The following is a 117772-nucleotide window of genomic DNA, read 5'->3' as shown; positions in this document are numbered from 1 at the left end:
AAAGGGCAGATATTTTGGTTGGCCACTGCGGGCTGAAGCACGAATATTTTGGTTTGCCACCACAAGTCGAAGCATAGAATCACGGGTGCAAGTTGCAGGCCGAAGTATGACCATGGATAGTCCAAATTATAAAGATATTTATTAATCAAAAATCTGGATAAAATGAAAGATAAAATATATAAACCCATTGTATGTTAATATCTGGAATGAGTGATATGTTTGATAACGTACATTTATGGATACATATTTATATGAATTTATTTAAACTAAGTATGGGTTTTTATATTTTTTTTTTGTATTTTGATATGACTATTCTTTATTTTAAATTTACTATATATATATATTGGTATGAGCAAGGTTTGCCGTCTCGGTACCGGACTCCGTACCAGTACTACACTAGTACAGTGTTAGTACGATACAGTACAAGATTTTTTTGGCGTACTGAGTGTTGATACGCCACTTGTACCAGATACTAGTACCGAATCGATATGGTACAACGCGTTCTGTACCGCCCGGTTCAAGACAGTATGGCATACCATAGGTGTAAGTGCGTGTGATTCTTATTAGGTTGTAAAGCTCACACTATCTCTTTTTTTTTCTTATTAGGTTGTGACCAATCTCTAACGTTTAATCTCTATTGACTGGTTGTTTAACAATCGGTCCAACTATATTTCAATATTCTATTATAAGATGAAAATGCAACCCCCCCCCCCCCCCCCCCACTTCTCCCATTCCCACCAAAGAACAGGAAGAAAAAGAGGTCAGGCCAGCCACAGCCGCCGCCAACCACGCCCCGCCCCCTCCCGCGGTTGCACCGCCGGGAATGCCCCCGCCCCCGCCCCTATGGTGGGGAGGTGCCGAAGAGGAGGAAGAAGGGCGCCCTTCCGCGTCCTGCGGCTATCGCCGGCCACGACCCGCCCTCCCCCCTCGTCCGCCGTGGCCCGACCCCTTTTCGGCACTGCCGGCCTCATAGGAGGAGAGGAGTTCTTCGTTGGCCAGCCGCAGCCGCCGCGACAGGCTGCCGGCGGTGGCCTGGCCCCCTCTTGCTACCACCATGGCCCGGCCCCCTTCCGGCGCCACCGACTCGCGAGAGGGGAAGAAAGAAGAAAGAAGAAGAAGGGAAGAAGAGAAGAGAAAAACAGAAAAAGAAAAAAAAAAAGAAAAGAAAAGAAAAAGAAAAAAAGAAAAAAAATACCATACATACATATACGAATAAATAAATAAATAAATAAGATAATAAATAAATATATTGTAATGAAATAAAATAGTAAATAAAATAAATAAATAAAGGGGAAATTAATTCCCCATGGCAAAGTTCCAGTTACATCCATACATAGTACTCTGGGTTGGCCTCGGGCCAGGTTAGCAGATTATCAGCCTTTGTTGATACCCTAAAAACTGATGCTCTATGGAACTTTGCCATGGGGAAGCTAATGGTCTTGCAGATGCTCTATCAACTAATGGAGCCTGGTATGCTGGTGCCAGAGATTGGACCGAGACCTGATTTGATTAAGGATCTTGTTGGGGCTGATCCGCTTTGTTGTGATATTTCTTTTCAACTGTGTAAACTGTGGTGCTTACCAAAAGAACAGAGAGCTGTGTCAGTGTTCACGGTCCATCTTCCACACTTTGACATTGGGAATGACATAATTTATTACAATCTATAACTCAAGACAATTTATTCACCCCAAATTAGTCTGATTTCAACAAATTTTACTCATGTTAGTAAAAAAATATTTTAAACTAGGGCAAAGTGACGGAGTGGGTTGAATACCAAGGCAACATGTAGCACAATCACCATGCTAACGATGACATCAAGCCTTCCTTTTTTACATGGTTTAGCATGATCCTAGAATGAATGGCATATTTCATTACAGCATGGCCATCATTTACATACAGTTGCTGATCACAACACAATCCACAACTGATGACATAGTTGTATTCCTTGTCAGCCATGTAATGGTACCTTTAAATTCGTGAGAAGCGAATTCTTAGATTGTAATCATTCCAGAAAACAGGATTGATGTCTATCAAATAAAATTAGGGGTGAGTTTGGCTGCACTACTTTTCAGTTTTATTTTTTAAAGTGTAAATTATGAAATTTTGGCACTAGGTGTTAGGTCATACAATGAAATTTCAAATTAGGTCCTCAAATCATGATTTAGGGAATTCCTACTTGGGGAATAATTTGTCGAATCAGTTTGTTATGATTTTTTAAAGAATTTTTAACTTATAAAGAGAATGCGAACAACATTTTGCAATTAAAATATCCAAGAACAACCTGCATCTCTTGTAGAAAGTAAGCTTCTAATGACAAAAGTTGTAAATCTCATTTTTGTGGGTTCAATATTGAATTTCACCATAGATATACACCTGTAGCTGTCACAAGATAAAATGTGTACCGGAATGCCAACAGTTTGGGTCTGAAAATAAGACTGACTTCTATTTACAAATTGGAAAAAGAGATTAAATTGACATCTGCATATGCTTACATCATCTGATGTTCCAAAATACAATATACACCAAACTAATGCCAACTAAACATAAAGGATTATCATCTTAACTCGCAAGGATCCAGTAGATAGCCTAAGTAGAAACATACAACAATCGGTATGTCATAGCCCGGTGTTAGGATTGTTTCCAGCAAGAATTAGAGAGATCTCCAAACCTCTGCTAAAAGCCTGGTTGAATAGAAGCCGAGTTTGGAAAGTGGATACGAAGGGAAACCATGAAAAGATAGCAATAGGAACAAAGATGAACATTCCCATCCCAGCATCATATAGACGAGCCAGTGAGCGCACTGATTTCCATAAACGTAGCTTCCTTATGAGATGCCTCCATGCCACAGCAATCTGAATATATGCACCAATTTGGATCAGCATTGATTAAAACATCTTTCAATAATTCATAAAATCATTCAAGTTCCTCATAAAAAAGTGCTTGTACAGCAGATAATATCCATTAAAGTTGGAAGCCATTTCATCAAAAAATTGAAGTTAGAAGCCTAGTTGATGCTTGGATCAGAAAAAGGGAAGGGTGACAGTGAAAGAATTGCAATCAATGTTTTGAACACCATACACAGCATTCTATTTGGGTCAGCACCATAAATCCCCTAACAGTCGAATTCAGATGCAGAGCACGTGAAGGCTCATTGATTATATCAAAATACCCATACTTCTACATTACACTATTTTCACATGCATATATGACTTGCATCTCATTTGTGCCTAATTTCACACTAGTTAGTCATGTGACTTCAGTCTCATTCATGTCTCCATCCGAGTCGAGACAATTTTACTTCAGTCGGTTCGATTGTCTGTCATTCTAGGCTGCAAGTTATTCATTAATGATAAGTCTCGTATAATGCAATTGTATTTGGTCGATTCCTGAAGAACTCAAGCTGCATGGTTTGAAAAACTAACCAAGCATATAATGTCAGAGTCGGGAAACTTTTTACATTATTAAGCAATAAACAACTGGTTAATGCTGTAAGCATATATAAAAATGGCCTTTATGTTGTAGATTATCCCGATAATCCAAATTTATTTTGAAGCTCTAACAAAATTGATGGCAAACAAATATTTTCATCTGTCATATGAAAAGATTGAGAGGAGAAAACATATATCAAGATAAAATAACATCTTTCTCACTAGACTAAAATGATTATTTAGTACGCTTTGTGCAATGGCACATTTATAGTGGACCACATAAGCATTTTATGACAAATTAACAGTAATCCAAAACTTCTTTTTTTAAGACAATAGATCTATGTCACATAGAAAAGATAGAAGGATGAAGATATGAGAAGATCTTTAGGCATCATTTGATTCCCAAATAGTTAACTAGGGGAGGTACCTATGACCATTCCCCCTGATCAGATAACCATGGGTTAAAATTATTTCCCATTTAGTTCATTCATGAGGGTTAGTGGGATAAGTTGTACAAAATGGTGAATAAGTAAAGAGAGAGAAGAGGGAGCTCCAATGTTTAACTTTATTTTACCCTCTCCCATGAAATAAAGTTAAGCCAGGTTAGGCACCTTTCTGGGACACTGACCAATTAAAGATAACACACCATTCTGCCACCTGTTTCGCTTGTCAAACTGATAATCACATCTTAACCGGTACATAACCAGCATCCAAACTGGGAAGAGAACATTTTTGTAATCTTAGCCCACCAATACAACTGAATGGTTTACATTCGCCCACCAATGTTGTATTGACTATTGTAGTCTTTGATAAGAGAATCGAACACAAAATGAAAGACTCCAGAGATAAGAATGTAAAGGCACGTAAAGTAAGATGTGGACAAACAGAGAGCTCAACAAATAAAATAGATAAAGCCTCAAAATGCAGAAAGATTGAATAAACTAATGAACTGATGGTCATGTGCAACTGTGCGACCAAAAGGGCTGTAACGAAGTTATACGGTTACCATTTAAGTGAAGGAGAACAGAAGAATTAAGCAGACAGAAGTAGAGAGAAAAGGAAAAGGCAAAAAATTAGAAGGCTCACTATTAGGAACAAATGGCATGAAGGATTCAGAAAGCCAATTACAAGTGGATGGCAAAAGATAAATAGAAAAAGCAGTCAAACTCACAAGATGATACTAATCTAACATAACAGTTAGAGAAGAAGCCAAGATACTCACAGAAAGGATTCCCCACCCAGTTGGCACAAATGCAAGGATGCAAGCAAAGATGTCTACCACGGAAAGGTCTGTAAGCACAACTGCAACAACTAGACCAGCTAATACAAGCAAGAATGAGATGCTTTGGATGAGGCGCAGCACCAACTGGAAATTTACAGATGCCTTCTGGCTGAAGGTAAACACCTGATAATCAAAAACACAAGGAGAAAGTGTAAAGTGCTGATTCATCATGTCATATTAGCATATTTGAAATTAAGAAGTACAACTAACAGACCTGGAAAAGGAAAAATAACACAGCTAACACGCTCCATGACAACCAATATACCTACAACCAGAAAATAATTTGTTAATCTTTGCTTTGAAAGAACACAAAGTTTCGATTACAATTAATATCAATCTAACCGCATCAGCAAGTACACAGAGATACCAACAATATAATTCCAATTATTTGTTTGCTGTATTTATGAAGCATAAAAGTAACACTATGGAAATGATATACCAAAGTCAGTTTTCAAAGGCACGGTCTAGAACAAAATTTATATTGCAGATTTGTTGTATCCATGAGATCAAAAGTCAGAAAGCATAATATTAGATGGTCCGAATATGTTGCTCTAGATCATTTTTTCCCACAAAAGAAATCCATAGATTGGCACTTCCTTCAATAAAAATAATGTCATTTTCATGGCAAAGGCCAAATAAGCTTTACTGAATCTCTAGTCATTTACCTTATTAAAACCCTAATGGTTCTTCGAATTTTTACAACTTCCCCTTTGTAAGCAACTCTTCGTGAAGTCCCTCAATTGAATGTCCAAGCAAGGAAATCACATTTTCACAAACATGTTCTCTTGCTCTTTTCCTTCCATTTCTACTTTTTGCAAAATTTGGGAGCCAGAAATGCCCAACTATTCCTTTTCCATTTGGCATCCTCAAAGAACCTTTACTCATATGACGTTAAAGAACACTGACTTAGCTATTGAATTATTTATCAACATAAAAACCAGGTGACTTAGGGAATGAGGTGCATTTATGAAACTCAAAATGGACACCAGCAAAACTAAACATTTTGTGCTGTGCAGCTAAATAAAAGACGTTCAAGATTAAGAACTTCTACTCATCATGGGGTTGTTCAACGGCCGTACATCTGGAAAAGTCAACAGGAGCTGAAGCAGGGGGAGAAGGGTGACTTTCAATTTACAAAATGTCAAGTTATGAAGTAACTATCTGTACGACATGAAACTTGCACATGGGTACGTACAAACTGAACAATATATTTAGATTAGACAAGATGGTTGACAGAAAAGCAGACTAAATCTTGTGTATACAAGAGGAAAATTGCCACTAAGTTAAAATATGTATTGTTGTAAATACAACACAAGTTAACTGGATCCTTCTTTTTTTTTTTAAAGACAAACGAGTTGATATAACACTTATTTTGTCCTTACATAAGTCGATTTGCTTAAAAGATTCTTAAAATCAGCCATTGAATAAAAAAGACCATACTGTGGTCCTCTCAAGGTGAATTTGCATATGCACCATACAAATTGGCTACATAAGTAGCATATTCAAAGGCCTCAAGAACACAATCTTTAACCACTCTTCAAAAAAAATGCAAAATCATGTTTCCTAAGTGAGTGTAATATGGGTGTTGAAGCATTTCGTAATTAGTTATTAAGCTCAAGAAATTGCCAGCTATACTTGTATTCAAACAAGTGTTCGCCGAACCAACCCAAACTGGACAGTTCGACCTATACCAAACTGAACCATCACCAAATCGAGATGGTCACCGTTCATAACTCTCTCCCCTGCGTATGGCTGAATCTTCAAAAGAATGCTTGCTTTCTCGTCTTGCTCGCTTGGTTGCTCATCTTGCTCACTCTGTCACTCGCCTCGCTCGCTCGTCTGGCTTGCTCACTCATCTCTCTCTCACCCCCACCTCCTCAACACCGACCGATGCCGATTAACACCCAGGAAAGCGCCCCGACTCTCCCTCTCTCCTTCCCTCTGCTTCTCGCTCTTCACCCTCCAGGAGTCCCCTCCCTCCCTCTCTCTTTCTCCCCACTCATTCTCCCCGCTTTAGTATACCCTAGCTCGGTATGGTACGTACAATTATCGTACACATACCGTACCAAGCTAGTTACCAACTGGTACATGCTTCAGTACCAGTCCGACAAACCTTGATACAAACTCTTTTATTTCAATATGCTTAATTGCTTACCCACAAGCCATACGGCTCAAAATATTATCCATAAAATAATTACATTGTATGTCTTATTTCCTATGTAAATTTTTACCTCATGGTCTTTGGGGAATACTACTCCAGATTCTCTTTTTAATGTGGTGACAATTTGAATTCAATATTTATTGGCTGCATTTTTCTCAGCTATTCATGTGCTTAAAAAGGAATTATTGGAGGTTCTATCATCTTAAAAAACGAGTTACTAAAGTCAATAATATCTATTTATTGACTCCATTCCTTCTCATTCCTAAGAAACACAACTAGAGTACTTGGAGCAAGGACTAGGCTCTTCTAGCAAAAAAGTGAATAATATCTTAATACTAAACAAGGCTGTTTCATACAGGCTAATACTAAACTAGGCTGTTCATTCTTTCATATTAAAGCTAGCATTACTACTTGCTATGTTCAATGACATACATTCACAATATTGTTGATGACGGATGAATGATATATGACATTATCAAAAGGTAGATCGAAATTTTTATTTAACACTATGGACTATTAAATTAGAGTACTTTCTTGCAGTTAAGGTTAAATAGTTAAGAGAAGATTTTCATATGTAATAACTAAGGCTTAGTAAATAACCAAGGAGAGTTGCTGGAAGATCAATGTAGGCATCACTTGCCAGTTAGCAAACAAATATGTTTCTTTTTGCCAAAATCAGCCCATGCCATGAAGGTGGTCTACTTGGCTACCTACATCTTACGAACAAAAGTTGTTAGTCAATCAATAGATGCACCTAGGGCCTTATGCTGTTAATCCATTTTATGGAAACTCAAAGATTCTAAAAATGAAAAATTAGCATGTGTAAATATTTCCATGTTACAGTTATGTATCACCTACACCAAGTGACTGAATGAGGCGGACAAAACTATACCAAGGTAGTAGGTGCATATAATCAATCATGCTCTAAATGATATAAGTGTAGAGTGCATATCTATTAGAAATCCGATTACTGACCGACCAGCAGACAGAGGTCCTTGTTTATTGATGGTTTTGGATGTGCATACTAGGAAGTGAGAGAAAGACTAAAGAAAATAGGAAATTGAGGACTAGGTGGTGAAATTTGCGAGAAGAAATAAATGGCTTTCAAAGATTGAATATTGAAAGAAAGAAAATAGGGTCTAGATAGGAAAATCGATATCATCTGGAAAAAGAGGGCTAACAATATTAAGAAAGTGGATACAGAGGTATTAGGAGAAACAAAGCGAAGAAACCCATCCAATAAGGTATGGTGGAATTAGAAAATTTAGTTAGCGGTTAAGGCAAAAAGAGTGCTACAGAAATCTACCTAAAACTACAAGGTGATTAAGAATGAAGCTAACGTGGTATAAGAGGCCAGATTCAAAGTGCATGAAGAGTTATATTGCAAGTTAGAAGCTAAGAATAAAGAGAAAAATATCTATAAGATCGTAATACTTAGAGAAACAAAAACTAGAGACTTTACCTAGGTTAAATGCATCAAAGATGAAAAATCAAAATGTTTTGGTTAAGGGGAATGATATCAAAGAAAGATGAAGAAGATATTTTGATCAACAATTTAATGAAAGCCATATAAAAAATTAAGGATGACTTATTAGTTCCATTACGGATAGAAATGTTAAACATACATGTAGGTAAGATCCGCCGTGCCAATTATACCGACGTACCGGTGGGCACCGTATCAGTATGATACCGGCACCGTATCGTACCGGCTCGTACCGACTCGGTTCGGGGTAGCGCGCGGCCTAGCGCGGGTGAAACGCGTTTCCGCGCGTTTTTCTTGTTTTTCCACTTAAAACCGCGCACAAAACCCAGCGTCGTTTTTGTTTTGGGACTCGTTTTCCGCGCAGGATGTTCTTCTTTCCGAGCCTTCTCATTTCTTCTCCTCTCCCCTCTGTTCTTCTCCCGCGAGCAAGCCCCGACGAGGCTCGGTATCGGTAAGTCTCCTCTTTCTCTTCTTTCTTCCTCTTCTTTCTTCTTCCCTGCGCCGATACTAGGTCGGAACCATTTTCCACGGCCGAACCATACCGGTTGGCCTCGGTACCGGTACGATACGTGCTGAACTGCCCGGTACAGGCCAGCTCAACATACCTTGCATGTAGGATTACAGTATCTGAGATAAAGGGGGTTATTAAAATGATGAAAATAGGAAAAGTGGTTGGACCTGATGGAATCCCTATGGAGATTTGGAAGTGTTTAGATGACATGGGAATAATTTGGTTGACTAATTGATTTAATAAAATTTTAAAGACCAAAAAGATGTTTAATGAACAGAGAAAGAGCACTATAGTACCAATTTGTAAGAATAAAGATATTCAAAATTGCTCTAGCTACTATGTATTAAACTCATAAGCCATAGTATGAAACTTTGGCAGAGGATGATTGAGTAAGATTTAGGTGTGACACATATATTAGAGAATCAATTTGGTTTTACACCAGGAAGGTTGACTATGTACGCTATTTTTTTTCCTTCGCAGGTTAATGGAGAAATAAACAGAAAAGAGATAGGATCTTCATATAGCTTTTTTAGTAATTTTGAGAAAGCATTTGATAGAGTCCCTATAGAGTTTTATAGTAAGTATTAGAAAGGAAAGAAGCTTCCACTAGAAATATTAATATAATTAAGGACATGCACAACAAAGTAGTTAGTGTGAGAACTGCTGATGGTAATGCTATTGAGTTTCCAATCATGATAAGTTTACAACAAGGATTTGCTCTAAGTCCTTACCCTTTTGCATTAGCTATGGATGAGCATACTAGGTATATTCAGAATAATATTTCTCCACACTTGCTACATGCGGATGATATAATCTTAATAGATGAAACAAAGGTCAGAGTTAATCGTAAGTTGGAATTATAAAGGAGTGCATTAGAATCTAATAGTTTGATATTAAGGATGAATACATGTATTAGAGATAAATATTAGAAATAGAGATGAAGGTGCAGTGAAAATTGAGGATAACAAAGTTCCTAAAAGTGATCATTTTCATATTTATGATCGATTACAAATTGATGAAAGAATAAATTAGATGGTTTGGACATGTACAATATAGATGGAGGGATATACCACTATGGAGTCATTTCATACATGTAGAAGAAAAAAGGGGTAAAGCTAGACTGAAAATTATATAGGATGGAGTAGTAAGGAAGGATTGGATATCTCTGCAACTTTCAGAAAGTCCTAAAAAGAGCGAGACGGAGGAAAAGGATTCAGGTAGCCAACCCCAAGCAGTTTGGGATTAAGGCTTTGTCTAGTATACTACACAAGTTATACATAAGTGAACAATGCAATATTCTTCTATAGCTGATTGAACTTATGTTAATCATTAATCAAGGTTTGTAAAACCCTGCACGTCTCAAATTAATTTTATAGTTTAATTATAATATTGCATAAATTATTGTCCAAATGTGAGTTATGTTTAGTACTTAGAGTTCTCTAGGAATTAGTGGAATTAATTCGATGCATGTAATAATAATGACACACTGACCTTTAACAGACAATATTCATAAACCACTTCGAGTTTTTGAGTGAAACCAATTTATACAAAACAAGACTTCAAGAGCTTCAAAACGAGCACAACTTCAACCTACTTCGTCCTAAAATGAGTATGATATGACTGTTTGAACTTGGGTTTGTCATGCAGTCCTAATATGATGGGCTTGGTGAGTTCCAGTCTAATTTATGGATTGATGGATGAAAATATGGTAAGAGAGGAGCCCTAAATGACTAATAACTCACTAAGACATTTTTGATGGAAAATAAAAGAGTGCCATTGTTCGAAAGAGACGAAGAAGAAAATGTTTCAAGAGTTGTAAAGGAAAACAACCACTGAACTTTAGTTCGAATGGTACCACCTCCTGGGACATGGGCAAGAGGTGGACTCATCCTCTAAGGATGCGGTGGCAATAAGGGTAGAAAGGTGGGTGTTAGACCCTACAAATGTCTCAAAAAAATGTTTTAATGGAAAACAAGTATTGAAACAATTTTCATTGGAGAATCAAAAGTTTTGAACAAGAAAATGTTTTCAAGGGTGAAGGTAACTATTGATTTACAAACTTATTGACAAAAATATTAGGGATTTAGGAGGAAATAAGTTGTAGGATTTTTCATTAGGTTCGAGAAAATGTGACTTTTCTTGATTTATTATTATGTTTGTGGTAGGTGCTAAATTTTATATAGTTGAAGATTTTGAGAAATTTCTGAGCTTGAAGAAATAGAATTGACTGAGAGTTGCAAGCTCCAAACTCGAGATATTTGAGGTCAGATTTAATTCAACAAGCCTTACTTCTTTTTAGGGTTCTTGTTGTAGTTGTTAAATTCTTTTAGTCATGAAATTCGAAAAAAAATTACTAATTATAAAGGATTTCTCAAATCTTGTTAGGTCTTGGGCCTAGTGCGTAAGTCTCCTACCATTGCAAGGTTTGTGGAGGATTAGAAGCATGCAACCTTACCCTTGCATGGGAAGAGGCTATTTCTGTATTTGTAAACCATGACACCTAAGTCATAATGGGCAACTTTATTGTTGCACAAAGGCCAACCCTCTAGGTCTCCGGCATTATATTTTAGCAAAAATATGATTATAATACCCCAAAGAAAAAAGCATTAAGGATATTGTACTGTATAATTTGTATCAACTGAATAAGAAGTGGCTTTGGATTTGAAATTTTGTTAACTATGATGTTCACTTGTAGATTTTTGGAGAAAATCAAGAATTAATTCTACTCATAGAGGTGTTACACATGGAGGAGAATTGAAGCTGTATTATGGGGATTACAATGCTGAATGCTCTTTCATGGACCCTCGATTTGGTTGACCAAGAATTTGAATTTTGGCATGAAAGTTTATGCACCCTAAGATTATATGCAGATATTTTAATCTGGAGACAACCAAGAATTGAACCCTTCCCTAAGAGATTATGTTGAATTTATTTTGGAGTGCTAGATCAACGGAATAGTATCTAGCTATAATGTTGATTTGAGTTTTTTTCTTGAAAAAAAAAATAATAAACTTGAAATTTTGAGGCCAAATCTTTGCGAGATCTAGTTGTACCAAAAAAAACTCCAATGCTAAGTCAAATATTTGATATAATTTTTCCTCGTTGCTAGAATTTGTGAAGTCAGAGTACTAACGAAGTGCTATAGTTTATATGTTCATTGAATTTTCAGAGACCTATGGACAGTTGGAGAATGACTTTGAGTTGTCTTTGAATGGTAGGAAGTCATCCTTAAGAGCTAGAATAGAAATAACCGGTAAAAGGTTAGACACAATGTACTTCAGATTTTGAAAAATAGATCTAAAACTTCTTGTTTATTTGTTTATCTATATCCTTGAAGTAATCACTTTGTCTTTGAAATCACATTATTGTGCTTTTGAATGTTTCTTTATAATGATGATGCAACTCATTGCTTTCACTTATGATTTAATGAAGTTATTTCCTTTTATATTGAAAACTTCAAAGTTTATAAATTACATGGAAATTGTAATTTGTTGACTGCTACCGTATTTTGAAAGTTCCAATCAGTACATTGTTATTAAAAGATTGACGAGCAGGGGATTAGTTGTTGTCATTCATGGTCTTAGTTGAGACAATCAACTGTCGTCCCAGTCAGATGGGGGCCATGTTGCTAACTTTTGGTACCAGCAAACTGTTAAATCCCTAGGAATTAAATAAGTTTGAGGCATGTGATGATGTCCGAGTCCTGGCCAGCAGGGACTAACTTGTTGGCCTTTAGTTCCTAGTTAATGAAACTGACGAATTGTACTGTCACTATGCATCACTAAGCTAGTATACACAATATACCGACCAAGAAGATGGATCAATGATTTGCAAACTTATTTATCTTTACTGCATATTGTGCTATTATAATATTTTGAAACATGACCTGCAACCTACATTGATTACTGCATATAGCATCCTATGCTCCAATGTCGGTGCTACCGTTTCAAACTGACCAATTCAGGTGTAGCAAATTGTACCGGAGGCCGATTGGGATAGTTCTATCTTTTGAATTGAGAAACTGGCGAAGGAGGGGGAGAGGGAGAAAGAAAGAGAGGAAGAGAGAGAGGGAGGGAGGAAGAGATACAGAGGGAGGCTGGCAGAGCATGAGAGAGGCAAAGGGACGGGGGAGAGAAGAGTTCTGAAGCCCTCTCTCCTCCACATTGCCAAAACAAGGGCGGAGCCCCTATTTCGACCCCTTGTTTTATTTCTTTTATAAATTTTTGAAGTGAAGTCGGCAGCCAATACCAACTTCACTTTAAAAAACTGAATAAAAGAAAATAATAAATGAAGTTGGCAGTGGTTGACGATTCCACCCTTGTTCCAGCAACGTGGAGGAGAGAGGGCTTCAAAAGCCCTTTCACCCGCTCCTCCCTCTACCTCTCGCACTCCGCCGGCCTCTCCCTCCTTCCCACTCCCTCTCCATCCCTCCCTCTCCCTCTTTCCTCTCTTCCCTCTCTCCCCCTCCCTCCGCCTCTTTCCGCTGCCCTTTCGCTCTCTACCTCCCTTCCTCTTGTCCTCTCCCTCCCCCCCCTCCCTTGTCGACTTCCCTGTCAGTTCAGGCTGGAACGGCATGGCACAATACCATACCGTATCGCCAGCCTACCAGCACCTACCAGTATAGATGTCACTGCCAGTACTGCAGACTTGCTATGCTCTGTATCAAGGTTCCCTGTCGGACCTAGTATAAATATCATCCTATTACAATATCGATACGCAGTACAGTACGAGACGGCGAGGCGTACCGAGTATCGACACGGTACAAGACGGCAAGGCGTACTAGTTCAGTACAGTATGCCCGATACGGTACAGTATGCCTAGTACAGTACGGTACCGACTGGTACGACGAACTTTGCTTTGTATACTATTTACATTTTAATAGACTACTACTCGTTTACAATTGTAATTGTAAAGACTTGAAGTAATTATCATAGTTGCTTTTCTGATATTATTTTTCTATCAAAATATTTTCATACCATTAAGTGTTTTATTCCTTATATATTGTGTATTATAGCTTACTGTTGTCCAGCTCAGTACTTTCACCATTATAAATAGATTAGCTATGAAGAGCTTCTTTTGTTAAAAAATAATAATAATAAGTCCAACATTCTTGCTAATTGACGAGCTTTAGTTACAGCTATAATAGCTTCGCTGTACCGGTCGGTACCAGTCGGTACCGAGCGTACCGTACCCGTACCGATGGGTACCGGTATCGGTACACCAATGTCGGTACGGTCGGTACCGAGCGTACGGTACCGTACCGACACTCGGTACGCCTATACTAGTGCGGCACCGGTACGGGGTTCGGTACCGGTACGGCGAACCTTGCGTATTTCTTTTGGATAAGTTATATAGATTGTTCCATGAAATTGATGGATTTTGCTAAAAATGTTTCTTTAGTTAAAACTTGGATGAATGATGTTATTTATCTTTGTTTAAAATGTGTTAAGGAATTAATTTAGTTTTTTTTTGGCTGAGAGATTTTATAAATTACTGATTTATGGAGTATAATAATCAGATGGATTGTTTAGCTGACAGGTTATGATCTTGCGAGGAATTTTCTGCAACAATGCCTAAATCCTCCTAGTAGGTTTCGGCCGTGACCTAAATCCTCTTGTCTTTCTATTGCCCCAAAGATCTAATGATTTAGATAAACATTCAAGAAAAAATTATTTGCATATTTGGATGCAAAGATACTTGATGAAATTAACAACCACTGATAAACAATTTTATATAAAAAAACATATACAGCAATCATCGAGGTTTTAATGAAGCCATAAATTTCCAATAGCTTGCAGCTCATCTATGTTGAGATGAAATTGATGATTTTTCAGTCGATCATACCATAACAACAATGTTAAAATACAAAAAAGATACTAAAGGAATGAATTCTTACCGTGAAAGAAGTATCTGGGCCAGTTAACTGCAGCTTGTACACGATGCCATATTGGAAGACAAAAAACCTTAAGCTCAGGATAGTCTCTAAAATCCTCCCACGTAGTGTATGTATGTGTGCCTATATATATTTAAGTAACAAAACAACGTCACAACTGACATGGAAAATAAATACATAAAGCTGAAAAAAGTTCTCAATTCAATAATGGAAGATTAAATATTAGATACAGGAAATGTTATTTCTTAATCTTCCCATAAAGCTCCGCATGAGACTAAAGTATAACCCAAAGAAGGCCCCAACATAGCATATAAGACTAAAAGGGGCAAAAAGGGAGGTAGTTGAAACAAAGATCAGGCATAAAAAATTTAGAATAGATAATGAACTATTCATGGATGAATTTCTTTTCAAGATTAAATGTTCTCAATAACGGAGCAGTTCTTTTTCCAAAAACTATACACATGGAACTTGGGTGTGCTCCAATAATTTTGTTCAAACAGGAACTAGCACATTCATTGGATACAAGCTTTCAGACCTCGGTATTTCTATTTTGACAATTTTAACAGTCTTATTAATTTTTTAGCTTTACTTTTCACAATTTTACTCAAAAAATAAAAAATAAGGAAAAAGAGGGAGAAAAGAAAATAATAGAATGCAAATTAAATCATCTCAGTGAATTATACAGCCAAGGACCTTTTGGCATTCTGATCTTTTGAAGTGATATCATTTTACTTTCGGTGGAAATCTAACATATGGCCATCTAATGCCTATAAGGTTGAAGCTCTAGTAGTACCCAATGTGGAAAAAAAGATGTCTTCTCATACTGATTCGATTTCTATCAAGCATCAAATGGGATGTCATATTCTGGCAAAAGCTTGAATGCAGTATATAATTTAGATGGTTCTCAAATTTAGCATGAATCATTCGAAGAACCAAGGAGCCAACCAAAGAATAGATCTATGCAAGCATTTAAAAGAGACCAAAAGAAAATTTCTTGCAAATGAACTTGATCAAGATAGGAAGCAAACAAAAAGCAGGTTGCATTAATTCGATAGCAAATGAAAACTCTTCTATTTGAAATCAGTAGCTTGGAAGCAAGCATAACTTTTTTGTTTATAAAAAATAAGGAAGTTAGTGATGCAAAAACAGAGATAGTTGTGTTCATATTAAGAATTTTGAGGGTTTTCCGATTAAAAGGAAAAATCAATTCTACAATAGTATAAGGAGACTTCAGATCTCAACTTGACCTATTTTCTACAATGTTAACCACCAACAAGGATTTCAGTTCAGTGATTTCTTCTTACGGTACATATAAAACAATGAGCTAGCTTTACCAATATTGAACGTGTATGGTAAATGAAGTACTACTATGTTGTTAGATCCACCAAGTATACAGTGGAAACACTCTTGTTCAAGTGAGTAGTTTTTCATATGAACAAACCAAAATTATGATTTTCTTATATTATCTAATTACCTATATCGAGCACTTCAGAAGCAAAGAGGATTTTTCGCTAAAGATGAAGGGATATAAAACCAGCAAACGTTTTAGTGGTCTGTTATCAAAATCGAAACAGCACTATGAGATAAAGTTCAAAAAACAAAGTACAAAACAATAATACTGCATCCGACTTCCAACTATATCACAGGACCACCAGAAAAACAAAGTTGCAAAATGATGCTCATAAGGTTCTTATACTGATTTTAGCATTTAGGCAGTTACCAGAGAGACACAAAGTAGTAGTCATGAACATACATCTGTCCTCAGGAAAATTAACTTTGAATAAAGTTTTCTATTTGTGATCATGACAGAAAACACATACCAATTCCTCGTCCCACCAAGCCTCCCAGCTTTCCTCTCCCTTCACACCAATCCCACCTCTATAAAGAAGCCAATTTGTCCAGTCTCGGAAGTCCTCCACTGTCCTGAAGAAAATACAATAGCGATATCTTATTCAAGGTTTTGGTTGTCGTGAAGGTGCATAAGTCTATTGTGGTGGGAAACACAATTTTTTTCTCTTTTGAGCATGGGGGAGTGGGGTAGGGATTGGATGATTACTTCTGCCACTCAAACCCTGATGGATTGAATAAATAAGGAGCAAAAAGCCATGAAAGTGCCATGAACCAACTACTAATTGAAAGCAAGATGTATGACAGAGCTCCGCCTTTGTTATAACCATATGCGAGGAATACTACCAACAAAAGCACAACTTCTAGCCTGCACATTGGAAACATATGTATTAATATGGGCTTATAGAAGTTCTACTGAATGCATGTTCATAAATTAGATTAACAAACCCTTTTACAAAATGGCTACGAGAGTAAATCCTATAATTCTCTGAAAATTTGATGTGGCGGACAACAAAACCCCTTCCAGTCGCCCGATACTGAATACAGAATCAAGAACAATTTCAAATCAATAGAATTGAATATTTTGAAATAATAAAAGTCTAAAGCAGTGAGACAGCATAAATTCTTACCCTTGCACCTCCATGGAGTATTGTCCGACCAAAATAATGTGTCCTTGTTCCAAGAGAGAAAGTGAAAAAGACAGAGCAAAGCTGCAGCTGCATTGTGATAAAGCTGACAACAGCCTACACAAACAATAACCACCAATTAAACATGTAAGTAAATCAAAATGTTTACATGATGTTCCATATTATATCAGTCAATAAACCAAAAGGAAAACTTCACAGCATATGCAACAAGACAGCAGTGACACAAGTGTACAACTTTACTTTCGTTCTTAAAATTATGCAGCAAAGGAACGCGTGCAACCATAGTTTGCCGTACCGGCCCAAACCGAATGGTACGGGATGTACCAGAACGGTCCGATACCGGTACATAGTATGGAAGACGTATCGACACTCGGTGCGCCGAAAACACCCTATACCGTACCGCACCGACACAGTACTAGTATGGCACCGGTACAGGGTTTAGTACCGAGACAACGAACCTTACGTGCAACTTTGTTCAAAAAGATGGCTCCACAATCATTGAACCCAAGAAAGCACAATGCCAGACTGAACATAAAGGATCAAAGTCAGAAAATTTGACCATGCTCTCTGAGGCTAAGCTTGCATGTTTTTCCTGGTACCCCAAGAGGCCATTCAATTAACAAAGTATTTCCACATGTAAACAACATCCATCAAGCCTGTTGCTTTAATTGAGCCCAAGGGTTAAAAAGCAATATAGACTTGAACAAATAAGTTCTAATAGTTACTGTGCCTCTCTCAAAAATCCTTGAAAGGATATAAAGCAAGGTCCACTGTACCGGTACCGATCGGCGTACCGGTGGCGGCCCGAACATGTCCGAACCGGTCCCGTACCGGTCCGAACCGGTCCCGTACCGGTCCGAACCGGGCACGAACCGGTCCCGTACCGGTTCTCCAACAATAAACTACCGGTACCGGATTCCACGCTGATCCGGTACCGATCCCAGGCCGGACCGGCCCGTACCGGCCGGTACGGACCGGTACAGTAGACCATGATATTATAAAGAGTAATTTAGCCTTTAATGGTTAACATGTGCTGGCAGGGTGCCATGTTTTGATTCCAATGAGTTGGTAGACTTTGAACTAAATCCCGTAAATAAATCAATAAGAACTTTGTAAAGTCAAGAAAGCCTAATGATAACCTAACCGTAAGGGCGATAAGTGAAATCATTTGATTGAGGCTCTAACATAATCAAGGTTCGTCGAACCAGTATCTAGGGTCATACAGGCTATAGCTAACAGTTCGGTAAGGTACTGGTATGTACATACCGGAACCGAGAGAGGGAGAGGAGAGTGAGGGAGAGAGGGGGGAAGAGAGAGAGAGGGAGGGAGAAGGGAGGGACAGGCGCAATTACAATCTTCGCGCCCTAATTCCTATCACTGTCATCTTCGAAGGCAGTCGTGCGATGGCGAGAAAGAGAGAAGTGGGGATAGAGATGGAACCCTAACCCCAATTCTAACGATATTGCCGGTTTTGGGACTAAATTGAGTGACGAGAATTGATCGTAGCCGTCATCATCATTGTCCATAGCAATGACGAAACCCTAACCATAGCAATGGGAATCACAAGAAAGGAGAGGAGTCACGACTCCCAAGAGGTGAAAGATCAAGAGAGAGAGAAAGAGAGAAGGGAGAGGAGTTTTATAATGCCTGAACCTGTTCAGCTTTGGAACAGCTTGAACCACTTGAAACTGGGCAAAACCAAAACGGTTAGCCTGGTTAAAGCCTATTTTGACATAGAACTGAATTGGGTGACTCATCCATCTCAGTTACTGGATGCTCCAGTATGGTATGTCCCAAACCACCTGCTTAGTTATAGTTCAGCAGTCCTTGAACACAATGTTCATGGACAAAAATAACCCTTGAAAAAGCCTACGATGACTTAGCAATGTTTTAGAAGGTAGTAATTGTTGCAGCAAGCATCTAGAGGAGTGCAAACCATCCAACAATTGTCCATAAAAACGATACAAAATAAATTAAGCTTTTTGAATATGTAGAAATAGCAAGTTAGAAAAATCATGTCAAGTAGTAAAATTACAATTTTTGCCTACATATAATACAATAGTATCATCAATTCTCCAAAAAATGATTAATGGCCCAACTAAGAAAATGCAAAGGGAACATTAATCATATACACATATATACACACCCTTTTCAGAAGAAGATGGAAAGGCTGGATTAAGGGAAAAAAGCAAGGGAAGAAGAATGAATGAATGAATGACAGGATTGGGAAAACAGACGAAGAAGAAGAGGAGGAAGAGAGGAAAAGGAGGAGGAAGGGATGGTTGGACAGGAAACAGAGAAAGAAGAGGCTGCTGTTCTTTCCCTTTTTTACTTTCCTCGCATGTCAAATTGCTGCAGCTCCCGTTGGAATATGGGCTACGAACTATAAATCTTCTGCAAGTTGGAGAATAAATTGAGTTGATCCAAAAATCAGTAAGAAATCGGCTATATCAGAAATTAGATACAGACTAGAGGACAAGTAAATAAAAAGAAGAGGAAAAAAGAAGAGAATAAGAGAGGAAGCAAGAAGATAGGAAGACGAGAGAAGAAACAAACGAGGCCTGTGGACAAATTTCTGAATATAATCTCCATCAACCACCCAAAAAGAGTTGGCAAAAGGTCCTCTTTAATAAATTCACTAGCCTCCTTTACCTACTGTAACTAGACTATTTTAAAGTAGATTATATAATCCTAAACAACTAAATCTAGACTCCTTAAGCAACAAGCAGACTGATAACGTCCAATTGAATCCCAATAAGATGTGGAATAATCAAACCAAAATTTGATTGACAAAAGGACTCCAAAAATGCCAAGAACAATGACCCAGAAATATATAACAGAAAATCACAGCAATAGAAAAATAAATCTCTAAAAACTGGAAAAATAGTCTATCATTTGAGTCCTTAAACTCGAAAGTACATCAAAAGTTTTCTTTCCCGAGGTAAGTATGTTGTAACTAACAAGTATCCCACCTTAGCAGGAATTAAGCCATCACTGCTTAGGCACTTTGGGGATGTTATGCGCCTAGTCTGGTGCCCAGGGCCCCTCATTTGCCAGGGTGCTTAGTTGGGTACTTTTCAAAACACTGGCTTAGAAGCATAAATACATTTTTCTACATGTTTATGCATTCAGGAATATTTGGACTATCCAATATAATATTTTGCAAACTCTGTGAATTACTATGTAGGCCAGGCCTGCAATCAATTTCATGCGGAGAATTCATGTTCAACAGGTAGTGGCATAGAATGAATGATTGTGCAATGAACAGAACACCATATTTATAATGCCATTCCCTTCTCAAATATGCAGTGAGGTGGATAGAAAAAGAGTTGAGTTGATCCATATCATAAGTACTGGGAAACAAGAATCAAGCTATCGTTTCTGGGAAACATATTTAGGAATTAGATTCAATATATTTCTCCAAATAGGGATACCAGGTTGAAATGTCTATGAGACCATAAGAAAACTGTAGGGAACATATTCAAAATACCAGAAACAAATACAACCTATTCTGTTAGCAGTTCAGCTATGGTAATTAGCAACCACGCTCCACCAAACTAGACCAGCAGACAGGCAATCAGGATATAATACCCTGTTATGGTTGTATCAAACTAAACCAAGGGGAAGTGCTTGGTACTGACAAGCAAGTGCAAATGCTACTCTGGTAAAGCACCAGTACTGAGTCAAGAAGGGTGGAACACCCTCTCCTTTTGTTATAGTCCAGCACAGATCTATACTACCACCATACCAGAAGCACAACCAACCATTACAGCTCCCAAGTACTGAAATTGTAAACCTTAGTTACCAGAAAACATTATCGTTACCATGCATTTCTATCAAGTTTCTTGTGTTATTAGATGATTGTATCTCATTTCTGCCTTAGACCATTTCCCATCCATAGTTATTGCCTTCCACCTTGTCTCCGCAATTGTTTCCATAGTGGCAATCACAATACAGAGTGATGCAATAAAATTACTACTTCATCAAACTTCAATTACATCTGATCTTTACACTTCAGCCATTATTTTAAGAATTGATGTATACCTATCTATAACATCACTAGCATGTCCGGGAAGCACATTATTGGTTTTAGGTTTAATGCTTAAAATATTGCAGTTGTTTCTACAAACTAGATATGTAACTAGTTGCATCAAAGGTCACCTAATTTTAACTGGAAACAAAATTGAGGAATATGAACACCCAAGAGTGCTAAACCATCATTTTAAAAAAAATATATCTCCGAAATTTTTTTGAAACCACCAGACAATAAGGAGTCCATACCGTAAGGAAGCCATACTCCAAGATGAAACCCAAAATCATAGGAATAGCAGTAAAGACACCAATTTGGAAAAGAAACTGTGTGTTAAGAGCGGCATCTAAGGCAGTGTTTTGTAATATGTCAGCTCGATCTTCAATGGCTTCACCAACTCCAGATAATGCCTGAAATAAAAAATAAATAGATTTACTCCCACATATCTTGCAACAATGGTGTCAAACTTGTATGTTGCATGTTGTATATCAACATGTGCATCTTGTATGGTCATGTATAGAATTAATTGTTAGACAACACAAGTTACCAGGTATTAAATGTACACTTTGTTGATTTGTATGAATGATAATATGGTTTGGGCCTTCGTTCAATTGAAAAGGCCTCACTGTTCAACTTCACTGTGGCACTCTCTCTCTCTCACATGCGCATATAAAGAAACAGAACACTTTTTTCCTTACTCAACCTCTTACCATAGTTTCTCTCTGTTCTCTTCTTCATTTTATGATGTACTTCGAGGAACAGATTTGAAATGCCTAACATGCACCAAAAGCACCTGTCGCATGATGATGTGGATGATTTCTAAAGGCCTCGTGTATCCAAACAACAATATCAGCTGTCACGTGAAAACAATGAGTATGAAAGCATTGCCACTCCAAAACAGAGTTTCTGGAGTAAGATAGCATGTGAGATTGACGCATTGATACCTTCGTTGACACTTCAATCTAAGGAATGCCGACGCGACCTGAACTGGGCAGTTCAGCCCACACCGAACTGAATCGACACCAGCTACGACAGTTTCGTCAATTTCTATGGCTTGAGTTATAAAATGATCCCTCGCCTCCCCCCCCCCCAGGGTGAGTGAGAGCTTTGAGAGCCTTCGAGGGCTCTCTCGCCTGCTCTCCCTATACTTTCTGCCCTGCAATGCTCCAAGTAAGCTCTCTCTCCCTCTCTATCTCTCTTTCTCTCGGTTCCCGTCCCCATCGCGAAGCCTCAGCCCCTTTCTCTTGTCGTATCTAGACGGCTCGAAGCTGCTTCAAGTCCTCGTGAAGCCCTCCCCATCATCAGACACCTTGGCCTCAGTCTCTCTCTCTCTCTCTCTCTCTCTCTCTCTAACAAGTCCAGAGCCCTCGACCTCTCCCTCCCTCTCCTACTCCCTTTCCCTCTCCCTCTCTCTTCCTCCTCCTCCTCCTTATCCACCTCCCTCACCTTGTTTCAATACAATCAAGCATAGCACGATATGGGCATGCACCATACCGAATTGATTGCTGACCAATACTAGCCCCAATATTGGTTTGGCAGACCTTGCTTCAAACTATTTACCATATCACAAAACACAAATACTATGTCTCCAAGCCATCGAATCTTGTTGATAGAGATGCATCATCCAGGCCCCCCAAAAAAAAGCAAGTTTTCTTTAAAGTTCAAATTGTAAGATAACAATTCAATACAATGCAAAAATACTAGAATACGAACTAGACATCCATATTTTGCACCAATGCTAATATCCATTATCTTTTTTTCCATATAGGACATTACAGTAAAATATCATATAGTTCCAACAGCTTCCCAATGATTACTACTTTAACAAATATTTCAAGCGAACTATTTTTTGTTAAAAATTCACCTCAAACTAAGCTGGCAACAATATTGCTTCTATCATTTGGCACCAAATCGTATATTATGATGAAATATTGAATAGTGGTCTCAATTTTCAACAAATATTTCTAGCTTTGAAGTCTTTATAGGATTTGAGGAAGTCAGTAAAAAGCTCTAATAGTCGAAGTGCTATTTGGATTAGTTAATTCGATCCTCCCATGAACAATTTCAGGATATGTGGCCTTTCATATACTTTAACCAGCAAAAAATTGGGCGTGCTTTGATGGAATTAAGCTTGCCTATAATGGATTAAGCGTAATTGGTTCCTAAGTAGTTTTTTCAACCAAATAGCATATTTACACATTTAAGGGCCCGCTACATGGGTGAAAGGCTATTTTGTCAAATGTTTACCAATATATTGTAATTGGGATGTCAACTGGACATATACAGGGCCTAGTCAGGGTATTATTTTTTTTTGGGTTGCTTAGTCAAGTTTTTCAACCTTGGTTGGCGGAACTGTGCCGAACCGCCCGATTCAGAGTGTACCAAGCAACACCGGTGGCAGCAGCCCGGGATGGTTCCGACAACCAAAACAAGAATTCGGCGACAGAGGGGGAGAAGGAGAAGAAAAGGGAGGAAAAGGGAGAACGGGAGAGGGGGCCAAGGAAGACGAAGGAAGAGAGGAAGGGTGGCGGCCAGCCCGAGGAGGGCCGAGAAGCGCTCTTCCTCTTCCTCCTCTCTCCCTGCCTCCCTCTCTCTTCCTCTCTCCCTCTCCTCCGTCCTCTCTGCCATATCGGGATGTGCTCCGCCGACCTCTGTCGATCTTCTCCTCTCTCCCTCCCTCCTCCCCCTTGTCTCTCTCTCTTCGTCTCTCCCGTTCTCCCTCTCCCCCGACCCCTCTATCAATATAGGCCCAGCATGAAATGGCACGGGGACGTACCGAACAGTGCCCCCAAGCAACCGGTTTGAGCCCCGATTCCAGCACAGCAATTCTTGTCACCGTAATGATTGTGGATGCCTACCGAAACCCAGTTCCCCTAGTAGTTGCGCAATATCTACAAAGAGATCTACAGGCAAAACCCCTCTTTCTTCACTCTCTTCTTCCTCCTTGTTCTCTATAGCTCTTTAGTACCCTACTTTATTGTTGACAACCTATATATTGTAACCCTTCATTATTCTCTTGAAACTTCATCATCACACTTAAGATATTCAGAAATATTTCTTTAGGAAGTAGAGATTTCTTTTACTATCATTAGCAGATATGCACTTGTGGCTGTCCATATATTAGCATTGAGCTGTTAAAATCATAGTCTTCTAAACACCATATGATATTAAGATTAACTTACAAAATAAGCGACAAGTTTACATATTACAGATTCCTATACTAATCTTACCAGACCTGCCTAGTGAGCACACTCTCAAAATTTAAGAATAACTTCCAAACTAAGGATTTAAATTGGGATTATTAATGGCCATAATGAATTAATTTTTATGAATTAAACATACATTAATGTTCTATTAGTAAAGCCATATAAGTAGCTCTGGTAATGCATCACCCAAACATTTCATTTTTCTTTCCAATTTCTCAACAACTCCTGTTTGTGAGTTTGCAGAAGCCTTAAGGTTGGGTAACCAACTATTAGTAGTTGAAAGTGCTGCATGAGAAACAACCATACAACAGCTACCCATTCAAGGGATGAATCATATTTAATCCCTCAAGACAAAAAAACATTGACAAAACCAAAAATGTATAAGGCAACCTATTGGGAAACACTGTAGGAGCATTGATATTAAAGGCCCACTGATTTCCCATGGTTGTTCATATGCTTTCCACATGTTCTTTAACATCTCCGGTTATCTGCAGCACTAGATACCCTACGCCGGTCATCCGATACAAATTCATAATAACTTACCAATAATTTTCCAAAATGACAACTCTTGTTCCAATTAAATATGCTTTGTCTATTTGCAGCTATTATGTATTAAAACGAAGTACTACAACACAAGTCAAGGTAGTAACTTCCACACTTTATGCAGTAAACTGTGGTGACTAGGTAATACTTCTGATTATCCGAGCTTCAATTGTTTTCCCCATTTTTAAGCAAGAATTGAAGTTAATATATATTTCTTTTTGATAGGCAAAGCTAGAAGAAGTCCAAAAACATAAAGACGATAACACCAAATGCATAAAAATAAGATTGGGTTCAATTTACTAAAACATGAATTTTTAAGCATACCAACTCAAGTTATGAATCTAAATCCTGCAGAAAGTGATTGTGAATAGATGGTACAATAGCTATTGGTGGAAGCCCCATATAAAGCATAGGAAAAAATAATAAGGTCACGTATTCTGAGATTTTGAAACTAATAATTGGTTAGCATGAGAGAACAACAGAAAATATACGAAACTAACTTGTCATGATATAAGTGAAAGGTAAACCAACTCACCAGATATGTTTTCCCGTAGAGGAATATATAAACAGTCAGCACAGTTAGCTGCAAAGATGAAAGAGGTCTATTAGAAAAAGAGTGGTGGCAAACACCATAGTTGCATTCATCAGATTAGCAATTGTGATATGTCAAGACAAGCAGTTAGTGCTGCAACTGGTAGGCGTAGACCCAGATCATCAGATAAAGCTTATGAATGTAAATATTCTTGATGGATCAGTAGTGTCATGGTCTCAAACATAGATTCAGCATACAAGCATCAGGATCTGTTTTAGCAAAATTAGACCAAGGCTGACCCAAACAGAAAGATCTAAACAGTCTTTTTGGGCCTAAAATGATGTTCCCAAACTGATACCAACATAAAACCACCAGTAATGTTATTGAACCATCCAATTCAAAAATTCATAATGGTATAAATTTCAATGGAAAAATAATCACCCATTACAAATAAAATGATATTAATATGCATCATTAACAAATAAAATTCACATCAGGGATTAGACAATTGCAGGCTTAATGAATGCCCTGCCCATTATTTGAGGTTTCTTTTGCATCTACTGCAAGACAAAAAGGACTCCTACATAATTTAGAATGCTTCATCTGATTATAGTATTTATGCACTTAACATAGAAATATTACAGGCAAATAAAATGTCACCAGCTAAAATTTATTTAAAAAGAGAAGATATAAAATAATGTAAATAATCTTATATACCTTAGTAGTATACCAATTTGATCCGGTCATCATGATGTTTGATAGTACTTTAATGTTAAAATCTATTATAAAAGCTTACTCCAAAAAAAAAAAAAGGTTAGTCCAGATCATGCTGGATCTAGGTCTCAACAATCCATCTGCAATCTTTGCAACAGTCATATCCTCAATAAAGAAGCAGACTAGAGGTAAATAATGACCCTTGTGTAGCAATCATAATGAATCATGGGAAGTAATCAAGTTTACAAGTTAGTTCCAGGTGCAAAATAAATGCAATTAATGATTTTTAACGCGATTAATCATGAAACTCCTGCATTGAATATTCAAAATTGTAAATGTTCATTTTTCTTTCCATAGTGTTAAGTCTGTAAGTAGTTAATTCTTGATTATATGTTAATGAGTAGATGATAGATCTATATCTGCAGCACGTAAATGGATACCTTTTACTATAGACTAGTGACACTTGAATGTAATCCCATATGCATAACTAGATTATGAAAACTATGGAACTGAGATTATAAATGTGTACTCTACTAATTTTCAGCAAATTTTTCAAGGTACCAATTTATAGGCTAATCAAATCTTGACTACAAAAGAGAGAGAGAGAGAAACCAAAATCATTAAGAACCATTATCCTCCATTCTATTGAAATGACATTTTATTTTATACATAATTAGCTGAGTGTCTACCTTTGTCAATAAGCAAACAAAAATAGCTGTGTATAAGATTTATTGGGTGAAGTGAAATGATTTTGCTAGTGAAACCAAAATTATTAGACTCTGTAATTCAATTAAGATCTATAATTTATACATGAAAGGTCAGCAATGCAACATGGAGGAAGAACTGCTTTTTTGCTAGTTTCTTGAGACAAAAATGAAACCTTCAATCTTCAACATCACATGACCATTACTAAGTTGCAAAATTCTAGATTCATGATGCATTAGGATGAACATACCATTGTGCACAAATAAAATCCAACAGTTGTAACATAGAAGGACATCATGCGGAAAAAATCAAAGAGCTGCCCAAGTCTGTAAACATCCCTACTGAGAACTTGTTCACCATTGCCACCAGCTACTTTCCCTTCAAACATTGCAATCTGATTTAAGCCAACATCTCTCCCTTTTCCGACCTGTAAAAGAAGAAGTAATTTAGACCCAATCAAAACAAAATTAATTTGAACAACACATTGATACCTGAATGTACTCATGATGAGTAATATTGCCCTGGCGCAATGTTGAATTGAATCCTGCAGGTCACAAAATCACGATAGAGAAAAAATCACAAATATTCAACACCTATTTAAAAAACATATTACCACAAAATGTGATGATTTCCAAAGATAACTGTTTGATAATTGCTTCTAGCACTTCAAGAAATAAAAAAGAAAATTAACTAGAACAACTTAAATGCTTTGTCCCCCAACAAAATTTAATAGCCTTACTGAAACTAGCTTCTCAATCTGATTAAAAAGCTACACAAGGAAAAGATGAAAGGAACAAAATGTGCATAGCTGATAACTCTCATACCTGCAATATCAAGGTAGAAGAAATGCCAAACAAGATACAGAAAAGAAAATCGAATTACAACTGAGGCACCGACACATACTACAGCATCTTTACATATAAGAAACACCAACATAGATGAGATATATCCTTCCACTTTCAGCACCATTTCAATTGTTTGAGCTATATTCCACCATGTATTGTTATCCAGTTATTATTCAGTTCTTACTAATCAAAGGTGAAGCAATAAATTGTTTATTCTTATTTGACATATCACCTTGAAGGGAGCTCATCAGTTGAACATGGACAAATAATAAAGCATTACTAATGGTACATAATAGGAAGAAATGAAATCATAAACATAATCAGCAACACTAGCACCAGCTACTTGCAGTTTGCCTTGGAGTCCTTACCAGCCTACCATTCCAATTTAGAGGTAACCACTCACAAATATCAAATTTGGAACCTATCGTTTGATATGATTTCTAAGACTGTAAAGCAAGCATCAGCCTTCTACATTTCATTGCTGTGATCTAATGACCACCTGGAAATTGATATATTAATGGCACAAATATCAACCCAAAGACAAAATCAGCAAACCAAAGTACTCAAATAGAACAATAAGTCATGGTGGAGTACTATTACTTAGAATGTCAAAGGAGGTTTCACTATGAGGAAAGCAGGAAGTGGGAGGGTTTTCACCTCAATAATCCAGTATAAATTAAAATTTACAATACATAACCTTCAATAACATTGACCTCAAAAATTATGTCATAGAAACCTAGGAGGGAAAAACAAAATAAGTGCAGATATAATCATTTAAATGTAATAGAAAATTGATAAAGATTAGATAAACACCATCTAGGCCATGTAAATTGAAGCACATCAATTCAGATCAACGTACGCCGTACAAGCCCGAACTGGATGGTACGAGGCGTACCGTAATGTACCGGTTCAGTACCGGTATCCGGTATAGGTGGCGTATCGAGAATCGAAATGCCAAAAAAATTTCATATGGTACCATACTGATATTGTGCTAATGTGGCACCAATACGGAGTATGTACTAAATGGTGAATCTTGGCTTATATCAAGGTTCACCCGAATGGAAACTGTGACCCATACTGGTCGGCTATCGACATAGTATAGTACAAGTCTGTACCATGTCGTGCCAGAGTGTATTGAAATAGAGAGAGGGAGGATGAGAGAGCCAGGAGGGAGAGAGGGAGGGAAGGTTGGGGGGGGGGGGGGGAAGAGAGAGAGAGAGAGAGAGAGAACCCTCACCCTAACCCTAAGGGGTTAGAGAAAAGGGGAGAAAGAGGGATGGGGATAAGAGGAAGAGGATGAGAGAGAGTCGTAACTAGTAATCTCCACCGAAAAAGCACAGTTGCTGCAGCTAGAGATGAAGGTGGCAGCAAAGGAGGCCAACAACCACCGGGCCGCAGGAAATAAAATGAAAAAGGGGAGTCTTTTGACTGGAGATGAGGGTTTCAATAGGAACAAAGAAAGGGAAGCATAGGAGATGGAGCGAGCCAACACAACAAAGGAGGCATCCAAGAAAGGGTGGGGGCAGAGAGAGAGGGAACTCAGAGGGGGGCCAATTCGGACAGCTCGAACCTTTCCATTTCTTGACCGATTCAGTTCAGTACAGCCCAAACCGCCCAGTTCAGTTCAGTACAGCCCAAACCGCCCAGTTCAGTTCAGTACGGCCCAAACCGCCCGGTTCGGATGGTTCGGCTAACGTTGGTTCAGATAGTGCATAAAAGACTTAAATAGCCTCAATCATTACAATTTGCAATATTATATACATATAGGCATAATATATATAGATATATACATACATATATACATATATACATATATACATATATATATATATATACATACATATATACATACATATATACATACATATATACATATATACATACATATATACATACATATATATATACACACACACACATATATACATATATATACATATATATACACACACACACATATATACATATATATACATATATACATATATATATATATGTAACGAATCTATAGATTATGTGCAAACAAAGAGCTGAGCTAGCATCCTCTCAGTTGATATGCACATCAACCCACAAGTACAAGATTAAAAACTCACCTTTTAGATGGAAAATCTATACCATTGATCATGACCTACCATAATTCAGACACATTTTTTCTTTTGGAAAAAAAAATATTTCGAAGAGGCCTTAGTTACTGAAGGAGGTTCGCTATACGTATGGAGAAGCATCTCTTAAAATAATAATAAGAAGAAGAAGAAGAGGAAGATACTTAGGAAGCAAGTCTGGTGACAAGTTTTCTAGGAGATTTTGGGCTCATAAATGAAAGTATCCTGCTACTAGACTCAAAACTATGGCCAAAACAAGGACAAGACTAGTAATGTTATCGTGTCAAAGAGATTGTATAGTAAAAATTTTCATTCCACAGGAGTGATCATGCTATAGACATCCTAAAGCATTATGAACCAAAATTCAGCAGGTTTGGATAATTCCAGATCAGAAATTACAACAGTATCACAAAACTCTTTACATTGAGAGTGGCTAATGCATAAGAAATCACCAAAAAATATTTGATATATGGTTTCTAAGCATTTAGATTTCTTGAGCATTTCTAATGCATTTTAGCAGTTCCATTATTGATCTTGCACCTGTAGAAATAGAGCCTAAATCCAATCAAATGGATAGTGCACACTGGATAGGCGCATGCGCACACTCACGTCTACATCTATTTATATATTTATGCAATCAAATAAAAGGAAAGGCATAGATCTTTGATAGTTTGTGGGATGTTTTCTATGGTTTCAAATTATAAAGCAGGGTAAGGTAATGTACAAGGGTTGAAGTACTTGTATGTACCTTATGGTACACCTACTCTAGTGGTAGCTAACCAGTAGGATACTATACCAACACAGGGTTACCTATTGGCGCCCGCATAGTGAAAGTAAGGTGCATACCATGTGTCACTACAATACCATAAAAAGGGGAATACCAGTACTCATACCTCACCAGCATGGCCAATGTAAACCAATACATAAATCCTTGATAAGACGTTATTGTGCATTAATTGAACAATTACATAATAACTTCCAAATAGAACTTAGGTCCCATACCTTGCATGATTTGGATTTCTTAGGTTTTAAAACTTTCTTGAAAATCCGTGAAGCTTATGCCGAAGAACTTTCGGCTGATGATTTACCTCATTGAAAATCTTAACACGCGCTATGAGGCCAAATCTGGATAGATGAAAACAAATCCCATCCACCTTGCTTTAGCCTGACTCTATATACAAACAATATGTACATACCAATGTACACGTGCATATGCATGACCACATTATAATGTTAAAAAGAAAAGTTCCATATCACCAAGCCATAATTGTTTAATTCTTGAATTAGTTAGATCTGAACAAGGATTTTAAATGAACCCTGACCAAGAACTCCTACTTAAGAATCATAAGCAGAATTTCAAAAAAAGGAAAATTGAAAAAAGGAGAGAAAAAAGAAACAAGAATAATATTGTTGTTCTTTCATACCTTAACTATCATTTTTTTAGGCCTCCTAATATTTGTTTAGGATTTGAAACATAGAAAGTTTAAACAGTTGTCAGTAGTACTCTTACTACTTGTTTAGGACAGAGAATCACAACTATAAAATTCACAAGATAAGAGATGCATCAAACACATCAAACAATATATGGTAACAATAAATCAGTTGTCCTACCAGCATATATATCCTCGCTAATGTTTATAATGCGAGAAGCCTTGCTGATACCACCTCTTGTTATATGAAAAATTCTGTCAAAAACATCTGGATGGCCATAATGCATTCGAACTCTACATAAAGTAAGAACACCGAATTTCAGATTATAGAAAACTAAAAACTATCAATAGAAACAAATAAAACAAATAACAGATCATAAAAATGTTGACTTACTTTAATGGGTTAGAAAGAACACGCTGACCAAGAGTCACAAAGCTTGTTTCTTGATGGGACATGAATGCAGCTAAAGATGAGACACTGTGAAGAATATGAAGAGGAAAACTTAGTACGGCTAGCATCTAGCATTACGAAATATGAGGCATTAAAATGATAATGATGGGTAGAAACTCAAATACACCTTCCTGTAAAGACATGTTCCCTAACGCCAAGAATTGTCGGTTTATGAAGACCATGGTCGCAATGGAACTCCTCGAGAAGATTTCTCATCTTCAATGCTTCTTCAAAATAATTATCCTTCAAAGCATAACAGGAACAGAATGGAAATAATATTACAAATGTGAAAATTGTTGCAAGTTGATAAATAAAGTTAAACTTTAAAAAGATATACCAGCAATTTGAGTCAAAAACATTTTCAGAAACACAAACATATATATATATATATATCACTTACAAGGTATTTGCATATGTACCTTTGCAAATATTACATGTTTACCCTCTGAAAACAATTATTTGCATATATACCCCTCATCTCATCATGTTTTTGCAAGCATAACCCTCCCATTAGACTTCTGGCTAATGGTGCTAATAAATAACAACTTTAAGTGCAAACTAATTTATTACCCCTTTGCATTAACACTCTTCAAAAATTTATATAAAAGTATGGCACTTTTCAATGCAAACTTAATGTAAAATTTTCTAGTGGTATTAATGCAAAAGAATAAGTGTCAAATGGTACTCAAAACGGTTATTATTAACACTGTTAGCCAAAAATATAATGGAGGTAAATCCACGAAAAAAGGATGGTTTGAGAGGTATATATGCAAATAGTGATTTCTAGAGGGTAAATATTCAATAAGCCATATTTGCAAGAGTATACATGCAAAAAAAGCCTTGTTTACACATACTTGTTGCATATAGTACAAACATATGGTTGCACACACATGATTTGCATTAGTAAACAGCGAACAAAAAGTATAATGTGTGCTTTACCAGCACATTCACACCAACCAGGGACAGGAGACCAAATATCATGATGGGTGGCACTAACTTACAAAACAAATCTAGGGCAGGGTACGCATCCAACAGTCCTTAGAAAACTCTTACATCATAAGATACTCAGTTAAATCATGCAAAACATCCCCCGAAGTTTTAATTTATTGGGCAAAAAATAGTTAAGAAGTTCATGATATAACCATAAGATAGGATAAAATTTCCTGTTTCAAGATAAATGACTGATGTCTATTGGGTAGTATCACATTTGCATGGGATTACAGATGCAAAATTATCTTGCTAGATATCAGTATAGCATTTAGCTTCGAGTGTCGTGAACACCCTAAGAAAGCAAATTAAAACAAACTGGATTTTTTAAACAAAGAAAGACGGAAAAAAACATTTACCAAGGAAAACCTCCATATTTTGATCTTGTCGTGTATTTTGGTTTTTACACCTTCTTCTATTTGGACAAACCCAAAGCCAATAACAACTCATTCCATTCTTTTCTTGCTATCATCAGTTATATTAATTTATTAATACTACTATCAACAGGGTCACTCTTACAGTTTGTACAGTTTTCTAATTTATAAACCATGGATTTTCACCCTAGAGGATCTTGCATTAGTTGGCATATATGACCTCAGTGTTTTCTCTCACCACTAGAAGTCTAGAAGGTACCCAAATAAGGATTAAGTATGATTCACTTCTATGCCACCCATTCTAGACAGCCTCCATGAGACACACAATCTAAAGGTGCTACTGCACAAGAAGAGTGGCATCAGCTCAGAACTCTTTGATAAGAAGATGGCACAGCATTGCAACAAAGTAAATATCTACAAACTTTAGGATGTCATGGAATAGATATAAAAATTACTGCTTCAAGTGTTCTGCATAATCTCACATAATTAGCATGGCAAGCACAAATTTTATTCTATAACACTGAGCATGTCACCATCTAATCATATTTTAATCTAGGACAAGATCAAGGCCAGCTCAAATGCTCAAGCTTGAGCACAACCCTTTACTCTTCAAACAGCACAGAAATGCTCAAGCTTGAGCGCAACCTTTTTCCCATACATCCATATATAAGTCACTAAAAGCAAGGATAATCTGGCCACCTAAGTAAAACAAGAATTAAAGAGCCTAAAGAGGGCTCCAACAATAAGTTCAACCCATATTGAGCCAAAAACAAGCGGGCCTCTTGCCAGGTAATCAATGTACAGAAATCAAGACATTAATAGTGGAAGTAGTCTGTAGCATAGCACATGCAGCCTATTGATATCCATGGTTGAATTTATACAGCGATCTATTTTATATACCAGTCTATCAAAGTACCTGGAGTACATAAAGAAGGTATAGAGTTGCATCGAAGTAGCAGATGCCAAAAAATAAAAAAAGTAATGGATCTTGAAGCACTATTTCTGCATCTTCATGACCAAAACATTCTATATTGAGAGTGTATGTTAATCACAGATCAAGCTTGATGGATTCCACAGCACATAACCATATAAACTTAGTTGTGTGACGTTAGATTATATGGCCAAGTATTTTGACATATGCAAGACACATTACAGAGCAATTATCAAAAATAACTTTTCATGATTTTGATAACAGATTTCTATAATTTAGCTAAAAGTTACATCTATTTCTTAAAAACGCAATTAAAACAGAGAATTTGGTGGTAAACCATATAAAATTATAAAACATGGTACGTACATATCTGAAAAGAAAATTTGCACCAAAAAAAAGAAGAAAAAGCAGAGAAAAAAAAACCTAAATATAGCTACTTACAATGAGAAACCTAAATCATCTGAGTTCTTAATAGCAATTTATAGCACAATATAGCAAAAGCATAAAGTACACTACGAACATAAATTGTCAAACATTAGTATTTTAGTAGTAAAGTGCTCAGAGATGACTTGTTAACAACCCAACTCATTTAGCTCAATCTTGCTGATGCAAACGATACAGGAAAACACATGGACATTAACTTACCTGATTCATATCTATGGTCTGAACTGCATTTCCACGCGTGAATATTATGGCATGGTTTTGATTTTCAGGTTTCCCTTCACCAAGCTTCGGATCCCCAGGCAATTTAATAGAATAGATTTCCTGAAGCCGTAAAATATCAACACAAAAATGAACAACATAAAGAAAAAGATAACAAAAAATAAGGTACTTGCCTGGAATGACGAACATGGTTCTTATAAAATGAGAAAATTTGACATCATAAATACAGAGAAGCACACACATTAGCTCATCATGCCACTAGTGCAACAATAATGCATAGCATAGTTCCAAAAATACCTTTTAAAATTTTGAATTTTCATAACACATTCTGAAGCATTCATGCAACTTGATTTCTAAATGACCATAAAGACTAAGAACTTGTGGCTAATGAAATGGGAAATTCAAATTCTTCAGTTTTGCAATATGGGTTAATTTTAGTCAAGGATTGTAAAATTATACAAAACTTATGTTATATAAAACAAAAATTAGATTGTATTATGGTCACCCCATGAAACACATTTGGACTTGATACAGCTACCAAAATCACATCCACCTCCCAATGTAGATTAACAGCAGCCTAGGGTCTGGGAGGGTTAAATGTATACAGCCTTATCCCTGCATGTGGGAAGGTTGTTTCCATGTTTAGGACACCTCAAATGTAGATAATGATATATAATAAAATTTCGTTTACTTTTGGATGGCATCTTTTGAGCAATGATACAGTAGTAATTGATGTGTCCAATTCCTGCATCTCACTGATAATATCATGGGGCCAACACTTGAGTGTCTTCAACCACAAATGCAGTAGGTTTAATTCCAAAGATTAGTGCAACTTCTTGTACAAGCATTAAGACAATCTAGAATGTTGAAGGACTAGACAATGCACCCGTCACCCTAATAAATCCATCACACCCCCACTGTCATAGCGATCCCATTCTTTTTGAATCTTAAATCGCAAGTTCTATCTCAAATTACTTGATCCGGGTCTGGAAATTCATTAATTTGTAGGCTCAAAATGCAGATTTCGGGCTTTTAAGAAATTTCTAATGAAGCAAAATTCTGAAATAGGATATGACTTTCCATTCAAACTGGATGAAAATTTTATGAGATCTAAATCTGAATATAGATATCAAGTATCGGAAAAATACATTATCTAATAATAGAAAATTGTGCATGTCATTTGATGCTTTGATCTACAAATAATTTAATGAGGGAAGCATATGTAAGCTATCAATTTGAAACAGTTTGAGACTTGGCAAGAAGCGGTCTGAAAAACTTCATACCAAACGAAATTAGTCAGTTCCCCTCGATTTGAATCAGTTTTGACAGGGGCAGTTCCACCCCAGCCAAATCAGTTTGAACCGGTTCCCATCTGTTCTGAAATTAAAATTGAAGTGGGAGAGGAGAAAGGGCCTTCCCAACCAAGGATCGTCGAAACATCCCAAACCGGGCAGTTTGAGACGTGCCAAGCCGGACCAATTAATTAACTGAATGATTCAACCAGTCGATCCGGTTCCCGAACCGATTTTCTTATGAAAACCCCTCCTAACTCCAAATCTTCTCCCTCTTGATTCTTCTCCCCCTTTCTCCTCTCTCTCGATCTCTTGATTATACTCTCCCTTTCTTGATTCTCCTCTCCTGATCTTTCTCTCCCCTCTTCTTTCTCTCGATGCTCTATGATGATGACAATGTTGCCACAATGGCTCCGCAACAAGACAAGGCTAGAGTTAGGATGCTAGTGTGCCTCTCCCCCTCTCTCTTTCCCTCACTCTCCTTCCTCTTCCCCCTTCCCATACTCTCCTCTTGGCTCTCGTATACCTCGACTCTATACAGTACATACCAATACCAAATCAAATCGATCATCGGCCACTACAACCCCTGGTACTGATTCGGTGAACCATATTTTCCACCACTTTCTTCTCTCCATTTGAACTTCAGAAAGCTTAGGAGTGCAGGGATGTATGGAAAAGGGAGGGATTTTGCAAGGTGGCAGCTCAAATCATAGCAGAAAAAAGGCAAAATCTTCTTCCTTTTCCTCAACTTTTTTATTTTAAAACTAAAATAGACCAAATTGCTAAAACAAGGGGATCATGCCAAAATTTATTTTGGCATGATTTCATGATATGTCGTAGATTTAAGGGTGATCAATGCATTGAAAAAGACATTATGATTTTGAGATAATCATATAATTTTTTTGATTAAAACTATATTTTTAGTTTAAAAATAGTAAGAAATAACATTTAAGATTTAAAATAAATAGACAACATGTTTAGGGGTGTACATGTTGCTTCTATTGGAATTAATATGTTTAAATTTGGCAATGGTTATAGTTATCCAAATCTAAGATAAAATGTAAATAAATTTCAAAAATAAGTGATGTTAAGGCATAACCCCAGACTGAGAAGGCAAGCCTACGATTGATGTTCATTATTGTAGAGTGGCAAGAAAGCAAATATACCCATAGTGGCACAGAAGTAGCATATGGAGGGGTGATTGACAAGCTAGCAATTCTGCAAGGGAACTGAGAGTAGATAGAGAACTCATACCTCTATATAAGTGCGCTTAGGGCTATGGATAGGGAGAGGTACCCCTCTAGATGGGCTTCTTGTATCATATGAATGCTAACAAATGTATTAACATCATTAAGGAGAGGTAGGATAGCCGGATTGGCAAGGAGTTGCATCTAACCGGTAATCCAAGTGAAATCCTCAATGCTTGTTTATAATTATAAAATACTATCAAACAAACAATTGTTCACCGATAAATTAATTGCATGTCTTCGCAGCCCACTACCCCTATCCAAGGTTCCAATATACTATCCTGAGAACAGACTTGGAAGAGCGCCACGCATAGTTTCACCTACAAGACGAAGCCTGATACCACCATTGTTGCTAGATGACTAGATGAAGTAGTTAAATTTAATGAGAACAATATAATGCCATGCGCAAGAAGAGATATGATGCCATACGGTGTCTGTTTGTCAAATTAAAGCTTTTAGGGAGGGCTCCCACAGCTTTCGTGAGAAGGCAACTACGGCAAACAAAATAAAATGAATCTAAGTATTTATGGACACTAACTCTAGCTCAAGGTCTACTGAATCGGGACCAGGACCCATAACAGTCGGCAGTCGGTATGGGTCGGTATCGATCTGGTACCATACCGTGTGTCGGTACGGGTAGGGCGTGCCAGTTCCATACCGACACGTCCAACCATTTTTGGAGTTTTCAAAAAATTTTAATTGCTAATCACTCTTTTTGAACTCCTTCAATGATTTTAAGTCTAATTTGATGTTTTTTATATTTTCTTGATATTTTTCAATGTTTTTTTATATTTCTATGATCCCGATTTAACCTAAATGATGCATCTTATTATTTTAAAATGATAAATCATAAATGATTAGTGAGATGTTGCATGCCATAAGGAACAACATAAAATATCCTCAAATCTAGTGATGTAAAAATTATAAAATAATACAATCAATTATATATATTTAAAGTACAATATATACACCGATATCTAAAATTAGGTCGAGTGGCGATACCTCTCGGAGATATCCGGATCATCAGCATAGTCAAAAAGCACATCAGCCCACCCCTCTAACCAAGCGGCGTTGTAGCCTTATACATTCATTCCATAAGGAACGTGTGCCGAGTTATAAGCACTCTCGGATCTCTTGCTAAAGCAATAGCTCTGAAAGGTGCCTTCTGGCTGATAATACGGCTGTGGAGGGGCCCATCTGAATATGCCGGCAACAAAATCCAACTCGTAAGATACTCCAGTCTGCATAGCATAGTAGCCACTAGAAGATGCCTCAGACACACCATATCTATATCCATATATGTATGGGTCATGGGCCATCTGTGGCTACGAGTAATAGGATCCAGTATACGACTCGAAACCTGATACATTTATGGATCCTACTCTACGTACAAGGCTATATGCCGCTGCCTCGAATCCTCCATATCTGTATTCTACTCTATGGGTTTGTATTAATTTCAACTCAGATCCATGTAGAACCCAACAATAGATACTACATATATTTTTGTAGGCCTTTGGGCATGCCTCAAAAGCTATTTATTTCTCATTTTTTTCTAAATTTAGGCCTAGACCACCGTGCGCATGATCGCATCGAAACTTGAATGAATGGACACCAAAAATTAGAATTTTTTATGTCATCGTGTGGATCGTCCATAGATCTACAATATATAATAAACTCAAGCCCAAACCAAAAATTTTGGTATGATCTTTCTTTATTTTGCAATTTTCGAGCTATTTTTCAAGCCCAAAAAAATGAGAAAAATGAGATAGGAGACAAGAAGCACACCTTATTTAGGCTTGGATCTTCCTTCTAAACTACTGAATCAGTGTGATTTTTGAGTTGTTGGAAAGGAAGAGCGGTGGAGACCTCTCCGCCACTTTCAATTGTTGTTGGGAAGGCCTTCTCGGGCCTTCCCAACAACAAATAATGCCTTAGACAAGTCAAAAGAGGGGGACCGATTCAGAACCAAGTCGACTCGATGGAAACCGGCTGGTTCACACCAAGTTTGAACAGAACCGACCGATTTTGGCCGGTTTCAGACCGTTTCGCACTAGTTTTGGCTGGTTCGGACCAAGGTCCGCCGTACCGGTACCGGTCGGCGTACCGGTGGCCGGCCGGACCGGTACGGTACCGGTCCGGTCCGGTCCGTACCGGCCGGTACCGGTACCGTACCGGCCGATATGCGGTGGTTTCAAAAACCACAGCGCGCGGCGCTGTGGTTCTAAAAAAAAAAAAAACGTACCGGTGCGAACCGGCCGGTTCGCACCGGTACGCGGCCGGTACGGGCTCCGAACCGGCCGGTTCGGATAAAAAATCGGGATATACCGGTTTTTTATCCGTTCCGGTACCGGTCTAGGACCGGACCGGTACGTACCGGCCCGTACCGGCCGGTACGGGCCGGTACGGCATTCCATGGTTCGGACCCTTTTCGGTACCAGTTCCGGCCGGTTCGAGGCAGCCAAAACGAAAAAAATAGCGAACCGGCCCGGTTTTGCACCGGGTCGGCTCGGCACTGCCCAAATCGGGCGGTTCGGCCCAATTCGGCAGACTATGCTCTAGCTAATATAATATTTTATGATAAATGGAGTCTAAATATGTGGTTTGGTTGATTGCATTTGCAGTTAAATGATGGTTCCATTTGGGCTATCATCCAAAAATCTGAGTTTAGCAATCCAAATCCTCTCATACACGGTCTCCTTCAATGGAAGCAAGTGCAATTGATCAACCTACTTCCTAATACACATCAAACAGAGGAACCACCTGAGACAGAGACTGAATGACTTAGCAAACGTGCAGTATAATCCACAGCTCATATTCAAGTGCATCCATGAGGAGGTAGAACTGAAATATGGTGACTTACTTCATAATGAGTTCATATACGATGACGAGCATCAAATGATAAGTTGCAAACAACAGCCTGAGCTTGATAAGCTAGGATCACCTCCTTGACTACTAGCGTCATAGCAAAAGAGGTTGGGTTAATATATAGCAAATAGCAGAGTGGCACATGTCATGCTTACAACTAGCCGATGTGCAGCCATAGGAGTGAGCAACCTGTCGCGATCGCAAGGCTCTAGCTCAGACCTCCATCCAAAGATATATAAAGAGATACTAAGTAGGTCATCACGGCAACCAATCCAAATAAGGTAATAAGGCCAGTTAGGGTGGTGGGCCTAGTCGAGGCACCCAACAAAGCCAATCAAGCAAGGGAGGTAGGGAAAGAAGCAGTTCGTCAAAGAAGTGGAAAGGAAAGAAAGCTGCAGATTGATTGAAGATGGTTGATGAGTAGCCCATTTACTCAAATTCCAAGACCACCAAACCATTTAACGATCGTTTGCATAGATCATGGTCTGCCGTACCGATCTGTACCGGCCGGTACGGACCGGTACGTACCGGTCCGGCCTGGGACCGGTACCGGATCAGCGTAAAATCCGGTACCGGTAATTTATTGTTGAAGGACCGGTACGGACCGGTACGCCACCGGTACGAACCGGTACGCCACCGGTACGGACCGGTACGGGACCGGTTTCGTACCGGTCCGGGCCGCCACCGGTACGCCGATCGGTACCGGTACGGCGGACCTTGGCATAGATCATCTCATGATACGAGCAATGATGCACATGGTGGCTAATGAGATAGCAATGGACATGGGGAGGGGGGTGGTGTGGGGGGGAGGAGGGGGTGGTGCATAAAACTTGCAACCACAAGCACCGACTCCATTCACCAAGGAGTCTTGTTTCACTCATGCCACGCAGGAACGGACCACAGCACATGATGTAAAGCCCACAACAATACGATAGCATACAAAAGACGGGCCCCTTTTGGTGGTTTAGACCCAACATTGCTGCAACTGATGATATAGCACTTGCAGTAAGGTCTTTGGACCCAATAGTATGTCAGTTCCTATTCCACATAGCTAGCGTACGACCCATATACATGTCCATAATCATCGTACTCAAGTAGCTAACGCCCTCCACAATCTCAACCAAATTACAAGTCAAATTTCTTTGTCTTGATTTTCCCTTAGGTGGGATGGTCAGCCTAGTATCACACAGAGAATCAGTAACATGATGGCTATCAAGGCGGCCTAGAGTATCATATGCAAGGTTGGGCACAATATCTAGGTTGGAGTCAAATCCAAGGCCACATGAATGATATCCCAACATCTATGGACGGCATAGACAATCCACAAGGAACTAGACATTGGTATATATTTTGTAATTCGATTTGTTTGAGAAACGTATTTTCAAGCTAAAAGCTATGCATTATCCCTTTTTATTTATTATAGTTGCATCCACCAAACAATCATATGGTCTGGGAACCAATATGAAATAAAATAACAATAAAACCTTAGAATCACATTTCAAAGATTCCTAATCCTTAAAATAATCATAACTAAAAAAATGGAAAAAAAATAAAAGTGTTCTAGGACATTGTCAATACGCTTTTTATAGTGAGTATCGATACTGTATGACTTAGTACTGCACTCGTACCAAAAAAATCTAGTATCCAGTACCAAGATTTCAAGTCTTGTTTGGAACACATAATACAATATTATTCCTTTCATCTAATATTGATGAGTTACAAATTTGCAAATAAGAATAAAATTATAGCTGTATCATCATATAGAAAGCACTACACCAATATTATGTGCCCTGTTTCGTCAAGCATTACGTATAATCTTATATAGCAAATATAAAGCAGTTCTACAAGCGTAACAAAGTATGCTAACCAATAATCCAATATTTAAATCGAAGTAATATCACATATAAGCCAGAAGGAACTACAGAAGAACTCTACAATTCATAAGGACCAAACTCAAGACAATAAGGCTATTGATAGTCAAGGAAAAAACAATGAATACTTGAAGATGAAATCATTCTAAAGTAAATTAGGGAAAAAAAACAAAAAGTAAAAGAATCACTATGTATGGAGAATTAGTGAAAACTCAGACATTGCTAAAAAAAATATTGACCTTATCCTTCCCATGGATATCAGCTTTGACAAGTTTTGAGTAATACTCAGTTTGTAGTTTACCGTCCTTCACATTCTCGACAAAATCGATATAAGCAACTCTAAGAGCTTCATTCCTAGCACCAAATAAAAAATTAACAAGATCAGCTCAATGATTTAATTCTAATATATGCAGTTTTCCTCTTGTAAACAGAAAGCCAAGATTCCATTGCATGAATAAAGGATGCAGCTATGCAAGACGATTAAATACGGCATACAAACCGCTGCATTAGTAATGCAATATCTGCAGCTTCTGGCTTTTGTTCTTCCTTCTGTTTGCCATAAATTTGACAAGTTACTACATATGTGAACTTCAAATCTGCCTGTGCACGAGCTTCAGGAGACAAGTCAAACCCTTGAGTTTCAGTTATATTACTCCCAGAAAGTGCAGCTTCTGGATCTGTTAGAACAAAGATATGGTGATTGAACATGCTAAAATAAATTCAATAGACAAAACATAGAGATGCACCAACCTTCCGAAGTAATCCTCTCCAAATAACTTTGGAGCATAAGAGCTTTTCTATAATACATCATCCCACGTACTGCATACAATGAAAGGAGAAAAGAGATTGATTTCAGATCAGCAAAATTCTCTTGCACTTACATATAAAATATAAGGATCAATGCTCTACGAAAACTGGAGACAAGGTGGGTTGCTCATTAACTTTAAATATGATAACTCTGAAATCTAAATAGGCTTTCCCAAAATAGGCTTACAAATATATTATTTTCTTTATAAGAACAATGAAGATGCATGTGGTGGGTGATTGAACAGTTAAAGTGGTGCGATATATGCATGCAGCTTGTATTATTGACATGAATATATCTGTTTTATCATGTGAACTAGGATATAGGCATCAGAGCACTTTGGAAAAACAAGAAGCTATTGTTGAAATGCATAAAATCATGCTATCATTGCACTTCACGTAAATTAATAAAACCTAGCAATTTTTCACTCTGATCATCAGCAATCAATACCAGGCAGGCTTCAGCAAATTTAGCATGTTCAACTGTTTAGTCATGAGTCAAGAAAAAAAAAAGCAAACAATTATTTAAATGTTGTAAAAACTACACAGCACTTGCAAGCATGGGCGGAGGCGAGGTTAACACTTCAGTGGAGATCCACTTTGCCGCACCTCGGCTAGCCTGCTCAGCTCGCCTCCAGTTGATCTCAGGGTCGTTTGAGCTACACTAAGAACTCGGCCCCGGATTTAGCAGCAACAACTACAATCTTTCAAGTATTAAGAGGTTTTACCTTTCCTCCAGATACTTGTATTTAAGATTTTAAGATGTTGGCCGGAGGGGGGGGGGTGTGCAGGCCCACCTACACTTTAATTTCCGAGGCCAAATACTTGGGGTTGCATTAAAACACAAATCTAGAAACTCTGGTTGCTAAACAGAGGGGTGTGACCATTGGGATATGCCCCAATTAACTGATCTAGGAAATGTCATGGACTTAAATGACTTACATCAGGATTGGCTAGAGTTAATGCATCAACATCCATGTCTATGGATGTTGAGGACATTTGACTTATAACATTTTCTTCATTCACTTAGAAGAGCATCTCTTTGATAAAATTTATGATGTGACTTCTCTTGGAGAGAAGATAGTTCCTCGGAACCTAATATGTATATGTGCTTAAAATTCCTTTCATCTGTTATATATTTTGTAAATGAAGAAGAAGATGAAGAAAAAGACGAAGAGGAAGACAAGAGAGCGAAGAAGAGAAGAAGACAAAGGGAGGAGGTCGAGCAGCCAAAGAACGGGTACCCACCGGAAACCAGAGAATGCGGAGGACGCCGAAGACGGAGGGACTTCACCAGAGCACCGCTCGGGAGCCTAGACACTTGAGCACTTAGGCATATGAGAAAATCAAGCAAGAAGCACATACTGAAGAGAGGGGCCACCCTTATATAGAGGCACAGACGGCCCTGATCAAGGCGCCAATTCGGCGACCCAGGCAGAACAAGCCACAAATCAACTCGGAATACGGCGCAGCGATTCACCAAGATTGTTGCAGTAATGATGCCTCGAAGAAAACACTACAATGATGATGCCTCGAGACACTCCAGATATAGTGACGCTTCGAGAAGCTTGATCGACGCATTTAATGCCCCTGACCAAGGTCTCGCCCTCGATCGAGCTAACGGCTCGACTTCCGCCGTCCGAACTGGAATGCAGTTCAGCCTCGAAAGTGGGGGGCAAGTGATGGAAAAAATATTGGACACCTCGACCACGGTCCAGACCAACCTCTTTGACCTCGGACATAAACCAGGGAGAATGACTTCAGTCCCGTCCGAAGAACCGATCGGTTGACGAGCCACGAGTCGAGGAGCCAAGTAGCCAAGAAAAACAATCAGCAGATGTCGACAAAGACTGATAATCCTAACAACCGACAGCTTTGGCAACTCGTAGTCGTGGCAGCACCACAACCTACGCCCGACAAGCGCTGCATGCCACCCACGCATGCTAACTCCTACGCCGTGACTGTACTGTCAGCCATTACCTAGCCATCAGTGCACACCACATCAGCCTAGGTAACGACAAAACTGGCTCCCCCATAAGAAGGGGCAGCCCCGGGGACCTCAGAAAGGCAGGTAATATACTATTCACAGAGAACGACACTCTGCTAAAATTTCTTCCTTCCACACAGTTACCATTCTATTCTGACTTAGGCATCGAAGGGTCCCCCGCCGAAAACTCTCCAGCAAGCGGACTTTTTGCAAACCACCTTTGGAGAAAATCCGCTTCTTCGCATCTCAGCCAGCCTGCTCAACTAGCCTCCAGCCGACCTCAACTTTGTTCGAGCTGCACTCCGACCTCGATTCCGGAATCAGCAGCAACAATAGTCACAGAAACTATTTATAAACTAGGAGATTTAGAATATGGTTTGTAGTTAAGATTAACCATCTTTAAGACAGTACAATGCCCCCACTGCAAATGTACTAATGTAATTATGTCTTCATAACAGTGCAAGCCCTGTCAATAGTTGTGCAGGAACCTAGGAGACCAACAACAGAAATCATATCTAAATCTTTGATGATTGATGTAGCTTGCAAACCATAAGTCCAATTTATAAAATAATTTTAAAATGTAAGTCTCAAAACCTTGAACAATGCTAAACATAAACTAGTCCATGCACTGGTAATCAATGAAACATGGACATGGATACGAAATACGGATACGAAAAGATGCGGATATCCTGATATGGAAAATCTTGAAAAAGTAAGATATGATACGGCTATAATACCTCAAATAATACACACACGTGCACGCGTGTAAGGACATATATATGTAGATATACCTATATATATAAACGTATATACATATAAACATATATATATATATATGTTTGTGTGTGTGTGTGTATTTTATACGTACTTACATGCATATATAAGAAAAGCATTCATAAAGCATAGTAGGCTATCAAAATAACATAGTTCATAAAAGGTACGCGGTACCGACTGTACCGACGTTCCAGTGGGCATCGGTACCGGTATGGTACCGAACCAAACCGAGCCGAACCGGTACTGTACCGATGGGGCTAAAAGCCAAAAAAAATTGGAGCCGGTACCGAAATATATAGCTGTACCGTACCGGTAGGGTCCAGTACCGGTATGTACTGGCCGGTACCAGCCCGTACCGACCGGTACGGCAGACCATGGTTCATACTTTATAAGGCAACATTTACTTTTAGAAGTTCATTATTAGTCACTATCCCATAAACCATCCATACTTCATATTTTAAAATTAATATCAATAGACTACAAAATTAACCATCCAACTCACTTTTTGGAGGTACTGGGGAAGTATCTGAAGTGTATCCAAAAAGTATCGGCATGTTTGTCTTAATTTTGAAAAATAGAATAATTAACACAAGTACGAACTGGTCTTCGAGAAGTAACCGGCATTTTGGCATCCGATATGGATACAACATAGACATGACATGTGACTTGAAGTACCCGTGTATCCTAGCTAGGAGGCCTAAGCCCCAAATTCCATTTCAACAAGATAGGATCACCAAATGCAAGGTAAAGGAATGCAATACTCACTCCAAGTACTAATTTTGATAATTGGATTATACTCACCATGCTATGTTGTACCTGCCCGAACCGAAAGGTATAGGGCATTCCGTACCATACTGGATCGGTATCGGTACCCAGTACGAGTGGCGTACCGACACTCGGTATGCCAAAAAAATCATATACTGTATCGTACCAACACTGTGCTAATGTGGCACTAGTATGGGGTCCGTTACTGAGACGGCGAACCTTGATTCTCACCAAATCTTGGTTGGTCGAGTGCTCTAGGTTGTTTATAGTGGAGTATACTCATGCACTCCACATGGTGGATTAGGGCGGCAGGATTGATTTGAGGTTGGTCGATCAGATCCAATCAAAAGGATAAATACATGCAATATATAAAGATTAAAGACCAATTTTCTGCATAAACCCATAAAAGAGATAAGAATAATTTAAGGTCCAAATTCAGCCCATAGGACCATCAAACTCAAAACATACATGTGCCATATTAAACATTATTCCCTTTCCTCTTCCTTTTGTTTCCCTTCCACGCTCTCCAGCCAATTCTCTTCTTAATCCGTAGATCGAGGGAGTTAGCGAAATGGACTCATGTCATCCATGGGACCAGTGTTTGTCCATTGCCTCAGCCAACCACAGTGAGAGAACGCCGGTGAAGGAAAATGGGTTGTGTCACAGAAACCAGAATTCATCAGGCAAATTGGGCCTAGAGTCCAAGCTCAGACAACATGTCACCCACATAATCAACAATCCAAAAGCCTCATAAGCCCATGTAGTACATTAAAAGAATTGAATTGTTAAAACTTCCTCCAAATTTCCATACGAGGGTGACTTGAACCCATGAGCACTTGAAGACCAAGACAGTTACCAAATAAAGACACTTAATCCTGAGACATATTTTGAATAGAGCAGTTTCAAAACAAGTACTTCTTAAACAAATTCAAATTATAAGATATGAAAATAGTAATTTTATATTCAACGCATAAATAAAGCCTAATATAGTAATAAAATATAATTCGGATATTTTAGCTTAACCAGTCAAATGGTAGAAAATTTCAAACTTCCTTTATTATTCAACTTAATAAAAGTGGTAGCTCTAGTCTTAAGATTATCTGAAGCGGAAGCAATTGCAAGAGCAGACTCACTCATGGATACAAGGGTGCATGAATGTTTCCAGAGTAGGTTCAATGCCTTAGATGTTTCCTGCTACAACTCTCTACTCTTAAAGTTCTGATGGAAAAATATTTCACGGTTATTCATCTACCATTTTCATTTAAGTTACATTTTTTCAATTTTAAAGCAATATAACTTTCCTTTGGGTTCAAATCTCATGTATCTCACTTCTCATTAGCATCATAAATCATGCAAGTTACACAGCTTAATGTGGTTTTAAAAAATACATATTTCAATGAAATCTATGGTGATCTATTTTGAATAATTTATGCATTTTAATGAGTATTCAGAGTACTCCGATCTTCTTGATTTTTATATACATATTTTCATATATTTAATAGTTTAGGTATTTCTTTACATTTTCTTTTTCTAGCTTTGGCCCACTCTAGAATTTTCCTAAACTGATATCAAATCAATTTTATTATCCAGAAATCAATATCTCCATATGTTTAATCTGAAAGGTTTCATTAAGATGTGCACACTCAACAGCAAATAAGCAAGGAGGCCAAACATAGTTTTTCCTACAAAACTTTTAAAGATATTGTACAAACAAGGTTCCAAGTTATCCCTAGGGGGGTTTCTTCCCTCCCATATCAATTAAAAAAGGGTTCCAAGATAGCCTTGTTACACAAGCTCTTCCACATAACTTTATGCTCTCGTACGTAAATTTCATTTCACCATTGTGCAATTTTGCATACTGCCAATTTATGAACATGTAAAATCGTTGAAATTATAAAAGCATGAAAAGGAGACCAAGTTTCATTATATGTAACAAGAATATGAAAGAATATGTACATAGAGGCCCACTCATCAAATTTTGTTGGAGTAAAATGCATCCATACGACTACAGTTATATGTACATAAAGACAATTACAAGTAGGAAAAAGGTCAGACATACCAGTCCTTGCTAAGGTTTGCCCACGATATGAAGCCCAAACCCGAAGCTCTAAAATATCAGTTGCACTATTCAAAAGTTCAGTCTCTTGTGCATTTTCATCTCTGCCTATCCGAGATAGAAAGTTCTTCCACTCATCTAAGCAAAAAAAAAGAAGAGCAACTCATATTATAATAGATAAAAATAAAAGGCACTTCTATATTGGTAGTAAAAAATATGGAATCTGAACAGCTATAAAACTTTCGCAAACAAATCCCTATATTATGAAAAAAAGATACTCCAATTTCTTGCAAGTATATAATAACCATGGTTTAAAAAACTGCGGAAACGGGACAATATGGGTCTCGGGATATCGAAACAACTGTACTAGTACCATACCGGGTGTACCAGTTTGTATGGATGCATATCATCCGTACCAATGGCTTTCAATTTCTTGAAGTAGACAATTTTGGTACGTGGTGTTAGTACTAGTATGGTGCCAATGGAAAAACAGTACGAGGCTTGGCACAGGTATTTAAAACCTAAATATTAACTCAAACATAGGCATGCCAACAACACAAAAGCAAGGAAATATAAGTTAAAATCCTTTCTCTAGCAATGTAGTTTACCAAAATACGCTATCAATTCCTAAAGGCTACAAAATATAACCTCGCTACGTGATTTATGTAGCTAGGCAGACAAAAGGTATTCCTACATGTCCTCAATGTGCCTCCAGGCAGTAATAAACAGCGAGCACCATTCACATCCTTCATGTGACATAGTTTGTTAAGGACAAACCTATGCTCCATTTGAACAAGAACAAAGCCAAAGGGTCGTAATGAGGAGTTCACAATGATATAATATCATTTACTTGATATTTATTACGTGTGTTGCATTGTCTTGTGGAAAGAGATCAAGAATCTCCATCAAGAGAAACCCAAATCCAACAATATCAGTATAATAATTAACATCTAGATAGAGTCGAAAAAGATATTTTGCATGGACAAATATCTATGACCTAAAGGGGAGGACCCATGTAAGAATTAAGGATTTGTTTTAGCATGAAATGGATATCTCTGTATCTTTTCTTTCTGTATTTTTCTAACTCATATTTATGAGACGATAAAATATGACAAAAGTTATACAACCACGAGGATTTAATCAAGCAAAGCCTCAAGCTAAACTCAAAGGTTCTCTGAGTAAGAACCGTTTGATGATCACTTATTCAATGAATGGATGTAATGACTCAACAAAATCTAGAGAAACATTTGTCCATTGTTCAAACTGAAAGAAATCGTTCTTTCAACAAATCCGAAGATGGATGTCAGTGGGAACTGATGAAATAGATTAGAACAAATACTGAGACAAACTTCAATGAAGGGTTAAGAGTTCAAACCTAGATGAAATAGTTTGTTTTAAAGAAAAGATGAAGGATTTAGATAAGTCATGAAAAAAATTTAATTATTATGAGAAGACCAATTGAATTTCTCTTTTGATCAACAACATTACAAAGATGAAGCCCCTTTAACAAAAACTAAAAAGACCAAATAAATGACGCAATAAACAATAAGCGTGATCCATGCTCACAATTACGAAGAAACACCATAAGAACAATATGCATTTAACATATATCCAGTTCTGCTAGCTTACCTAAATATTTCTCAATACAATCATTTGTTTGAAAGTATTATAATCATAAGAAAGAAATCATCATTAAGATAACATAAATTTTCAAACTAGGAGGTTGGCAACTTTTCACAAGTTGCTCAACAATCAAGAGGATAAGATCCGTTCCTTTTTCTTTGAATGCGAAAACAGCTATTTGACAACATATAGCAAATGGAGTACCATCCATTCAGTGTTTCCTCATCATTAACACCTGATTCTAAGAAAATTCACATTGCTTCATTATGTTCCAATCTGCTCGGCATACCATAGCTACTATGTCCGCACATTTCCAAGAAAATCCCACAACTATATAAATTAGCATTACACACGACACAGTTGAAATAGACCTTTCATTAAACTCATTACTATACATATCAATAAAACCTAAACCATAGAGGGGTTCATGGTTCCAAGGAGAAGGTGAGGGAAAAAGACACTTAAAGCAGCATTACAATGATTGCACTTGCAAGAAAAAATGTGGAAAATCTTATGCAGGCATCAAGTGTAACCCTTAGTGGAAACCATCCAATACAAAGGACTTAAGGTAACCGCCTTACAGTCAGATTCTTACAACCAGAGCCAATTGCCTCATGTCTCGCATGTGTGATAACTAGTCATGAGTGACACCCAAAGACTTACAAAGAAGACCCAGTACATAACTAGAACCCCATACAAGTACCATCCTATTACAATATCAGTATGTTCGGTATAGAGGTTGTTCGGCATATCGACACTCGGTACGCCCTCCATACCACATATTGTTTCAGCACCGGAATGGTATGGTACACCCAATATGCACCAATACCAACCAGTAGGCATACCATGACTAGCAAAGTAATAGCTATTTAAAATGGTGATATACAGGTTCTTTTTTTTTTTTGCTGTCATCAGTCAACGATATCAAAGAAATAAGAACTTAGGGGGAAAAACAACAATAGTGAATGAAAAACTAAATGGACACTGGCAGGATTGGAAGTTATTTAATGCAAAAATAGAATTGGCAAACCAGATCATTAAAAAAGCTGAAAACATCTTTTCTTCCTGTGAAAATTCGTACATTATGAGAACCAAAAATTATGCTTAATTACGTATTCACATGTTCATAACGACAAAAGAAAAGGGAAAAGACCTGGAAAAATCTTTTGGAGGTAAAACAGAATGGATATCCCATCCTCATTCTTCTTCTGGAGTTCAGCCAAGCTATAAAGCACAATCTCAGAGTAATATGGAGTAAAGACACTGCAATGGAAGAAAAGAGAAGAAAAGAAAGGAATAAGAATGAAGACTTCATTAACAATAACAAACTAAAATAGGCATACAATAATAAGATATCAGTAGGATTTGTATTTCACCTGAATGATACCATTTCAGAAACTGGCCTGGCTGGAGGCATTCGCATAAATAGAGAGTTTGTGAAGAACTCTAGCCTACGCCTAGCCTCCAAGTTTTTCGGGATACTCGCAGCAGATTCCTTGATGGTCAACAGTGAATGCAATCTGTCGACCAATGCTTTCTGCATTCATATTATTTAAATGTTAAAAAGCTGAAATAATATTCTAATGTTAATCTAGATGAAAGATGATAACAGCATTATTGGCTATAGACATGTCAAAGCCTAAGGTGAATTCAACAATTTAGAAAATACCAATTCAGGGTCATTGGGCCACTTTATATTGTTGAAGAGGCGACCTTCACCTCTTGCTTTATTTATCTGACTCCAGGCATCAATGTTACCACTTGAAAAAAGAAGAATTAAGCAGTTAGACCCAAAAAAAAAGAAACAAAAAAATATTTGGTTAAGCACAAGTATAAAAAAGTTTGAACCAGACCTCATATCAAGAGTTAGAAAATCATGACGAATCACATCCTCAAGGTCTTGCATAGCCTTGACAGCACCTTTCGTCAATTCAAGTGACTCATCCTTTTTCTAATAAGCAAAACATAAGCAATTAAACTTGCAATAACTGTGTTATGAAGCATTGCAGCAATTATACCAATCAAAGTATCAAACACATTTGTTACACAACATCTTTATAAAATCATCTACAGGAAACAATCCAAAGAGAAACAAACAAGGAAAAGAATATTTCTATTGCACAAACATAGAAGAATCTGCTAAGAAAAAAAGAGTGGATGACTTCATATAACCATGCCTCGCAACAAAGATAAGAATCTACTATTTTTTAGTTTGAACAAGAGCCTTTCTCAAAGAATTTATATAAAACCAATGCACCAGAGAAGAAACCCTAGTTTTGTACAATATGATGATGATAGCCTAGTACAAATTAAAGAGCAGAAATGTAAACAAGGATTTGCCAACAATATATGTCGTTCAGCTACAACAATTTAACTCAGTCATTAAAAACAGAAACTAGTAATAGAAGGACCATCAAGAAACAGCTTAAGAAGTTTTTAGATAATAGTGAGCACCACCTCTGTGACAAATAATTGAATCTGTTCTTCTGTATTTTGAATTTCATTACACAGCACAATTACCTGACTCCACCTCGCAAAATGTAGTAAAATATCAAGCTTCCACATCAAGGAAACAAAGCTTTTTATTCAGACACTAAACTGCTTAGGTATCACATCAGCATCCAAGACCTTTTCCACAAAAAGAGGCACAGATTTGGAGCACAGAACCACCAATTAGAAGATTGAAAATATTGAGCAGACTTTTTACAAGAGGCTGTCAGCCTGACTGACCCACCAATTAGAAGATTGAAAACATTGAGCGGACTTTTTACAAGAGGCTGTCAGCCAGACACTACTACTTCACCAAAGACTAGTGCCAGAGTTCTGGCCATGGGCAACTGAGAGACTTGCAATCAAACTGAGAATACTAATTGGTAGGTGTAGAATAATTCTGACTGATTTTTCGAATTTACCATATGCCTAAACAAAATCTGTAAGCATAAGCAACTGAACTGTTGGCTCTATCCATGATATCCATGTCCTTTTCAATAGTAACATCAGGTTGCGTAGGCCATGGATAGACAACATCCAATGATAATTGTCGTACTCACACCATAACAGAGCATTCTGTAATTGCAAGAAATGAAAAGATTCCATAATCAAGTACTAATAAGCAGAGTGGCCATCCTCACCAGCACGCCGGTCAATGCAGTGATTCTTGAAAATACAAGTGGCAGTTTGCTCAGCTGAAGGTTGGTCAGAAAAATCTTTTTCCTTATACTTTCCTTGATAGCATCATCTACCCTCTCCACCCTATTTTCAATTCCAACTAAGATAGCAACTTACAAAATATGGAAATAGAAGAAAGAAAGAAAGAAAACACACTTACCACATCCATCCTTCCTTCTCCAGTATAGATATTAATATAACCTTAATGCTGTGATAGCACTCCTCAACCGCATATTTCATGTATTCATCCCTAGAAATTCTGAACCAGAGCTCATCCTGTGAATCCTTACACTCAAGTGCAATATCTCTGGCAAGAAATATCTGATCAAATCAAGCACATCATCAACAAAAGTTAGATGAAAGAGAAAAAGAACAATTTACTCCTAATCTTTAATTCAAATTAGAAACACATATCAACAAAACTGGAAACATTCAATCTGACCTACCTTGCTAACAAGCAAAAATAGGGGCCACTGGACCATCGGAAGAATCCCAGAATTTTTGGGCATAACAAGTAAATCCATCTCTCTGCGCACACATAGAAACAGAATTTTTCAGGTAACATCAGATGGAAAATAACAACAACAGGAAAGTATAAGCACTGGTTTAAAATTAGCTGATACTTACAAATTAGTAATATAATCCTCTTCTCGTAATTTTTTTATAATCTCATTCCAGAAGGGAGCAAATCTAGCAGCATCAAACTTATTCAACTCTGCTTCCTTCGATTAGTAATTTTCAAAAGGTTAATGACAGGAACTACTCCTTTCAGACATTGAAAACTAGAATACAACCAAATAGCAGAAAATTGAAAAAGCCACCTCTCCTATTTCCGAAGAAAATACAGAAAAAAGATCTTTCAAAATAGTGACAAGCTATCTAAAGACAGCACAGTGTGTGCGCAACATGTGGAATTTAAGCCCATCAAAAGTACTTAACAAGTTACATAATACAAGAATCAAGTCAAGCCAATAGTCAAACCAGATATTAGAGAATAGCTGCACAGATTGAATTATAAATCACTAGAAAACAATGAAGGGCCACTTATGGCAGCTACATTGATAAAAACCAGAACATCTTGATAACTTTGCAGTAAGATCCGAAACTAAAAACATGGAAATGATCAGCAGGACATTATAAGAGGAAAGCCAGATGGAATAGTGAGGAAGGAAAAAAGACAAGAAAACCGGACGAAGCTGGGGAATGGAATTACCAAGATGAAGATTTCAAGTCTTGTAATTGTTTGACGTTGTTACCTTCAAGAGGAAGAGCAAAGGCAGGAAACGAGTCCCAATATTCACCACACAAAGAGGGACCTCATAAGAATAGATGAAGAAGACACAAAAGTAAAACCTAAAAGAACACCATGGTGAGAAAGCATAACAAAATATAGGAGAAGGGGTCCGGCACCTCCCTTCCATCATCTCAATAGTCTCCCACAAGGTCCGCCAAACCAGGCCGAACCGCCTGGTTCGGCCCGTACCGAGCCAACCCAGTGGAGGACTAGGCCGGTTCACCTGTTTTTTTCGAAACCGACTCCGAACTGGCCGGAACCAGTCCCGAACAAATAGGAGCTGGTCGGAACTGGGCTTGAACCGTCCAGACTCAGTCCGACCGACCGGTTCCGTGCGAAACCAATGCGAGAGTCCGACCGGTTCCGAACCAGCCCCCTCCCCCTCTTTCTTTTGTTGTAAAGACTAGTTGGAAAGGCTAGAGAAACTCGGCTCCATACGCAACCGGTGCGAAAGTCAGACCAGTTCCGAACTCGCCCCCCCTGTTTCTTTTGTTTTAAAGACTGGTTGGAAAGGCCCGAAAAACTTCTCGGGCCTTCCCAACCTATCCGAATACCCCCCTCCCCATGGAAATATGCTGATTTAGCACAATTAAAAGAGGATCCAACCCTAAATTAGGTATGCCACCTCTCCCTTGTCTCATTTTCTCTCCTTTTTTTGGACGCCAAAAATTACCTTGAAATTTGCAAAATAAGGAGAAATTATGCCAAAATTTTTTATTTTGGCTTGATTTTATGATATGTCGTAGATCTATAGATGATCTAGAAGATGACATAAAAATTTTAATTTTTAAATTATATATAATTTTTAAAAATTAAAAATATATTTTTGGATCAAAAAAGGAAAAATAAAATAAAATAAAATTCAAAAAAAATTAAAATCAAAAGCATATTTGGGGCATGCAAGCTACTCTCTAGCTAAATTTGGCATTTATTTATTCGACTATTGATGCGGTCATGCACATAGTGGCCTAGGCCTAAATTTGAAAAAAATTGAGAAATAAGTAGCCTCTGATACATGCCCACGAGCCTAAAAAAATATATGTAGCATCTTTTGTAGGATTCTACAAAGATCTGAACTAAAATTAATTTTTTCAAATTTTTATATTTAAAAATTATTTGTTAATTTCAAAAATAATTAAAAATATATAATTAATACCAAAAATTATGAAAAATTAGTAGCACATAATACATATTTCAGAAGTATTTTCTAAACTAAAAACATACTTTTCCAAATTTATGGCATTTAAATATATTTTTAAATTTAAAAATTATTAAAATATATGAATGACAGTTTTGATGATCATGGATCTAGTGGCTAGAAAGAAAGTGGAGAACATAAGACAACCATTTATGAGATAGCCGCAACCGCAAGGTAGTCTTTGATTCACCGGAGTCCTAGTTTACACATGATAGAGACCACGGTGCACGGTCTGGTAGAGCCAACAAGAATACGATTGCATATAGAAAACGGGCTCCTCGAGATCATTCAGAAGGACATGATGCAGCTGCTGATGACTTCACACATGGAGTAGAATCCATAGACATCAGCTTTTGAGTCATATACTAGATCCTATTACCCGCAACCACAAGCATCCTATAATTCATACGGATATGGATATAGATATGGTGCGTCTGAGGCGTTGTCTTCTGATAGCTACTACCCTACACAGCCTGGAGCATCTTACGGATCAGATTTTGCTGCCGCATCTTCGATTGGACCCTCCAAAGTCGTATATCAGTCAGAGAATACCTCTTAAAGCCAGAGCTTTAGTAAGAGATCTAAGAGTGCTTATAACTTAAAGCGCGTTACTTATGGAATGAACATACAAGACTACAACGCCACTTGATTAGAGCAGTGGGCTAATGTGCCTCTTGACTATGCTAATGATCTAGATATCTACGAGAGGCATCGCCACTCGACAAGATTTTAGATATTGGTATGTATGTTGTACTTTAAATATATATGTAATTGATTGTATTAATTTATATTTTCCACCTCACTAGTTGATTTTAAGATATTTCAAGTTGCTTCTTGTAGCATGCAACATCTCACTAACCATTTTATATTTTGTATCACTTCAAAACAACAAGATGCATCATTTAAGTTAGATTGAAATCTTAGAAACATCAAAAAAAATCCAATTATACTTAAAATTATTGAAAAAGTTGAAAAAAATTAATTACCGATTAATCAAAAATTGAAAAACTTAAAAAAAATGGGCATGTCGGTTCTGACCATATGTCGGTACGGTACCAAACCGATACCGTACCGACCCGCCCGCCGACCGGTATGGATCCAAATACCGGTTCAGCGGACCTTGGTCTCCAAATTTGTTCAGTTAGAATAGATTCTTAAGTCATTTTCCTATACTTTTGTTCTTTTTTAATTTATTGAAGAGCTGAGAGGTCTGAGACATGAAGTTTCCGCTGTTTAGGGCTCAAGATCATCAACGAGGCCAATACAACTTATTGATCCTAGGCACGGAACTGCGCGGGGCAACGAATCTCTCGCGCCTCTCCGGGCGCTTTGCTCCGCACGCAAGCGCTCTGCCTAAGAAGTGCGTGGCCGAAAGGGCCACGGGCGCTTTCCCACCGCAAAAAAAAATGTACAGGTGCGAACCGGCGGGTACACGATCGGTACCAGCCGCTGGAACCAGCCGGTACCAGTTGAGATCGGCCCGAAAACCGCTAGAACCGGTTTCCACGCTGTCCGGCTACCGGTTTCAGGATGGACCAGTCTGTACCGAGCCGAACAGGCCGGTACAGTCCGATTCGGCAGGCCATGGTTCAAGCAATACAGTAAGAACCAAGGTCGGCAGAGCCGTCCCGAACCGGGCAGTTCAGACCGTTCCGAGCCGTTGCCGTAGCCGAAGGAGAAGGAAAGAGAGCAGCGAGGGAGGGAGGAAGAGGAAGAGGTTGGGATGCCAGCGAAAGGTCGGCGGAGGGCGCGGCCGGTTGCCTTATTTCGAATCCGCCGGCCTCCACCGGCCCTTCTCTCTCTTCCTCTCTCCCACGGTACCATGCCCTCGTCCGTACAGGCTCGGCACAGCCCGTACCGGCTCGGCACGGCCCGTATCGATTCGTGCCACCAGAGAACCGATACGGTGCCCGGTACCGGTTCCTCCGATCTTGATAAGAACTTTACATGCTTTTTCATGTTATCATATGGTCATTGTCACGAATTTTAAGTTTATTGGTGTCACTAGCTGGCAAATAGTGTTGCACAATGCATGGCTTAAAGTGTTGACTTTTTCCAGGTAGCACGTACTATGCCAAGCCTGTACCAAGATTTCGCACTAGGTCAACAATAAGCAACAAGCAAGCCACTTGGTATCGCGAGTGGCAGTTCAGCATACATCAATTGGTATTGCTTAATACTATGTGGAAAGGGTTTTGTAGTACTTTTTCTGTTTCTTTTGATTTTTCAGCATACAATGGCACAAATGTGGGACAGGGCACATGCCTTGCAGCATTCATAAATCCTTGCCAACATACAATGGCATACAATGGCATAATGCCTTGCAGCCCCATGACTAGTGCACCCATGCCAGCATTCATAAATCCTTGGCATAATGCCAAATTTTATATAGGTACCTAACACCAAGGTTTTAAATTCCGTAGGACGGGACTGTCCTAGTTTGGGCATGGAGCGAGGCACCCCGCCATCCTGTTCCATTCAGACACTTGGGATAGGAGATGTCCAAAGATGTGACCCTTGGGATAGGGGATGTCCAAAAACGTGCCGATGGAGCGCCGAGACGATGGCGAGACGGTCCTATCTCGACACTCGGGATAGCACCCATCCCAGGATCCCACAGGACATCCCATCCAAATTTGAGACCATGCCTAAAACTATACATTGCACATATTCTGCAGCTACCTACAAAAATATCTAAGAAAGCTTGGATCCTAAAACCATGTCAAAATTTTTGTTTATGTTTTTAGATTATGTTTCTACATAAGCACAAACAGATCTATCTAGCAATTAAACTTAGTACTCAAAGAATATATAATTATACATATCTTGGCATCCCAATTGCAAATCTTTCCATGGAATGACATAACTTTCCGCAAAAATGTGCCGAGTGCCAGCATAATCCGCAGATTTATCTCCTAAATCCAGTCTTCTTAACCTTAAATTCTATTATGCCACAATGTATTATGCCAATTGATTTCCATGCATAGATTAAAAACATTTCCTTGTCCAAACAAAGTGGTCAGCCATGTAGCTAATGTGGCGGGATGAAAACTAGAGTGGATGGCATTGTGCACCAGAGTATTTCAAAAGCATGTTGAGACAAGTATTTAGACAAAAGTAATTAGAGACATAATTAGCATGAGAGCGCTTGTGCATAAACTAGTTACTCAAGGAGATGACTCTTTTGATCCAGTAATTAAAAAGTAATACTTTTCAATGAACCAAGAATCAAACAGCCAAAAAATCAAGGATCTTGCAAAATGGGATCTACTATCTAAAGATTCAACATTTGCCAGAACATACATACAAAAAATATAGTTGGAGACCAAGGTTCGCCATATTGGTACCATACCCCGTACCGATACCACACTAGCATAGTGTCGATACGGTACGAAATTTTTTTTGACGTACCGAGGGTCGGTACAGCACCAGTATTGATGCCGATACCGAACCGATACGGTACGTCTGGTACCGTCCGATTTGGTACAGTACGGCATACCATGTTGAAGACACAAGGTTCAATCCTACAATATATGCAACAAAATCCCCAACAATATGAAGATCAAAATTCATGAAACGATCAGCCATTAAAGTTATTTATAGTGGGACCTACCCATGGTTTGCTGAACCGGCCCGCACCGTCCAGTTCAGCATGTACCGTACAGATACCGGCGCCTACCAGTACGGTCCAGCCATGGAAAACAGTTCCAGAACCAATCGGTTCCCGCCGCGTACCAGTGCTAACCGGACAGATTCGCACCGGCCCGCATGCGCAAGCGCGGTTCCCCGAGCTGGGCAGTGCGCCCGCGTAGGTGCTGAGCAGAGCGCCCGCGTGGGCGCGAGCAGGGAACCAAGCGCGGTTCCCCGCACGGGGCATTTAATGCCACTCTGTGGCATTTAACGCGGTGGGCGCGCATCCGCATGTGCTACGCGCTTCGCAGAATTTTTTTCGCGAGCGCACTACCAATTCGGTACCGGGTCAAACCGGTCCGATAGGCGACCAATACGCCTACCGATATCGGTACGGTGTACCTTGAACCTACCACAAAAAGTCAGGAACTGATTAAAGGACCAGATGATCAAGAGCTAGGATATCTAGTGCAACAATATGTTGCATGACCTAGGTATCAAACCAACTACAAAGTGCGGCCCGGTGGATGAGGCACCCACCATTGCAGTGTTTGAGGTGGGTCAGATGTGCACGACCTTACCCCCGCGCGTCAATAAGTTGTTTCCATGTTTTGAACCCTGCGACCTCCAGGTCCCAATGCAGCAACCTTACAGTTGCGTCAAGGCTCACCCTCTAGGTATTAAACCAACTATAAGAATAAAAATCCAATATAATGACTTAATCATATGTCACATGACTTATTGCGGATTCGGATCAGCCAACAGTGAGATCTGATGGTCTGATAAGCGATGCAATTTTCTCTCCATCATCAAATCGTGGCAACCTAATATAGTAAAACATAAAGATCTACAATACATGGGTGTTAGAATTATGTGCATTTCTAGGAGAAAAAAGCATCTAAACCCTAAATACTTGGATACACAGACTCGGCCAAAAAGGGTCCAGACTCCAGAAATTAGGAGAGACTATATGGGCGCTTGGTGCATGAAACAGTGCTGTCAAACAGAGTCACAAAGACAACATCACAATCAAGATAAACAAGTTACATCTAGATAGCGATGAAAGCTAATTGAATTAGAATTAAAAGGCGACGTGATGAGACTTTTTTCTTTGTATAAATAAACCACAGAAGGCCATTTTTGAATACCCATTGTTTTCTAAAGCATTCATTCAGGGCATATCACATATGCAGTATTTAAAGGCACAAAAGGCATGGTCGATGGAGAGCCTAACGTTTCAGGAAACACATAATTCTAGGACATATATGGCATTTAGAAATTCTCAGGGCAAGCTGACAAGAAAAAGTTATTAAGAAGTATGGAGTATAGTTGGTATGGAGCAATTATGGCATGGAATCAAGTACCAAGAAAGAATATTCCCTTCTCACTTTTTTTATAGGCAATAGGAAATAAAGTGAAAAGTCAATTAACTGTTGGAGTGCAGCCCATATTTGTTTATAAAGGGCAAGCTCCCTTTTGTAACCTGGCAAGTGGCAATTGCAGTATATAGGTAATGATGTACAGATATTGATACTTGTCCAAGACCCATACTAATGCTATGTAAAGAGTACAAAGCAACATATCAAACATTCAACACTTTGCTACTCAATCATTTGTCCATGAGAGTTAATGAAAAACATGATAAGTAAAAATACAAATAATATGTTTGATACACCAAGGAAGTAAGGAACATAAAGACATGTATAACTTTTGAATTCTCGTGTCAACAATGATGCACCAAATAATGAAGGAATGGTGCTGAGTAAACAAATGGCAAACTGGATGAGAATAACCCACAAAAAGATCGTATGTACCAGAGAGAGATCCTTTTTTAATAAGATGAACAGGAAAGCAGCTCATAATCAGACAGAAGATCATAACTTTAACCAAAAAACTTGATCATATCTATAGCTGATAATTGGCATACAAAATATAAGTTTTTATTAAAGGCTTACAATGAAAAACACAACAACAACCAAAATTAGATGATTGAAAAAACACGGACTTCCAAATTTTTTCTTTACCTGACCAGAGGAACGTAGCAGCCTCCTGTGAAAAGAATCAGACTAACATTCAGAGAAAATTAGAAGAAATAAAAGAATGATAAAGTGAAACCTCAAACATTTAATACCTTTTGGGAAGACCAACATGAAGTTTGTCCATAAATGCTTCAGGAAACTTCTCAAAAAGTTGGTGGACAGCTTTCACAGATCTAATCTGAAGAATAGACCAGGTTGGGAAAAACAATGCAATTGAGCGGAGATCAGTCCAGTTTAAGAGGAAGGACAAAAACTTTAAAAAAAATCACATCAAGAAATAATGCCCGCTAAATTGATCTGCTAACCAGATCATCAGTGTATTGGAATTATTTTCAAAAAAAAGTAAGGTATCAGGACCATGAGATTAACCTTAATGAAAATGGATGTGCATGCATGTTGGATGTTCTCTTAAGCATAATTTCACACTTCAAGACCAAATCAAATGAATAATTACAATGAATCACAACAAATTTGTGCTTGGATATGCGCATGAAAAGGAGATCAAAACACAAGGACAGGAAGTAAGGTACTTGGTATCGCTAAACTCAGAACCACTACATGTACCTCTCCTCAAGTCTAGAGGAACTCATGGGCTCAAATCAGGTTGAAGTGCTACAGAACTTCTGTATCATTACATGCGAAACTGTTAGAGGCAATTCTCACATGGCATGGATAGAGTTGGGGCTCATGAACCATTTGCTTTCTAACTTGAGAGGTCATCAGGTTTTAAAGAATAAAATGCTTGACAGAAATTTCCAGTTAAAATAATCATATGTATAATTTCATATTTAAATAGATATACCTCCCCCAAGCGATCTCGAGCCCCAAGTAAGAACCCATAGACAGCCGAAAATATGGTGTAGAACACATAAATATCCAAAAGGTAAATCTGCAAAATAGATTTACATTATAATCTGCAATGTAAGGAATAGAAAGTTGGGGGGAGATGTTGAGGAAGACTCACTGAAACAACTGGTGCCCATAAACTAAGAACTGTCAGTGCATTATGGTTATCTGCAGCCAACAGAACCAATTAAAGAATACATCATAATAGATCAATTAAATCAATAAAAACACAAATTGTAACAATACCATTCCGCATATTCAAAAGTAATTAAGGAATCAGATCACAACGTAGGTAGCAAAATAACTTTAAAATCAGATAAATGTCTCAAAACATAAAGATGAAAGCACCATCTTGTAACAACACTATCATGTTATACAAGAATAACCTCCCACACAAGTTTCATAAATGATAAACAACTAAAAAGTAATGCTTCAACGATGTAGTGAACACTGAGAACATAAAGGATCGCATTTACAAGATATATATGAGATAGAGATTTTGTAACTAAAGGAAAAAAGAGGCAACAGCAAAAAATTTATAGATGCTTCAATCTAAATTGAAAAAACCATTGCAGCACGCAATGCAGATAACCTAGTCAAGGAAAAGCTGAATTCAAGAATTGCATTAAGTTCATCATATCCATGCCAACCTTCACATGGTACCCAAATAACTCATCAGACATGAGCAGCAAATATTTGATAATCAAAGTTTTACGTGCCAACCACGGTCAGAGAAACTGGTACCGGGCACCGTACCGGTTCCCCAATGGAACGAGTCGGTACAGGCCATGTCAGGCCCATACTAATAGAAAACCGCCAGAACCGGAGAAGAGAAAGAGAGAGCGAGCTGGGGAGGGAGGGAGGGAGGGAGGGAGAAGAAGCAGTGGCAGACACCGACGGAGGGCCATGGCGGGCAGCGAAAGAAATAGGGGATGCGGCCGCGGCCTCCCCCCCCCCCCGGGGCTCTCTGCCGCCGCTCGTTCTCCCTCCCCAGCTCGCTCTCTTCCTCTTTTCCTTCTTCGGCTCCGGCAGCGAGCTGTTTTCAATGGTGGAACCATACCGGTGAAACACTAGTACGGCTCGGAATGGGCGGAACCGACCAGTTCAGCTCGGTTCCGCATTCCATGGTGCCAACCCACATTAGTTCTCTTTTTTTTGCCTGTTGAATTTGGAGTTCATGAACTCAAAAGGGAGTGCTTCCTTATTTCATGTAATATCTTAAGTAAACAAAATTAAAAGGAAAGAAAAGGCCATTTACTTCATTGCATCTAAACAAGTTTGCTCATCACCTGTTTGTCTACAAAATTCTAAATGTAGAGACCCAGACTTAACATATGTAACCCAACAACCATCTAAATCTTCACTTCAACTGATCTTACCAACCAGCCTACTTAGCTGGTGGAGGAACCAACCTAGTGAAGTAGGCTTGACATAAACCTGAATTGTCTCACCTTGCCAACAAACAAAGGATAGGAGGGTAACACAAGGGAGAAAGGGAATAGGAAATCTTACCTAGAAAAATAGGATGATGATGACGACGACGATGACAACGACGACGACAACGACAATCAAGGGAAATTCGGACAAGATTCTTCCTGGTTTCTTTTGCAAGAACTATAAGTAGCTTCTATGTGTTTCCTGAATTTACGCTTTTAAGTTTTCTAATCAATCTCAAGCTTGTATTTCATTTCTCAATAATTAGGCCCTCTTTCATATTGAGATTGGAGGGCCAAAAATTGATTTGATGACTTTGAGGTGCTTGGTAGACATTTTGAAACAACTTTCTACCCCCTCCAAAAGCTAAAAAAAAGTCTACTAGAGCAACGTAATGAAATATAAGATGAAAATTCTGAAAAGAGAAAAATGCCCATATTAATTCTACATTACATAACAAAACATAATGTAATGCAATGTAATATAACGGTAATGTAATATAATAATATATTATTATAATATTGTATCATATAATATTATTATAATGAAATATTATAATACAATAAAACAATATTATTATGTCGTATAATATAATTATATAATATAAAATCATATAATAATATGATATTACATAATATAATATAACATCAAAAAATTTATATAATATAATTATTTTGTATGGCATTGCATAGTATTATATTATAACAAAAATAACAATATCATTATAATGAGATAAACTTGGCTACAATAAAGTGGATCTTTACAAGGATTCAGTCAAGTCTAGATCTGATGATGGGGTCCCACATCAATCATTCAACCCATTAGATGTATCTACTACCTTTAAACTATTTACACAGCAAAATCATGTGATTTGAAAATCCCCAGCCTATGCATCAAATAATCAAAATATTAGACAATTTGAATAACACGAAACAATAAATCTATTTTTTACCACTCAATACAAAGGCTAGAAGTCTCCAAATCAAATAATTTTTTATATGTAAGCAGTTTAGAAGTAGTATGTGAGGCCTGGCCCATTGGCCAGTCTATTACTAAGATGGCCTAGCTCCCCTAAGGCATGCATTATCCAAGTCAAAAGAGGAGACCGACTCCGGTTCCTCCTTGACTCCGCCGGAGGCTAAGAAACCCTAGCCCCCATCACTAATGAATCCCCGCTTCCACCCCTTTAGTGCACCACCAGTCCTCTCTCTCTCTCTCTCTTTCCTCTCTCTTCTCTACTCTCAGAAAACACTTAGCTTGTGCTGCCTTACTCGAGAACTCGTCGAACCGAGGTGCCACTATTAGCCACACTAAGACCCTCTCTCCTTCCCATGCATTTAACATCCATCAGCCTGATTTCATCGTGAAATAGCCAAATATCACATAGATTGCCATCTCTAATTTAACGATAGCCACCTCCCCTATTTTCATGACCATAAAACCCCTTCAATCACTGGATGAGCCCCACCTTCACTACCCTTCATGACCAGGCATTGGGACCCAGTCAACGACGAGCAAGACGAGACTCAATCGACGCCAAGCCCCCTTTGATCCTAAATTTTCAGTCGAGCTGCTTTCCTTTCTTCTCTTTCTCGTTCCCCCGCTACCACCACTATCACTAGCCTTGGGCCTTCTAACTGTGACCCACCACCACCAAACTCCGCCACCCTTTTTCTCTCCCTCTTTCCCACCCTCGATTAAACCTCATGAAGACCCCTTCCCCTCTTTGTTTTCTTCTCTCTCAATTTCTCTTTTTCTCTCTCTTTCTCTCCCTAGGCCTCTACGTGGACCTCAGTAGAGGCCCCTTTCTCTATCCTCTTTTCTGTGTTGCTCGATCGATCATAGTAGAGGGATTTGAATCAATCTTGCAACCGCCCATCGTGTCAACCTCCACCCCGGCCTTTGCCAAGCATCTTTGGACCCAACAATTAAGCATCTTTGGCCTTTGCCTCTATAGATCACCTCAAGTTGTCCGTCTTGATTCTATGTAGGGGTGCAATCATCCAGATAAGAGAAGACCAACAAGGGTTTTACACTCTAATCCTTAAATCGAGGTAAAATCCTAACCATTTTATTTAGTTAATTTTGATAATTGTATGGGTCAGGGTAACATAAGAAAATCTAGGGTTAGAGGTAGTAGGGGCATCAAGATGTAGAATTAGAAAATCAGTAAATAATTAATTAAATTAATATTGCATATGGTTGGTCAACTTCCATACAAGCTAAGGATCATGTTGTTGTCAGTAATTATCATGTTCGTCTAGATCCTAGGTGTATCGAAGACTTTGAGTTTTATTTTAAAATTTATGATGGCCAAATCTTGATATTAGTTTCTAAAGGAAATTTTCAAAATTAGGTGGGTTTGTCTACTAAGTAAGCTCGCAAGGCAAGTAAAGTTCACCTTTCCTATATTTTTCATTTATTTACTTCAAATAAATTATAAATCAATTAACATGCAATTCATGAATTTTATGAGTTTGTTGAACCTGTGTTTAAAAGGAAAATAGAATTGTAAATCGAGAATATTATTTTATTGCCAAATATTATGCTTATAAGAGCATACTTATAGATTCTAGCCCATTTCATAAGATACAAGTGCAATATTCGGGCCCTCGTTGCAGGGTATTGGCATGGTATTCTAGCCCACTGCACAAGGTATAAGAGTAGTTCTCTAGCCCAGACACAGGGTAAAAGTGTAGTCGTAATCTGATAGGTCGTTAGAGTTGAAATATGATATTTTAAATCATTCTTTCGAATACGAAAATGAATACTTGAGAAATTCCATACATTCTTCTTGCATCTTATTAAAGTATAACAATTTTGCATATATGCTTGGTAAAACTTATTTAACTTACTACTTGAATTATCTAACTAAGATATTCATTACTTACTAGGCTGTTGAGCTCATTGTTTGGTAACTTCTTTACAGATCCAACAAACTATTGTGGGAGTTCTCGCCATAGCCAAGAATTAGTATTTGTTTTCTTTGATTTAACATATCAGTGAACATTTAATGTTAGATTATTGTGAACAAAAATTCTTAAAGTTTCTTGTTAGTTTTGGACTTTTTAAATCATTATTTTTAGAATTTTAATTGCTCTGATTATATTCCACTGCCTTATTTATTCTATTATGATATCATGATGGATGTATTGTGATGCAAGGGACAGAAAGTAGGAGGATGATGGTGGAGAAGACGATGACTACTTCTCTCTCTTTTTTCCACTCTTTGGGGCAGATATGCTTGGGTAGGGATGAGCGGAGAGCGTTGTTCATTTGGGTGAGGATGTGGCTAGATTGGGTGTGGCCAAGTGTAGATTGGGGGTGGCATAGATAGGTTGAATGAGTTGCAATTAGACTCGATGTGGCTTGACTAAACTAGATGAGGCGTGGTTATAAGAAGAAGAGTCCTAATGGCACTCAAACTCTCTAATATGTGGCGTGAGAATGGAAATAGTAAGGATGGCGTGAGAATGGAAATAGTAAGGATGGCGTGGAAATGGAAGGAGTCCTACCTACACTAGGACTCTCAAATAAGATGGCGTGAGAATGGGTGGAGTCCCACCTTCACTCAAACTCTTAAATAACTTGGCGTGAGAGCAGGTGAAGGAGTACCACCTTCACTCAACCTCTCTATTTAACTTGGCGCCTCACCAAGGGAAGAAAACGTCGCACTTCAAAAAAATGATCCAATTCTAAACTTTTCTCTCTAAAAATCTCTATTCTGCCGATTTATTCATCATCCCTCCTTTTATAGTATAGGAGGTTGGAAACAAACACAAACAACCAGCTCTTATCCGCTAGAGATTAAGAGTTTGAGATAAATCAAACTCCTTTATACAAGGACTCGCTAACACTCGATCTTTGAATGAGTCAAACAAACAAAGTAAAACAGAAGGACTCTCATGACTTTGGTGGGCTTCACGCATGCTTTAAATGAGCTTCATGCACACCTGAATTTTTAAATAAAAGGACAAGCAAACAACTAAACAAAACAATCAAGGACTCTTCTAGCTACACGGCAGAAAAAAAAAACTAGACTCAATGTGGCTTCACCCATGCCCCTGGTTGGGCTCGCGCGCCCAATTGCCATCAATTTTCCCCGGATGAGAAAAAACTCGACTCCGTCGAGTTGCATGACTGGTAGAGCTCATACAAATCAGGGTTCAGGCATTGAACCTCTTTTGTCTTCAACCACGAACAATCAGATAAAGGGCGATTCTTCCACTTCACTAAAAATTTCTAGTATCCTCCACGACGTGTTGAAACTAGCTGATCATCCAAAATATCTTCAATCTCGTCTTTGGGGCAGATCGTCGAGGGAGTGCAGGCACTGGCGGTGTGTCTTCATTTTCAGAATGATGCCCTTCATATGGCTGCAAGTCTTCTACATTGACAATAGGGCTGACTTGAAGGTCCTCGAGTAATTCTAGCACATATGCCTTTGATCCCAAACACTTCAGAATTTTGAATGGTCATGTCCTTCGCGGATGAAGCTTCTGATAGCTTTTGCGAGAGAACCGTTCAGCCCTTAGCCTCATTAGAACAAGATCACCTTCCTTGAATTCAATCAAACGCCTCCTTTCACCAGCCTGCTGCTTGTAAAAATTAGTACTTGTAGCCAATAAACTTCAGCATGTAACTCCTGAATATGCTTCGAGAAGTCTTCCCCACTCTCACTAACTCGCAAATTGATGGGTAAAGGAACCAGGTCAATTGGCTGTCGTGGCTTCATTCCCAACACAACTTCAAAGGGTGATAGCCCAATCGTTCAGTTAATGGACTGTTATAGGCAAATTCAGCATTAGGCAAAATAATATCTGATGAAGTAATGTGATCACGAACCAAACAACGAAGTAAGTTGCCTAGGCTTCGATTCACGACCTCCATTTGCCCATCAGTTTGAGGATGATAGGCACTTGAATAAGACAACCGAGTACCAAATTTCGGCCATAATGTTTTCTAAAAATAACTGACAAACTTGACATCTCAAACTGAAATTATCATCTTTGATGGTCCATGTAGACGAACCACTTCTTTCATAAATAAGGAGACCACCCGAGCAGCATCATAAGTTTTGCAGCAAGGTACAAAGTGTGCCATCTTTGAGAACCAATCCACAATAACAAAGATTGAGTCATGACCATGTAACGACTTCGATAGCCCTAGTATGAAGTCCATACTAAGATCTTCCCAAGGAGAGTTCGAAAATGGCAAGGGTGTGTAGAGTTCGGCGTTGGTCTTTGTCCCCTTGGCTAGCTGACATGTGCGGCATAGCTTGATGATTCGAGTCCCATCCTTCCGCATCATTGGCCAGAAGAACCGGTCTTCAACCATAGCAAGAGTCTTGTCACGACTGAAATGTCCAGCCAAGCCTCCACCGTGGATCTCCGTGATGACGTGATCACGTAGAGAGGTCTCTAGGATACAAAGCCTTGTGCCACGAAATAAGAAGCCATCATGCAAAGAATACGCCAAGTGTTGCTTCCTATCTCCTGCAGATAAATACGAATATATCGGTTTGAAATAAGGATCTGAGGAATATAAAAGTTTCAGCTCCTCAAAACCAGCAACCTCTGCATTCAGAACAGATAATAGATGAGACTTCCGGCTTAATGCATCTGTTACTCAGTTCTCCATGCCAGATCGATGCTTCAAGACAAAGTTAAATTGCTGCAATACATCCACCCATTTGGCATGCCGTGCGTTGAGCTTCTTTTGAAAGTTTATGTACTTCAAAGAATTATGATCTATATATAGCACAAATTTCCGATGAAGTAGATAATGCTTCCAATTTTTAAGAGTTTGGACAACAGCATAAAACTCAACATCATAGATTGAATAATTCTTCTTTGCCCCATTAAGCTTTTCGCTGAAGAAAGCCACAAGATGTCCTTCCTAACTTAGAACTCCTCCAATGCCAACGTGAGAAGCATTACAAGAGACTTCAAAGACTTGTTCAAAGTTGGAAAGCCAAAGAAACATCTTGGTAGCCGCGACTATCCACTGAAACAACCCTGCCTTCATATAGCTCATGAATGGCGCCATAATTGAACTGAAATTGCGGATGAATCTGCGATAAAAAGTGGCTAACCCGTGGAAACTCCTTGCTTCATGCATGTTGCTAGCAATTGGCCAATCTCGTATGGCTCGAATCTTCTTCGAATCCGCTTCAACACCTTGATTAGAAATAATAAAACCCAAGAAGGAACCCGTGAATTAGCAAATGAACACTTCTTCAAATTAATGTAGAACTTCTACGAACATAGAACTCGTAGGACTTGTCGAAGATGCTCCTTGTGTTCCTCTCGGCATCTACTAAAAATCAGAATATCATCAAAATAAACCACCATGAACTCCCCTACGAATGGCTTCAATATTTGAGTCATGACTCTCATGAATGTGCTTGGCGCATTGGTCAGCCCGAATGGCATGACCAACCACTCGTAGATCCATCTTTTGTCATGAATGTTGTCTTCCATTCGTCCCCAGGTCTGATCCAAATCTGATGGTATCTACTTCGCAAATCTAACTTCGAAAAAATTGAACAATCATGCAGCAAATCGAACATATCATCTACACTAGGAATAGGGAAGCGACACTTAACAGTAATTTTGTTAATAGCCCTACTGTCGATGCACATATGCCTAGTACCATCCATTTTGGGGGTAAGCAATGCTAGGACTGCGCAGGGGCTGAGGCTCTGCTTGATGAAACCCTTGTCCAATAACTCTTGTACTTGCCGGCATAGCTCCTCATGCTCCTTGGGATTCAACCGATATGCAGTAGATTGGGTAGACTAGATCCTGCGACGAGATCAATTGCATGCTGGATGTCACGCACTAGCAAAAGTTTCTATGGCAATTTTTCATGATTGACATCAGAAAAATCCTCCAGAATAGCCCTAAAATCTGATGGTATCTCCTCTGTATTTTCAGAATCAACTTCCCTAGCAACCAATGCGAACATAACCCCAACTTCATGGCTTACCTCCTCAAACCGCCTCATGGATAGCGCCCTTTGGAGTGTTGGATTTTCTGGTTTGAAATCAGCAATCTGCAGCGGCTTCAAAACTATTTTTTTGCCATGCATAAGAGTAGCAATTGGAATACCCATCATACTTTACCCGTCGATCAAACAGCCATGGTCTTCCTATCAGGATGTGGCATACCTTCATGGGTAGAATATCGCACCACATGGTCTCCCGGAAGTCCTTGCCCAACGAAAAATGGACTAGGCACCTTTGCTTCACATGAATAGAGGTATCATCAATCCAATTCACCCGGTATGGCTTGGGATGGGGCTCCGGTTTCAGCTTCATCTTATCCACCAACTCGAGGAAAACTATGTTCATCCAACTCCCAATATCAATGATGAGATTCCACGCTTTGTTTTGGTATTAAACCCGGGTATGGAAGATGTTTGTGCGCAGCCAGTCCTCTTCCATGTCTTCGCCTTGCTTATGGCCGAACAGGACCCTACGAGCAACACATACTGGCAAGTTGGATACTTCAAGTTTTACCTCCTAATTTTTTTGAATTGTCAGGACTACCAGGTTCATCTTCCATGTTTTCCGGCTCTGGGAAAACATGCTCCCAAACAGCATCCATCCTGCCGGAAAACATGCTCCCAAACAGCATCCATCCTCTGACTCAAGTCAGCAACTCATCTCGTTGATGTGGTGATGGACAACCATTGTTGTAATTACGGCCACTCCTCGTACTCATAATGACAGCAGCTCCCACGACACCACCGCTCTAATACCAAAATTGATGCAGGGGTCGGGAATTAGGAGGATAATGGTGGAGAAGACGATGACAACTCTCTTTTTTTTCACTCTTTGGGGCAGATTGCTTGGGTAGGGACGAGCGGAGAGCGCTGTTAATTTGGGTGAGGATGTGGCTAGATTGGGTGTGGCCGAGTGTAGATTGGGTGTGGCCGAGTGTAGATGGGTTGAATGAGTTGCAATTAGACTTGATGTGGTTTGACTAAACTAGATGAGGCGTGGTTAGAAGAAGAAGAGACCTAATGGCACTCAAACTCTCTAATATGTGGCGTGAGAATGAAAATAGTTAGGATGGCGTGGAGATGGAAGGAGTCCTATCTTCACTAAGACTCTCAAATAAGATGGCGTAAGAATGGGTGAAGGAGTCCCACCATCACTCAAACTCTCAAATAACTTGGCATGAGAGTGGGTGAAGAAGTCCCACCTTCACTCAACCTCTCTATTTAACTTAGCATCTCACCAAGAAAAAGAAGCGCCGCACTTCAGAAAAATGATTCAATTCTAAACTTTTTTCTCTCTAAAAATCTCTATTCTGCCGATTTATTCATCATCCCTTCTTTTATAGTGTAGGAGGTTGGAAACAAACACAAACAACCAGCTCTTATCCGCTGTAGATTAGGAGTTTGAGATAAATCAAACTCCTTTATACAAGGACTCACTAACACTCAATCTTTGAATGAGTCAAACAAACAAAGTAAAATAGGACTCTCATGACTCTAGTGGGCTTCCCGCACGCTTTGAATGAGCTTCACGCGCACCTGAATTTTTAAACAAAAGGACAAGGAAACTAAGCAAAATAATCAAGGACTCTTCTAGATACAGGACAAAAAAAACTAGATTTAATGTGGTTTCACGGCAAGGTCCGTCATACCGACCGTACCGATGTACCAGTGGGCACCAGTACCGGTACGGTATCAGTATCGTACTGAACCGAACCGAATTGTATCGACCCGATTCAGGGACAGCGCGGGGGAGCGCTAGCGCACGGCCCAACGCGTGCGGTCGCGCGGCCCAACGCGTGCGGTCACGCGGCCTAGCGCGCAGCCCCGCATGTGCGAAACGCGTATTTCCCTTGTTTTCCTTATTTTTTCAATTAAAATCGGAACCCGCAACGCATTTTCCCGGCCATTTTCCTTGCGGACGCGTTTCCCGCGCGGGATTTACTTCTTCCTGAGCCTTCTCGTTTCTTCTTCTCTCTCCCCTACTCTTCTCTCTCCTCCGCTCCTCTCGCGAGCAAGCCCCGACGAGGATCCTCTCTCCTCCGGTCTTCTCCCACGAGCAAGCTCCAACGAGGATCGCCTCGACGAGGCCCGATACCAGTAAGTCTCCTCTCTCTCCTCTTTCTCTTCTTCCTTTTCTTCTTCTTCTCCTCCTCTCTCTTCTTCCTCTTCTTCCTCTTTCTTCCTCTTCTTTCTTGTTCTTCTTCCTCTTCTTTCTTCTTCCTCGATCGGTTCCAACCCAGACGGGGTCGGAACCGATTTTATATGCCGTACCAGACCGGTGCCTGTCGGAACCGGTTCTGTTCCGGTCGGTTTAGCATACCTTGCTTTACGCACGCCCCTGGTTTGGCTCGCACGCCCAATTGCCATCATATTGCATGCTTGAGGATTGACACCCTATAAGTATGCAACGTTTGCCATGTATCTGACTTATGATTTCAGGTCGAGGGTGTGATATAGCTGATCGCATCTAATAGCTTGGATCATCAATGTAAGATCCCATCATCTAATATAGACATAATCAGATCTAAGAGATCCACTTGAATATAGCCGACTCTATCTTTTATTTTAATATATTATAATATAATATTATATTATTATAACTATTATATCATTATAATAATATTTTATAATATTAATATATGATAATAATATATTACAATAACTATATAATATTATTATATTATACTAATATTACTAGAATATATTAATAATATAATATATTATCATATTTCAATAATAACAATTGCTTATTTATTATATTATTTAGATAAAATATCAAAATTTAAAAGTTATAAATTTTGAAGATTTTATAATAGCACAAATAGTTAGACAATTGAAAGCATTTTATTGGTTTGGTTACCAAAACGATATTACAGTTCTATAGCACTTAAACAAATGGTTAAGCAATATAGAAGGCGTGGTTAGGCGGCCAACAGGCTCAATTCTTGCAGGACATTCCTACATAAATGTCCAAACATGCCCTAAATATTGATTGGAATTCTAAACCACAAGGTCTTTTCCAAAGTTTATTGTGCTGCATGTAACTCATCCACGAGATTTAAAATTTTCTTTGTAAACTCATGTTCAATGTCAAAAATTCATGTGGATTTGAGGTCCTAATCTTATTTGTTATTTCCAAAGTTTATCTAATCTAAAATTGACCATGTATGTGGTACCAATTATTAAGTTGTCCCAAATCTTATAGCAAATTAACAAACTCTTATCTGGTTTTGCATGAGAAATTGCACTTGAGTCAATTTTGAAATTAATTTCAACTTTATATCTGAGATACATGGAGCCATTTGATCTTTTGAATTCTTAACGAGCTAATATATGTCTTTTGCCTTGAAAGCATATTTTTATTGGAAGCTTCTAATCAGATACTAGCAAATTCATTGGTATCACTTAAGCACAGGTGCATGGTAGGTTGTGTAACATTGCACAGTTAAGCTTTTCTCAGCCAAAAAAAAAAATGAAGACAATCGAAGTGACACAGATACCATCACTGCCAACATCAAGAACCTAAGCAAAGTAGCAATGGTTAACTAAATATACTTACGTCTAGATACCAAATCATGCCACGAATATTGTAAGCCCGTAAAGTTCACGATAACCTTTGTTGGTGAAACCAACGGCTTGATCTGCATGGCACAATACATGTCAGAAACACAAACATGTAAATAAATGGACCATCAGTAGTTTGCAAATGCCACTTTCCTGGAGAAAATAGGTAAATGAAAATTTTGCACCCAATACGACGAGCCAAAAGAGTACATATCTGCAATATCAGAAAGGTTAGAGAGCATTTTTCTTTATTTTTTTTTTCAAAGAGAGCACTCTCTTTTAGGTGCAGATCAAGAATTTTTCAATACATGTTGCACACAGTAAGGAAAAAGAATTGACACTTGACAAGTTCGTAGCTTCATGCCAAGTAACAGTAAAACCAAAGTTGGAAACATTCAAGCAACATTTGGGTCAATCAAATAATTAAAGGAAACAAGTGGATAACAGAAATAAATTGTACAATTATTGCTGTTCATACTGCAACATAAGAGAGAAAAGTTTGAATAAGTGCAGAAAAAATAGGAATAATGCTTATGCCTTTTAATAAACAAACACTCAATGCGCAGACCTTTAATGTGAATCTATTATATCTTAGCTAAGGGAATAACAAGCTAATGTTATACAGATAAGTAAAACTACTTTAATGCAGACATCCTTGATGAGTCTTTAAGAGATATCTGATGTAAATAAAGCAATAAGGAACATAGCCATTAAACTCTACAGGAAGAATTCATGACACCTTTACCGACAAAAAACTATATTTCATTGGTTCAACAATTGATAGGACCATGCAAACGCTTGATGCTTCATAAAATAAAATGAGAACTTAAACGAAAGTAAACCCTTAAGTATGAAAACAACTGGATAACTGTGAAATCTAAAATTAGTAAAGCCAACCAAATAACAAACAACTCATATTTATCCTATCAAATTATAATAGACTCAGCTAAAAGGTACAATTAAGAAGGGTACTAATACCATGTACACCCTTGGATATGGTGTTCATTCTTGCTAACCTGCATAGTGGCATCTAATTTTGACAAAAAATTTGCCCAATTATTGACCTGAAATTAGCCAATGATGGCCAGATGAATGCTGAACTGAACTTGTGCTAACCTAAAATTCTCAAGGGACACTAATAATTCATCATCAGATTACACAGCATAACATAATGGATAACTATCAGAAATAGATAGCAAAATATTAAAATTTGTGCCCTTAGTTTTGTCATCTTTAACAACGGTCTCCTTTAGCCAGCTCAACTGAAAAACCAGATGATAGGCTAAGAATGATGACCAATCAAGTTCTCATCACATACATAATCATAACCATCTTGTAAGTAAAGAAGACAACAGAATAATGGCAAGCATATGGTTGGAAAATGCTTGGTGAAACTTAAATTGAAAGTTAAACCAACCAGATGCATGGAAGTTTGCCATACCAATAAAATTAGCACTGGCAATGTGATAGCTGAAAAATGCTACTTCAGTATTTAAGTCAATCATGAAACACAATGAAATTATCAACATTGTTCTGAATAAGACCGTATATTTAATGTCAGCCAAACCCCTATTATGGTCAAGTAAAAAGAAATGTCAGCTACATGATAGTAGCATACAAGATTTGAAAATTTTACATAAAATAATGAATGTTTCACCAGCAACTACCAGCACATTTTGCTTAATAAAGAAGATACTTACTTGATATAGTCGGTGGTACGCTCATACATTCCACGTCCAACATAGTAGTGTTCCTTCATAGAGAAAAAAAATACATTAGAGCTTAAAAGTATATAATTTAAAAAACTATTATCATTGAAAAAAACAAGAACTTTACATCACAACAGAGTCTGCTGAAGTTTTCTGAACCACCTGTACCAAGGCGTACCATATCGTACCAGTGTGAAACTGTGATGGATCCTAGGTTTGGTTCGGTCTATGAGCTGAACCGATACATGCCAGTCCAAACCAAGTGGCACCACCCTGTACCACCCAGTACTAACCCATATCGCCTGGTTATAGGCGATATTTTGGCTAAGAGTGCAAAGAAAATGTTGGGTGCCTGTGCTAGTACGAGAAGCATACCGTACCGTATAAATCATATTGTATCGAACCAGTAACATACCAGTGCAGTTCCTGGTACTGGTTTTCCAAAACTTGCATCACTACATATTTAAGATGACTTTTAAAAGGCTAGGGCCATGAGGTAAGCAAGAACCTGGTGCATCCACTTAGCAAGGCGCACAATAGACCAACGATCACACGGCTCAGTTAGACGGTGGCAAAATGGGATTCGCAAGAGAATGCTAAGAAAGAGTTTGCATGCAGCATATATGCCTACTACAAAGACATATATCCTGAAAAAAATGGAATTAGATCCCTCCTGGAGTGCTTTCCTGAAAGAAAGAGACAACAATACATAAGCATATTAATATTCATAGAAAAGTAGCAAGCATTTAAGATATAAGAAATCAATTTATACAAAGCAAGAACAAAAGAAAACTAGAGCAATATGAAGCTTACACATAAAGGTAACAAACGACCAATGAAGCAGCCGAAAACCAAAAGAAGCGACAAAATATTCGGGCAACAGCTGAACGGCGAGATGTTGAATAAGCACCATACATCATTAGAATGTCCAGTACACCTATGTCACAAAATAAACAGACCTAGAATAAACGACATAACTTTCTGTAGTTTCCAAGTACTTTGGTTGATATTTATCATATAGCACTCATCATTTGGGCAAGGTGCTAATTGCTGATCTTATGAAAAAAACTTACTCTGAAAAAATTTCATTACAACATATGTGGGGCCCAGACTAAGAACCAGTTTGATGGTTTCCAAATTCAGATGACCACCTTTGAAGGCAACAATAGTCAATCCCTGGAAACAGGATAAATAATCTATTTTATAAATCATACATAAGTAGCATATGTGTTAAATAACCTGTAGAGCATGCAGCAAATTGTGCCTAAAACAAGAAAGCGCAATCATGGAAAGGAAAAGTAATTAAGAACTAAATCAATCAGAAAAATATGTTATACTTGCATTAATTTACAAAGAAGTGATATCAAAGAAGATCAGCAAATCATACAGCACAAAAGCATTATCGAGAGAATACATAGCACATATAATGGTCATTAGGTATTATAAGTAGCTTGGTAACAATAATAGCAAAACATATATTATTTGATTATAAAAGCAGCTATCATGAAAAAGAATCACAAGAATCCAAAATAATGTCAAAGGTAAATCTTATTATTTAACATGTCATGGCAAAGAGGTTCCATTATCAATTACATTTGTTATCATGGAAACCACATCAGTCAGCAATGAAAGATCAATAGATCTATAAATCTATCGAAGAATATCATTAACACGATTATGGAGCCATTATGTCTAGAACGCATTTTCTTAACTAGCAAAAGTAGAATGTCCATGACATTGTTAAACAATGTACAATCCTGAAACATATGGTAGGCACAGAAATTGTTTAAATGAGGACTGCAAATGTCTGACTGGAATCAAGCATCATTCAGAAAACAGGAAATGGATCTAGAGTTTGTACACAGCCAATTCAGATCCAGCAGAATGGTTTTGCAGTGCCTTTATAGTTTAGTTGAGCGGGACCAGGCCAGGATTAGTTTAACCTAATGCTGCCAACCTAACAGGCTAACACAAATATATCCGATCTTATTTACTGGTTTTGTAGCTTGCTGCTTAACTCTTTCTGTCACCCCAATACATTGTGGCAGTAATCAATTTTGAAGTTTGAACATGTTCCAGAAACAGAATCAGAGGCAAGCTTGCGCATGTGTTACTTGCATTGGCAGTTTAGTTTAGGTTTAGATAAAAATGGTCCCAACAAACAAGTCCACCACTAGAATTCACAAGTCCAGATTCATTCTGGGTAGGGGCATTCTCACGTTTGTCCTTTTCCTTTTTTACCTTTCTGTTTTGCAGCTAAGAAGACACGAGTTACATAGTTTCAAGTATAGAACAAACAAAAGCAGCATAACCTAAACCAGTTCTATTGTTATTCTTAACTTCAGAATCAGATTAAGTTGATCAAGATGCAATACTAACTCATGTTCATTATTATATATTCACAAAGAAAACCTTGGTGATCAATTGAAAATATAGAACTTTGTAAGTGTCAAGAAGATTATGAAGGAGAACTATGCACATCTAATTGTTTTCTACGCATTACTGAACTTCTATCCTAATAGAAAATGAAGGTGGTTGGCTCATGCAACTTCCAAAGAAAAAAATGAAATAAGAAGAATACTGCAACCATTAATCATTACTGACCTGGAACATCATAAAAAGAAACATCCACAGGCGATGAAAACTATGGTAAAGGTGAAGAAAAGTTCGGTGCTCCACGAAAGATGTTTTACCATAATGGTTACTTCTACCAACAGATGACAAATTCTGCATAGCAAGCAGCAACAACATATATAAACCAATAAACATAGAAAAGATTATCATATAAAGCACCAACAGAAAAACTGCTGTCTAGTACATCCTACACAGTAAAATGCGAGAGAATCTAAATGGCAACAAGCAAGGTCAATGATCTCACATAGAATTCCACGAACAGCTTATTAGAGGTTTTAGTCGTACTCTATTGTCATCCATACTATTATAAGGCATCCCAACAATAAAAATGTAGCAAAATTTAGCAGGCTATTAATTTAATGAGGATTTACTTGTAACGATGGTAAAAAATAATAGTGTATCATTTCTGCTTGTCTGCATAGCCCTGACTAGTTTGTTAGTCCAAGGATATCCAGTAGTTGGTAAATCGACACAGGAGACATTTAAATTTTGAAGATACACATTTCAAGTTCTGTGAACTTCAAACACTTCAATACATCTGAAGTGCCCCAATTACATGACAAGAGACTTGTTAACACAACAAAAAGCCATTCTATGAATGATACATTGCGTCGCCAAGAACATTTCGTTGAGAGCACAACTCTTAATCAGCTGGTTTGTCTTCAGTTAACAAAACTTCATTAATATTTTACTCCAGTAAAAAAAGGATTTAAAAACTAACATCCAACTGCTAAAACAGAGTTGAATTACGTATAGGCCTTATAAATGCTTTGCATAGTGCCATCATTCTTCCTGTTATGCTAACTTATCAGTTCATTTTATAGATTTCTTGAAACACCAGTTGCTTTTTTTAATGAACTAGCATTGAGCATGTGTGATTCACATGAAAGAAATGAATATTTGAGAATAAAAAAGATGTCACACATGCATGTAAGATGGAGGATGGACAGCTCCAATCCCACCATTGTTTAGAAGATTATTTCTTGGTATATTGAAATTCCAGTATCTAAATAACGCAAATGGTTTTTCCTTGGCTTCTCATCTAGAGTGGAGACATTTAAAAGGAGACAGGATCCTTGCTCCTAAACAGTAAGGACTAAAGAACTGCTGAGCTCAATATATAGCCCTTGATCTACATGAAACTGAGCCTAACTCAGTACAAGTAGGGCTAGTGCAGGCAAGAACTGCTTGACCCACATTTGAACCATTTGAACCAAGGTTCGCCATTCCGGTACCCAACCTCATACCAATACCATTCTATTATAGTGTTGGTACACCCCCATACTGTGTACCGGTTCGATCCCGGTACGTTATGGTCAGTACACAACGGTATCGTTCGGTATGCCTCTTAGCCTGAACCAACTAGGAACAAACAGGTTTGAGTGCAGATCAAGGTCGATTTGCCTTGAATCAGCTTCAAACGACTTCCATACCCAGCAATTTGCTCAAGTATCACTCACAAAGCCATTTTGCCATGCTTCTTATTGCCTTCCACCATTTTAAGATGGAAACAAGAGGAACAGCAAAGAAGTAATTAGTTGCACATTGATCATAAAAACTTCAAAAATAAGAGTAAAAATCGATCGCAATCTCAATTGATTACACACCATTCTGAAATCAGGCATCAATTCAAAGACATTCTTATTGTTGCTTGAACGATATAGTGGTAACAAATACAAGTTCTCTTGAAGATCAAAAAAAAAGAACGAGAAAATAAAATCTAGAGATTAAATAAATGATGAACAATTATATTGAGAAACTTGAAGTCAATTCTAAGTCTCCAAGAGAGAGAATGAGGGGGAAGGAGAAAGAGGGAGGGACAACCAGACCTTGACAATAGAATTTAACATCATAGAGTACGAGACTAGTTAAAAAAAATTTATAGCAAATCAATAAGGTTCCCATAATCTAGCAATGAGTTCAGCACAAGCACAAAATGGAAAAAATTAAAAAACCAATGTTTTGATCCATTTTGATCTATACTGACCGACTCGATCCATCTCAAGTGTCGAGACACAATTGGGATGATCATGACAGACCGAGAAGGTCGGGGCATCCCGGACCATCAAAGGGTCGTTTCCCACTAGCGTCCCACTAGTGTCCCAGGGTGCCAACTTGTTAGAATGATACAGTAACAATGATAATTTCCCATTCTTCAGGACCTATATGGCTAAATCCTAGTTACGAATTCAAATACCGGCACCAACAATACTAGTAATAGTAACCAAGCAGAAGAGGGGGCTTTGATACACTACTTGCCACAATCGGATTTCAGTGGGATATAACCAAAGGATCTGTGCATACTAAAAGGTTTGTACTTGAATCCTTGATGGAATCTAGTTGAATATACAAATGGACACTGATATCAAGCTAAAGTTGGATACGGAACTGGATCCGGTCAAATAAAATTTGGACCGCTCCCAGCCCTGTAGAATAGTCAAGATCTCACCCAACTAGCCTCGAGCTATACGGGCAATCAGTATAGGATGGTCACCACGGAACTATGGGAGGGTCACCACGAGGCTATAAGATCATGCAAAAGGAAATTCTGAAAGTTCTGAGGAGCATATCCACTATAACTGATGCTAAAAAGATATAGATACATCAACAGAAGATTTATGCCATAAAAAACAAAAGAAAAGAGGAGAGGGGGGGGGGGGGAGAGGGCGGACACAAAAAAGGACAATAAACAACTAGATGAATGATTATAATCAAACCCAAACTAATCCTCCAAGGACTCCTAATTTTTCCTGGAACTACAATAAATGGATTAGTGTAGCTAGAAAAATAAAGGCCCAATTTCATAATGGTTATTTTTGAATGAGATATATGTGCAGCATTATTTTGCAAAAGGGAAAGGATAAAACATAACTTTGTATCCCCACTTCAAGCTGTTATCTTAGAAGTTTAACAAGATTTAACAGATTATTTTTAGACAAAAGAACTACAAAGGGAGAGGATGATACTAAAATAATTGATTATATTTGTCAAAATTGCTTAATTAGATCAAAAATCAGACCACAAAAACTTAAATAATGTAATCTTAATACTTTTCTTCAATCGCTTGTATGAATTTTGTAGTTCTACAAAAACATTATTGAATAAACAACTAGGATCGAAGGAATATAAAAAGCTGTCATGTTCTTCCCTCCTATAGAATAGGCCGCACAAACCACATTCAAATTAGAGATCCACCAAGAAATTAAAAGGTTTCACATGCATTCATTAAGCAATATACCAAAAAATATTCAAATCATTGTTGAATAAACTATTAATTCAAACTAACAACAAAAAAATGAGCATATTTATTTTATCCAATATGGTTCTGTTGAACTTATATCCCTAATATATAACTCTGTAATCCATATGATACTTAAATTTTGTGGAAAACATCCAACGATCTCACAGTTTCAATGTCATTAATGAATTTAGTTGGTAGTTATAAAACTAAATATAAATAACATAGAAATATTGCCCTGGGATGAGGATTACAACATGGTCCTATCACCCCACATGTACTGCACTTTGTAGGTTGACTTGCACAGAGGTATTCCTATCTTTTGCTAATGCATCAGAAATGACAAAGGAAAAGGTTCATCAATTGCATGTCAAATGACATAAATACCCCATGTGAGAAAATCTATAGTACAACGGAACATCAATTTGTCATTTTCCAATAGAGAAACTAATAAACTTGGTCTGGCTGGAGCAATATATCTCCACCCATATATATAAATATGCAGGAGAGGATGCTTGCAAAATTACTTTTATTTTTCATGCCAAAGCCCATGGTTTACTATACCGCCCCAAACCACCTGATTCGGGGCATATAGAGCCAAACCGACGGGAACCAGAATAGTTCTCCCAGTCGACTCAGAAAATTGGCTGAACTAGCTCTAATTGATTAAAAACCCTCCAGCTATGCTTGGTTTGAATAAACAATCGCACAACAACCCCCCCCCCCCCCCGGGCCTCTATTCAACTAAGCCACCCACCACCCTGGCTCGCTAAAAACCTCCCTCGCCCCTTTCAACTCATGATGCTAGACCCCTCCTCCCACACCACTCGTGATCGTGGAATAGTTCCCACTAGCACTCGCGACATCTCGTCACCTCATTGAGACTCGACGCTCATCCTCTCTCCCTCCCCGGCATCATAGGTACGCCTCATCCCGCTCTCTCTTGGCCCTAATGCCATAGGGTCTACAATTCCATCCCTCCGACGATGACAAGGGATCCTTCGAGCCCTCTTTCTCTCAACCTCTCTCTTGGCCTCTCTCTCCCTCCCCCTCTCCCTCTCCCTCCCTCTCCCTCCCTTCCTCTCCCTCTCCGACTCTCTCTCTCTCTTCCTCTCTCTCTCTCCTCCCTCTCCCCCTCCCCCTCCAACTCTCCCTGTGTCGGTACGCCCTAGAATGGCACTACGAACCGGTTGTCGACCGGTACCCCCTCCACTACTGATTCAACGAACATTGCCATAGCCCTTGTCCATACTTTCCCCACCCTCCCCCTTCCACACGCACACCCCCCCCCCAAAAAAAGAAAAAAAAAACTTAAAATATCCCTGAGGCAATTTTAGTTTTGATCCCTAAATACCACAGTCCCCAACTGCAAATCTTCAAAATCCAAACAACTTTCCATAACAGGTTCATAACAATGCCTCTTTAGAATCCTCTTTGGGGCAATATATATTCTTTCCAAAGAAAACATGAAACTAACAGACAGCACAAAATCTCATTCTTGCTATGAATAAATATAAAAACATTTTTCAAAGAACCATCAAAATCGAACCAGTTTGCCCTAAGTTCTTTGCTTATATGCCCGCCTCTAATCTTCTCTTTGAAAGAAAAAATTTGCTCCATACCCATTTGTTTTGTTTCTGGGAAGCATTTTTTGGCTGCAATTTTTTTGATGAAAAAGAATGGGATTAAATCAGCAATTATTACTTTTTCTTCTACAACATTATCGACATTGTAGACTTTTGCAATCTCATCATAAGAATCATGTTTTATTACACCAGTAGATTAATTTTGAGTTAAAAAATGATATTCAAAGTAAAGTAAGTCTACCTCCAAAAAATATTTATGTAAACATGTTGCATTGAATTTTTTGGATCTTATTATATAAATTAGTATTGGTCATTTAGTTCTTAATTTCTGATCCAAATATCCACCTTATTATTCATTTGAAACTATTACACTCGCCTTCAACTTCAACCATGTTAAAGAATATCCAGAAAACCATAATGAAATCTTATGCACTTATGTATTCTTTAACTTTCAACTTTATTATTATTTTATGGGTGAGCTTTATAATCTTTAAGATACTGCTTTCTGGTTTTTGGCAACCCTAGCCAGCAATTTTGGCTCTTACCTTGCATGTGCATACATATATAGACAACAAATACATATATATATTACACACATACTTGTTTATTTAAAACCTATAAACTGTTAGCCATAACTTCCATAGATGTTTACTCTTAAAAAATATATATTAACAAATTTAGCTACCACTTAAGTCCTACCAAGCTTCCCGTCATCAACATCATCATCATGTATTTACCTGTCTTTATTCTTTTTTAAGGTACTTGCTGCAAAAGAACACCCATGAAGGTTTCCACTGAAGTATTTACAAATATGTCACATTTTCTTAGGTCAAGAAAATCTCACATTTTCTCCAAGAAAAGGCAGCGAAGTCTTGGTAAATAAAAAAACTTTAGCATTAAGAGAATGGAAAAAAAATAATTGGAGATACACTGATCAAGAATCAAATGAAAAAGTGGTATGAACCACAAATATACAACAATGCCAGATAAACTACAACAGCCACCAACCTTGGTCTTTTTATTGGACTTGGAAAAAAATGGTGAATTAAGTCGCCAAGGCCAGCTAAGTTGAAAGCAGTTAAGAGACCTGTGAAGGGGAAGATTAATCATGACAAACCATAGGAAAAAGGGAAATCCTTTTTTGAGATAAAAAGAAAAATCATTTCAAAACTGAAGAGTTTATCCTTTTAACTTACCAGAAGAACTCATTGAAATCATCATAGTTTCTCCAAGCCGAATGCGGTGCTCGCCCATTGTCATTATTTGCAGCTTCCTGCATTATCAAAAGTTGATCCAATATTGGATTACTGAAACAGATAAAGTAGATGACAACAAATATACAAAGAAAATTGTTACAAGTTATGGTAGCCACATATAGAGACTACTTCAAGTCCTTAAAACTGAAAAAAAGTGAGAGCAAACAGTAACTTCTGTCCAGTATGCGAAGATATGTTGAACTTGCTGAAAGTTCCAATTATATTTTCGGTGAACCATTCAATGTTTCAAAACAGGACATCACTGGTCCATACAGGTGATAGCAATGATGCAGCCAAATACTCCCCTCAGGCTGATCCTTGATGCTGAAAGAAAGGCCAGTCCAAAGAGGTTATATCAGCCGTTCTGCTGCGCCCTAAGAAGATGGAACCAAAATCCTTTAGGGTAATTAGAGAGACATCCCTTCAAATTTAGACGAGGAACACTTTGACCCCAAATTTTTAATTTTTTTCAATTAGACACCATAAGATTTTTTTGGGTTGCAATAATAGCCCAGCCGTCTATTGTGCCCTAACACTATTGACAGAATATTAAAAACGACAAAAATCCCCATCTTCCATGGAGATTACTGATGGAAGGAAACTGTTTCGGCTATGATTTTTTTTGAGAAGGATAGGAGGTGAGGATTTGTGGGAGGGCGGAGAGGAGTCGGAGAGTTTGCAACTCTGGCGGACGGAGACGGTCACAAGAGAGAGAAAATGGTAGAAGGAAAGGGAGAAGAAGAGAGGAATTGAGAGAAATCAGAGAGAAAAGGAAGGGGCTCTTCGTGCGGCTTAGTCAAGGGAAGAAGAGGGAGAGGGAATGGAAGAAAGGAGGGTTCCCGAGAACCATGGTGCGACAGGTGGCAGCAGGTGGCCGTTGGAGGACCGGTGGTCAATGGCAGCGACATGCGATGGTGGGCGGCCGGCAAAAAGAAATAAAACGAAGACGGGACTTCAAAGCAGGGGATGGGAGAAGGCTCGATGTTGGTTTAAGCTTCAACACCAGTGGCGGAGCTCCGACATCAGTTCCATAGGACCATCGAGTCAGGGGCATGACTGTTGAGGGAAAAGGGAGGCCGATATTCAGGAACAGACTTAGGAGACCTCTGTTAAGCCTAGTGTAGGCAAAGGGGCAGAAGGAAGAGGTCAAGGATTATTTTATCTCTTAACAACGATCTCACCAAAAGCATAAGAAAACAGCTGATATGTTAGAGTAATCCCAGTCCAAGGTACTTGTACAAAAAATGATTTGTAAATTGAGATAAATAAAGAAATTGGGAAGGAAGAAGAGAGTCACATGAGTGCCACGTGATCTCCTTCCAACAAAGTGGGAAGGAAGAAGAGAGTCGCGTAAGTGCCATATGACCTCCTTCCCCTCTCCTTCACTTCCTGCCAAAACTAGAAAGCCCAACTAATTTAGTGGGAAGGGCATTTATAGAATTGTAGCCCTGTTTTGTTGTCACATGGCCATCACATGAGCGACATTGCAACGAAAAAATAAGTTATGATATCTAATTGAAACTTTTTAAAAATTTGGGATCAAAGTGTTCCTCGCCCAAACTTAAAGGAGTGTCCCTATGCTTTTCCCATTCTATTAATTATTATATTTCCAGTTAGGAATCAGATATTTTATAAGTGATTTTGGGGGCTTATACATGCCCAACAGTAGGTGGCAATACTTGCTTTCAATTGATATATTTTTCTGTTGTAATACACAGAAAGTGGCCGGCTCTTCCTTGGACAAAGCCACCTTTTTGCGTAGGATTTGAAATTACATAAGAAACTTTAGCACAATAATAGGCCCCAGGCCTATTTTCTTCTCCTCTTCCCATTCTTCCTCTAGTTTTTCTTGCTCCTCCATTTTCTGTCAATTGGTTCTCATTGTTTTCTAACAGCATTATACGGAACATTTTTCCCTGCCACATGTCGCAATTAAGCTGCCAGAGTAAACTTTTTACATTTATTTTAGGCATCAAATTTTATTGTTAAGCTGCATATGGGCAAGCTTATTCTGCTGCTTATCCCATAAAAGAGTGAAAAAAGCAAATAAATTCAAAGAAACTCATATCTGAATCAAGTCTGCTGTCAAAAAGTCCCGAGCAGCCTCCAAAAATACGTGGCCACATCAATCACAGATTCACTAGATCAAAGAAATTAAAGTTAATGGATTCCAAATGCATAGACTAAGCCTGCATCCCCCATAACTTAGACAACTTTACAAATAACATAACAAAATAAAAAAAGGTATATCTCTTACTGGACTAAGTTTGGGTTCAGCTAAGTAATATTAGCAGGAACTTTAACAAGGGAAACTGTGGAGTCAGAATAAAGAGGGTTAGAGGGTTCTTCAAACCTAGGTAGAGCAGCATTAGAGGGACTTCGGACATCTTCTACCAATAAAACCAGGAATTCAAAAGAAGTAGACTTATTTCTCTCTGATTTTAATGTAGGCACAGCCACTTTTGACCCACTGAAGACAACCTTTACTAAGTCATGCGAGAGAATTAAATTACTGAAAACAAAATTAGCTTGAGAATCTGAAGGTTAGAATTTGCTTGCAGCAAAATTACTCTATCTCCAAAATATTTAACTGCCGCATCTAATGCTACAGGCCTACGGCCAATTTATTTATATGCTCTCTCAAAAGATTGAAGGATGAGACCATAAATTGAAAGCAGAGCTATGTAATTGATATGAAACCGCTTCAGTTTCAGATATCTAGCAAAAATTGAATTATGAAAGCCTAATTTTCTGATTTATATAGCAGAAATATGCACCATGTTTTTGTCCTTTCTTCGTTTCTTTATGTTTTGAGAAGTTTTTACTCAAAATTAAGAATAATATTGGTTTCAAGAGAAATTTTCCAAAAAAAATGTGATACATTGACTGTGTATATTGCGTGTGCTGGATTAATCCAAAGAAAACAAAAATAATATGCAATAGTCTCTCATATATACAATATATGAATGCTCCAGGTTTGTGTACATATATAATAGAGCTACAGACAGTCCATAACTTCACAAGCAAACAAAAAAAATAGTTATCCTGAACAGAGATACTTACAGATGCTATAGCTTCATATAGAGGAGAAATAACTTGATCGAGAAATGATACTCCATTAGGAGAAACACAGCTTTTGGCTGATTGCACAACCTGTTGACGCAATATTTCCTCTAACTCTCTTGCCATCTGGAAAAATATTGAATGACAATAAGCAAATATTAAGCAACTAATATTAGGGGGGGGGGGGGGGGGGGGGGGGGGAATCTAAGCGAGTAGCAGTATAGAGTACAAATGTTATTTAAACAATTCACTTGGATGCACATAATAAGCAGAAGAACTTAATCAGCGCAAATGTGCTGAACAAAGTAAATTGGATCAGTGAAGCTAAACCAGAAAAGAAAAAGGAAAGGGAAAAAAATAAACTTGGATGCTGTAGCAACCTCACCAACAAAATCTAATGAAAATGCAACAAAATTTTTGTATGGAAGGAAACAAAATGAATCGAAGTTGTCACTGACCACATATACACTGACAGTCCTACTATGAGAATCTCCTATAACCAAGAAAACTTGAGAATGCCAGTTGGCACCCCTCTCCTTAGTTTTGAACCTAGAAGGTGGCATTCCCATTGATGACATTCAAAAAATATATACAAGGTCTATCTTATCTCAATTAGAACATATAAATCTTAAAAATTATTACAGAAAAAAAAATAATTAAAATAATTCATCTCCCTTCTCAAGCACTGAAACCACGTATATATAAAAGTAGAATAAATTTTATCCCGGCAACTTACATGATGAAATATGTAACATAAGCATTCAGGAAGAAATCTAACATTCGCAGCCTCTCCCCATATCAGATAGTATAGACAAACAAACAACAACTTCTTTTCTTTGCTTGCTGATTCCGCACTGTGCCCAATACAATGTGAGTTCTTAGGTGACAGGAAATTCACAAGCAAAACAAGCAAAACTAAAGAAAATGCATATACATACAAAAAACAAAAGAAAATCCATACTTGCTCCAAACTGGGTGGAGAGGAAGATAGTTGCACCACTTTATATAGTTCTCGAGAGACTTCAAAAATACAACATGAACAGCACCTTCATCTATTTTCTGCTTAGAAATAAAAAAAAAGAGTCATAATTAAAGCATAAAATAACTAGTGTTTTTAAATTTTCGTCAACTCAGGGAAATAGTACATAAAAAAATACACTAAGAACATAGCATTATAATACACTAAGCATGTAGAGTTATCAATATGAACCTAGAGAAACAGCCTGAGTTTCACAAACAAACCAAGCAAGTCAAAACTACATAGACCAGATAAAATCAGCAAGAAGAGAGCATTGAAGCATTCCAAAAGAATACTCATTTTCTGATTATATATCTCATGGTATGCCGAACTATCCCAAATTGCCCGTACCCAGTCTAATGCACCATACAGGTGCAAAACTAGAACGGTTCCTAAGTTTGGTTCAGTATATGAGTCGAACCGGTTCCTACCAGTCTAAACCAAGTGGAGTCGCCCCACACCTCTCAGCTTCGAGCGGTACCACGGCTTGGAAAAAAGAGTGTTGGGAGTCTTTGTTGATACAGCGTATTGTACCATACCAACCATGCCATATCATACCAACCATGCCGTTCCTAACCAATAATGTACATGTCTGGTTCCAAGTACTAGTTTTGCAGACCTTGGTATTTGCTTATCCAACCAATTTTCCTTCACTCAAATTGTATGGCAAATATAGTATGGAATCTTGTTCAAGCATTGATATCCAATTTGAGCATATCAAATAAATCAAAGCCAACTAGTGTTCCTCATCTATTTGGGAACATCAAAGCCAATATTTCAAAAAAATTGGAAGTTTGGTTCATACTATTCATTTCATACTACATCTTGCTGGCCCTTACAAATTAACAAAACTAGTGCATGATCATCCAAAATCCAAGAAATGCTTGATTCTCTCTAAGATGCCCTTACGAAATTTCTAGACCAATGACGGGCACATTGACCAACTCCTAGCCCCAAAACCATATCCACCTACCAGTTGGTCATTCATCTTCTAACAATTGTTTCACATCTCCTGCTCTTTCATATTCCATCTGACCCAACTATTACAACAAAAGAAGGTTATAGCCAACATTTGCCATATCAGTCGGTATCGTACGCTACAGTGTACGGTACCGAACCGATACACAGTCTTGTACCATACCGACACTCGGTATGCATCACCATCTCATACCGACACTGTAATAGGATGGTATCGGTACGGAATTCGGTACCAAGATGGCGAACCTTGGTTACAGTGTTCAAAACAATCAAGAGTTAACTAAGTTCTACAACAGCATGCATTAGAACTTCTTAAAGGTTACATCAGCTTTTACTTGCAACATCTAACTCAATGTGGCGATTAATGCAATCCTTAGCAGTATAACTTCACACTTCAATTCCATATATATTTTTAAATGTATGGCTTAGATAAGGAGGTATTTGAATGGCCGAAAATGTCATCTCATATTCCAGTCTGAGTAAGACTGATATAAACTCATTAATATTGTAGTTCGATCTTATATACAGAGCAATCATAAATAGCCACAAGTTCTGGGTTAAGGCACCTAGACAAATGTAAGGGCTGACATAACCTAGTAAAGATACAGGGCAACCAGTCAACAGTGATAGAGAAGAATAGGCCATATCAAATGGTACAGTTGAATGGTAGTTACTACAACAGGATATCAAGAACTTGACATATGGTCATTGAAATCAAGATACGAGAAAGATGACAGACAAAAAAATATGGCAATTGGAGAAGAAATGCATTACTCTATGCTCATAGAACATGCATAGACAACCTACAGATGATTGGAATTTGGTGAATGCAAGCATTTAGGTTGGATATGCCATTTTCATCTATACATATAAGCTCAAAGGTCAGACAAAAGGTATTTCATTAGATCCATTTTATCTCTATTTTATCTACCAGTCACTCAATGCACTTTGCCACTTTTTGAATTTTAACATAGATCTTTCTATGTTCCCAAGACCTGAAGAGCTCCTTTTGTTTAGAATTCTGGCCTTCTTTCCTTCTAGTACTTCTATCAATCAGGTAACTTAGTTGAGCATTTCTTTTGGTTTCATGCTAGCTCACACACCTGCACTTTTGTATTTCCACTTTAGCACATAGTTTCCAAATAGCCTAGGCAACTCCAAGCAATGGAGTTGCCCCACTGCCAAGGTGGTCACAAAGGTGACTAGGTGATAGCCGAGGCGAAAAAATTAGTAAGAAGTCACTCAATTGTTCTTCAAATTAACTATTTCATTTATATGAACAGATTTGTGTGCTCCTCCAAATGAATATAGCATACCTTAACAAAATATATGAATATAAACAACTAAAGACATTTTCAAGATACACTATACTTTAAACTAAACCGACAAATAAATATAAAATAACTATACCTCATATATGATCAGAGTCTAACCTCACGATTACTGAACTCCCCTTGGTCATCAATCTAGCTGAAGGCCAGAACTCAGGTTCAGGGTTTCAAAGAAACCACCTTTTGTAGTCATTTGTTTAAACTTTAGGTGTACTATTTAGTAATTTATTACGATCTAAATTTTCTTTATTGTGCAGTCTGATATATTGCACTCCTTTTTAGCATCGATGCATCATTCATAAGAAGAATTTGAAAAAACAAATACTTTAATACTACATACTTGTGTACTTATATGGCATGTATACATACATAAAAATATAATAAATATATGTGTTTCTATAATTATGACAAATCATCTGCCTTATCCCATCTACTTTTTGTCAGATTTATCAGCCCCCATTTGTCAACAATTTCCTTTTAGCGCCATCTCACACATAACTCGAGTTTCATGGTATCCTTTCTCACGATCTGCATCCATGTTCCCTCCTACATCCTTATACAAAAATTAGAGCTTATCCTCTCACAGGAGCTCCCTTAAATCGTCATTGTACCTGCCTGTATCATTTTATTTTTTTCTCTATTACTTTAACGAGATTTCCAGTACAGGTTTCAGTACTTACATCGGAACCCAACTCATACCATATCAGTACAACTGATTCTCAGCACAGACACTCGTACCGAGTATTGGCTCCCCGGAGGTACGAGTCGGTACACACGGTACAGACTGGTATAGTTCCATAGTGAAAATCATGGTCCTTAGATTGTGCAATCTAGTAACTCATTTAATATATACTCATCTCTCAATTTATCCTTTCTAACCTTATAAAAATTCATCTTAACATTCTCTACCAAAAACAATCACTTGATGGTATCTACTGCACAACAACCTTAAATGGGACCTCATCCTCATCTCTACTTTCATTAAAATTTCATTTCGCATATTCTTTTTTACATTTTGCTGATGTTTAAGCCTTTGTCCTCTAAAGCTTTCTTTTAATTTTTGATTGATGACAATTTAGTACATAAAAATCAAAATGAATTTTAGACTTAACCTAGGATAGCTAAGCCTACATTAAAATTTGCTTTACATCTACCAGAAAAAAAAGGCCTAAGTCTCCAACTTTCTCCAAAATTGAGTATAAGTATGTTTCCAAATATATATATATATATATATATATATATATATATATATATATATATATATATATATATATATATATATATATATATATATATATATATATATATATATATATATATATATTCACAAACATTGCAAGTTTACTATAAGAAAAATCCTTCACAGACGTGGAAAGCGTGATAAAATGAAAAATGATTAGCTAATTTTAGTAAATATGAATCCTAAATCAACTAGGGCTTGTACAGACCTTTTCCCCTACACTTTCCGAGCAAAAAGAATTTCTTAAAACAGCAAAATCCAAATGTGGAACTTCAAATTACAATCCTAATGAGCTTTAAACTTTGTCTTCAAATCACAGTTCTTATAAGTTCCAAGATTTCCTAATGTAGGACTCAAACACTAATTTTTCCTAAAATCAGTCTCCAGAATCCACTAGAGAAATATCCCTAGGATGAAGCACAAAAATTTCAAGAAATACAGAGAATTGAAAGTAAATCAATTGAAACTTCATAATGTACTCCAAACAAAGCAATTAGAGTCGGCATTTCTCAACATAATTCAATTTTCGGAGATGAGCAATCAGAAGAGTAAGTACTTGGCATATGGGAGCTCTTATGGATGGTTTTATGTTATATAGATGATCACATCCGACCATCAAGTGGAAATTGAAAAATCTAAGAAAACCAATCCCATGATACCAGCAAACTTCCAAATAAACTTTCCAACTCTTCTGCATAGAAGCTTTTAAACTGAACAAAAGAAATCAAGAAATAAATAGAAGTAGAAACACCTTCATAATAGTTCCACAATATGTTCCCCTTTTTATTCCATGTTTCCTACTCATGTTGCTTCATTTGTTGTACATTTAGGTTCAAAAGTGCTTACTATTCAAAATTCTCCAAGCATGTTTGTGGTGATATTTATAGAAAATAACAATCCTAAACCATGTACGAAGCATGTAACATAAAAGAGAATCCACTATGCCATCAACAAATGATATAACTAGCAAGCATGACAAACAGAAAAATCATCAAAAAGTTTAAATGCATAGAAAACTGGAAACTTTCTCATTCACTAGAAGAGGATGGAGGCACGCTTTCACAGAGTTACTTGTACGTCTTACTATCAGTGAGAATGAAAAAAAGAACGAAAAAGAAATCAATTTATGAAAATTCACTTGTAAAGTGCATTTATCTGCAAAAGCAAGCAGTGAATTCAGAGCAAATAGAGCTTGCAGGAAGCAACATTGTTGGACCAAGAGTAGCTTAAATCTCTATAGCATATACAATGACAGAAAAACCAGTGTACAGAATTCATCAGTTCACCACTTCATAGTTGCTTAACAATAGTTGCTTGTTGAATTCATAGTATTAGGGAAAAAAAAAACAAAACATAGAGACATGAATGAGCTTCCATGTGAATACAGATGTGCACAAAAGAAGAAAAGGCCAATTAAAGAATACAAACCGGCTCACTGCCCAAAATTCTGCCAAGTCGAGATTGCTCATTAGCAAGAAGATGAACTATATGTTCACGCTGGTTACAGACATTGCCCTTCTGCACCCGGTGGAGAAAATATAAAAAGTTATATCACCTTTCGAAGCAACAGCTTACAGAGAGAAAAGGGCACTTACAACAGCTAAAAACTATATAAAAATGATTTACAAAGGAAAATGTCATAATTAAGGAAAGAGGCCTTCTCGAGCAATAGTGAACTGGATTCTAGCATTCACATTTAATCAATAAGCAAGTGGTCAGAATAAAGCGAAAATCTCACATTGACACAAAAAAGGTCTAGAACTAAGTATATCAATGAAAAAAAGTGTGTACAGAGCAGAACTAGTTGAGGAGAAGACAATCAAGTTCTGTGAGAGTTTAAATAAAAGGAGCCGCTAAAATCAGATTGTACGAAATATAGTAAGTTTTATGGCAAGAGTAGTGTGCTCATGCATGCTCAGCTATCTACCAACACTTCCAAAACCAATCCCTTCTTTCTGATTATTTATTTCGTTCTAAGCAATTCAGGACATTTTTTGATGTAAAGACTAAAGACTAAACAGAAATAAAACACTGACCTAGAGTTCATGGATGATAAGCTGATTATGGTCCCCCAGAAATCCATAACATGTGAGAAGGTGAACTGATTGATGCTTTCTTAGTCTTCGCTGGTATTAAATAATTGGATTTTTGCAGATTAGTCTCTGATATATTCTGCATTTACATATTAACTCTTGACCTCTCTTTATTTGTATTTTAATCCCCGAAATCTTGCAACTAATTGCTTATACATCCTTCAGATTAAGTTAATCAAATGATAAGAGAATATTCCACTTGAGCTCTCCTAACAGTATTAATTTCATATCTTCTGGATATTTTTACCCTTTAAACCTCACACTTCAGCAACCTCATAACTCATGCCCCTCCACCGTTCCATAACAGCCAAGCCCTGAGCGAGAAGAGGGCGAAGTGTGCAGGAAGACATCAAGTCCCAAGCCTCATTTGCTGTTAATCCAAGGGCATTTTTGTACTTTTGCAATCCTAGTTAACCTTAAATAGGATTCAATCAATAAAAACTAGCAGAAGGACCATTTTATACAAATGAAGAACTTTACAAGGAGTTTTATATAAATATGAAAAAGACAGGTTTATATACAATGATAAAAGATTTCAGGGACTAATATGCAAAAAACACTAAATAATTTGGGGCTCTTCAGGATTGACATAGAGCTTTTCGAGATTGTGGACTCATAAAGAAGATTTCCTTCTCTTCTGAAATAAATCTCTCCTTTGAACAAAAAAAAAAAATTAATAATTATTATGTGGATTTACGCTAATATAACAAACATAAAAGCTCCACATGAGTTGACAAATGTGGATTGAGCTCGGATAAGGAAGTTGAGTTGTGCTTGATGCCTAGTTTGGAATTTCAATTTCACCCACTTCAAGGGTAGAGTGGGCAGGAGAATTTTCAGTACTATGAATGAGTCTTCAAAGTTCCGAAGGAAAGACTGACTGAGATAGTATCTTATACATCCACATGTCAAAATATATTATAAAGTATTATTGTTGATAGATTCTTAGGATGGTCATTGCCGGTGTTATCTGAACACTTCAAAATGTGGACCTTTGATGTGTCTGGCACATGGGCACCTAGACAGTTTATGACACTCTTTGACACATCATGTGAATAAACAAAGATATCATCACAGCTGTATCTGAACTTTAGGCACTTATATCTAGAAGCTTTCAAGAACATTTGGCAAAGGCCTTATGAATTCTATTGAATTACAAAGCAAATTGTCTAACAAATTATTCACTAGCATAGATTCCCATATATATGCAAATAGATTTGTACCCATGGACATGTCACACATCCAATGTTTTGAAGGTTCCTACGTCCAACTATCCTAGATAGTTGGACACATGGCCTCTGCGTAATGTGTCTAGGAAACAATGGTCATGGTCCTTTTGGTTGCCCAAAAAAAAGGCCTCCAAGACTAGTCATCAAAATTTCCAGTGTCTTGGAAAGGTAAGATTTGAATGTTCTATAAGCCAGCTGCTTCTATATATGCTTAAAAATTCATGCTAGATAGGTCTAGCAAAAATGACTGGATGAAGAGATAGTATTTCTCTCTCTTCAATGTTACAAGACTGGTCAATAATCTGATGTCCACTCGAATGTCACACATTACAGAGTAGGAAATCAAGCGATTAATCACGATTCGTTTTGCTTGCGCTCACCAAAAGTTGTTCTGGAATTATGGCTTTTTTTCTGGATTGTGGAAGACAGTTCAGGTTAATTATAGGGGTTGGACTTCAAGAAAGTGTAACGACTCTTCTACCCCGATCATACAAAAAAGAGAAAAAGAAAACAGAAGATGAAGATGAAGGAGTGACTAGCGTTTTTCAAGACTAGACGGAAAAGGGAATCATTGTTCATGCCTGCGTTTGGAGAAAGAACCCAAACTATAGTTTGATTTCCGAGCAGACTAAAATTGGTTAAATGTGAATTATTAGGGTACAAAATACAGAGTGAAAGAAATCATGAATGGAGAGAATTTTGGAGTATAGTTTTACATTTTAAGAAGGTTTAGCAAATTTGTTTTAACATAGGTTTGCTAGCAGGCTAGTGAATTGTTAAAATATCAAAAAATTCTAAATTCCATCTTTACATACTAGTAAACCACTTTAACCATATGAGATCTAGATAATTAATATAATGGTTTTAGGTTTAAGAATCGCCACAACTTTGTGTATCTAATCTTACCCTTTTATACACTATGGTAAGACTTTGACATAATAATGCCATTTCTAGCCAATTTGAATACTCTCTCACATATTCTGGCAACAAAACTAAAATATAACAGGCATAAGGTCCATGTAAAGTACAGGAATAATTGCTTATGTATAGAATGAAAGAGCTAGGATCCTTTTGAGTTTCTTTTTGAACTGGAGAGCTCCAGTTGATATCATCTGGTGTCCATGTATTGTGTAACAGCAGGAGATTGGGCATGGCCAGGAAGTACATGACCCACCCTGTCAAATCACCTCCAGCAGCTTGATACACGAATACTGGGTGACTGAACTGGTACTCTCCAGTAATTTTAAAGGATCTGATGTGAGAACAAAATGTGTCAGTTTATTAGCCAAAAACAATTACGGTTGGACACAATTGATTGGTTAAGTACTACATTCACAGCCTTGAGCTGATCTTGAGTTATGCACAAATTAAATGCATGATCTAAAAGCCTGTTATCCTGAATTCCTATAATAAAACTATCAACCTGGAATTGACATATCTCTATAACCTCATTAACAACTCAAACAATTATAGCTAGCCCTAATTATAAGGCAAGACTTATAAATCAAACCCAACTAAGGTACAATCATGCCGAGACAAATTTTCATAGTAAAGTAATCATCCAATAGCAACTAAACCAATCTAGTCCTATTGAATGCAAACCAATCCAACTTGAAAAGTTTTATAATTGAGAAGTCAACCTGACCCAATATGACCCGGTCCATCAAATCCCTTTAAGGTAACAATAGCTTGACATACTAATACATTCCCAAGCCAATTCAAATACACTTAACATATCTGGCACCAGAAAAAGATTACAAATATTTTTGCTAGGTGATAAAAATTGAGGATATGAGACCTTCTGAGACACAAACCTGAAATCCAAAAACATATTGCAAAAAGTCGAGCATATCAGCATCTCTTGAAGCAGGAATAGAAAAATCATGAGGCAGCTCAGGCAGGCCGCTGAAGTACTTCAAAGCTGATACTGCAGCTTTCACCTTAAGATAACAATCATTTAGTTAAAAAAATATATGAAATTAAATAAGAAAACATATTCTTCCACAAAAAAAAAACAATATACCTCTGGGAAAGAGACAATGACATTTGCTATAGATGGTGCATCCAATGGAATAATATTATAAGCAATTATATCCTCTGTCATCGCTGCATCTTTTTCCATCACCCGTTTCATCTGTAGAGGACAAAGATCAAAAAATAATCAGCTTAAGATGCAAGACTTTGACTAATAATGGATATAACGGTTGAAGATAGAACTTTAAGGAACATTGGATGGTAAAGGAAATTTAAAATTGCAACAACAGTAAACAAGTATCTCATGAAAAATAAAAACAAAACCTCTTCAGATATCAATTTTTCTGCATCTTCAGGAGCAATCTCCTTCGTAAGCTCCTCAACTACTGTTCCCAAAACCTTAAGAGTTGCAAATACTTTCTTTCTTTTCACAGTCTTTCGTTCCAACCTGCAAGAGTTCTGATATTAACATATGTCTAAATGTACACAATACGCCACATGACTTGTAATAGTTCTCATAATTGACATGCTTCCTGGTGTAATTTATAATATGATGAAATTCTAGTTTAGGCAAATAATCAAGATGGAGGAAGTAGGCAACGAAGCAAAGGCATAAGCAAAGTCATCAAAGGATGCAACCAGTAAAATTCACTTCGTCAGTGATGACTAAGCTGGGTTGATTCCCATAAGAACAAAGTTGGAAATGCTCGTATTTAATTATTCTTCATGCTGATGGCAATTTTAATTTCTGGTGCAGCAGTAATATGAATTTAGACCATGAACATATTAATTAAGTGTTGTGAGAATCACGGCACATACTCTCTAAGGTTACCGCTGAAAATGCCTGATTCCCTCAGCTTCATTTCATCCTCACGCAACTCATCTACTTTATGCTTCTCCCTGTACAACTTATAAAATTCTTGCAGGCGAGCAATATCCTGGCTTCGATCTATGCTTCCACCCTCCCTCTTTGCAAGTTTTTGCTGTAGATTTTCTCAGTAGTGGCAAGCATAGTAAAATCAGATCAAAATAATAGTTACTTAAATACTAAGCACCATGCAAGTAACCAGGTGGTATAATATTCAAAAGAAGGCAGATCAAGATTTCTTTAAAACAAATGCAAAATGGAACCATGATGATAGTCAACTCTCAAACATCCTATTGCCATGCATAGTATGTTCAAGACCAAACACATTGAGTTCAAAGATTGCTATTGCACTGGAAAATATTACCCTTATGACCGACATCAAACCAGTCTTGAACTGGAGCACACCTCTGCCCTCGCTATTAGGATCCAAGTTTTGGGCGAGCGAGTATGCATGCTCACACACTGCATAGGGGAGAACACAGCAGAACAACAATAAACACTATTATTCATAGAAAATCAAAATACATCATAAAGCAGGCCATCTAGATTATTGGTTAAGTGTTGTATGCAAGTTAGTTCTCTTTCTTAGAAGTCACGTTATATGAAATGATCCATCATGCAGATAACAAAAAACTGCTGAAGAATTTGGTAAAATGGAAATCTTGTGTCATCTTCTCCATTGGAAGAAGCCTAAAGCTTCCAAGAAACCAACAAGAGTGCATTGCACTGATATGTGATTACCTGGCATATACAGCCATTTCATCATCTTTACATTAATTTCCAAGGACCAATCTTCATATGTGATCTAACCTTGATGTAAAGACAATGTAGTGTCCAAGAAAAATGACAAACAAATCTTTGATATCTACTATAAGTGGTACTCTAAGCATTTAGATCAACCAAGGATTATTGTCCATCGTGTCAATGCCAGTAATGTACATGTATTTCGCTGAAAATTGGCTAGCTCCAGCATCGAAAAATACATAGATCATAAAACAATTCACAACCGTGTTAAAAATATGGCACATTATTCAATATGTTGTTAACATAAGCCAATTTTAACTACTATGTATTAGTGCATGGGTATGTCCCAAGCATATGAACATAGTTTTTCAAGTAATGATGGAACAATGAGAAATTAATCATCAAAAACACCTATGTTGATTGTTTCTTAACATGCATGTCGCGTAGTTTCAAGTAACTTGTTATAAAAACTGACATTAAACAGCTATGCTTTTCATATGACAAGAAATACAGTATCAAAGTAAAAATGAAATATAATGGAGCATTAATGTAATTATATTTACTACACAAAAAAATTATTGACACCAAGGGAAGCTCATATACTGGTAATACTAGCAGAAGCTTATATATTATTGTTTCCTTTGCATTCTGACATTTGACTTGATGTAAAATGATGATTTTTCAATTTACTCGTATTCAATTTGTAGGCTGGGTCATCAAATCTTTTATTTCAAAACAAGAAAAGAAAAATGACCCATAAGATTAATAAGAAAAGATTTAAGGATTATCAAATAAAAACAAGACTATTCATGATTGTCGGGCATTACTTCATGAAGGTAGGATATGTGCCTAAAAACCACTACATATTGATTTAGAGTGAACATTTCGATACCCATTAGTCTCAAGGAAAAAACAAGCAGCAGCAAAATGGGGCCTCTGGTGCTCTAGACTACCTCTTTCATTGCAAGAATCTGATCTTTAAAATAGGCTACATCAATGAAGGACCTGCCTATCCACCTTCTCTACTTTCCACAGGTTGTTCCACCATTACACCCACTCACCAGGAGACACCCAAAGGTAGAACTTTTCCAATTGAAGGCATTGATCATTTGTTTCTCGACTGCTTGTCGTGCAAAAAATGAAATAACTGAGTTAAAAAGGGAGTGTTTTTAACTTTCTGTTCGTCTTCAGTGCCCCAAGCCAGTTTTGAAAGGAATGATTTGTCAAATCAACCTGGTTTCCTTTTTGTCTTTCCCTTCTCTTCTTCCCCTTTCAATTTTTGCTCTTCTTCCTCTTTCCTGTTCTTTTACGTCTTCATCTTACAAAGTTCCAATTAATTTTCATATTGTTTTTATTCTTGTACTTATTCCTTCTTGACTTCTTCCATTCCCTGATCCTTGTATTCTTTTCTTCCTCCACCTTGTATTTGCTTCTTCCTCCACCTCTTTCTTCCAATTTTCCTTCTCTGCTTTCAAATTCATTTCATTCTGTCTTTCATTCTGATTTTTGTTTCCTTACATTTTTCCTACTTCTCTGTGTTTTTGGCTTCATGCCCTTGCTTTTCAGTTCTTCTCTTCTAACTCCTCTTATATTTTTTCAATTCCATCTCACTGTTTTGATGTTGTTCTTTTGCTATCAGTTCTATTCTTCATAATAGCTCTTTGCATATCTTCTTTCAATCATTTATTGCTCCTTTTTTCTTCTTGCTACTCTGTTTTTTATTCCTCTTTGTTCTGTTGTCTTTCTATTTCAAGAATCATATTCCTCATCATGTTTGTTAAATTACTTTCATGAACCAAACACTAGATATAAATGCATTTATAACGTAAATGCCTTCAGCTTGATAGCCACATATTCACAGATAGTTCAGAGTTTATATCTTTTTAGTTATATATTTGTACAAATATATTGAAAATTTTATTGCATGGTCTTCATCCTTTTTTATTCAATAGCTTAATTATGTCATCAGATCCAGTAATAACATGCATGCAAATCCAAACTAAAAGAATTTGTGTCAGAAACATGGGAAATATGTCTATCCAAATAACATGATATTATTTTTTTGAAGACAAGTAGAGGTAAAAGTATTGCCAACTAGGGTGGCAATAATACAAACAAGTGCAAAGGATTTTGAAAGCCATGAGGATAGTTTAACAGGAGGGGCAAAAATTGACAGAGATCCACGAAACAAAGGTATTAGTTTAGAACGAATGCTTGGAGAAAAGAAGAATGGGAGTACTCAAGTAGCTACTGATTGAAGCAAAATGAAGAAAAGATTCAAGGGGAAACATCACAAAATATCTGGAAGAAACCTAGAGTAACCAGACCTAGGTGACGATTCATTGTGAACTCAAGAAACTGCAGTTGATAGTATTTTAAAGAAGACAGAGGCCGATGTCTTTTTGAACATACCATACCATTTAATCACATTGGAGTTGAAAAGCTTCAAGGACAGGTGTAAAAAAATTAGATGAATCAAACTATTTTCAAGTTGTTAGCATACCATAAAGTGAGAAATCTCATACAAAACAATGATACAAGTTCTATGACTAAATAATTTTGATTAAAAAGACACACTACTTATACAATTAGTAACTCCTTCATGTGATTTCATATTTCAAATTTGTTTGGGTTGAGATGAACAGAGCAAATAATCAATTGTTTGGTTTTTACTTTTTGGAAACTGTTTCTTAAGTATATTATTGCCCTAAAGAAACATATGCCACTATGGATAATGCCAAGTTAGACAAGGTTTTCGATAGCCTTTGTTGGTTCAACAAAGTTTTAAACAACTCTTCTGTAGGGGCCACAGGAAAACGGCATAAAACAGTCATATTATCTAAATTCTCAAACTAGTTTTCAATCACCAAGTCCTCAACTAGACCAACTCCAAGCTCCTCCGACAATCCTTTTCGAGTTCTGCCAGAAATCTACATCAACACCCTGATCATTGGCATGTTCATCATGTTTTTTCTGGCTCTCTTTGTGCCTGCTATTCTTAACCATATGATGCTTTAGGTGCTGCTATTAATCCAAATATTCATCCCTTATTTCTTGGATTGTCTTTTGCATGCATTACTAGATAATCTCTGCTCGAGTTACTGTAATGCAAGTTGCCAATACATATTCTCTCTTGCATCCAGTAATGTGGATGATGTCATCCTCCATTGCCTAGTTTGGATTAGGTTATCATTACACACTAAGTTGCATGGGCATCTCATGTATACTTGAGTACAGCTACATCTCTGGCCCAAACCCTTTAACTTGCCTTTCCCCTATTCACAATACTTGCAAGCAATCATGTCCAAAATCTTATGAATACTTTCGACAAACAGTACGCATATCAGCTACCGGGAAAAGGGAGGTTGAGGTTCGTTAATAGAATAAAGCCATTTGTACCTAAACAGCTGATTAGAGCTGTGCTTTAGTCATTTAATTAAGCTTTCAGGAAGAATACCTACAAGCCAGGGAAAGCATAAGTAAAGAAAGAAAAACATAGCAAACTCCAAATGAATGCAGTATGCTTGACAAGGAACAACACCCAGCACTAACGAATAAGAAATAGTAAACTTATGGAGGCTTACATATTCTAGAGATATTCGGGTCATCATCTTGGATCTCATCAGCTGCTCTAAGTATCTCCTCGATGTGCAAGTTGTTAGCTAGAGAAGATGGGACATTCCCCGCGATGCCAGTCGCAGGCAACCCTTGCACACCAGCACCTCCACGTTCCCTCCGCAGGGCCGCCCGCACCAGCCGCTCCCAGTTTGCCTCCACCTTCGACATCTTCCGAACAAAATCTTCCGATCCAAATCCCCAGCTCAATACATGACATCAACGCTCAAACCACCCGTCCACGTCGATCCACTTCCAAGATTCTGAAAAGTTCAAAAAAAAATCCAAAAAAAGAATGGATTTGAGTATCTAAAGTTCAGCTTCAAATGAGTGCCGACAAAATCGAATAAAAGAGACGATTTGGAATTAGATCAAATCAAAGAAATGGGGAAAAATAACAAGACTAAAGTTAAAAATTAAAATTGAACATAAACTCGGATGATTTTAGAGATGAAAAGATGGAAGAAGGAAGAAAAATAAACCCTAGGAGCACAAGGCAAAGCAAGAAGAGATGAAAGTGGAACCAGATCAGGACGGAACCATGCGAATGGGATGGGATTGGGAAAGAGAGCACGGTGCGAGCCGATCCGTGAGGGAAATGCAAGGGGAGAGAAATCTCATGGAAAGGAGAACGGATAAGTACGAAGGTTTCCACCTGGCGCTTGTTCCTTCGACTCGAAGGATTTGCGAAACGAGAACAGAGAAAAGGGAGAGAAGGCGAATTGACTCGTTTATTAGCTTTCTACAAGGGTCTTCCTCTAGGGCAAAAGGCGCATCGGATGCCAGAATCCGCGAATAAGATGGGGTAAGACGTCCCCCAGACACGCGTTAACGTTACCGGGAATTGCTGTCCGGGACAGTTAGCAAATCGGTGTGATGATGCAAATCGGTGGGACGGAGCGGGGTAATTCGAAACAAAGGGCTTGTGGTGGAAGAGAAACTCCGAGCTCATCATTGTATGCATATCTTAAGGTTATAAAGGGAAAAAGATAAGTTCTCAGTTGGCACATGAAATGCATGTGCAGGTTGAAAAATGTATTAATTAGTCACTCTAATTAAATAATTTGTAACAATTTTAATTCGTTGTATAAATTCATGATAACCAAAATTTTGATCCAAATATTTTATGGATTTGAAACACACAACTATTTATCATAGTTACAGTCCTTATCAACTTGTCTTCTACATGTGCAAAGCACCTGAATTTTTCACCGAACTTTATATGTTATCTAAAGTACTATAATGAGTATTATCTGATTCTGATTTATTGATTTTGTAAAATAAATATGATTTTACAGAATTCTTCTTTTTCTTGTATAAGAAAACTAATTTATAAATTTTATTGACTAATGAAGTGAGACTCATCTATATAACTTTACCCAATCTCATACAAATAATAGTATAACCAAAAATTAGAAACTCGTCTCGATGTGTTTGGTCATATAAACCTAAACAGGTCATTGGTCATTTAATTAAGCTTGTAGCAAGCATGACCAAGTATACCATGAAGTTCAATATCAAATTCCAAATGATTTTTGATGGTTGACATGTGGAGCAAGACCTAGCGCTAACAAAAGAACATATGGAGTAAAATCAAGGAGACACACAAATTTTGGAGATGGTATCTTGGATCTTATCAATTGCTCTAAGTATCTCTTCAATGTGCAAATTGTTAGCTATAAAAGATAGGACATTCCCCACAATATTGGTTACAAGCTTCCCTCGAGCATTGGCACCATTAAGTTCTATAGCGTTGCCTGCACTAGCTGCTCCCAATTTTTCTCTACATTTTTTCAACAAAATTTGCAAAGTCAAATCTCCAACTCAGTACATGAAATTAAAGCTTAGAACCGCTCATCCAAGTTGATCCTCCTCCGCAATTCAAAAAAGAATTCAAAAAAAAAAGGAACTGATTTTAAGTATTGAAACCTCAACCCCAAATATGTACTAACATAATCAAGCAAGACAATATGGAATAATCAAATCAAAATGAGAAATCATTGAGATTGGGCCCTACTTTTTTAGATTTAAAACTAAAAATGCATAAAAAAACCTCGAATCATTTCAAACATGTAAAATGAAGAGAAGCACAAGACAAAGCAAGTAAAGATCAAAAGAGAGGAAGGTACAAGCTGATCAGTGAGGAAAGCATAAAGAAAAAGAGGTTGGAGGTGGGAGGGGTCTTATGGAGAAGAGATCATGAATGCAAAAGTTTCTCCCTGGCAATGGTGAAGCCATCAAGGGGCGATGGGTGGGGGCAGGGCAAATGGACTCCTTCTTGGCAATACTTTTATATATGTTAGTTATTACCAACCCTATGATCACCTCGCCCCCCCCCCCCCCCCCCAAAAAAAAAAAGGCCATGGCCAATGATAGCTAGATGTGGAGAACCTTGACATGGTAGTGTTCCTAAATTAACTATTATGATTAGCTAATTGAAATTGAAATTAAAATTTTATTATAATTTCTTTATGAACTTGGATAGAAAGTTGACCTTACAGATTTTACTAGAAAACAAGTACTCACTCAATTATCTCCTTCAATGCTTCCATATATGGTTATTGTTGTCGCTAGAAACCGGTCTGACCCAGATGCCAAGTTGGTGGTGGTCGTGGAGTTCCCAAATTATTTGTTGTTTGAATCAAAGAGATCGGATAGGATTATTGCACGGCTCCATGGCGATGCTTTGATGGAGTTGATAGTAGAGGAATGGCTTCGGACGACACTTCGACACTGGCTTTGACCTAAAATAGCAAAAACAGAGGAGTCCACCCATCAAGACATGTCTGCGACCTCCAATGCCTAAGTCAAATACAATTCTTAGAAAATATAAGGAAGTCTAAGAGGATTAAAGAGGCAACGCAAGAAAGTCGAAAGAGAACTTACCTGGAAGGCCTCGAGAATGCAATATATTAGCAAGGGTCGGAACTCATCGCCAAATAGATTGGGGGCTATGTGCTAGTTGATAAGAAAACAAATTGTGTATCTCATCGCTAAATCTCTTCCGCATTTCTCGACAATGGGATTTGCTCGAGTACCATATTTGTTAGAAAATAATTAGCGATACGGCCGAATTGTTTCCAACTTTGAAAAAAATTTAAGATGCAGAGGACTCTTTGCATGCCCTTTGGGTGGGCCATATGGCAAGCTTTGAATACTTGGCTCGCAGCTAGGTGGTGAGCTTTCAATGGTTGGTTCGCCTCATCAACATAAGTCAATTCTGATGTGTATCATTTACCCCCGCTTCTGAGGTCGAGGTAACTTGTTCGGCTCGGACGAAAGAAGTAGCTTTCCCTAAGTGAAACTGATCAACCTAGACGAGCTGCAAAGTCGATCAACCGAGGCAATCTTGTTAGTTATGAAAGCCTTCAAGAGACTATATTTATGATGGCATGCTGGTGCTTGCCTTTTTCAAAGCAGCATCATGAGTGGTAGGATTTTCAGAGCGACTGGATTGGATGCTTTAATAGTGATTCTAACGGCGGTTCAGAATCAAATGCTCAATTGATATATGGTGGAGATTGTACTGATGGCTCAAATGGTCACATCGATCTGAGCCATATGAGGCTTTATATAATGTCTATGATTTGTATTTCTTCTTCACTTTGAAGTTTCTGCAACCAGTCATCTTGAGAACGGTCGAGGGCAAACCAGCTTCATGCTCCCAACATCTTGCCTCTGCTTTGTCTTCGACCATGGTTTCTTTCATCATCGCCATCGATTCCTATCCCTTTATTTCTTTAGCGGAGCTTCTTCACTTAAGTTCCGGTAGAGCTCTCTAATTTTGTGCTCTAGTCCATTCTCCTAGTTCTGCCCCTCTTCCCTTCTTTCTCTTTCTTTCTTGTTCAAGAGAAGTATCGAGGCCAATGGTAGAGAGGTCATCGGATGATGAGCCTATGGCTCAACGCTCGTTTGATCGAGCTTCCGGAGGCTTTCCAGCAGGATTGCCACCTTCTTCCATCTGGCACTTCTTCCATTCATGGTTGAAAGGATCAATTCTTTTTTATATCCTCCGAGAGGGGTTGGGCCTTTCCATTGTAGAGGTCTATGCAAAGAAAAAAGGAGATGAATATGTGCCCAATTCTATCTGGCGAGGAGTATGCAATGGTTGATATCCTTCGTGGTATACAGATGTCATCACTAATCGAACTACTTTCCAAGGCCATCTTGCCAAACAGAGGCCTTAGTTTGAACTCTACCGAGGGTAACTTCTTGGTCTAATTGAATTTAACTTCAAGTATTAATGCTCGATTTTTTCACTACTTATTTTGTAGGAATGAAGTTCGAGCTCAAGGAGCTCATGTCTAAAGCCGCCAAGAGCACTCCTCGCAAGAGGATAATCCCTCTAAGAAGAGGAAGACAAAGGTAGTTGCTACTCCCCTTGTCGAGCTTCCTGTAACCTCAAGTTCTACTAGTGCTACTCAGACCAAGGATCGATTCGATGAGGCAGGGTTGTCGAAGGTGTAGGTGATCATCTTAATCCCCACCCCTCCATCTACCTCGAAGGCTCCTCGAGAAGCGGCTCCTTAGGGGGTCCCTGCGAAGCCTCCAAACATTGTTCCCAAAGTTTTTTTATATCCGCCATGGATACTACAGTAGCTGTTGAGCCTATTCAGACACTAGCAGCTATCGACGAGGCAATTATATTCTTTAATCGGTTCCTGCATTGGCACAAACTTCAACTTTCGTTCCCTAGGCCATAGGACTGTCAACTTCCAAGTAACTTCCACCTCATCTCAGGAGGCTGAACTGAAAATTTACCAGCTAGCATGGTCACTTAAGATCACTTTTTTGATCCTCAAGTCCCCCCGAGATTTTTGATGAGTTGGTCAAGGGAATGATGCTTCTCTTGAAGATGAGAAGCATCTTCGGGTGATGATGATAGAGGAGCTCATCAGAGTCGCCTATATCTAGATGATCGAGGAAAGAATCGAGGGTCCGAAGTTGTCATTTAATGCATAGTTCTCTTTGCTAAATTCGCTTGGCTACTCATAGACCTCCTACGACATTTGCATCTTGGGAGCTATACTGTCGGCTTACAAGCAGAGAGTCATGACGGCTGAGTGCGAACTTTGTAAGGCCAAACTGGGAAGAGCTCTAGCCAAATCAGAGCTAGCGATAGCTCAGGACCCTAGGGAGCATTTTTTTTTTTGGTCAAAATGGTATTTCATTTCAAATACCTCTAACGTGAATACAACCTGACATATCAAAGGAAACTAAACAAAATAAGGAGTGTGGGATGCTCTCTATGCTAGTCCAGAAAACCTCCCCATAGTGCCGAGCAATATAGAAGGCGACCCAGTCTGCTGCACTGTTCACCTTCCGATATAAATGAGATATCTGACAGAAGGTCAGCTCCCGCACCAATCAACGCATGTCCCGTATCAGGGGATGGCCATCTCCATATGTATCGACACCTCGTATCCAATCAATCACCATGGAAAAGTCACCCTCGAGGCAGAGGCAATCCCCCAACACCCATCTCGCATACAAAATGCCCTTTTAGGCTGCCCGCAACTCCGCTCCCACAATAGTCGTGCCAGGTGTGCTCCGTCCTCCAGCAGCCACATAACTGCCTACATGATCCCTAATCACAAAGCCCACGCCCCCAAAGGCGCCATTCTCTACCATGCCACCATCGAAATTCACATTAAGATAACCAGGGGGTGGGGGTATCCAAAAAAAGTAGCTAAACCTGGATGCTGAAATAGCAATACAGGTACCCCAAATATCCCTGGCTCTCTCGGGTGAAATCGATGAGGCCATCATACATACCTCCGCCGCCTGCCGTAGGGCTCTCTCAATCACAACCCGAGGGGATGATCGCCCGCCCTCGAACACGCGATTGTTCCTGTCCAGCCAAATATGATAGGCTAAGTAAGCCACTATACTACCTGTCTCAGCAGTACTTGGCCTCCGAGTAGACTCATGCAGGTACCGGCGCATATCCTCCAGCGACTCCCATAGCGAAGGGAGCATCGCAGATGCACGTCTCCAACACTGCACAGCAATAGGGCATCGAAGGAGTGCATGGCTAATAGTTTCCTCAACATCCAGGCACCCCTCGCAAAACAGATCCATCCTCATCCCCCGCCTTGCCAACACACTCCTAGTCGGAAGGCAGCCCCAGGCCACCTTCCAAAAAAAGAGCACCACCCTGGGATGCACCCTCATCCTCTATATCCAACCACCGTCAATCCGCCTATCGGGCTCCCTACTAGCCCAAGTGTGAATATCTCTGGCCCGTACCCTCGCCCGACCTGTCGACGACCATACCAATCTGTCTGGCTCCTCCTGGGTCGGTATCGGTAAGGCCAAAATCCTCTCCACCAACTGCTCCCCAAAGGCCTCCCGTATCAGATCCACATCCCATCTCCCCTCACCTAAGATAAGCAAGTCACAGACCCTGTGCCCCGACAGTCTGCCCGAATCTACCATGGTCGGTAGTCTGCTAATCGGTAGATCAGTCGCCCAGCTATCCTCGAGGACATCCACCGACAGCCCGTCCCCTATGGCCCACCGGATCGGCGGAAGCACCAATGGAGCTCTAGCACAAATCTCCTTCCAGATAGGAGAATGGAGCCGCCCTGCCCTAACACCAACCGTCAGCCGCCCAGCTACCCTAGGGAGCATATTGTGGAGAAGCCCCACCTCATTTTTGCAGAAGAAGCATGGTTACAAGTTTGCTCTTGCCAAGGCACAAAGGAGGCTCGAGGAGGCAAAGTTGGAGATGGAAAGGGTGGCAGTCTAGCTCAAAGAGGAGGTTGCTCGGCTTGAAAAACGAGGTCGTTCAAGTGGTGAAAGACAATGCCTCTGCTGCTGAGAAGAAACCAACCCGAGCAGTCTGAGTTGAGGAATGGATTGCTGGGGCCAAGGAGAAGGCCGTTCGAGATGAAAAGTAAGTTGTTGAGGCCGAGACAAAATCTTGGCAGGCAGTCGAAGACTTCAAGGGCTCGATGGACTTTGGTGGTAAGATACTGGAGGTGGCAACAAACTCCTTCAAGAAGGGGTTTGAGGCACATCGAGCAATGATCGGCAAGGTGCACCCTCAAGTCGACCGTAACCGTATTGCTCTTGAAGGACCAACTATTGCCAAAGAAGATGGACCTTCTTCTGAAGGAGAGAGAGAGGATAAAGTAGGTTTTTACTTTTGCATCTCGGTAATAAAGTGGGCTTTTGTACCTTCTCTTTTCCTTTTTTATGTTCTATAATCTCCCTCGTACTTCTTAATATAAGAAACAACTTCATTAAGATCTTGTCTCTTGCTTTTATTTTGCTAAGTGTTGTACCTTGTCATATGTCAATAGCCCATCCATAGGCCTTTTAGGGCCCGTCCATCGAGGCTTCATGGTTAGCTTTTGTTGGTCAATACTTCAACTGGTCATAGGCCATCCGAGCTACTTACTTCTCGAGTAATACAGTCGAGGCTATTTTTTGAGGCCACTTATTAGTCTCGTAAATAATCAATCAACTAATGTCACACCATCAGTCTTCGATTGTTACAGAGGATATTTGTCTGTCTCAGCATTCAGAGAAAGAATGCCCTTGAATCTCGAACCACCATTATGAGGCTGTAGTTCCATGATAATGGCCTTCGAGAATCTTCAACGAATATTTTTCGGAGGGAGTCTTTCATCAGGGGCTTGAACACGCACCATGTGGTTAGCAATCTTAAGGCCTTCGAGAGTGCACCACATATCTGATGATCGGGCCAGGTGAGAGAATCCTGTTCATTAAGACCCTGTCTAAAAGGAAGGAAGTTCTTCCTATGGAAGGGGTAAGCTTTGCTTTCTTTCTCTCTTCCTCTGTCAACTTTCTTCATCGATCAAATGGAGCCCATGCCAGCGGGTTGGTTTCTAGAACATCTTGAAACTCTCGAGCTCACTTTGTCACGGGCCATAGAGAGTGGCTGAGATCGAGACAGAGCTGGGGCTTCTACAAAGTCAGCTAGCTGCGACAATGCTGGTGATGCTTGTCGGAAGGTGGAAGAAATGGAGGTTGAGATAAGAGGAGCCTAAATCCAGGCAGAAAAGGTAGTGCTACAAGCCTCTGAACTCAGGAGAGAGCTACAACTCCCTTTCCATCAGGCTATAGAGGCAAAGAGAAAGGCTGCCATAGTGATGGAGTGTGAACCTTCGACCGGGTTCGAGCGGGATGTCATAGAGTCCTCGTAGGGGATAGCTCTACTGAGGTCACCTCCTTGCTAAAGGAGTGTGACATGAGATGGAGGTCAGACTCCTAGATATTGTATGCAGCAAGGATATGACCATCCTTAAGCTATTCTCAGGCGAGAAGGAAGCATTGCTTGGAGGGAGAGTGGCTTTCCAATCAGTAGCTTCTTTGCCCAATTTGTCTTGTTTGTAGAGTCAGTAATGCCTGAGTTTATACTCATTTGGTGTAATCTTTCAACTGTCAAGGTGACGTTGTTTTGTAATCACAATAATGAATAGAAACTACTTTGGCTTGTATTTTGTCATCTCATTTTTGCTTGAGCTCCTGCATGAGAATATTCATCGATCCACTGAAGTAGCATAGGTCGGCTCTGCATGCAATTGTCTCAATTAGCTTTTAGGCTGGTACCTTCGAGGGGTGGAAGAATTGAACCATTCTTAGTAGATTGTAGGGTCGTTGCCCCCCATTCCAAGGTATGCTTGGATAAAGACAAAGACTTGAACTCTTTTGAAGGAACATCCAAGAAGTGGATGAATTCAGCAATAGGTTATGGAGGCCTTGCCCCTCATTCCCAGACGCACCTGGCTAATGCCTGGGACTTGAAACTCCTTTAAAAAAGCTTATGTAGATTTGGAGAACTTATCAGCGGGTCGTAGGGCCCTTGTCCATCGAGCCGCTAAGAGTTAAGGGTCTTGTTGCAGTTGGCAAGAGCTTATTACATTCATTTGATAGGGGAATTGAATTAAATCTACAATGGAATGGAAGTCGCCGTGTCATGCCTCTGAGAGCATGAACAACCGTTGCATAGTCATAAGGACTGACACTACAAGCATGCAAGGCATTTTACCTATCAATCAACCCAATATAATTTAGAAAATACTATATTCCATACACATACAGTAGTATTTATCAGAAATAACTAATTATTGCACTTACATATCAAAACTTTAGTATTTAAACCATTCATGTATAATCCACATATAACACATTAATATACCAATTGATCCAAGAAAGTAAATTTACCAACTACTAGCTGGCCTAGCCTCTATATATGTGCTCCAAAATGCCAATACTCACTCCCAAAATTAGATTCCCAGATCTGAAAAATACATATGAAGATTATGAGCTTACGACTCAATAAGTAGGAAATCCACTTTATAGAATTAAATCAAACTAATTATATAATGCAGCTTAATCAAATCATATAAACATAATATTTGTAGAGGCAACTTTATGACAATCAGTTTTTAATAATATTCATATACTAACATAATACATTTTATCTTTTCAATATTATACATAGAAGGAATGGATTACTGAAATCAGAGTAAAATTATCTACGTCTCAAGATTATACTATGCACATATTCATATAATAATGCATCAATCTATATACAAGCTTATACTTGGGTACCTAATTTATATTTTTTGCTCCACAATCAATAGCCACATTTAGCTCCTGTAGCATAAGTCCTACCCGCTATATTTAACTCCTGTGGTCGGGTTCGCAATCAGAATAGTGATCATGCAACTGCACTTAGCCGCTGCAGCTTAGGTCATGTCACGCTTACCCCCATAGTAGGTCACCATATATATCCTTTATGGCAGAGTCACGCCATATTTATTCCCATGGCGGGGTTGCTACGCTTACCCCCGTGGCGGAGCATGTAATCAAGTATGATTCCATACATAAAGTTAAGTGATATATATATATATATATATATATATATATATATATATATAAATGTACATAATTTAATTTTTTTCCTTTATGAAACTAGCTTAAAGTGCACTATCAAATATACAACGTTCATGATTTTACATATCTGAACCAATTATAATAGATATCATCATACAACTTAATAACAGAGTTGCCATCACCAATTAATTAACCATATTTATTAAGATTTTTTGCATAATTAAATTGGAATTTAGCATTATAATTTGTAATATTTAATGATAAGATAATTTCCAATTATTTTATATTAATTCATATAAAGTGGAAATGTTCCTTACCTCCTAGATGCCAGCCATCTAACAATCTAATCACCTCTTTGAGGTTCCTCGGGACCTAGTAATCCAAAATCATATGCATATATCAAATGAGTGGCACAATAATATTTTAGAATTAATTTCTAAAAATTCTCAAAAATTATAAAATTCTTCCTAAAATTTATAAAAATTCTAAAATCTTAGTTTCTACACTAATTATCATCATAACAAGAGATTTGAGCCACTAATCTTTCTCTGTACTTGTCACGGTGTGGGAATGATATAGACCCCTCTAGGACAAGCTCAAAGAGAGAGACTGAGAGCGAAAATCTTTTTTATCCTCTAACACCCACACACACACACCAACACCTAGGCCGAAAGAGAGAGATAGAGAGAGAAAAAGAGGGAGAGGAAGAAAGAGGGAGCCTTTCCTTCTCTTTTCTCTTTCTTCCTTCTTTTCTTTTCTTCTTTTTTTTTTCTTCCCAGCTTTGGCAAAAGAGGGAGAATCTGGAAGGAAGGGGAAGAAGAGGGGAAGAGAGGGAGAGTGTGGGAGAGAGAAAGAGCATGGGACAGAGATAGCATGAGAGGGAGATGGCGAAGAAGGAGGAGGAGGTGAGGTGGTGGACTAGTGAGGAGGTGTCGAGAGGGCGTCTCGGCTCGTGGTGAGGCAAGAATGGAGAGTGGAGGAAGTAAGTGGAAGAGAGGAAGGGCACGGATGGCGGTGGGAGCTTTGGCACGGGCGGGAGGAGAAGAATTGGAGATTTTCTTCCTCCATTCTCGGTCTGAGTTATCCATAGGGCACCGCCTTAAAGCGGGCCCCGCAGGCTTGGGCCTGGGCCACGACCCCAGTATCACATGTTGTCTCTATCAGGGTAGTCCCGACGTTGAGAAATCAATTAGCTCACTAAATCTTTGATGTGAGGGTTAATTTGTGATGGAGGTGTTGCCTCCTCGGGGCCGTAAAATTTCTCATTTGATCTGTGCACCTGGTCCATCATGATCTTGAGGGATTGGTTAGCTTACTTGGTTTTCGGTGCAAAGGCCGATTTAGGATGGAGGTATTATCTCCTCGAGTTTGTAGAATGGATTGCCACACCTATGCAATTATGCCATCCTGACCTTAAGGGATCGGTTGGCTCACCAAGTCTTCAGCACGAGAGCTGGTTCAATGTTAATGTAGAGGTGTTACCTCCTTAGGGCTGTAGAACGGTTCGTCCAATCTACGCACTTGGGTCATCTCGATCTTGAGGGATTGATTAGCTCACTAGATCTTTAACATGAGGACCAGTTTGGGATGGAGGTCTTTCCTCCTTGGGGTCATAGCCTAGCTCGCTCGACCTGTTCACTAGGTCATCCCAACCTTAAAAGATTAGTTAACTCTCTAGATCTTCGGTACTCGGGCTGGTTCAGGATGGAGGTGCTGCATCATCGAGATCATCGAATGACTTGGCTCAACTTGTGCACCCAGAGGTGCTTTCGTCGGTGGTCATTGGAAAGACTTGCTCGACAATAAAGTTCCTAGTCAATGTTTATTAGAAGGGACACTCAACCAGGATGACTTAGGCATGCACTCACATTGTGGGTATTGCAATCATCAGTTTTTGAGGGGCGTGCTCCATCCTTTTTGGCTCGCTGAAAAGCGAGTTGCTTATTGTAGAGCGAGTTACATAACCTAAAACCCTCTTAACAACTTTTGGAAGAGATAGCATTTCATTTATTGAGGCCAAATTTAGATAAGATATCTCTTACTGATAACATACTTGGAGATTGGCTGAATTCATGTCTGAGATGCAGGTGTCCTTTCGAGATGCTACATGTGATAAGTTTTGGGGTAAACGACCTTTGATACTCAGCATGATCTTTTCCAATTTGGCACAAACTTGCCTTGCTCTACTAGTTGGGTCACCTTGGTCCTTCTGAGCACTAGGTCTTCAGGCCGAAAAAACTTAACTTTTACTTAGGTATCACAGTACTGAGCTACTTATTGTTGATATGCAGCCATATAGATCTAAGACCATTCCCTAATCTCTTCCAGTAAATGCAAGTTAGCTTGGGATCTTTCGGATTCCTCTGCTCATCGAAGAAGTTCATCTATTGAGAGAGTACATCAATCTCCAAGGGGATCACAGTTTTGGTGCCAAAGGAGAGACTGAAGGGTGTTTCTCCCATTAGAGTTCATTATGTAGTCTGGTAAGACTGTGGTGCTCGTCCAACCAAAGCTCCTTTGCTCGATCTAGAATGCCTTCAGGCCCTATTGGATGGTCCTATTAGTCACCTTGACTTCTCCATTGGCCTGAGGATGTCCAACTGAGGTGAGCTGACGAACTATGTAAGTCGACGCAGAATTCGCTAAAGCAGGCATTGTTGAGTTACCTTCTGTTGTCGGTGATGATGATCCAAGGAAGCTCAAATCGATATATAATAAACATCTAGACAAAGTTCTACGTGTTCTTCTCGGTGATCTAGGCTATTGGCTTAATTTTGATCCACTTGGTGAAGTAATTGATGGCTACTTTCAAGAACTTTCTTCATCCGGTGGCTCCGAGAATGGTCTGAGGATATCCATCCTCCACTTGGCAAAAGGCCAAGGAGCTTTGATTGGCATGAGAGGGGCTACTAACTGTCATTGGATGTTCACGTGTCGTTGGCATTGGTTGCATCTCTTCATGAAGTCAGTTGTATCCTTCTAGATGGTTAGCCAGTAATAACCTTATCGAAGGATCTTGTATGCTCAAGCCTAGCTCCCCAAGTCTTGCAAATTCTTTTACGGACTTCTCAAAGCACATATTCAGCTTCGAAGGATTGGAGACATCAGAAGAGGGGTAGCGTGAATGATCTCTTGTAGAGCTTTCCTTCTACGAGGATGTAGCATGAGGATTGATTCTTGAGCCTCCGAGCTTTTTGTCTATCCTCAGAAAGTCTTGCATCTCGAAATTAATCAATGTCAGTGTCTATCTAGTTTGATTCAAGATCAGATTTAGCACCGAAATTGGTTCCTCTTCAATCCTTAGCTTGTCGAGCACTTGGAGATAGGTCGTCTTCTGCAAGTTAGCATATTTCAAGATGGTAAGCTTTAATAATAGATCGACCTTGATATTTTTCTATCAAGAAATCTATATGACTTCAAACTATTTAAAGGATGAAGTGATATCCTTAACTCTTTGAAGATATTTCGCTATCATAGGGACCCTTGCTTCGAAATCTCCTCAGACTTATCCGATGACTAATTGGGAGTTGCTAAGAGCCTTCAGAAGCCTAACTCCAAGATCCTAGGTGAGCTTGAGATTGATGAGGAGGGCCTCATACTTGGCTTCTTTGTTGGACATCTTAAAGCCAAAACGCAAGACATACTCTGTCACAACTCGTTCGGGCTGGTAAGAATTAGCTAGCTCCACTTCTATTCGGGTTGGAGCATCTAGTAATATTCTAGCTTGTGCTCTTCTAGTTCTATGTTGACCTCCACATCTTCGGGAATCATGCACTCTATAAGAAAGTTGGCTAGTGCTTGAGCTTTGATGGTTGGTCTGTGTTGGTAGTGAATGTCGGACTTCTTGAGCTTGATTGCCCATTTAGTCAGTCTTCCTAGTGCATCCAGCTTCTGCATGACTTACTTCAATAGTTGGTCGGTCAGCACGAAGATGGAGTAGGCCTGAAAATAGGGCTGAAGTCTCCTAGCCGAGGTTACAAGGGCAAAGAGTATCTTTTCAAGCTTAGGATACCTTATCTCGGCACCTCGGAGGACTCGACTCACGTAATAAATCAGCCTTTGTACTCCATCTTCTTCATGAATGAGGACTAAGTTTGCGGCAAAAGGAGACACCGTAAGGTAGAGATAAAGCATATCTCCTGGACTTGGTTTGGTAAGAAGGGGTGGCGAGCTGAGATATTGCTTGAGTTGGTCAAAGGCGATCTAACACTTCTCAAACTATTGAAAGTCCTTGATCTACCTCAGTGCTTTGAAGAAAGGTTAGCACTTCTCGGTCGATCTCATCATGAATCTGCTTAATGCTCCAATCTAGCCTGCCAAGCAATGGACCTCCTTCATCTTCAGTGGCATCATTTCCATCACCGTGCGGATCTTTTTCGAATTGGTCTCCATCCCATGCTGAGTGACCATGAACTCGAAAATCTTTTCCCATCGTCACTCCTAAAGCACACTTGCTTAGATTGAGCTTCATGAGGTACTTTCTTAATGCAGCGAATGCCTCCTATAAATCAGTCACATGCTGCTTGGACTCCTTGCTCTTTATCAACATCTCGTCGATGTAGACCTCAATTTTGCAACTTATCTAGTCCTTGAAAATTTTGTTGACCAAATGCTGCCGAGTAGCTCCAGCATTCTTTATGCCAAATGACATGAACTTGGAGAAGTATAGTCCTTTGGTAGTGATGAAGGAGGTTTTTTTTCATCCTCGGTTGCTATCTGTATTTAATTCTAGCCCAAAAATGCATCCATGAAGCTTAGCATCTAGTACCTTGAAATCATGTCGACGAGCTAGTCAATCCTCGCTAGTGAGAAGCTGTCGTTGGCATAAGCTTTATTGAGGTCAGTGAAGTCTATACACATGTGCTATTTTCCGTTAGCCTTTTTTCACGAGTACGGCGTTTGCTAACTAGTCAGGGTAGGAGACTTTTTAGATGAAACCGATTGCAAGGAGCTTGTCTACCTCCTCTACAATGGTTGTTGCCTCTCAGGAGTGAAGCTCTCCTCTTCTTTTGCCAAATTGGTCTAAATGTTAGGTCCACGTTCAATGTAAACAATCACATCAGCGCTTATACCTAGCATATCAGAGGCCGACTAG

At 38.4% G+C, this 117772-nt stretch overlaps 1 protein-coding gene across 2 annotated transcripts; it reads right to left on the bottom strand.

Annotated features, from left to right (window-relative positions):
• Window positions 1-2308: 2308 nt before the first annotated feature.
• Window positions 2309-103739, bottom strand: LOC103710565 (callose synthase 9). 2 transcript variants are annotated; one of them, XM_039120610.1, is made up of 52 exons: window positions 103463-103739; window positions 102777-103070; window positions 98813-98910; window positions 98400-98563; window positions 97905-98028; window positions 97630-97740; window positions 97421-97546; window positions 93713-93802; window positions 88679-88776; window positions 88454-88571; window positions 87718-87843; window positions 84595-84671; window positions 84407-84485; window positions 78545-78667; window positions 77014-77116; window positions 76754-76877; window positions 76449-76626; window positions 75932-75984; window positions 74385-74445; window positions 74227-74308; window positions 62344-62393; window positions 62182-62268; window positions 61472-61557; window positions 61365-61389; window positions 53846-53940; window positions 53665-53746; window positions 53379-53539; window positions 53182-53302; window positions 51904-52001; window positions 51720-51810; window positions 51427-51587; window positions 51204-51313; window positions 48431-48565; window positions 42792-42860; window positions 42541-42718; window positions 42281-42395; window positions 34749-34868; window positions 31939-32054; window positions 31755-31838; window positions 31542-31654; window positions 27475-27527; window positions 27234-27410; window positions 25568-25615; window positions 21535-21693; window positions 17236-17349; window positions 17054-17142; window positions 16815-16973; window positions 16579-16681; window positions 14762-14881; window positions 4925-4975; window positions 4651-4833; window positions 2309-2852 (listed from the first exon to the last, which is right to left on the bottom strand). In XM_039120610.1, the coding sequence occupies exons 2-52, from the start codon at window positions 102976-102978 to the stop codon at window positions 2616-2618; spliced, it is 5727 nt and encodes a 1908-aa protein (XP_038976538.1). In that variant the 5' UTR covers window positions 102979-103070; window positions 103463-103739; the 3' UTR covers window positions 2309-2615. The 2 variants fall into 2 exon arrangements, with proteins under 2 accessions (XP_038976538.1, XP_038976539.1); XM_039120611.1 differs by lacking the exon at window positions 103463-103739 and adding an exon at window positions 103332-103455.
• Between the last annotated feature and the right edge of the window lie 14033 nt (window positions 103740-117772).

Source organism: Phoenix dactylifera, unplaced genomic scaffold (assembly GCF_009389715.1).
Source record: "Phoenix dactylifera cultivar Barhee BC4 unplaced genomic scaffold, palm_55x_up_171113_PBpolish2nd_filt_p 000841F, whole genome shotgun sequence".
NCBI classification, from domain to species: Eukaryota; Viridiplantae; Streptophyta; class Magnoliopsida; order Arecales; family Arecaceae; genus Phoenix; species Phoenix dactylifera.
Note: the sequence above shows the minus strand (reverse complement) of the source record. Positions and strands in the feature narration are given on the sequence as shown.

Bases quoted from the DNA above. Each gene is read 5' to 3' on its own strand.
- LOC103710565 (XM_039120610.1), bottom strand. From the start codon at position 102,978: ATGTCGAAGGTGGAGGCAAACTGGGAGCGGCTGGTGCGGGCGGCCCTG. The intron at 76,878-77,013 runs GTAAGTTTTTTT...TTTGTGACATAG, and splicing joins TGTAATGAAATTTTTTCAGA to GTGTACTGGACATTCTAATG. The intron at 31,655-31,754 runs GTAAGTCAACAT...TACTTTATGTAG, and splicing joins GTTCTTTCTAACCCATTAAA to AGTTCGAATGCATTATGGCC.